Below are 119,358 nucleotides of genomic sequence, written 5' to 3' on the forward strand. Positions count from 1 at the left end.
ACATAAATTAGAAAGCTTCAAAATTACAAGACATTTGATTTGAATTAGATTTGATGTTTTTCTTTTATCATTCATTGCAGCGTTAGAAATGTTAATGGTTATGTGTAGGGGTGGCTGTGGCTCAGGAGGAAAGTGGGTCTTACTTTAATTAAAAGGTCCGGCTCCTCCTGTCGGTAGGTGCTTCACAGCAGCTCACTGCTCCCAATGCTGAGGATGGGTTAAGTTTCATGTATCTATACTATGCATGGGACGACTGAAATAAAGTCAGTGTTTAAGACTCTAAGCTCAAACTTTGTTTGCCGGTTTGAATTTTTTCACATGTGGAGAATAGTTGAAACCCTTTTATTGTATTACATGTACAATCTCTCCCTGTTATCTGGATGAGTGGATGGGACATACAGGCTGACAGTCTCTGTGACAGTATGGTCTGCACTGGGTGTTCTCCTGAAGTAAGGATTGTTTGTCTAGGTGTGTGTTAACAAGCCGTGCCAGGCGCTGGCTGTGCCAGCATCTGTCCCACTGATCAGAGACAGTGATCTGACCCAGGCTGACGATGAACCTCTGCTCTCCTTCTCCTGTGGCTCTTTAACCTCTATGACCAAGTAAGACCGTTACGTCACACAGAACCACAATCACAGAACTACAAGTGTGTCGACACATACCGGGAATCTGACTCTCAATGTTCTCACACACAGAGAACCAGTAGTGAGGGAAGAGGGGGCTGCAGCTCCCCCTTTTGGTTAGAGTGAAAACATACATAGCATCATACTTTTTCAATCATCAACCAATCATTAGAGTTCTTATCAAATCATAATTGGAGAATATGTCTATCTCAAGTAGTTAACACCATTTTTCCTGGTTTCTAATACACAGCAGAAAGTCATACCAATGACTTACATTCATATTGTTTATCTACACACTAAAATAAAACAACATTATCGTGAGAGAAACACCAGGCATTGGGCTGTTATTATATGAAAGTAATGACTTGTTCTTCAAGCCAGAGATATTTGATCACATTGAAGACCAAATGGTGTGTTTCAGTTCCAGCTGGAGGGGCTCCAGGGTGACAGTAAAAACAATGAGGGACAGTCAGACAGCCTATCCAGACCTGCTGCTCATGGAACAAGACTACTGCAGGTGAGGGGGTGTGGTCTTCAGACATTGTTCTGGTTGTTGACTTGTGGAATTTCTAAAGGAAGCGCTAAAGTAATATTTTTAGATCACCACCGATACCGACATCGAGTCCCTTTTCTCCAAGAAATACGGGAATATGTATTCCTATGTGGAAAGCATCATGTTTTTAATTCATATCTGGTTTTCATATCCATTTGTATTAAAGGTAACAACCCTAACCTAAGGTAACAACTAACCCTAACCTCAATCCAAAGAGCTGTATGAACAGGCCTGGCTTAACACAGAATTGAGCAAAGCCACTCTTGCCAGTAACCTTTATTAATGTGAGCAGAAACCTCAGAAACACAACTTATTTTTGAGTTTGGATTGTTTTATTCATGAGCTAACATTAGCCAGACCTGTGTGCTGGACCAAAATCACTGCAGGCGACCGGATCAACCAACAGACGACTGAGAAGCACTGTCCTTTGCAGAAGCACGGAGCCCCTTCTGCACTCGGAAGGATCTGTACCTGAGGCCACACCTCTGGGTGTGACAAGTGGGATCAGTGGGACAATTCAAGTGTGTTTTGACCTTCGCCACTTCTACATAGAGATTATGAAGCAGAGTCCACTCCCCGAGTTTTCCTTCCTCAAAAATCCTCTCAGTTTCAACCAAGTCCGGCTGACCTGAGGCCGGTCTGGGGAGCATATCAGCTGTGGCGAACCAACATTCACTTCACAACTAACTTAAAGACCAAAATTAAATGTATTTGTGTGTGTGTGTGTGTGTGTGTCAGCCAGCTGTTCCACCCGCAGCTGCTGCAGCTGATGGCGGTGAGTCTGTCTGATGACCTCCAGAGGACCAGTCTGGTGTTTGAACCGGTCGACGTCGGCACGCTGCACACCCTGCTGCACATCAGGGTAACAAAGACACACCTGGAGGATTACTTCATACTACTACCAGACACATAGAGTACATGAGATTCATGTAGGCTTTTCTAAACGTGTTCTGGGGGCCTTGTTGCCTTTGTTTGATAGCTTACACTGTAGAGATTCAGAGATTCACTGTTTTCAGATTCAGCTTTATTTTTTTCCCAAATTCCCCGTTTTCCATTTACATTTTTCTGAATTCTGGAAACAACAAGAAAGGAAATTAATTTTCTTTCTGACTTTTCTCCTGTACTTGCTTTTTCATTGTGAAAAACTGGATACTTAAACCTCTTTAGGACAAACAACCTGAGAAGTAAAAAATCCCTCCTTGTCTGAACTGATTACATAGATTTAAAGGGTTAAAAGCCAAAAGAGTTGGAAAAAGGTCGTCTTCGAGCTCAGATGTGACATTTTCTGTCCCAGAAACATGAATCACCATGTTTCAAACAGGTCTGGAGTTGCAGTTTGTGCCTCCGTTTTATTAATGAAAGGAAAACTGGAGCATTCCATCTCCTGCTTCACTCAAAGAAGTGACAGAAACAAACATGGAAGACCTCATAAAGGCATTTTGTATGTCAAGCAAATCAAACCAAATGCACCATTAAATGTCGTTTTTAAATAAATGTAGGCATTTATGCACATTCACAAATTAATTTACCGGCAAAAATAAATATGGCACGGAAATACATCAGAGTGAGAGCACTGAGAGTCCAGTGGACAGACTCAAAAGATGGACACATCAATCACTATCTGAACACTAACTAGTAGTAACTAAACAGTTTCATTCTAAATGATAAGCAAGTAGTATGTTGTGTAAGTCGCACTGTATTGCTGCCCTTTCAAACCGTGGGCAGTAAACAGTACTGTACTTTGTGTGTGTGTGTGTGTGTGTGTGTGTGTTGTCTACTCCCTGTCCATGCAGCGTGCAGAGTTTCCAGTGCTGCAGGACAGGTGGCTGCTGTCAGTGATGTTGCAGGTGTGCGAGGGTCTGCGGTACATCCACAGGGGGGGCCTGGTGATGAGGGCCCTGTCCTCCCACAGCGTGGTCCTCACCAAGTTCGCAGTAGTCAAACTGACTGGTTTCGGCTTCATGGTCCCCAGGTAATGCAGGCCCAGACCTTCACCAGACCTACACCAGACCTTCACCAGACCTACACCAGACCTACACCAGACCTTCACCACACCTTCACCGGACCTACACTGGACCTTCATCAGACCTTCACCAGACCTACACCAGACCTTCATCAGACCTACACCAGACCTTCACCAGACCTTCACCAGACCTTCACCAACCTACACCAGACCTTCATCAGACCTACACCAGACCTTCATCAGACCTACACCAGACCTTCACCAGACCTACACCAGACCTTCACCAGACCTACACCAGACCTTCACCAGACCTTCACCAGACCTACACCGGACCTACACCGGACCTTCACCGGACCTACACCGGACCTTCACCGGACCTTCACCGGACCTACACCGGACCTACACCGGACCTTCACCAGACCTACACCAGACCTTCATCAGACCTACACCAGACCTTCACCAGACCTTCACCAGACCTTCATCAGACCTTCATCAGACCTTCACCAGACCTTCACCAGACCTTCACCAACCTACACCAGACCTTCATCAGACCTACACCAGACCTTCAGCAGACCTACACCAGACCTTCACCAGACCTTCATCAGACCTACACCAGACCTTCACCAGACCTACACCAGACCTTCATCAGTCCTACACCAGACCTTCACCAGACCTACACCAGACCTTCAGCAGACCTACACCAGACCTTCACCAGACCTTCATCAGACCTACACCAGACCTTCACCAGACCTACACCAGACCTTCATCAGACCCACACCAGACCTTCATCAGACCTACACCAGACCTTCACCAGACCTTCACCAGACCTTCATCAGACCTACACCAGACCTTCACCAACCTACACCAGACCTTCATCGGACCTACACCGGACCTTCACCGGACCTTCACCGGACCTACACCGGACCTTCACCGGACCTACACCGGACCTTCACCGGATCTTCACCAGACCTTCACCAGACCTACACCAGACCTACACCACACCTTCACCAGACCTTCATCAGACCTACACCAGACCTACACCAGACCTTCACCAGACCTTCACCAGACCTACACCAGACCTTCATCAGACCTACACCAGACCTTCACCAGACCTTCATCAGACCTTCATCAGACCTACACCAGACCTTCACCAACCTACACCAGACCTTCATCGGACCTACACCGGACCTTCACCGGACCTTCACCGGACCTACACCAGACCTTCATCAGACCTACACCAGACCTTCACCAGACCTTCATCAGACCTACACCAGACCTTCACCAGACCTACACCAGACCTTCATCAGACCTACACCAGACCTTCACCAGACCTTCACCAGACCTTCATCAGACCTACACCAGACCTTCACCAGACCTTCACCAGACCTTCATCAGACCTACACCAGACCTTCACCAACCTACACCAGACCTTTGCATGCTTGATGTAGGAGGCACGGATTAAACTTCCTGCATGATGAAGCAGTTTTGAAATTAATATCTGACAAAATAGAAGAAGAAAAAAGGTCTGTTGTCAGTAGAAATAAATAATATACACCGTTTACAGTATGAGTAACTCATAATGTAAATAATTGTCTAAATCATTTCTGGCAGCCATGGGCTCTACTTAAATCGATGCTCGACACTACAAAGTACTCAGATCTTTTACTTAAGTAAAAGTAGCAATATCACAATGCAGAAATACTCTGTTACAAGTAAAAGTCCTGCATTCAAAATCCCACTTCAGTAAAAGTACAAAAGTTTTGACCTCAAAACATACTTAAAATGGCAATCTTGAACACTTTCATTTGAATAAATGTCTGTTAAGTCACTATCTGTAGCCGAAGGAGGTAACGCAATAGTGACTGGGCCCATGTCCCACTGATGAAAGTATTGAAATAATTATATGTTTGCAGTATTACGAAGTGGATGTCTGTGGCGAAATGCTTTATTACAGTTTTTTGTACACACACAAAATATTTGAATTATGCACACAATTCTGAAAACTTGAAGCTAATATATCAACAACAAGACTCCGCACTACTAAACACAAAGCACATATTTTCACTGGAAAATAAATTGTAAAACCAGCAGGCCTGAAATCTTAAGGACGACTCATGGTGCAGAATCACACTGTATGAACCTTTAATGTTCAGCTGGGAAAAGTCGGCAGTATTTGATTACTTTATACTGCTGGGTACCTTAACTTATAATAATATACCATTATGTTGTAGTTGATTCATACTTTTTCTATTAATATTCTAAATCTGTATAATCTAATAATATTCAGTCATTTATAACTGATGTTTTCAGATAAATATGGTGGAATAAAAAGTACTGTTTGCCTCTGAAATGTAGTGGAGTAGAAGCATCATAAAATGGAAAAGCTCAAGTAAAGTGCAAGTACTTGACACAGTTTGATATCAGTTCCAAATAGTTGTTGTTGTTCTGCAGTAAAGACAAGGTGGGTACCGTGAATGGAAACACATTAACTAGGTAGATCAACTGGTGTCAACATGTTTAATATTCCTAAACAGTAGAGTATGGAGAGTATATTTAGCAATAATGGTAAATATACTGTGTGTCATTACACTTCTGGTTATAATCATGTTCCGTGTGTGTGTGTGTGTGTGTGTGTGTGTGTGTGTGTGTGCGTGTGTGTGTGTGTGTGTGTGTGTGTGTGTCCAGCAGTGAAAGTACATGTGTCAAACCCCCCGCACACATAGACCTCCCACACAGCCTTCACAGATGGGCCGCTCCAGAGGTCATTAAACAGCGACCGTGCACAACGCAGGCCGACATCTACAGTCTGTGTGCTCTGATCCAGGAACTCTACACAGGTAGCGCTCACATCCCGGCTCCTCGTGGTGGACTAAAGGAACAGTGTGTGGCATTTAGAGCGGTATCTATCGGCAGAAATGAAATAGAATATGAATCCTTTTCTTTATTGTATAAGCACCTGAAGATAAGAATCAATGTGTTTGTGTTACCTTAGGGTGAGCTTTTTGAAGATGAAAGCACTTCCTGTAGTGTGAGGGCTTGCAGTAGGTGACAGACAGTTTGGTCAAATGGAATAACGTCACTCTCCCAACGCTTCATACATTGTTTTAGACAGTGAACCGTGGGGCACCGTGGACCTGGACTGGATCAAACAGGCGATGGATGCAGGACAGGCCCTGGCAGTGGACAGCAGCATTCCACAGCCTTACTATGATGTGGTCCTGAGAGGCCTGCAGCACCACCCACAGGACCGCACATGCAGCCTGCAGGGCCTGTGCTACACCCTACAGCAGGACGTCAAGGTGTGCCTCACTCTATAGGCTTTGGCCTCTGCAATGTCACCGTCATGTTTATGTTCATACTGTTTCAAATTATTATTTCTAGAATGCACACAGGTGCATCCTGAGAAGTCATTCTGGGCCTGAAAATGAGCGTTTACATGATAAACTTGTTTGTATGTGTGCGCTGCAGAGGTTCTCCCTGGAGGAACAGATGACTGGTGGGCTGTGTGAACAAGATCTGGGGCCCGAGGTCCAGACCAAAGCACAGCAGACCATTGTGGGGGAACCAGTACAGAGCGGTACAGAGCACAACACACAGACATGTAGGGTCGTCATGTGTACTGGAAAAGATAAAAGCTACTGCGAGGAACTTTCGGTAGTGTTTCCAAGCACCAGACTCCATCTAGCAAACATCTCATTTTACTGCAGCAGGATCTCACCGTCTGCTACGTGCAGTCCTGGTTCTGGTTCTCCCGTGCCTCCCTTCCCTCCCACAGGCCCAGCAGTACAGCCTGAGCCAATCTTCTCTCTGATGGTCTCAAGGATCACTTATACACTGAGAGTATTTAATAACCAGTTAAAAGTTCCTCACAGTAACTTTACCTCGTAATGCCATGTGCATTTACAAAGCTAATGGTTTGGAAATGTGTAGATGTGTTTACTGCATGTGCTTCAGGCATGCAATTCAACACAAATTTATTATGAAATTCTTCTGTCCAAATCAGTCATCTATAGAACTGTCAGACCAGTCACAAACAAGGCCGACGCCGTTGCAGACAGACATGTCCACCTGGACAAACAGCTGTACAGAGGAGCAAAGCCAGAGCTGGGGAGAGAAAGAGAAGAACGTACGGAGGCACAGCCCACGCTCCACCAACTGTACCCTTATGCAGGCATGCTTCCTCTGCTCGGTGAGTTTGACTCAGTTAGCGACGAGGAAGAGTCGGACATAGACAGGGACATAGTGGAGCAGCTGGATGGCCTGAAAGTAGCAATGGATCAGCAGATCAGCACCATTGCGGTGAACCTCAAAGTGTCCTGGGAGCTGCTGCAGGAGGCCAACAGGAGCCTAGACACAGTGGAACATAGAGAGGAGGATCAAGCGGACTGGCTCAGAGATGCTCCCCCCTATCGCCGCACCAACTCGTCTCGTGCCTCCTCCGTCTCATCCTTCTCTACGTCCTCTGCAAATCTTTCAGGAGTGAGCGCTGCTGTTGGACCGCTTTCGAAGCAGTACAGTCTCTTTCCGCACAGGGGAGATGATTGGGGAAAGAACCTGGAGGCTCAGCTTCTGAGCAGAGATTGGGAACTGCTGAGCCAGGAGGAGCTGGCTCTATGGCTGAGGCACTACCCAGCCGAGCAGCAGCAGTACGAGGAGGGCTGCCCGCTGGCTTTTCGTTCCTTGGGTCGCTACATGACAGGGAGCCGGCCAATGGGAGCTGATCACAGTGAAGAGGAGCCGAGTCAGTACAGATCAGCTCTGGACAGCAGCCTTCTCAACATCCACTCTGAGAAGAAGCAGCAGGTACATGGCTTTAGCCAGCAACACTCTTCACGCTCTTTTTTTCTTTTGTTGCGTTGACACAAAATGCAGAGTGTTGTACGTCTCCTCCAGACATCCAGTTCAGCAGAAAATGCAGACGTTGCGATGGAGGTGTGCAGGCCAGCAGCTAGAGGGAGTCTACTGCCAGATACTCACAATACCAGTAAGTCATTGAGACGTCCTGACATTGAAGTGTGGGGAAAAATGTGTTTGCAAACCGGTGTAACTTTCAGTTTCTCTGTTTGCCCAACCAGAACATAAGAGCTTCTCAAACAGTGATGAGAAAATGGATCCTGATGTCAGTGGAACACAGGCTCAGTATACACCCAACGCCGACATGTAAGGACACTGACATGAACCTGTGTGCCTCATTCTGTAAAGTGGGGTGGCAGAGTGTGGGATGGGGGATATAATAGGGCTCACGTACTGCAAGATAGAGCCAAACACAAGTTTACCCAGAGGTATAAAACATGCAGAATTTAAGTTCCAGAGATGATGACCCAGGTTACTCAAGATGACCCACAGACCTTGTTGTGAGCAGTTTCATGTAGGAACTATTTTCTTTCAATTCCACCGAACTGTGGCAGCATCTGCTCATGGACGTGAAGCTCATGCTCGTGACAGCGCAAGATGTAGACAGTATTTGTCTCCTCCTTGGCTAAGCTGTGACGTTAGCTAGCTCAGTGGTGCTAGGTGAGCTAGCAGCATCGGTTAGCAATATGTAGACGCACCACACAGAGTGTATGAGACACCTGGAGAGTTGAGTTAAGGAAGAGACCTCCATGTGTCTATAGGCTTTATGTTTCCATATACAATACATTTAATAAATGATTCAGAACAGAATATAATGAAATTGAAGACAGATATATGTATGTTGTATTTGTCAACTATAACTTCTCCTGTGGACACCCCGAGGTTGAAGCTAGGGGTCTGTTTTCAACTACATTATAGTGTGTTAGGGTTATACGCTTCATCCCTGAGCAATATTTATCCTTAAAGGCTGATCTTTCTGTTTGTGTGTGTGTGTGTGTGTGTGTGTGTGTGTGTGTGCGCGCAGGGCTCTGCTGGCTGAACTGTCCAGCATCACAGACTCTCCAGCTCAGCCTCTGAAGAAGCTCCACGGTGTCTCTGGGAGCAGAACAGCCCCGCCCTGTTATAGTACCCCACGCAGCCCAGGTAACACAGCACACAGTGCAACTATTTCAATTGGGTGCTGTCACCATGGATGTTTAAGCTGTTCCCCCAAGAAGGACTAATAATATAATATTCATACCAGGTGGAGACTGATCTCTAGAAGATTTAAATACACCTAAGAAATGCAGGGCTGTGGCCCTTTCACCTGGTTATCACATTGCACTATGCTGTAGGGTTGTTATCAATGCTTCTTGTATACATGATATTTAGCCTGCATCACTCGGGACATTTTGGCTTCTAAATTGTGGTTTTTAGTATTTTCTACCAGATTTCATCTTTTTCTCATGTTTGCCATACGTGGAGAAACATGATACCTGGTTTCCACTCCCAATGCCCCAATGTTGTTGCTAATTGTTGACATATCCCAGACTGTGAAAAATAAAAATCCCCGTTAGCATTTAGAGAATTAAATAGTTGTGTTATTCATAAAAAACAACGGAATTATGTAAACAAAATTCTGTAAATGAATGAATATTTGGTCGTAATCAGGACTGATGTTGGTTCAAAACTGTGACTCAGGGAAAATGGAAAATAGAATCAATACATAGTTTTTTATGGCAGTTTTAAGGACATTTTTGTCCACTGAGGACATCAGAGCAACTATTTTAAAGGGATGCACAAGAGTGAAGAGGTCAGCTTACAGCGACTAACGCACTGATGGACGAATATAAAAATAAACCTCCAGTAAAGGAGAACACAAGTGTCATAGCTGCTGCTCGTGTTGTGTTTTGACAGACGTACGCCGGCGTGTGATGACGGGCGTTAGAGAGGCCAATCTCCCAGAATCCCCTGTCTGCAGGACTCAGAGCTTCACCACACCAAGAGACCGCTCAGTGAAGGTGAGTCATCTCCTTCACCAGTGTGTGTGTGTGTGTGTGTGTGTGTGGGGGGGGGGGGGGGGGGGGGTCAACTTGCCTCCTTTTAATAATGATCACAGGTGGCCATACACATATCGAAAGTTAATACACTTAAAATATTCTTGCTCATATCGTATGAATCCAATTTCCTGATCAGATACAAGCTTCCTTTTTTTAAAGAGTGTTTTCTGTATTGGCTGTAAAACTTAAAGTGCAAATATTTAAAAGTCCTGGACTGTTTCAGCAGGCTGATCATTCATCAAAACATCCTCAGTTTTCCTTTTATTAAAATGATTAAGTGTGTCACTCGTCTGCATTAGACCAACCAGCACCCCCTCATCAGCATGTTCATACTTTGGCAGTTTGCTTTTGTATTCAGAATAACTGTGTCAGAGGTCTACAGCTACAACAGCCTACACTGCATGTCCGTCACATTTGCATGTGCGCTGTTATCTGTCCATGTTTTCAGTCTCCCCCTTTCAAGGTAGATTCTTGCAGCAGTCCAGAGGGCTTCATCACAGCCATCCAGGAAGAAGAGCTGTCAGACACTGGATCCCACAGCTTCACACTCCACAGAGGCTGCAGCGCCGAGGAAAGAGAGGAAGACGAGGAAGAGGAAGGAGAGATGGAGGGAGCATCCGAACAGGAGCAGAGTGAAGAGGGGAAGGACGGAAGCAGTCAAAGTCATCGGAGGGTGTATGTGGAGGAAGAGGAGGAGGACAGTGCACAAGAGGAGCTCGAGGAAATGCAGAGAGAATTACAGACGGGAGGAGAAAACATGGAAGAGGAGGGAGGCAAGCATGTTGAGGAAGAGGAGCAGCATGCCTGGTGCGACCAGCAGAGCGGTGAGAACCAACAGACCATCAAAAACTGGGTCTGATGGAATGAAAATCCTAACATGAAAACTTCACCAAGTATATTTATGGGTTCATCATCAACTCTATAATGTCAAATTCATAAATCCCTGTCACCACTGGATAGATGCTTTATGCTTTTGACTTTGTTTTAAAGATGTGGGGTCAGAGGGGGAGGAAGAGGATGGTATTGATGACAGGAGGGAGGAAACTACATTTGGCAGCGCTGAAGAAACAGCAGACGACGCCTTGGTTAAGATCGGTAAACAGACATGACGGTGTGACAGATACTCCACGACCTGTAGTTTGATTGGGAGCAGTATTGCAGTGTGATGACTTACAATAATTCCAACAGTCTTGGATCGGTTTGTCCACTCAAACGAGCTCGGTGCCGACACAGTGACTGCAGATCAGAAGGAAGAGCTCAGGGTGTCTCCAGGGTCCCAGCAAAGTCCCAGTTTACTGGAGGACACCAACAGGTGGGGGACAGCAGGCTCAATGATGTCAATGACCTCATCAACACAAACGTTCCAGGATTACAGCTGCAGAGTCGAACGCTGTCGCTGAGTCATGGCGATGCAACTACCGTCAGTGCGTGTTCTCCTTTTTCAGAGCCCACTCGACACTAGACGACGTGCTGCTGGCCTTTGGAATGGAGGGCACCGGAAGGAGCCCAGGGGTCCGCACACTGTGAGTGTCAAGTGCTGCTAAGAGTTAACATTTCAAATGCAATTTCAATGCATATACTAACCGTTTGTTTTGCAGGTTAAAGACATCAAAGAAAATCATGCAGTTAATTATGTTCTCTGCCAGAAACATATAAAAATAAATCTAGTAATATAGTGCCTCTGGTGTTTAGGGTTGAGCTGTTTGAAGGGCAGCGTGGTGACAATAAAGGACACCCAGCACACACCGTCAGCTCCACTGGTGACGCAGCCACCGCCTGAAACACATCCTCCACTGGTGAGCTCACACACAGCATGCTTGTGAAACACCTGGGCTCTGTACGTTTGACGCCAGTAATGATTGAAATGATGCACTTGAGAAGTCAAACTGAGAGTTCATGTACGTTTGTGAATACAGGAGGATTCTGTTGGAGCAGGACCAAACTCCCCATGAGCCAGATCAACAAGGGAAACCTGCTGTTACCTGCATTTGTTACGTTACCTGTTAAGTTTTGTCCAGTTAGTGGTTTGCTGTTGTTATGAAGCAAGGTTTGTTGTTCTGGAACGTTTGTTACTCTAACAGCTGTCGATGCTGTAAATGAACTGACTTCTCCATGTTTGAAGTCAGAGCTGGAATCATTTGTATTGTTTAAAGAATTGTTCAGAAATTCTTTTTGATGCCGGTAGAAAAGAAGTCCCCATCGAGTCATCAGGTTTCCCACATTTATTTTACGTTTTCTCTGTTTCAGGAAATAAAAATCATATACACAAAGACACCGTCTGGTTTTACAACAATCCACTGAAAGAACCTCTGTCCCCCCTCTGTCCTCTCCTCAGAGGAAACATCAACAAACATTCTCCATTTCAGTTCACGCACCCAAACACAGAATAGTGGGAAATGTGAAGGTGACTGTTAGTCCATTAAATGACGCTCCTTTGGGTTCCATCTTAGTCACAGAAACATTGACTGATTGATACAATCAGACAGTACAGTACAGGAATATCAATATCCCTCATATTCAGACATTTATCAACACCTGACACCACTGGACGTCCATGCATTTATCACAACTCAAATTAATGACTTAAGTTTTAGAGTCACGTGTGTCAGCTCTAGGAGAGAAGACGACGTCAGTAACAACAATCCTCCAGGTGGGACGGGTGGAGCCCCGTCCAGCGATGACGTCCCCCCCACCACAGCAGTCTCCGGTTGAGGATTCTCGTCACACGACGAGGCGAACGTGGCCCTTCCTGTCCAACTCCACCAACGAGAGGTGCTGCAGTACCTTCAGCTTGGCATCGCTCCCCTTCATCTTCAACTGCTTCATCTTCTGCTCGCTGAGGGAGCCACTGTAGAGGACGAGAGGACACCCGTCGGTCAAATGATGCAGCAAGACGTCCCTAATCTTTCTGCTCATTGTTTATAAAGGACTGTTGGGTTGTTTATCGTTTGAAAAGGACGTGGAGAGATAACCAGCGTAAATATTAACATGTTGTTGTGCATAGACATATAGAATAGTGGTCGTAGTTGCTCTCCTACCCGTCTTTGCCGAGGTGCTGCTGCAGCTGCTGGTAGAACACATTGAGGTCAGCCAGCTTGACGTTGGAGCGTACGCTGAGAGGAACCGCCTCCAACATGGCGGCGCTCAGCTCCTCGTACTCGCAGCCTGTGGACACACGGAAGGAGACGTCAGTCTCAAAGATAACCTCAGTCACCTGATGGAGGAGTATGGAAACTACAGAGAGGCATTCCAACTGGTCGGAATTTACACGACACAAGGGTCCGTTCACCTGAACTACGAAGACCATAGCTTTGGATTTATTTGTCAAAGTTTCAAGATATCAGTCTGGAGGTGAATTTTAAAAGTCCATGGAAAAAAAGAAACGCCTCTAAACCAGGGGGCAACCTCCGGTTCTGCAAAGTGAAGCCAAAGCTTCATGTGTTAAACCTGCATTCTCTCTACTGACCAGCAGGGGGCGACTCCTCTGGTTGTATAGAAGTCTATGAGAAAATGACTACTTCTCTCTTGATGTATTACCTCAGTAAACATTGTAAACATGAGTTTATGGTCTCAATCTCTAGTTTCAAGTCTTCTTCAATACAGCATGATGTTCATTTAGTAAATTATGGTCCATTTAGAGTCAAATAGACCATAAAGCAGAGTATGCTTTAGGGCGGGGCTACACTGTGATTGACAGGTCACTGCCACGGTGTTGTCTGGTCTGGGAGTTGACTGTGTTAGAACTTTAAACGTTTCAGTGTTTTCCCTTCCCGGAAGTTAATTCCAACATTTTGGTCAGCGTTCCGCTGTAATTAGCCCCTCCCTCTTGTGACAGACAAAATGCTGAACTCAAGACTTCAAAACGTCCACAAACCAACGGGTGACGTCACGGTGACTACTACACTTCTTATGTAAAGTCTGTGCTCTGTATCTGTATGATGGACACCACTAGACCTTTAACATTTCAGTGTCAATATTAATACACATTATTTAATAACTTATTTTGACTCATTTGCTAGACAAACATGAAGTTACATTGTTTTGTATGCAATTTAGTCTTTTTTTCAGAACTCCATGGATCTCATAGAAGAGCATGTTGGTAATCTTATCTTAAGATTCAGCAAACGTTCGCTCCAGGCCGGTGTCAATACCGTCCCCCCCCCCCCCCCCCCCAATAACACCAGAACCACATCTTAACCAATAACCAATATTTCAGTCTGGACTACAGTGGTGGACGGACCAACGGACTCACTCAGTGACTGCTGGTGCTCAGAAGCTGCTCCAGGAGGAGGAGCCTGAAAGACAAAGAAACAGCAGAAATCATCATGTGACCACAACGCAATATGGACAGATTGACTTAAGGCTGCTGATTGTGGAGCAGGTCTGGTCTGGTGCTGATCCACATTCATCTTTAAATTAGCACATTAGCTGTCACATTATAACGACTTAATGAGTCCACATTGCTTGCGTTGCTTAAGGCCGTAGGTTTCCCCAAATCATAGAATCCCGACAAACAAATCCAACATAAAAAATATGATCTAAATTCTATACAACAGTTATGTTTCAAAATAAAAGCTGGTATTTAAAACCATGGCTGAGTCTCGTAAAATAGCCAGAGGCATGGACGCGCTCGGTGTTCAGCTTCAGCACTTCCTGGACAGCATCTACTAGAAAGGGGAGGATTGTTGCCTTCGAACAACAGGAAGGCTTTACAGTAGTAGCAATCTAAAATTGCTGGGCCGTGACAGACGATGCAAACAGCTCTGTTTGACAAAGTCTCCTCTTAAGCTGAACTGGAGAGACACATCCTGGAGGAGCACAAAGACAGTAAATAATCATAAAACTGTTGAGCGTCACTGAATACAGGCATATTTTCTGATTCATCGTTGGAAGCCCTACATTTAAAACGCAGCGCTCCTGGGAGGAAGTGGGACTTCGTCCCGAAGGTCAGCAACATGCAGATTGGTTTGTGGCAGCTTCGTGCCTCTCACCTCTGTTGTGGTCTCACTGACGGCTAAACCCAGGAGCTCTGCTGACTCTCGCTCGGACTCCGTCAGTGGCTGAACCTGCAGCGAGTTAACAAGGACACAGTCAACAGTTTGTACCCAGAGCTGCAACATGAAATGCCATGCACGGGGTTTTCCCCTGTGACATCAGATTTCTTGTATATTACGATCATTTTGTAATGTTTTTGGTTTCTAGGTCTGTTAAAGTGAGAGGCAGAAAGCCATCAGGCCTCCTTTATGTCACATAATGTCGTTATTAAGACACACAAGATGATTCCCATATTTTTGCAATCACAACAAACCACTATCTACTTCTCAAAGGCTTTACAACATGAAACCACCTCGACGTCAGTAGTCTGCTGGAAGCGCTGCACCAGCTCCATGGCACTGCCCAGGTTGTTTCTGATGGAGTCCATGGATTCTTTCTGCGCCGCCGCGATCTCCTTCACCTGCGAGCACAGCGCCGCGTGCTTGGCCTTGATGGCCCTCAGATTCTCCAGCATCACCGCCGGGTTCTCCTGCGGGCACAGAGTCGGTCATTTGGCCCGTTTGGACTCCAAGACCCCATCCAGCCTCACGCTTTCATGGGTGTGTGGAGGAACAGGACTGGGGTCTCGTCTAAAGATGTGGGATTTCCAAAACTAATAGTGATAAGGAACATCTTTATTATTATCATCATTATTATGATAAACTTTTATTTAAAACTTTTCTTTCTTCTCCATTTATTGTTCTATACGTCTTATTTTACTCTGATTAGCTTCTATATGCTCTGGTTGGTTTTGTTCTGTTACCTGTTCTCCAGTCATTTACTAATGTTTTTTTGTCTTGTGTCGCATTATTGTCTCTTAATGCATGAAAAAAAAAAGTACAATTACATTTTTTACATTTGGAGGAGAAATGGGGAGAAACCCCACAAGTGACTTAACATGACGTGTTTTCTAAACATGAATGGAAGAGCACTCAGTGACCTGTGTTTACAGTGGAGGTTATCAGCCACCATAATCCATATATAATCCATATATATTGCATCTAAACGACGGTAGCTACGTCTTTAGCTGTGTGAGGGTGTAATGGTAAAAGAACAGATAGTATTTGAGTTATCACCTCAGCGGGACATCCATTCTCTGCTGCGTCTTTGATGAAGTCCAGCTTCAGCCGCCTCTCGATGTACTCCAGGTCGGCCTCGGACTTCAGGAACTGCAAAGACACTCATCGTTACGTTCAGACTGACCCGGCTTCCATCTGCTCACAAGAAGGGCTGGCTTTTTGTTAAAGTATTAAAAATGAGAATAACACAACCACCGTCTGTGGATAAAGAAAGAGGAGTTTTGAAGCAGGAAATGCGATACAGTAAAATGGCACAAGTGTTTTAAAGGCTGGATTACAGTAAAGTGATGTCATATTCAGAACTTACCAAACTGTTCTAGCTCTTCTATTATTTGCCTTTACTAATTAATTCATTAGCTGGTCTCTGCCGTTTTCAGATGCTTTGACAATACTATTGCACTGCTAGCTGTCTTGATACAGTAGTGCAATGAAGTCAGAGCACCTGCCAACAGCCGCAGCTTCTGAGTGTGGAAGCGCGTCCCGCCGCTTGCGACCATTCCTGGCCAATGCCCTTTTAATGTTGCACTGCTTTTTCTAGCAGGGTCACCAGTAGTACAACATAAAAGGGGCACTGGACAGACAGCACACCAGCTCAGCTGCAGTCGTTGTGAGGAGGTGTCTCACCGTGTCAAACAGAACGAGGCGTAATGTTGGGACAGTTATTGTCCCCAGAGGATAAACCCTGGTGACTTTGCTGAACCCCTGCCAGCGAGGAAAGGGTTTTAACTTATCTAGTCAAATAGTCTACATGCATCGACTCTAAATCAGTTCCTTTAGTGCCACCAATGAGGTACACCTGTGTGGGTTTGAGTGAAAGGTCTCAACAGCTGCTGGACACTACCACTGAACTGTGTTTTGGATCTTTTCTAGCGTGAACACCGCCACATACTGAAAAACCTGCTTAGAGTCCGTTTGTGTCATGGATTTGAAGTGGGATGCTGCAGAAAGCTCTAGAAGAAACAGCTAGTCAGTGGACCCGTTTTATAACGGCTCTCTTCGGATACAATTCATGTCAGCTGCTCACTCCAGATACAGCTGTCCTCCGCTGCCTCCCATTAAACACGTACAGAGGAGGAACCTGCGGGCGTTCGTGTAGAAAACGGATGTCTGGAATAAACCAATTGTCTTCTGGGTCTAAAACAACACGGAAACATGTTCGAGCTGTAGCGAAGACTATCGTCCACCTAACGTTACCGAGTGTCTGCGTCCTGCTGAACTGTGGCCCAGCGATGGTGACCGACGACTGAAATGCTACATTACCGGAATACTTTAGAAAAGGGACATGTTTTAACGGGGGCCATGTTATTACATTGGGAGGAAAGCAGGAAGCGGCTTTCTAGAGAGCAGAACGTAACGTCTGAACTGGCCGGACGTAGTCGTCGCTGTTTATAATATTAATAGTTACATAAGCTCGAGGGATATAAACCCGGTGGTAATATTTACGGTAACGTTACGTAGACAGGCCTGCCGAAAGGCGCACAGGAGTTTGAATTGCTTATCAATGCAAAGAGGAAATCATGAGCTGGCTGCTCTCCCTGTGATAGGATGAATAACTCGTCCATAATTAATGAGCTGCTAATGTCTGTGGAATCCTTCAACAAGGGTACAAAAACATGATCTGAGGATGAATATGGCAGAAAATAGGACAGTTTTACACTGGGCTTACCATCGCCTCGAGCTTTTCAACTGTTGTCTCCATGTTGAATAGTTTTCAGCCCGATGCGGGCGCTGCTATTGGCCAGCTGTCAAGAGAAGAGAGAGCGGATTGGACCGCAGTGAGAGGCCATTGTGCGCCATATTGGATTACTGCCCGTCGCCTTTTGTGGAATGGCTGCATTTTTTTCTCCCAGAAAATACTTTATTTACAAAGTTTATTCCTTCACTACAGCATTTTACACAGTTCACTTTAGTAATGTCTTCCATCACATTGTCTAATATCATTTAAAAAAACATTTCTGACACATTTATTTGAAAAATGTTCATCTCAAGTTAACATTTTTCTTTCAACTATTATGGGCCAAATGACATGACAGTTTAAAATAACCCGTCTTTACTTTGTTTATGATGCTGGGGTTGGAGTTTTGGGTCATTTCCTCCTCTTGCATGCTCTATGTTATCAGGGTGCAGTTTGTTATGTTAACAGTCAGAGTGCAGGTTTCAGGACTTGGACTTCCTGTTGGACACCTGAGACTTAGGCCCAGTCCCGATGTCCCCCCTGAAGCCTCAAACCCTCAACCCTCAGGTACTTACTGACATCACCTGTTAAATGGTTGAGTGTGAGAAACTGTGAGGGCTTGAGATGGTGTAAATATGAATGGGACAGCACTTTGCTGCAAAATATCAAGTTACAATGATAACGTCAAAAAAGTTGTGGGTATTTGTTTTATACTTTTTATTTCTTAATTTGAACGTCTTCCAGACTCTTTCCTCACAAGATGAGAAGCAATTTCAAATGATCTATTTACTTGTTTTTGTCAAAACAGTTTCAATGACTAAATTAAATATTTGATGAATGAATAAATAAATATTCTCTGATTTCATGTTGTTTGTTCCGTCTTTAACCCTTAATGTTTCTGTGTAAATGTAATATGACAGGCTGAACACATGTGACGTCCTCCACTGGTTACCCCGTGTTTAACGGCACATGCAATGAATTGTGGGTAATTCCCTTGGGCAAAGTCAGCATATAATGTTGATTTACAGAAAGGGTTCATGAAAGGCTCAAACTGTCTGCCATAGAGACTCAAACACTGGAGGATTTGACAGTGGGACAGAACTAAACCCTCATGGACTTATAGTGCGTGAGTCTGAGTGTGGAGATTGGGATCGGGCCTTATTCTGACCAGCAAGTCTGCTGCCATACAACTGTTGGGAATTGAACCCTGATCCCCCGGAGCAGTGATCTCTAAACCACGAGCCTGAATGATTGCATCTTAACTAGCAGAACACACCAATCCATCAGGAACTGGAACTGTTGTAGTGATTTACATACTTTTTGTAAGTACATTTAGAGAGATGATTGTGCACAAAATAAAGCTGATTATTTTACATCACAGTACAGTGTGTTAATGGTAATGAATGAACATGTCATCCAGTGCATTCCCCCGTGTATTTTTGATTATACACGGGGGAATGTGCTAGGTACGTTTTAAATACTAATTATCAATAATTCCCCCCTCAAATTAGACGACCATTTTGTTTAAATCCCAATTCCTATTTCAACATCGGTCCACCGCGGTCACTGCTGATGTTGTGAAACTAAACTAAGGTCAACAACTCAGCATTTATCCATTGAGTGTTCATTCATCATTTATGATTATTATGGATAGAAACCCTCTCTGAGTAAACCGCCATGAACACCAGCTAGCTACATTTGCACAAACACAATTTATTTGGCCATATTGAAGACATATTCACACAGATTATGGAGGTGTCTGACTTGCAAATGGAAAACAAGCTCGTTCACCTTCCATAAGTAACCGTAGAAAATAAAGTAGACATATTTACAGACATGTTTTGATGACTTTTGACTTCAGAAAATACAGTGCTGTTTAGTGTAGTTTTTGTTTTTCTACAAACACACTGTTGATGCACTAATATTACAAGCATGGACACAGCTACCCTACCGAGCCTTTCACGTGGAAAAAATGCCTCATAAAACAAAATCAGTTCAAATATGAACAGAGCCAGAAGCTAGACCCAACTGGGGTTAACGTTTCTCTGATATTACAGTGCGTAGAGCTGCACTGGGAACACACGGACACTGTCGTGAGAGTTTTAAGAACACATGATCTTAGCGGTCACATATAAAAACTATTCCTGTACACAGGTATTTTAAGGGGAAATCAATGGTTGTTATGTTACTGTGGTTCAATGTGGTTTAAGACTACGATTCCCATTCTTTTCTTCATGCAACACGTGGATGTGGACACGTCGGCGTGGCGGTCACTGAAGGACGTCGTTGACAGCTGTCTCGTGCTGCATCAAAGGAAGCTCCAGCCTCTCGCTTTCTGTCAGCTTCAGGGTTAAATGCTGGGCGATCTCATTAGGATCCGTGTACAGTGCGGCGGGTACATCCTGAAGAGAAACACATGCCGTACATCACAGGAGTTTCACTGCACGTTCTGCTAACGGAGGCTTTAAATGCAATCTGCTTTAATGCATAATTATAGTCATTAAACAAAATGACAGTTTGTATTCAAACACATGGTGATATAGAAATGTCTATGATATAAATGTTCTATTCTTATGTACATTTCAATGAATTTAGTGTGTTTATGTGTAAATAAATGGTAATGTTGGGATTGTTTTTTTAAATGCAAAACATTGGTAATATACAAATATTTTATGGAAATATTGGTGATGGAGAGTAGACCACCGTGATAAAATGCATTTGTTAACTTATTTTTCCATGAGAGACACGACAAAAACAGACTTTATGTAAGAAAAAGACTAAATCCTGTCGTGTGTGAGTGGCCACTTTATTAGGTACACCTGTAAGATCTAATGGAATAAATAATATCTTTAGAAAGATTGATAAGTAGCACTAAAGGTAAGAGGGAAAATATGTATCTTTGAATTTGAGGTGTAAACATGAAATGTGTCTTGTTATCGGCACGTCACGGCTCACCTTCAGCTCTGCTACTTTGCTTTCCCTCGTGCTGAACTCTCGCAGCATGAAGTCCTTTCCGGCCTGGAATCAAAAACAGCAGCGCGGATAACTTCAGACAACATTCACATCACATGACTCGCTCATTTGTAAAACCACACACTGTACATTTCGTCCTGCCTGGAGGCAAACAACTTGCCTCGTGATACAGTCGCGTGTCATTTATTCGAATCAGCACTCCGTCCACTCGTAGGAAGAAGCGCAGCAACAGGAAAAAACTGGTGGGCATCACCCTCTGCATCAGACACACAGCGACATGTTACTTAAAATTCAACGTGAGCTGCTGCCTCGGTCGATTACGCACCGATTACACAGACAGTCCTCTCAAACGTGACTGAATCTGCTCCTCGTTTTGATCATTAGCATTGGCTGCTTAGCATCCAATGCTCACAACTCACAATTTTGACGCTGATCATTGAGACGCCGTGGTCGTGCAGCTCGTCCTCGAACAGCAGCACCTCGTCGAAGAACATGATCTGTTCCCGGGCTTTCAGCTTCTCCATGTCGATCCGTTCCGCCGTCTTGGTCGCCTTCACATGAACAACAGGTAGAGGTGAAAACACAGGTAACGTGTAACAGAAAGGTGTGGATGAAACTGTTACAACCCATCCCTGAAAAAAAGACCCACCTTCATCTGCAAGCTCTCCCCTATGAGGGTGCCTCTGTAGTCCGTGGTGTATGTCCAGTCGTAAGGTCTCACCACCTCTTTGGAGTGTTCAGAATCAGCTCTGGAAGGAGATCACAGAGATTATTGATCACTACGCAGGTGGCATTGTTTCTATGAATCATTTTTCAACACAACACTCCAGAAAGGAGAGTTTTCCTTCTTTAAGTTGTTCTGAAACGTCCCTGCGTGTGATACATGGGATGTCCTGTTGTTTCAGACATTTGGCTACTATATTCTCATCCTGTTGTCTTTTATTATTTCCTTTTGAATCAACATTGTTTTTTACATCATACATGTAAATCACTGCTCTAAGATGAGAGCCAATCTCTTTCATTAACGAGAAAGGTGCAGTCAGTAGAGTGCAGATCTCAGACAGGTGTGTCTGCAACAACCTCTGCTGTATCGTGTGATTGAATGAATACAACTTACAACTGGCTAACCCCTCGTCTAGACACCAATAAGGACACGCTTCATTCAAACTCAAAAACAAGCGAGGATGTACGTAGTCAACTGGCTCAAAGTCGTGCTTTAATAGACTTTATAATATCTTGCCAAAAACCAAATTAAGCTCACCAAGCTGTCTGCCCGCATAGCAACTCGAAATATCATGCAGTTTGAATGAACTCAGAATGCGAGATTAGTCGTGGACAGACGCCGGGATGCACACTCACTCACTAATTCACACACAAGCAATCGCACGATTCTCCTGGCACAGATGATAATGACAAATCACAATCTGGAACCAAACCAACTAACTAAACGGTATGCATTACTGCTTGAGAACTCCCAACAGGATTTTGAGAACAGGTGAAAAGGCCACAGATTGTTGCCTTTGATTACCAAATCAGAAAAAACAACAACATATCACACGTTAACCAAACAACCCTCCAGCTGGGACGCTCGTCTTGCCTGCTCTCCTGCCACTCCTGTGCACAGGCCACCTTGACGGCGTCCTCCATGTTGTTCACTCTCCTCAGGGCATCGATGGCGTTGAATTCGATGCCGTAGCCGTCTGTGTGCTGGATACGCAGGACGTTGTCCCCGAACAGCATCTCCGGAAGCGAGGGCAAGTTCATCTCCTCAGCTAACCTGGAGAGGCAAACAGCAAACAGCTAAAGAAAAGATTACACCTATTCATACATTTAGTTGCCATAACTGTATGTGATGATGCTTACAGTGAGTGTCAACCTGCATAGGGAAACGCTATTTGAAGGAGGAAATTAAATTTGACACAAGACCAGTACGGAGCTCTGCAGGTGTATGGACGGGTTTGCAAAACTGGGCCTATAGTGCCATGTTCTTTTGGCTGCACAACTGTTTTATACACACTTCAATAACAACAAATGATGATCTGCTGTGTTGAACGCACTCAGGCTGCATAACCTGAGTAAAAGCCTTTAGAGTGAAAGGGCAAAAGACAAACACTGTAAGAAGCGCCATCTCACCGTTCAATGTCTTTGGATTTCATGATGTGGTTTCTGGCAGCAGTCACTCTCCATGGTCCGAAGGTGAAGTCCTGCTTGCTGCTCTTGAAGCCATGCGACATCATCGTGGACAGTGAGGCCAACATCAACTAGACAAAATAGATCGGCAGCAGGCATTTCACAGGGGCTGTGTGTTAGTTGTCTGTTAACACTGTTGGCTACTTCTCCACTTTAGTCAGGATGCAAAAGCACAAGTTCTGCACCTGCACCCTTCAAAGGGCCTGGGGGTCTAATAGTATACCAAATACTATTGTTTACAAATAAATGGGTGGTAGGGAGAAACTGTATACAAATTTAAAATTTAAAAAGTGAAATACAAATGAAAGTGATTCAGCCATCTAACCCCCAATGCTTGGTACCTGTCATAGATGCCACCACCCCCCCCCACCACACACACACACACACACACACACACACACACTGATGTATCAACACACCTCCACCTGTAACAGCCCAACTCCTTCTGTAACTCATCACAAATTGAACCTACACTGACACAGAATGAGTCTGGTGTTGGTGAATGGAGGTCGGGATTTGTCTTCATCTCCAATGCTGAATCTGTCTTCGTGAACACACACCTCATGTTTCGTATGTACTTTGTTGATTTGCACTGATAAAAAATATATAAATGAATTGTTTGCACCATTAATGGCCATTTCAACTATCTACAAATCCTTAAACTCGCCGTTTTAAATTGAGTTAGTCTTCATAAATAGCTTTGTTTAAAGCTTCAGTTACGGCGGACAAAGACACAGCGTTAACCATTTATTCATTAATAACGTTAACATTAGCTGGATAGCTTCGTCTAACCAAGCATATATTAATGATAACCCTCATCAAACTTTTGAAAGAAGTACTTCGGCTGCTAGTGTTTCTACTCATAGTACAATTTGTCAAATATCAGAATATTCAATTTTTGGACCCTTACTTCGTTGTATGGATAACGTTACACTAGTTTCGGCAAAACATAACTATACAAATCTGGTTGAACATTAAAACCAGCCGTCCCTGACCACAAATGGTTGAAGTCGCCACGACTGTGTGTTACAACGTGAGTTTACAGAGAGAAAATCTGTTTACCTTGGTGTTGTAGTCTACTGTTAGCTGTCATGGAGGCTACTTGAGTGCGCCGCTATAAACTGTCCGGTTAGTTTTGCTACGCTCGCGCTGTGGTTCCGTTATCCGTGGTGTGCGCTTCCTGGTGTTACCGTCTGTCCCACAGCACAGACTCAAGCTGTGTTGCGGCGTTCTGGGTGTATCCATGGCGGGCTTGTTGTGATTTTGTTATTGCCCATTTTATTTTGGTAATTAACAACTTCATCATGCGGTGACGTATTTTCTTTAGCAGTGGGCACGTGCACGCGCATATCAATTTGCGTGGGAATAATACTACAGCAGGATAAAATTGAGCCTGTCGATGAGTCAGCGGCTGGTGTTGCTGGTGTTGCTGACTTGGCATGTCTGCGCAACAGTGTTGATCTCAGAGGTCAAGCTCATTGGAATAACATGACAATCACCCATCCTAGTGTCATGTAGATCTGTGCTGTTTGGACATCAACCAAAATAATGAGTACATTTTATTTGGCTTCTTATAATGTATATAGTTTTTGATATGTGTTGGCTACAATGTTTATTTTTTTCCACCTGATCACCAAGGCCCAGATAACTTTCATAAGCCTAAAATCCTGTTGACTGTTGTGATATATGTTATTTCAATAAATATCTGAGATTCAATTTCCATTTTTGTTTTTGTTTTGTATTTATGGTGATGTAACTATTGATACATTCATGAGACATTAGTGTTGCGTACCTCTTCTGTTTGTCCTGAGAATAATGTAACATGATTGTGCATTACAGTTTTGAGGTTGTACTATGTAATAGTACAAAAGGCAACCAGACAGACCAAAAATAGCTTAAAACCAACATGAAGTGTCTTAGTATGGAGTCAGTCTCGCCTGAGATATTAATAATAACGGTATGGAAGTTGGAATGGTGTTTGTAGCTCATTCAATTTTTATGTATTTATTTGTTGCTTATAATTCTCATCTTGTAAATTGTATCAAAGTACATGAGAATAAATTGAGAGTACGAAAATGAGAATAACTTAAAAACTAAAAAGAATATGAAAAATCTGTATAAAATCATTAAAAGGGAAGTCAAAGTTCGACTTGATGGCAGTCTTTCTTTAACCATGAAAATGCTCAGAACATGTTTTTCTCTTTGTCTTTTGTATACTTTTTGCATAACATCCTACAAAAAATGTTTTACCAGCCAGAATTTATGGTGTTTAAGAAAAGAAAACTGACGCTTTGACTATTGGTCATTTGCCGAGGTTTGTTCGAGAGGCATGAGACAGGAACATAAGTTGGGTGAGATATATTTCAATAGAAATTGAAAATGTAGGTTTAAAAACAGCATTGGAACCCCTGCAGTTGAAAATAGAATACAGAATGGACTATCCGTGGCAGTTAGAGGCCTAACAGTCTAACTTTTGGCATATGAGGAAGTAAAACGGAGTGATGTGCCAGAAAAGGTTAAAAGATCCCTGTGTAGCCTGTGGCCAACAAGGTGTTGAGAAAATGCTCACTCTCCCCTGTAGGTGGTGTGAGTAAGCTGCACTCACTTTCATATTTAAAAGATATGATGAGAGATTATTCTATGGAATCTTTATCTGCAGGTAAAATATGAAATGGCGTGTTAAGCACTTAATTAATGTTTACCTGTAAGCAGCTAAGGGTTTGCAACAGCAAATGAGTGGCAGAGCAGATAGCAGCTAGTCTTTTAAACATCTATTCCTCCCTCTTTTACCTTTTTTATGAATGAATTAACATTTTCTAAATTATATAAATGCTGTATAAAGCCAACCCCTTCTATTTCTGTCTCCTCAAGAAACCTGCTAAACACACACAGCCTCACACACACTACACACTGCTCATTCTATTCCTCAGTGTGCTAACACAAGTTTCTCAAACAGGCACACATAGGCTTCTCTCTGTCACTGACGTCTATCCAGACATCATTTGATGGCTTCTTCTCAAATTTGCAACTCAAAATGAAGCCCAACTCTGAGCCTCTTTTATTGTTGATCATTTGTTGATGTCTAATACTGTACCATCAGTCAGAAGCGGACCCTGTGGTTAGTTGTGTCATAATGAGAGCAGGTCTTCAGGTCTGGTTTTACCACCACTGCTGCAAAGAAGCCAACATGTATCCAAGCTTTGAACTTGGTGAAAATTAGTAACTGGTTCATTTAATCCGGTATTTGTTTCTGAAAGCCAGACTTAGGTTTGAGTTCAGTGAGCTACGTGAGTGCCACTGACTTTTCAAAAACTGCTTCTTCTATGACTGTAACAATTTGTGTATTCAGCACACTTTATAATTGTATCTATTTCAATAACACATCACCCATGATGCCATCATCCAGGACCATAAGACACAACCCTGCAGCCACACAGTGATTGTGAGCCTCTTTTAGCTTCTTGTAGTGGTTTTAATATCCGCCTGCTTGTTTAAATGTTTTTCAACCAAAAACTGGATTTCTGAGCACTTTTTAAAATTAAAATTAAAATAAATACTCTTTCCACAGCAGAGCAAACAACAGTAGGTCTCTGCAATATGCTTGCAATCAGTATTATAATATTAATACATATTTGTTTAGGCATCAACTAAAACATTACCTGTCAAAATTAAAATACTTTGTTTTTAACACTGAAAGTTATGGCTGACCAATGAGAGCTTCCATTATATCTGTGAAGCTCTTTTCTCATTGTTACCGTGGCTCCTTTACTGTTTCTTTAAATGAACTAAATTGTGTTTCATTTTGCATTGTGTGGACACTATTGGAAGTGTAAACTCCACAGCAAAACAGATGCTGAAATGTTATGTAGGCATTGAAAAATAGAATGACAAACGTTACATCCAATTAAAACATTTAATTATGATTTGAAGACAGATCCAATACAATTATATACATATACAAGAGTAACACCTGAGCACCATCAGTTCTATTCTGCTCGTATCATTAGCTGTGAGCTAATGCTATATGACTGTGGCTCAGTGGTAGAGCAGGGTCGTCCTTCAATCAGAGGATCGGTGGTTCAATCCCCCGGTTCCGCTAGTCCATGTAGAGCTGTCCTTGAGTAAGACACTTCAATTTCTCCCGCAGGCTGTGCCCACGGTGTGTGAATGGTTAGTCAGAGTCCTGATGGGCAGGTGCATAGTACCCCCTGCCATCAGTGTATGAATGGGTGTTAAAGCGCTTTGAGTGGTCAGAAGACTAGTAAAGTAAAGTACAGTCCATTTACCATACGTGATGACATTCAATTTACCGAAAAAAAACTATTCAGTATTGGTAATTTGAAGCCCAAGTGATGAAGGCACCTCCCTCTAGTGGGCAAGGAAAACCCCCCAAACTAACCCTTTAACAGGAGAGGCTGGAAGAAACCTTGGGAAGGATCACACAAGAGGGAACCCCCTTCAGAGATAGTTTAGTGTCATTTGGGCAGCATATTAAAAGTGCTCTTTAAATGTCCTCCTCTTCTCTGGGTAACAGCTAAACATTATAAAGAGTAAATGCTTTTTCTAGTTCCATCTGTGCAGGCTACTAATGACCGACCAAACCTTATGATGTCACTCTGGGCTGTGGATCTGTTGTCCGAATCCTTCGTCACGCTGTCTCCCCCGTCCTACGTCCCTCTGGCTCCATCGTCCGTCGTCCCTCTGGCTCCATCGTCAGTTGTCACTCTGGCGGCGTCGTTCTACGTCACTCTTGGTTGTGTCATCCTATGTGTATCTCGGTTATGCTGTCCTATGTCACTCTGGTCCGTCGTCCTTTGTCACTCTCCGTTCTATCGTCAAGGTCACTCTGGCTGTGTCGTCTTACTTCACTCTCAGCTCTGTAGTTCTATGTCACTCTTGGTTCTGTCACCCTTCATCCTTCTCGGTTCTGTCATGCCATGTCACTGCCGGTTCTGTCGTCCTATATCACTCTGGGTTCTGTCGTCCTACGTCACTCTCTGTTCTGTTGTGCTATGTCACTGTAGCTTTGTCGTCCTCTCGGTTCAGTCATACCACGTGTTGAGACTTCACCATGCGGTTGGAACAAAGGGAGTTGGGCCTACATGGGACTGCACGGTAGTCAACAGCCTGATTTGGGTTAAAGTCACACCAAGCGCCGTGAGACGTTAAGTCTCACCTACGTGGGATTCTTGGTCCAAACTCAACACTGGGGTCTCATTGGACGAGGGCCACAGGTACCACAGGCGGCTCCCTGTGCTGCGGCCCTGCGGTCCCTGAGACTATAAAACTCTGCGTCAACTCCAGCTCTGTGCCATCCGACACGATTCGATTCGCATGAAAGGAGGTGTAGAAACAACGTTGCTTTTATCCGCCTTTCTACACCTGCTTTTATGGAGGTGTAGAAACAACTGCCACCACGGACCGGCCGTGGGCGAACCGCGGTCGTGGAGCTCCGTTTCCCTGCGAACGTGTTCGTTGATCTGTAGATGCACTCAGGTTTCTCCAAAAGTTTTCAAAAGCACTGTAGTGTCCTGCCGTGCTATGGCGTCCTCAGGTTAGCGTAGCGTAGCTCCAAACACTAAGATGCTCAGTTAAAATGAAACACATTCCCAGCCATAAAATGTGTAACGCTGTCAGCCTGAGGCTGAGTCAGGGCTGCTGTTATAATGTTATAATTTCAACCATATCTTTCATTTTGAACTCTTACTCCAACTAACTTCTGCCAGCTTCCTTAAATTTCACATTAGTCACGCGCTCACCCACTGACCAATCACGGCGCATGTTAATGCAGACGTACTTAGCAGGCTACCTTGGTGCCTCTGGCACGTCAAATAATACGCCCAACATGTCAAACTAAAGATCTGATTGGTTGAAGACTATGACAATCAACAATACCGTCCCCGTTCACTTAAACTGCAAAGGGATTCACTTGTGAGTCTGCAGGCCTCAGGCCTCTGTTCTTACCTAGAGACACAGAGGTGAAATCTGATTGGATAAAAGCTCTACTTAAAACAAGCTGCACTGGAAGCAGAGCAACTGAGGAAGACAGTAGCTGTGCAATGAGAAAACAAGATAATGGGAAAAATATTTATGAAAAATTATTAAATTATAAAATAGCTATAACTTTGTGATTCTGTTTAGGCCAGCAGAGAAGGCCTTGCAGGCCCTGACGGCCCACCACTGAATAGCTGAATAGCCTGTGCTCGAATTCAAACCTTCACTGTTCACTCTGAATGTGTAATAGTACTTTGACTATTGACATTGTGAGTGAACACTAATTATGAGACTTAGTGTATAGTTTGGTTATTGGTCCCTGTTCTCAGGGTGGTGCCCCGTTATTATTAATAATTGTTAATAATCTTACTGACATTAATAATTCTATTGATGTCAATAACTTAGTTTTTCATTTTTGCTGATAACTCAAATACGCTACTTTTTGTTCCCAACAGCACCGATACGACTTTTTTTTTTTTTGACAAATCAATGGTCACCAGCTAAAAAAAAAGAGTAGCCCATTTTTGTCTAACTCAAACCAAGGGCCCATTGTTTCAAAAGCTATTAAGAATTTCAAGTAATTCTGTCAATGTGCCCGACAAGAATAGGAAAAGTAACAGTGCCAGGACTTGATGAATGGTCCACCTCCTATTTCCCTTTTACATAAAATCCTCTTGTGATACACAGCCTGCCTGGTGCAGGGTTTGGCAAATGTCTTTCACAGAGAGGAAGCAGGATGGTCTCCCCTCTACGTAAAGAAACGGATTAATGTCCAGCATATCGAACTGGAGACAAACATGCTGTCGGTCAATAAAAGCGTCTTTGAATCTGACAAAGTTGAATCTGTCATGTTAGATTAAAGGCAAAGGGTTTATGTTTTGAAGCACTGTACAAATGAAGCCTTTGACGCTTCTGTTCTACCTCGTTCTGTGCCTCATACGTGAAGCAGTTGCTCTTCGTTATCTTCACAGCCACCGTTTCCTTTGTGGCTGACTTTACGCACGTGGCGACTTTTCCAAAGACACCCTCCCCCCATACAAGACACAACCAAGACCTCAGAGGAGGGGGAGAACAGGACGCCTTGGACGACCTGGGGCTCACCTCCCGAAGAGGAAGAAAAGGATGTGGTCTCTTCCTCTTCAGATGCAGAAAAAACTGAGCTTGGTCTTGGTAATATATACACTGTGATGGAGACATTATTAAGTCACTTTTTGTCCCATGAAATAGAACAATGCAAAAAGAGGGTGAAAACTGGTATATTCAGGATAAGGAAAATAATGGTTTATTTGTACTCTGAAGAATACAAACATGTTCTAGTAGAAACGTGAAACACAAGAATGAACCTGATGATGAGCATGACATGTCTCCTTTAAGTACAGAGCGAAATGCAAGCTCATATTGTCTGTGTGCTAGCGCCCCTGCATTGATTTCACAATAGAATTCTGAGTACAGCATGGTGAAATATCACAGTTAAAGCCTGTGAAGTAAAAATAGTGTAATTTATTGTGAAATATTAAGGTTAAATAATTTACAGTGTAACTTTGCTGGTCCCTTCACGTGTCATCTTGCGCAGTCATCAGGTCAAAATGTGAGTTTGTCCAATACTTTGGTTTACCATCAAATACCATGAAGAGTTAATGACATTCCCCTCAGCCTCAGCTGTACTGATTGCTATTTGCTAAATAACAAATGTTATCTTGCCAGCACTCTAAACTAAGATGGTTAACATGGTAAATATCACCATTGTGAGCATGTTAGAATTCTGATGTTAGCATATAGGTCAAGGCACCAGTGTCGTAAAATAGCAAACTGGAGAATTTGGTCTTCAGGGCCAGAAAGTTATTCTTTTTTTAAAAACCTAAACCATGATATTATTCCTAAACCTAACGAAGTAGATTTGTTGCCTAATCCTGAGGACATTTCTGGTACAGAGGCCTCCCAATATCATCAGCTGTCAGACATGTTTTGTTCGATTGACCTGATGTGATGACCTGTAAGAATTGGACAAACCTGGACAGCAGATTTGATCCTGCAATGGCTCAACTAAGCTTCATTGAGATTGGCTTGTGTCAGAGTGCATTCAGTTTAAATATGGATTTTAATCATGCCCTCTATGGCTGTATTTTGTCAAAAGTCACAACGCCTCTCTCACTCACATTTGGATTTGATCCCGAATGTCTAATGTTTTTGAAGTTTTTGAAGTTTGCAGATGACACTACTGTCATCGGCCGGATTACAAACAACAATGATACTTCATATAGAGAGGAAATCAACAACCTTCAGAGTGTTGCTCAGAGAACAGCCTACTGCTCAGCATCACTAAAACCAAAGAACTGATTGTTGATTTTAGAAAAAAGGAGGCGAAGACCCACATCCCTGTCTACATCAATGCATCACAAACAACCTGACATGGTCCTCACTCATCTCCATCCTGGTGAAGAAAGCTCATGAACGTCTGAAATTCTTAAGGAAACTTGAGAAGGCAAAACTCCCGTTCGCGTTACCAAGTTCTTGTCAACAAAGGAGCAATAGAAAGCATCCTGACGGCAGACATTACAAACTGGCATGGGATGTGCACGGCACAGGACAGGAGGGCTCTACAGTGAGTGATTAAAACCACTCAGAACATCACTGGTACCCATCTACTGAGCATCAGTGTTATTGGTGAGAAGAGGAGCCTGTGAAGAGCTCACCCAGCCACAACCTGTTCACCTGCTGCCGTCTTGAAAGAGATGCAGAAGTATCAGCTGCAGAACCACCAGACTTCAAAACAGCTTCTTTCCTCTGGCTGTGAGACTCCAGAACTCATTGTCCACTCTCCATACAATATTGTTTTTTGCGTTCTATTTCCTATGTAGCAAATTGGGACTACAATCTACATTTTGTTGTGCAACCCTGTCGAACAATGACAAATAAAAACCTTGTAACCTTGTAAAATTCTTAATGTGAGCTTTAGCACTTTGTATCTGATTTTGGAGACTCAATAAATCTTTTTAATGCAGTGAACGGTGTCATCTAATAAAGAATGGTTTACATTCTTTTAAACAGAATCAAAACCTGCAATCACTCTCAAAAGGGTTGACAGCCCTTAAATACACTAAGAGACAAGTAATGTAAATAGTTAATGTTTCATAATGCTGTAAATGTTAACATCAGTAATATTTGTAAACATGGGAAGGCTTGCATTTTCAAATATGATGAGAGCATTTTTTTATTTTCACATCTACAGCCAAATGCTTCAGTAACACTATTAATATTATTATTTGTGATTATTTGTCATTGATTGGGTCTGGTGAGGTCTGATCCTGCTGTAAACCAAAGATGTAGGATTTGTTGGTTCAATAAATTGCATCTATAAACTAATAAAAAAATACACACAACCAGCTTGAACAACAGAACTTGGTGGTTTTGGTTGGTGCTCCACTTCACTCTCATGAAACTTTAATCACCTCTGGTTGCTGTGACGATTCAATCTTGATAAAAATTGGTATTTTTAAAGGACAGTATAAAAATAAAAAGAACATATGTTTTTGATGCTGCAGCTCGGGCGTGGACTAAACATTAGAAGTGAACAGAACACAGAACGTAAAAATCGTCTCGCTTATCTATAATTCAGATCAGGGGGAGCGGCGTGAAGCACACGGTAAGACGTGTGCACCCTCTGCACCCAAAGGACACAGAATTTGCAGCAGGAAGAATCGCATGCAGGTGCCCTTAAAGAGGGAGCGTGAACGGTGATCCGAATCAGTCGGCTGCACCATGGACCATGTGTGCATGCATCCTCCCTTCGCTCCCATTCAGCGGTTTTAAAAACGACTCCCCCCTCCCCCTCCCCAAATCCTGCTCCCGCTCTGAGTGCAGTCATTTCTAGTGCAGAGAAATGTCCCTGGTGACACTGAGGGATGACGCAGGCTCTCTCTTCCTTTCTCTGTTCCACTACACCCCCCACCCCCTTCTCACCAACACCATCTTTTCCCTCTTTTCACTTGCTCTCCCCTTCTTCTTCTGCTTCTTTTTTTTTTTTTTGCTCTGGCGCTCCCCCTTTCTCCATTTCCTCTCACTCTCCCCCTCCTCCTCCTCTCTCCCTTCATTCCTTCTCGCTCTCTCTCCCTCTCTCTCTACTCCGGCACTGCAGTGCTGATTGTGATTGCACACACACACATACACTCGCGCAAGCACACACACACACACACACACACACACACACACACACACACACACACACACACACACACACACACACACACACACACACACACACACACACACACACACAGGAGCTGAGAGGCAAGGACTGCAGCAGCATGCACCAACCGCGGCTGAGCTGTTCGGGGACACAAGGAAGGGGGAACTGAGGAGAGGAAATAGTGTGCTATCTCACACCAGCCTACGTGGGCATCTTTGCAGCGGCTGGGAGCGATGAATTTCAAGAGCGGATAGCTTATGTTATCCGGCCTTCGCCCCCTGCACTGCCTCTGCATCCCGTTCACCCTGCTCCTCCCACTCCAAGTCTTCCTCCTCCTCCTGTCTACAGCATCATTACACCGGACTACAGATTGACCGGGACTGGTCGAGCGGCGGATGGTCAGGTTTGCCCCGGCTGGAAGACACCTCTGTGGCTAAGCTAGATCTACACCTCCACTGACGGCTGGATTGTAATCGACATCCGGAGCTGGAAGACGAACCGCAAGCCGAAAGGAGTCTCGGATGTGTTGTGTCATTTCTTTTACCAGCATTGTCATTTGGCGCATTTGCTCTATTTGGCTGCTTGTTTTTTGCCTTCTCTGAGACTGGCTAGCAGGCACTGCAGCATCAGGACCGCAAGACCCATGAAACAGTAGGGCATGAGGACCCAGGGGCAACCCAAAGGAAGGGCTTGAGTGCTTCCATTGCTACCACTGCTGCTGAGGTGCTTATCTTGATTTTTTTTTTCCTCCAGAAAAGGGTGTCTGGTGGGGGTTGGGGTGAGTGGTACAGGTACCCAGGCCCCTGCAGAGGAGAGCAGAGCAGAGCGGCTGGCTCTTGCATAGAGGAGGCAGGCAGGACGTCCTGTGGGAAAGAGGGGGGAGAAGAAGGGCCGGCTCGAGCGTTGGGCTCCTGATGGTGGCTATTTTTGTCTCCCCTAGCTGAGTGATTGGGACAGCGGGTGGAAGAGAAGATGCTTATGGCCCGAGACACGGCGCGGGACGAGGCTCAAAAGCTACACAGGAAGTGGCTGAAGCACCAGGCCTTTATGGCAGAACTGGCCCGCAATAAGGAATGGCTTGCCAAGATCGAGCAGGTGAGTGGAGGTGACCAGGGCATGATGATGGAGGGAGGGAGGGATGGAGAGGGAGGTCGGACGGGCCGGAGCAGGTGAGAGCATGACATGAGTGACAGTGGGTGTGGTGGCACTGAAGTGGTAATAGGTGAGAGTGTGAGAGATGTCATCACTCAGCTTTTCATTTCATCACTTTGCTCGGGGACATTCTGAATTACGTTCTCAAGGTTACGTCGCCACGGTGGCGGTGTTGTTCCGGTTCACAGGTGGTACACCCCCCCCCCGTGGTTCTCTGGTGTCTCTGCCCAGAGGTGAGATCACCTGGATTTCACGGCTCCGTTATGGAGGTTGCAATGAATCACACAGAGGACACTTAAAGCTCTGCAGTAATGGAGGCCAAACATACAGAGGATACAGGTTCCTTTCATGTCCAAGTATATACAAAAGGTGTCTGTTAGGAACACATATACATAGTCAGCTCACATCATCAACACATTTTCAGGTTTGCCTTTTTTTTTTGGGCCCCACATTCCAATCATGCTTTGCTCCCCTGACAGAGCAACCGTCCCATCCACACAGAATGTTCTCCATGCCCTCTGCCTCGGTGAAGCTCAGCTGGGCTCTTTATTAGTTTGATGATCGGCTCTGTCTCACGTAAAGCTCCTGCTGCTGAGGAGGACATGTGGTCCAACAGACCACAAGATCCAAGTGGGTTTAGCCTTAGTGGACATGTTTGCATAAGTCAATACTATATCATATTATCATGTAGGAATGTGCATCGTTTATCACGGTGTAACCTCCTTTGATGTTTTTAAACAATGGAAACAGAATCGCTGACTTTAGAGATGTTTTATAATTGATTCAGATTGATGACATCTTTGGGATTTGGTTAAACCAGGAAGTGCTTCAGTGTAAAGTGAGTGCGTTTTTTCAATATTGGATACTCAATTCACTAATCTAGAAGCGAATGAGTTACTGCTGTCTGTCCTCTGCCTGCACCAGTGACACGGTGTGACAGAAATACATGACAAGTGGCTCCTGGACACATGTTTAAAAGAAAAATGCTGAATAATGCGATAGTGCTGGTGAGGTTTATCAGACTGTGACCTTGCTAAAATGTATTTACATCTCTGATAACATCCTGAGAGGTTTTGTTGACATTTCCAACCGTTTTAATTATTAATTCTTTATTGAATACATTAAGAAATTCATTAGACTGTATAGATTTTTACACATTCATGTTTTCATAGTATATACGGCTATTATTAAATATTCATACGATAGCGGCGTAACAAATTACAACCATGGCCCATGAAGATGAGGCCTACTGCTGCATGTGACGGCTAATGAGGAAGTCCTCATTAGCCGTCACTAAGTTCATCACAGTCTAGACCCTCCCAACTGGGCCGGCAGACACCTCCTCTTGGTTCAGTCACGATGCAATAGAGAAGAAAGATTCCTTGTGCATACCGCTCAATGTGTGCAGATGGGTTAGTGCTTTTAGTAGATGACTCTTTCTTTATTTTGTCTTAGCTACAGACTGTTCCCAGGTTTAGAGTCTGTGCAGCCATATCCATACGTGTTCTCAACAGTGATACGTCCTGTGGCTTAGTAGTTCAGGATATTCTGTTTGGGATATTACGACATTACAGTTGTTTTTATTCACAGTGGGCACACGAGATGTTATTTTTACAACGTCAAAAGTAAAGAGACTCGTAGGCCTATGTGGGAAAGTTAATAATCAAATGTAGCAACATTGCTCAAATGGAACTATAAAAGATGTAATGTCGTCAAACAGAAACATGTTTGGAGCTCACTATGAGTGATACTCCGTGTGACATTAATGCCATAATAACTCTAATGTTAGCATTCACTGTGAATTAAAAAAATACAGGCTACAAGACTCTGGATGGAACTCGTTACCTGAACGTGGTTTGCCAGATCTATTTTTACACTTACGTTTTCTGTTTCGGTTTTTCCAGCACTGAAACGATTAGTCAATTTAAGGATTAGTCAATTGATAGAAAATGAAGCTGCAACTGTTTTGATCACGGATTAATCGTGTTTCGCGTGCAAAAGTCCGACCATTCTCTGGTTCCAGCGGCTTTTCAAATGCTGCTTCTGTTTTATAGCATTGTAAACTAAACAGCTTTGGGTTCGAGGAAAAGAAACCAGTCATTTGAAGCTGTAGGATTCAGGCTTTAGGGAATGGTGACAGCCTTTTATCCCTCATTTTTGACATTTTATAGACCAAGCAATTTATATAAATAATCTAGAAAATATCAAGCAGATTAATCAATAATGAAACTTGTTAGTTGCAACCCTGATTTAATGTGTGGCTCTACAGCCAAAACAGATAATCAAATGGTGGAACAATGACATTTGCATGTATGTATAAAGCCGATTTAGTGGCACCGCTGTTAACATCCTCATCATATGCCTGTTATTATCTTCATCACTGGTGAAATAGAATGAAATGATTCATTCAACAGAAGCTGGACTCGAGTTGAGGACACTTGAGTTGGTGTCTGCTCAGCACACATGATTTTATTATCACAGATAACTATAATATACACTATATAGTATATGTGACTGGGTTTGAAATTTCTTCATTTAATTAAATTGACAGCTATATTCTGTGTTACCTGCTCCTGATGTTCAATAGTGCAGTTTATATGCAGGAGTCAAACTTGCATTCTCTCTACTGACCATCAGGGGGCGACTGCTCTGGTTGTATAGACGTCTATGAGAAAATGACTCTACTTCTCTCTTGATTTATTACCTCAGTAAACATTGTAAACATGAGTTTATGGTCTCAATCTCTAGTTTCAAGTCTTCTTCAATACAGCATGATGTTCATTTAGTAAATGATGGTCCATTTAGAGTCAAATAGACCATAAAGCAGGGGATGCTTTAGGGCGGGGCTACACAGTGATTGACAGGTCTCCACCCTACCAGAGCCGTAAACTGTGTCTCTACATCACTCCTCCACAGTCCAAATATGGTCACTTACGTTTACTGGTTGCGAAAAGTCAAGATGGCAACGACCGTAATCCAAGATGGCGTCGGTCAAAACTCGAGGCTTCAAAGTGCATATACACTAACCAGTGGGTGACGCCACGATGACTAATGCCACTTCTTACATACAGTCTATCGTTATATGGTATGCATCTTAAACCACTAGGGCACCATGACAACTTCTAACCAATAACCTTGATATATGTTCACAATATTTTTCCATAATAATAAACGTTATCACGCCTATAAGAGACTCTGATCAGAGAGACACCTCTAACTAGAACGACATCTCAGCTTGAAATGAAAATGAAGTGAAACAGGATACTGCTTTATTTCTGAATCATCAGCATATTTGAATAACCTTTAACTCCAAATACTAGATAAAACCAAAAGATTGACAGAAGACGACCGCTCCACAGAGGTTGTCTCGAACGTGCTGACCAACACAATTTCCCATAGTTCCTGTGTATGGAGTCACGTACAGACGGTACCAGAGACACTCATGTCTCCGCCACCCTGCTAGCATCCCATAATCTACCCCCATGTCTTTCTCTATCTCTGTCTGTCCGTTGTTTCCTGAGAGACGGAGAGAAAATATGACGCCGCGAGCTGCCATGATCGGAGAACTCCGCGTCCTTTTTTTGGAAGGGTTCCCGCCTCCGCCCCTCACCTCTGTTCTCTCAGTACTTACTCAGCACATGAAGCCAGGAGCACACAGCTCCGGGCCGACTCATGTGTGCGTGCGTGTGTGTGTGTGTGGAGGATCTGTGGGTGCTTCTGTTACAGTGAGAGGACTCACGGCCGACCTTGTGCCGAGCCTCAGCGTGGGCTCAGGGGTCAACGCACAGACAACCCATGGGCCTGTCCGCCTGGAGCACAGGGATCAGTGACTGACTGATAAACACTGCACCTCTTACATACACATGCCGAAATGTTAGGGGCAGCTTAATATTTAGTTGCTGCCCCTTTGAAAGGTTGAAATAAAATAAAAAACCTCACCCTCCTTTATATGTGACTGGAGACAGAGAAGGTATGATGGCGTCTCCTTAAGACATACATTCAGCATATATTTCAATGTATGCTTGAATTATCTATATTCTTATTCTTATGATCAAATAATAAATCCCAGAGAGCCCAAACTAAGAATGCATCACTGAGAACTTTTGCAACCCAGGCGGGATAAAACATTGGCATTCTACATTTCTGCAAACGAGCAATACGTTAAATCTGGACGTCCACACGTTTCATATCGACATTTCTACATATGTATTTATCAACGTTGTAGTGTTTTGACCTCTCGTGGAGCTTTTGAAGCTGCAGTCTTAATTACGTTCAGGTCTAGGGAACAAGACTACTTGGTTAGGTTTAGCAAAAGAGCATGTTTTGGGTTAAAATTAAGTATTAAGTAAATTTTGGTTTTACACAGGACATGAATACCAGTCTTCTGGATGAGAGTCCCGTGTTTGACCCATCTTTCCTCCCTAAGCAGACTTAAGCAGACTTTATTTTAACATATCAACATATCCTTATACAACGGTTCCTATGATATCTTACAAAAAGTTACTCTTCATTTGTTATGCCTTTTCCTGTGAAAGCCAGCAACACGTGTGATTTTTCGTTCTTTTCAAAATAAACTTCCCCCTGCACAGGAAGCAACAAACCTACTTAGTTAGATTAAGGTAAAGATCATTGTTTGGGATCAAATAACAATGGAAGTGCCGTTACTTGAGTACGCAAGTTACGTGACAGATAAATCAACTGTCTAAAAAATCAACATCTCGTTTCACATGTCTTGGCTGAAAGAAAGCTGTTTGTTGGACCCATCAACCCACCTGCCCTGTGTAGGCTTTTATACTTCTTCGCTCATAATTACGTGGATAACATACTTAATCATTTTGTGGGATATCTAGGAATTACGGCACATTATTTTTTGTAGTTCTAACGATGAATAAGAACTACCTGAACATATTAGTAGGTATCAGTAAGAAAAAATATAGTGCAAGTAATAAAATGAATGAATGGCTGAATTCCCTTTAGCTGCTTCAGCTTCAGGGTCCAGGTATTGTGCAAGCTGTCTTGCTGTCATAACTTATTAGGACTGTTATTAGTAACAAATGCTTTTCTTGCCATGCCGAGTCACAATGTAAAATTTGCTTGGACAGACCACAAACCTGTTGTGCTATGACTGTGGAGTGATTTTAGGGTTCATTAGGCATTATTAAAAAAAAAAAAAAGTTCAATAAAAGTGCTTTTTTTTCAGGCGAAACTGAAACTTTTCAATTTGAGCTGTGTGCCATCTTCATTCACTATTAACCAGTAACATATACACAATATTTACACATGTGAACAAGTCTCTCACAAGTTTTACATGTATTATACCATCAAAATTATTAAAATAGACCTTGTAGTTTCAGATCTACACTCTAAAAGGTATGGGTATGCTATTTTCGAGCAGAGGCCTAAAAATAGGGCTAGGGCTATAGAGTTAATAGTAACCATTATTATCTCTCTGTCAACCTACAACTGAACAAACCATCAACATTTTTAACTTTTTTAGTGTTATACCTGTACAATCTCTGAGTTATGAACCCAGTCCAGTCACTATTACACTGCTATAAAACAGCATTGTGCAAACACTACAGCATGCAACATATTTGCAGTCCACTAGAAATGCAGCTGCAGTTGACATCGTCTCTCCAAAACGCACACTAGTGTTATCGATGTTACACTGGGATTTTATAAATTACTTATGTTATATTTATTGTCTTGATGCTCTTTAAAAGTCTTGTATTTCCAAAAACTCTCTTAATTCAAAACGGTTTAAAATCACTATACTTTCAGCATCCAACGATAACTTAAGGTTTAAACTTGTAGAATTAAGTAACGGTTTGTCACGTCTTTAATGCAGTATAGATCAACTTATTCCCCCTGCTGTTTTCTGTTGCTTTCCAGATGTTGCCATTTTTCATAATAAATGTAGTACTTACTTTGGTAGCTTATTGTGCTGCATTCATTATCCTGATATTTTACTTCTGATTTTTTATTAATACTCATCCCTAACCTGCACATCTGTATTTTTTGTTTATTACATCTATCCTGCTATTTTAATCCATAAAAGAATACACTTTAATTTACTACATACATGACTTATTAGTCATGACAGCATGTTCAAACAACTGCTTTAATGGACAATATGTTTCTGTCTTGATGCCAATGGTACTTTCATTTACAACATGCCACTCATGCATTCACCCTCATTAGCATATGGATTTTAGAAATAGTGGATTTTTTAGAGTATGCCACATCTGAAGGTTTGTATCAAGCGGGAATAATCTAGAATTGTAAATAATGGCACATCCACTCAAAGTTTGACAGTTTGCCGGTTGGACATCGGCGTAGTTGTCAGTGTTGCATTGTGGGTTGGGCAGAAGGGAAGACATGGCATCAAAGAAGGATGCTGCCATCTACATGAAGTGATATTTCCATTATAACTCCTTTCAGTGTTTTGGAGGTAACGGCATACGTTGCATGTTACTTTGATGCATCCAGTGGGTGGGAACACATTGCTGTTTGTGCCAGCAGTATAAAACAAGCCCCATAATCCCACCCACTATTTCACTATGCTGCATCAGCATCACAAGAAAAGCCTGCAGAATTCGGCAACACCACTCCGCTGCGTAATTGCACGATTCATCCGTGGTAGCCATTCAAATATCGCACTGTGTCAGCCGTGACTGCCTCAAACATTTGCTTTCGCAGATGCCCTTTGGATCCGACTGTGCCCAGGCTGTAGCACACACCCGCAGCCTCATTCCGGCCCCACAAACCTTTGATTCTCTCTCCTTTTGCCTCCCTCCTTCCTGTTTACTCTGCCTTTCTGCTCTCCTCTCTCTCTACACCCCCCGCCTCCCTCCGCCTCACTGTGTGTGTCAGTAAAGCCAAGGGAGAGGGAGAGAGATAGAGAGACCTGCTTTCTGCTGGCTCTGCATTATGAGAGGGGGAGCGAGTCTGTGGGAAGATAGGAGTGAGAGTGCACGAGAGAGAGAGAGATGGATGTGAGCGAGTGAGCGCTAGCAGCAGTTAAGCAGAGAGCCGGTGCCAAGAGGAGGAATGCAGCACTGCATTATGAAAGCCATAGGATATAGGTCCAGCTCCCGCAGAAAAAAGATGAAGGAGGGGAAGCAGAATTTAGAAGATCGAATCCATCATGTCCATGGTTGTTATTACAACACGAGCTGAGTAAATGATGAAAACATCAACATCGTATGCAACAGAGTAATGTGGAGAAGAAACGCTCGCTTCTTAGAATATGAATCAAATCTGCAGAGATTTTAAGTCACAACGCTGTGAATGCAAGAAAACATTTCCAAAAATCTTGTCGAAACACCAACACCAACTCCCTTAAGGAGACAGGCGATGAAATATGTTTCAGGGGAGAGCTTCATTGACACAAAAGGGAATGTGCCACAAGCTTTGATCTCCCTGCATCTCCTCATCCACATCACGTCATGGACAAAGCCCAAGATTTAGGGGAGGGGAGAGGAGCAGAGGAGCACAGAGCAGGCGTTTATTAGACTTACCACGCATGGTTTTTTAGGTCAGCCCGAGGCCAAACGTTGCCCCTCACACCTGCCTATGCTTGCATTGGCATGGAGCTGTATTGTCCCGAGCTATTTTTGGGGACAAAACAGAATTTAGCCACTCTCTTTCAGCGCCATGAAATGTTACTCTCACAGTAACATTTTGCAATAATGTAATCCAAACAAGATCCACAGGTTCATGGTAAAGAATAGTATGTTGTGCTTCTTTTCTTTGAACACCAATTCCCTTTAGAGGCAATCCATCAAAGGATATCAATTACCTAAAATCGTTGGTCGTGTGAAAAAAGATGAATTTAGAATGAACACATTTTGATTTCAGAAATAGATTTTCTTTGAGCTTGAAATCTAAAATGGTGAACAGATATGTGCAGTGCAGTGCTGTTCAATGATTTGTGGTAGCAAGAGTAGCAGCAATCATCTCAGCCCATATAGGAAGCAAAAGCTGACATCAAAGGCGCGTACGAGTCACTCAGCCAAGAAGAGACAGTCCAACACAAAATGTTTTTTTAAATCGGATAGGTTTAACACCTGGGAAAACACATATTGACTTAAATTGATGTCATGGTTTTGGTCAGCGTTTAACAATTGGTCCATAACAGTCATCACTTCCTGTGTCCAGGAGGGTCAGGAGCTGATCCAGGAGAAGCCGGAGCTGCGTCCCGTAGTTCAGCAGAAACTGGAGGAGATCAGAGAGTGCTGGTCCGACCTGGAGAGCACGACCAAGGCCAAGGCCCGCCAGCTCTTCGAAAACAACAAGCCCGAGCCGGCAATGAAGAGCTACTCGGACCTGGACAACCAGCTCTCCCACCTGGAGCAGCAGCCCCCCCAGCTGGAGCAGGTGCACCATCTGCCCACCTTCAACGAGCAGCTCCAGAAATTCCAGGCAAGTCTCGGAGCTCTCGCTGGCACCGTCTCTTACACTAAGTGTCACCGAAACACAAATGATTCTTTCACGTGTGAAACACTTTCACTTGTAAACCGGAGCTGCTCTCCAGCCACGAATGATTTATGTTGCCGGTTACCATCAGTTGGTCATCCCCAGCTTATGTAGGCTACTGCCCGGCACATTTTCATATTTGCACTAAAATGTCTACAAATGTATTTCACTGCGCACATAGTATGAGAATGTGACAGGTAAAACCATAATATCTGGAATCTTAAGCCTCAGTGGGAAACAGTTTTGTAATGACATGGAAATACTCAATACCTCAAGAACTAGGTACAGTAGTTTTATTCTACTTCTCATTCTACTGGGCCTGACTTAAAATAATAAAAACAACAACCAGGCCTTGGTTCATACATGTGTCATGCAACTCATCTTACCTCCACAGCACCTTCGCCCATGAGAAACGTTGTAGAACTAAAAGTATCTAATCTGCCTTGAAGTGGCTAATGCTTTTGACAGACTGCGGACTTCAGCTCGCTGTTGTTTATGTCATTTTTCCCGGCTCCGACATGTGCCCACCCAGGTCGCGGTTGTGGCGTGTTCTTAAACACGAGTTTCGGTGGCATGCAAAAATGCACCGCATGCTTTTTTTCTTCTTTTTTCTCAAAGTGAGACAGTCAGTTATGTAACCCTGAACTGTTCCGATAGGAAAATAACTGATGTGCAGAGTTTGTCAGTCCGTCATGTGGCTGTAACATGACCTCCCCCCTTCCCCTCCGGTACAGGCTATGGAGTCTCAGATTGGGGACTTTTACAAGGATGTGGGAGACCTGGGTAGTTTGCAGGGGGTCTGCCTACCCCAGCGAGGGCTGATGGCAGGTGACAGGGAGAGCGGCGAGCAGTCGGGCATGGTGGAGACCCGCATCGTCCGCCTCATTGAGCCGCTGAAGGAGAGACGCCGCATTCTGCTGGCTTCCAAAGAGATGCACCAGGTCGCCCAGGACCTGGAGGATGAGATAGTGAGTGCACACTTCTTTTCTCTGTTCCCTATCCTTTTCCTTTTCCATATACACCGCTTTTAATTCCCTTTTGAACATCCGTCAGTACATGGTATGATGGTGCATGTTAAGGAATCAGACTGTTAAAGAACGAATGTCTGTGGCAATGCATCAGTGCCGTGGCTTCCATGTTTGATTCTGAGAAATGTAATGACCTGATTGTGGTTACTTGATAGCTGTGGATTCAGGAGAGGCTTCCCCTGGCCTCCTGTAAGGATTATGGGACTAACCTTCAGAGTGTTCAGCAGCATGTAAAAAAGAACCAGGTAAGTGTCAACGACGACGTTTGGTGGGCTGAAATGTGACCCAACCACGCTCAGTCTGGGAACTCACCTCTGATTGGTCCTTCAGACACTCCAGAGGGAGCTGACAGGGCGGCGGGCTCGCGTGGAGGAGGTTCTGGACCGCGCAGGGATCATCGCTTCGCTGAGGACTCCCGAGGTGGAGTTTGTGCGCGAAGGGGCCGGGCACGTGCGCCAGCTGTGGGAGGTTTTGCAGCTGGAGACGGAGCGCCGGTGCATGATGCTGGATGCCACACTGCAGGCTCAGCAGTACTATAGCGAGGCGGCTAAAGTGGAGTCCTGGCTGTCAGGTCAGAAGCTCCATCTGGTCAACGAAGAGAGAGGCACGGTACGGGCAGGGCTGTCGCTAACAGTTTTTTTTTTTTCTTGGCACGAATGTGAAAGTGAATCGTGACGTCATTCTGATCATCGTTTTCAGGACGAGGTGAGCACCCTGCAGCTGCTGAAGGCCCACCTGGCTCTGGAGCAAACGGTGGAAACATACGCAGAGACAGTAGGCATGCTATCCCAGCAGTGCCAGCGTCTACTGGAACTTGGACACCCAGAAAGGTGTGGCTCACGTGCACCCACAAAGCAGCACATACTGTATGGCCCAAAGAAAGAGTAAAGCTTGATATTTGCATGTTCCATGTGCCATGTAGGATAACACAATTGCGACATTGTCAATGCTCGTCTTGCTGGCAGCTGTAACGTTTCGTTTCCCCCTCTATTTTCAACAGTGTGCAGCTCACCAAGCAGCAGTCGCACATAGACCGGCTGTATGTGTCTCTGAAGGACATGGTGGAGCACAGGAAGACCAAGCTGGAACAGCAGTACTGGCTCTATCAGCTCAACAAGGACGTGGAGGAGTTAGAGAAGTGGATCACTGAGCGAGAGACGGTGGCCAGTTCCACTGAGCTGGGCCACGACCTCGAGGACGTCACGGTCAGTTCATCAGTACGGTTTTGGGTGAAACAAATACTTTAACTTAAATTTTCACAAAAAAGTGAAAGCGAGAGTGAAAGCGGTAATAGAAAACACAGTGAAAATAGTCATATCAAGTTAGGAGCTGTTATTGAAAGGTGGTGAATATTCATTTACCTCTTGTATTTATTGTTCTATAAAAAGGTGAAAGCTTGTAATAAAACCTACAATTTAACCTCAAACATCTTCCCTATATATATATATATATATATATATATATATATATATATATATATACACACATATCTATATATATATATATATATATATATATATATATATATATATATATATATATATATATACACACATATATATATATATACATACACACACACCCTATATTTTGTTTCTCCTATTTAAAGATAAACCAAAAGAAAAGAAAGCAACATTCAATATTAAATTTAATTTAAGCCCTGTTATCTTCTGATCTGATTTAATTTTGAGATTATAATTTGATTTTAATGAAACCAAACACAGTTTTCTCGTGATCACAATATAAATGTCTTTGGCAAATATTCCACGAGCCAATAAGGAAAAATGCAATGGGATAAAGTAAGTAGGCCTGTACTTAATATTTCCATTATGATCACAATCCTGCTTTGGAGGATGACAACCCCCCCGCCCCCCAACACTGTAAAATGTACACTGTAAACATGCTCGTCCATTACACCTTCTTGACACTCATATTTTGGCCATAACAAAGCCATTTTCAATGATGGCAATGTAACTAGCTTGCAATACAAGCAAAGAGAACAAGGACGTTTCTGAATGGCATTGCACCCCACAGCTACCAAAGCTGAAGAAAAACTAGTAGTTCTTCCTTGTCTCCAACGATGTCACTGTTTCGTCACTGGATACCGGAAGAACAACAGATTTTGCAGCTGCGCCCCAGAGACACAGAGAATATCGGCAAGAACTGCAACAATTTTAAAAAATCAGATAGAGATAAGTCAGATAACGTTGAAAATCTGCAATTTTTCCCTTTAATAAAACCATGTGATGAATGAATTACTGCTAACTGTGAGAGGTCCTTGAGCATACAGTCATAAGTGAGCACCAAAAATATTAGGTTGAAGCAGTATGTGAGATTAGCCGTGGATAGACACCGAGAAACACACTCACGCATGCACACACACACAACCGAATACCTTCTCTCCTGGTGCAGATCATAATAATAATAATAATAATAATAATAATAGTAATATGAGCCTTACAAAGCTAGTATTTATTGCAATGAATTGCATTTTGCACAGTATCACCTAGCTCATGTTATTGTGTGCAGTCTCTGTAGTGTTGTGTGCCTCACGTGTGTTCCAGGTGCTTCAGGAGAGATTCACCAAGTTTGCCTCAGAAACCAACAGTGTTGGTCAGCAGCGCATGGAGCAGGTGAACAAAATGGTGAACGAGATGATCGACTGCGGGCATTCGGACGCAGCCACCATTGCCGAGTGGAAGGACGGGCTGAACGAGTCGTGGGCTGACCTCCTGGAGCTGATGGAGACCCGCAGGCAGATGCTGGCGGCGTCGCACCAGCTGCACAAGTTCTTCACCGACTGCAAAGAGGTACAGTCAAAGCAAACACCCGCCTGTGATCAAGGTGTGCCGCGGATCTATTTGAAAAGGTAGACAGTCTGGCCGTGACACGCGGCTTCTATTTTTAAAGCTGCTCGTGATAACGATGCTGTCCTGTGTTGTAGGTCTTGGCTCAGATCGCGGGGAAGATGAAGCAGCTGCCAGAGGTGAGGGCGTGCCAAGCCAACATCACCAATCCGGCCACCCTGCAGAGACTCATGCACTCGTTTGAGCATGCCCTTCAACTGCTCGTCGCACAGGCAAGTGATTTGATTTCTTTCTGAACCCATCATGCACCCTACTTCCTGCTCATGGGCACAATGTGAGGGCATATAGATTTCACCAAACTTATTTTTGAGACACAACTCCACATCCAAGGACTAACCAATGTATTTTCTACAAACACACCCATTCGTCAATCTGACTATATTCTACTGTGATGAAGCCACTAACTGCCTTCATCCCATCTTGGTGCAGGTGAGGCAACTGCAGGAGAACGCGGCCCAGTTGAGGACCATCTATGCTGGTGAGAAGGCCGAGGCCATCATGGTCAAAGAGATAGAGGTGATGGAGGCCTGGAAGGAGCTGCTGGGCTCTTGCGAGGCCAGTCGCGTCCAGGTCACCTCAGTAACGGACAAGGTGCAGTTCTTCTCAGTGGTGCGTGAAAACCTGATGTGGATGGAAGGCATTATGGGCCAGATCGGATGGGATGAGCCCAGGTAAGATATCTGCTGTTCACCTACTTGAGATGTGGTTAAAACCATTGTATACCATTGTGTGGTCCAGTTTTAGATGCGTTTTGTGGTTCAGATTTTAAAAGTCTCTGTGGTCTTGTGCAGTCCCTGTAGGCACAATTTAATTACAGTGTAGTGTCGCATTAGGCTGCTGTTCCACCTTGACCTACTTTCACATGACATCTGTTATTCACTTTTCCATATGATGAATTTGGAGGCTACACATTTTACATTGTGAGTCAGTATTTGTGATTTTACCCAACCAGTGCCACTGTGGAATAAGCTCACAGCACATCCACTTGGCTTTGAAATCGTTGCATTTTTACTGATGCTGTACGTCACTGGGAGAAAATTCCATGCATACCGCTAACATCTTACACTCTGCAGGTATAAGGAGTCCCTAATAGTATTTGTTGCTTTATTTAATCTGAATAATCTGATCTATCCCTCCTCAGGGATTTGACGGCTCTAGAGGTGATGATGAAACAACATCAGGAGCTGAAAGCCAAAGTAGACGGCCGCAGCAAGACCATACAGCAGTGTGCAGATCTGGGCAAGATCCTAATAGCTGCCGGCAACAATGCATCAGAGGAGGTCAGGCTAACAAAACAGTGCAACACATTTGAATGACTATCACACATTCCACAAAAGAATACCCGTGCAATTACTAGATTAAGATGTAGCAATATGTTGTTGTGCTCATGACTGCAATCTGTCTGTCACCGCAGATACAAGAGAAGCTGGACAGTCTTCTGGCTAAGCAGAGGGATCTTGTTGAAAAATGGGACAAACACCAGGAGAAGTTACAGCGCAGTGAGTAACTCACTAGATGACTACATCAGAGCAGAGGCAGCTTTTACCCAATGCTATGTTAAATGTCAAAGGGGCTCAAACTACAAATGCTTTTTTCCACTTTTATCCTTTTATCATGAATCATGTATGAATCTTATAGTTCTTCTCGTTTGCGCTAACATTACACACTCACTCTGAAATAATAGCGGATATACATTTGCTACGATAGAAGGCATAGATACCACCATCATGTACACAGGCATGTTAACAACTGATTTCTACTGGGGTGTGCATTGGTGTGATGGTAACTATGCTGTTGGTCTGCTGTCACCACCAGAGCAGGAAAAGTTCCAGTTTGCCCAGGAGACGGTAAGGGCGGAAGCCTGGCTTAAGGCCAAGGAGCCGCTGATCACCTCCAGGGAGCCAGAGGGAGGAGGGGCCCGGGCTCAAACAGACGAGGTTGAGCAACTCATCCTTCGCCACGAGGCCTTCCGCAAGGCTGCTGTAACCTGGAAAGAACGCTTCAGCTCTCTTCGCCAGCTTTCCGCAGTAAGCTTGACTGTAGATAAATGTTTAATCAGTTTTTGGTGGAGTCACAATTTAATGCTGCTACAGGAAAAAAATGTGACCTTGGGATGTGTGTTTGCTTAGCAGGCATGGGCGCAAGCATCGTTTATGAGCCTAAATCTGTCTCATGACGTTAACTGCATGTGGTGTGCTCTCATTCACTGCACCCCATCTGCCTTTCATGCGACATTGCTTAGTAGCCAAAAAAAACCAGACTGTTTTATAATAAGCAGATCATTCCTGATACCTTGTTGTACCCTCATTTTATTGGACCATTCTTTGTTTTAATTGGATTTATATAGTGCTATTAGTTATTTAGTTAACTCTCTCTTTAGGCTGAAAAGAAAAAAGAGGAGGAGAAAAAGACAACCCCACTCTCCAGCCGAAGGATGTTCCCATTATCATGTCTGACTCCCAGCGTTCCCTCAGCCAGTGCTACCTCATCTTTCTTGAGGCAGACTGTACAGGCGCATATAGAACACAAACCCTTACAGACCAGTCTGGATCTTGGTGCCACCCCTGCAAGCCAGAGATTGTCCTCAACCCTAGCCAGCTACAAGCCAGTTATAAATGGATCAGGCTACCACGGATTGGAACAGCAGAGCAGTGGGAAGTTGGTGAGCTCCTCATACCTTGGAATGAACCACCAGGCGGTTGGGGGTGGAAGTGACTCCGGTTTCTCAGCACTGACCTCCCAGAGTGGTGGAGCAGACACTTCTACTTACCTTGGGATAAACAATCGAACTGCTGGCAGTGCAGAGAGTTCTGGGTACTTTGGACTGACAACTGGGAGTGTGGGTAGTACGCAAAACCATCAAGGCAGTGGCAGGTTAGGAAGTTCAAGTAACCTAGCTCAGCAGCCAAGCAGTGGAGGTATGGGAAGCCCTGGCTTTCTGCCTCAACAGAATATGGGCAGTTCTGGGTATTTGGCTCAAACACAAAATATGGGCAGTTCTGGATACTTGGGACATCAGCCTAACTTAGGGAGTACAGGATATTTGGCACAACCGCCTAGTATGGGGAGCTCTGGGTATTTGGCGCAGCAGCAGCCTAATACGGGGAGTTCCGGGTATTTGGCACAACAGCCTAATATGGGGAGTTCTGGGTATTTGGCACAACAGCCTAATATGGGGAGTTCTGGGTATTTAGCACAACCACCTAATATGGTGAGTTCTGGATACCTAGCACAGAATTTTCAGAGCAGTGGGGGATTGGGTAGCTCAGGCTTTCTAGCACAAAATCATTACAGCAGTGGAAGTCTGGGCAGTTCTGGTTACCTGCCGCAGAGTGGTGGCATCATGGACCCTAAGATGGCGTATGCATGGCAGCACCTGAAAGCTGACTTCATGCAGCCCAGAATTAACCACATCCACAAGGCTGTAAACCCCCTCCTAGAGGCCAGCAGAGTGCAGCGGGAACAGTTTGGGGACATCCCAATGGCAGACATGGTGGGGCCAGAGTCAGGGTTGGAGCTCCTCCACGGCCGTCTCCAAAGGGATCCCCGTGGCAGCCGCTCTGATCCTCAGATGGACCATCTGAGGCGAGAGAGGGAGTACAAGCTGGGCAGACAGACTTCCAGCGAACAGGAGATCCAGGCCAGGCTAAACGAGTTGCCGCTGATTGTGCGTCAGGAGCGCTACCGGAGGCGCCTGGAGAGGCAGTCGTCCAGCGAACAGGAGGGGAGCAGCAAGCAGAGGCTACAGAGACAGGACTCGAGTGACCTGGAGGGCTCTGTTAAGGAGGGCTCCGACAAACGCTCAGGGTATGTGAGTTGTACTGGTGACAGTGAAATTCTAATGATCTTTACAAACTTTGGTATTACTGTTTGCCTAGTCAGCACTGTCCTGTGTGATCCTAATTTTATGTAATGAGTTTATAATGATTGTGTTCACTGTTTGGGTGACTTATGCCTGTTGTCACTTCAGGGACAAGAGATCTACCATGGCAGAGATTGTAGAGCAGGCCCAGGAGAGAGAGGCAGCACAGGTGAGTTAGCTTACATACAGTATATCTCAACAGTGTTGTGTATGTTCAATTGTTTTTGTGTCTTGGTGTGACATTCTCTTGTTTCTACCTTTTTAGACACGAGGAGAGCCTTATCGCCCTACAAGCAGCCTCTCAGCACCCGTGACTCGTTTTGACGGACGCCCTCGTGCCCGAGACCGTCCCAAACCGAGGAGGAGGCCCCGTCCAAAAGAACCTGAGGAGACGCGACGTTCTCGCTCGGCTCCAGCTACTGGTGCCCCAACGACACCTCAACCGCCTTCACACACTGCCCTAAACGAAGGCTTCCTCTACCGCAAAAAGGCCACCAGTTCTGACCTTGAAGCTCAGCAGAGAAGCCCAAACAGGTACAACCGCTACTGATGAAAATGATACAAAATAGCTTACAATTCATCATTCGCCAAAACCCATAGCCTACAAGCCATTGCCCATTAGTAGCTTAGCAACTGCAACTAAACACAACAGCAGGCCTGTTGTCGTCAAGCTTTGGATTTCGCCGCATGCTGATGAAGTGTCCACAGGCACTAACATTTAAAAAGAGTTTGGAGGGTGGTGTCTTTTCAAACCTTTCCAAAGGCACAGGAGTAAAAGTGTAAGGAATGAATAAAACACTGTATTCATCTGCTCTAACATAAGATACCAATGATAACATGTTCAGCTTACTAGTTTACAACCTACAGTAGCAACCAATCTTTACTTCCAAGGCCAAGGGACGCATTATGGACTATCGTACCTCGAGTCATTTGTGGGGTTACATGCTAGAAAAAACCCTAGTCACGATCACTGTGTTGTATTTCTCCACTGTGTGGAAGTTGATCCGGGAAGTTGAGTTTTGGCTAATACTAGCAGCTTTGTCCTGAATTTGGTTAAATTTTGGGAAGTTTAAACTTCAAAATTGTCAGCCAAACACATTGGATAGTCCTCATACTAAAAGCCTTTTTTCTTAAAGATAAATGCAATAACAAACTGTTGGAGAATGTGCAAAAGTATACAAGCTTAGCATCCAAACTAGGTTTCCTTATTATACTTGTAATACCTTCGTATTACAAGTATAACTAACTAACTCTCTATATACTGCAACAAAAGAGCAATGCCGTTTCTTTATTTCTATGTCCTCTACGTGGAACCAATCAACTGGTGGGGATGCTGACTATTTCCTTTTAACATGCAGCTTCATGCACAATATCATGTGTGTAGCGATCAAGTGTACCTAAGGCCCCTTTTAAAAAGACGATTATTCTAAACAAGCTGGAAATATTATAAAGTCAGCTGGAGACAATGTTCCATAGAGTTAGTTTATACTAATATGCCAATGACAGTTTTAGCGTAAGTAGTTTTAGCCGGCAAAATCATCAGTCGTCTGCTGGAAAGGAGAAGCCTGCTTTTGTGTACCTCTGTCTGAAATCAAGCACCCATTGCTTCTAAAAGTACTGGGAACTTTGATGGTTAATCTGCCACCGTTATCATTATCAACTGCATATGTGCCATGCAGGAACGGAAAGCTTGACAAACAGTAACTAAGGGGGTTTAAACAATATATTAAATCAAATTAGTTAGATTAGATTTTAAATCTTTAGTTTGTTGTCGTACCTTTATCGTGACTGTGTTGCATGTTTATTTAAGGACAGAATATCCTTATTGTTGTGTGTTGTGTCCATCTTTATTTTAATACGCATTTGTATATCTATGTCCCATTGGCCCAAGTTATGTGACATGTATTCAATCATAATCTGTTACGGTAGTCTTAATGGGTCATTTTAATTTTACAGCAAGTCCTGGACAAACGTATATTGTGTGCTGAAGGAGGGACAGCTGAGCTTCTACAAGGATGCTAGGCACCAGACCACAACATACAATGAGGAGCCCCCTGTAGAACTTAGTAACTGCACGTTTGATCCTTCAATGGGATACAAGAAGAAGAAAAATGTCTTCATTCTTCAGTAAGAGCTTTTCTATTGTGGCAAATTTTAATGGCAGAAATTGTGATTTTAAAATGTGATTTTACTGATTTTCAAGTGTAATGTTGCTTTGCAATAAAATAAGAAATGATAGCATAGTTCATCCGATTTAAGAGAAAAACATCAAATCACAGAATATTAAACAAGTGCAATATTATTATTCATTAGAAATGTAAAAGGCATTGCTGTGCATGAGAAACTGACAATCCCTGTTGATTTTCTCTGCAACAGAATGAACGATGGAATCAACTTGGCATTCCACGCAAAAGATGAGGTAAGAACATTCATATTTGAGTCTTGCTTACCAAAAGCAGACATCAGGACATAATCCACTTTACTTACTTTAGACCATCTACGTGTCACATAAGAGGTCCATGAAAGACTACACCTCTAAGTACACCTCTATGTAGTCATCATAGCTAGATATAATACTCCATTGGGCCAGGCTCAACAGACCCATAGCAGGTCCAAACAGCATCAGGGGTGACTCTATTATTTTTAATAGAGTCTGTCAATGTCGGATCATTGAAAAAATGGGTTTCACATAGTTTGACATAGCAGGGAAGATTAGTCCAAACTCAGTCTCCCAGAGGGAACTGGGACAAGATCTCAGTGGGATGGGGACCCTCCGTGCTCTCAAGGCAAGCCCACCACCTGCACAACGTTCCATCTTGAGCGCCCTTCCAGGTCTTCATATTTTTTCGAGAGGGAGCCAACTTGTGTGATTAGCATAGCAACCTTAGCCTGGAGGTTAGCTAGCTGGCCAGCATGGTGATTGGCCGAGTGTTCGAGGCCCGTGACAGTCTCGCCCTGGGTGATCATTGGCGGCTGCAAAGCAGCGGATACTCTCTTTCTTGACGGACTCCGAGATTACCAAATCAAGTTTAGTGATGATCTCTAAGCGCATTCAGCCCACCATCTCTCTAATGTTTGCCAGCAGGGACTCGTTAGCTGACGACAGCTTGCACCAGCTTTAGCCATGTGGGGTTTTGCTCGACCAGCCAGCCTCATTGTTGCACTTTTTAGCACTAAAATGCAGAAAACGTGATGCAGTGCTCTCTAGGGTGCCCTACATGTTAGAAAACCTTCTCGATCTTTCTGTAGTTTTGGTCTTTTCATGAGATTTGTGGAAGACAAAAAATATATGAAGAGTAAAAAACCAAATAAGAGTAAAGGGAGCAGATTTAGAACAAAGTGCAGCAAAATGGACTAAAATAAAAATATATATAAACCGAAAGCATTGTGCTCAGTCTTCATATGTTTTGATCATTGCCGTATGCAAATAAATGTCAGACATTGCATCAGTTTGACTATTTTTAATTTCCTTTCCTTTTGTAGTCCTCTATGGGTTATTCAAATAACAGGATATGAGCAGAATATACAGTATACTGTCAGTACAATAGGAATATACATTTTTTTATTCTTCAGGGAACTATCTGAATGCAATCCCTATGAAATCTGTGGCCTTCTCCTTACTGTACTTATGTGGAGACTTACCAAAGACTTTTATTCATCATGTCCAGCTGAAATTAAACGCTCCCCCCCCCCCCCTCCTCTCCTTTGACAAGAAAATCACAATCATTTGTTGTTTTCAGGATTTTAGTTTTGCATTAGCAAAATAATTCTGATTATTCCAACTACAAAGATGGAGACGCAATTTTGAAACCGCCAAACAAGTCTTAACTGAAGCAGTGGGCTTATGTCAGCATTCCAAGAAAGGCGAGCAGACACAACAGCAAAGACATAGACCCTGAAATATAGCCCACGTCAGCTTTCCTGCTTAAGTCTCCAACTAGTAGTCGTACTTATTCTGCTTACTACTCTCAGTATATGAATCATTTCTGTGATATGCATTGACTGTGTTATAACTCTGTTAAGTTGTTCATTCTGTACACATGACATCTATCACACTTCTGTCCATCCTGATAGAGGATCCCTCCTCTGTTGCTCTCCCACAGGTCTCTCCCTCTTTTCTCCCTGTTAAAGGTTTTTTTGGGGGAGTTTTTCCTGTTCTGATGTGAGGGTTCTGGGACAGAGGATGTTGCATGTGTACAGATTGTAAAGCCCTCTGAGGCAAATTCTTTGATTTTGGGCTATACAAAATAAATTGAATTGAGTGGAGTTAAAACACATGAACACCTGTAGTGTCCTGCACCACAGCTTGTTGAAAGAGCCACCACACACCTGGAAAGGTGCACTGCTAACGTCAGTTTGCAGGTTAAGTAGCTAATTAGCTGCTCAGTTGCAGCACATTAAACAGCATGTACACTTACCTGCAAATGTCACTTGTGGCCGGTTAGATGCTGGTGTGGTCTGGTCTCTTCAATGCCACTAACAACACTGTTTGCTCACATCATGTAAGTCAGTTTACTTGTATCTCCTTCTCTAGGGTGCAACAGCATCTGTCTGGCAGCATGCCAGCTGCTTTCAATCAAACACAGACAGGGACACGACCCTCCAATCGGCTGAGACTTATGTTTCTGATATTTCCCCAAAGACCTTATTTTACTCCTTTTAATAATAGAAAACTATTACCGATATCATTTCATTAAATAGATCAATACTTACTAGGGATAACTGAATGTGATTTTAGTTGGATATTAATGCACTTCATTTACTATAAAACTAGTTTTGGAGATATTAACCGAATAGACTCCTGCAAATTCCTTTTCAATGTAACACTTGGCTTCTGGTGTTCAGAGCACAAAAAAGCGCTACCGCTCAGCCATGCGGATGCCATTGATGTTGACATCTTGTGCTGTCACAAGCACGAGCCTGTCGTCCATGAGTGGAGCCACACTTTGATATGTTTTCTTCTCTCTGTTGCAGGTTCAAATTCTGATCTAAAATGATGAAATTATGTAAATCCCAAAACACAATATGAAAAACATGCAAAAAGAGTAAGATTACATAAGAGAGAGACTCCTTATATAAGACGTGTGTCATTTGCTTCGTAGGAGGACCTGAAGGCCTGGACTTCAAACATCACCACCTGTATAGCTGAACACGAGTCCATGGGCAAGTGGGACAAGCCAGGCACCTCGTCCATGGATCCCGACAACTCGGAGAGGAAGGAGAAGTCAGAGGGGGACGCGGACGCCAGGTCAGAGAGGTCCGAGCTGGCCGAAGGGGAGGAGCGGTCCGAGAAGGAGAGGTCAGAGAAAGGGGACGGCTCCGAGAAGTTAGACACGTCAGAAATTGCCGACAAAATGGAGGGCGGGGCGGGGGGCTCCAGCACGTCTGGGAAGAGCAAATGAGGAGCCCCTTTGTGTTTTTAACATTACTCACTGACTAAAGGCGTAGGAGGCGGTGGGTGGGAGGGACGGATGGAGAGCATGTGCAGCTAGGTTTGCAGATCCTCAGTCACAGAGCCGGAACACACCGAGGCCATGGTCCTTGGACTGACTATTGTTACAGTGACAGACTAATCTCTCAGCCCCTTCCCTTCACCCAGGCAATACATCAGTGCTTGCATTGGGCCACCTGCTGGTAGATAGCAGGTCGGCCCAGACAGACAGACAGACAGACAGACAGACAGACTCCAACAAGTGGTCCCAGGAATTAGTCACTATCACGTCCCATCGTTGATCGTTTAATCTCTTGGATTCACAGCATCTTTCTGTATGTATCTTTGACTGATAATATAACGCTCTGTCTAGCTAGACCAACCCGAGAAGCGGTGAATGAAATGTTTCACAATGTCAAAAAAAAAGAAAAAAAGTTTTTTGAAGCAATATACTTTTTTTATTTCTTCTCTTTGTCAAAGAGATAAAAGGGGGAAGAGGAAAGAATGAATAATCACAAATGTGAACTCTATGATTTGTCACATCCACGTGAGCTTACTCCAGGCAGTTGTGCACCTTAGACACTTGACACATCTGTATACTAATCATACTGACATTTAATCCAGTCACATGGCTAGCTTTGAATCATGTTAATATAACGGAATGCTGGTGTTACCCACCTGACTTCATTGGTGTCAATGAATACACAGTTCTACAGTCTCTTTTTTTTATTTTTATTACAATTTTCATTATTATTATTGTTTGTCCACGACGATCCATGTCAAAAAAAAGAACTTTCCATCAAATTCTAATCCAAGGTGTGTTCAAAGTGGCAATGCTCAAAGTAATACTAAGCCTAATGTGACACAATGCCTTTGTATACATGACAAAAAATCAGAACATTGCATGAAAAAAAGTCTAGTGCACCTGTTGAACTTGCCTCTATTTTTTGTGTTTGTGAAATAGGTTGGGCAGTATTGGAATTGCAATAATTGAATGTGAGTGGGGGGGGGCAAATTGTATTTTACTATCACGGTCCACTTCTGAAAATCCAGAGGTAAGTTTGACAAAGTCGGGTTGTCTTCTAAACCACAGCGAGCATGAGAAGAAAGGGAAGGTTGGTTTTTCTTTGGACAGGGGTAAACCAGATAAGAGACTACTCCTTGATCTGTTACATGAATTAAGATGCCAAATGGCCTCTCTGCTGTTTGTACTGTATTACTGCAATTCATTTCCCCCAGAATGTATTGATTTCAGCTGTGAAATGTTCCGTCGCCGCCGCGTTTTGCGGTGCCCCAAAAATTGTAAAAACAACCCCCTGAAGCGGTTCCGCTGAGAGTTGAGCCTCTCTGTACCCTTTGTGTTTCATTTGAAGTTCAAACCGATCGGAATCTCTCCATCAAAAGGCAAGTTAAATGTAAAACTGTCATGATTCGAGTCATGAATTGTATATACCTATCTTTGTATGTATACCAATAAATCCTGTGCTCTAATAAAACAATACTCTGAACTGAAATGGGTAAAATTAAAACATTTGTATTAATCCACAAATAAAGAAAACAATCGTCACTCAAATATATGAATGACATTTAAATGAAGAATATGCAAATTAGGAGCCACTATTAAATAGCATAGTGTATATAAGTACACCAGTATCTAGTTGTATCAAACACATTTGACCAGGGAAGAGCAGCAGGACATACTGGAGGTATGCTTGTTGTATTTTTATATGCCTATATTTATTGTTGCCCCAACAACAACTTGTAATAATATCTGACTGACTAGCCAGTATGTCTGTGTTACATTTACACATCACAGGCATGAAGAGTTCACCTCGCCTGGGCAGGTCAGTACATGCTGCCATGGAAAGTCTAGTTATTGGTGACTGAACTAAAGTACGGTACGCTGCAATCACAGACGTGAACAGAAATGAATCCGCTTATTGTTTGCCATACATCAGTTATTTTTTAAAGTACAATTACAGTTGTCAGGAAAATGTAGCCATTTTGACACATTGTACTCAAATGAATGACAAAAGAGGGAATAGTATGCATTAACACATGGGCAGCAGCTGCAACTTAGTTTTCCATCATGTTCTTTTCATTTGTTTCTTTATTACATAAGTGCCATGTCATGCCATTTGAAGCAGTGGGTCAGAAGAGAAAACACTTGGTTATTGAAACATGACAGTCATTGCAATACATATTTTTTTATCATTGACATAGGAGCTGTAGTATTTTCGTGGCTGTAAATGGACATGGCAGATATTTAGCTTGCATCACCACGTGCGGTGTGTTTTTGCTTCCCATAACTTTGAATGAACCCCCCCCCCCACACACACACACACACACACACACACACACACACACTATGTTATAACAGTGACAGTCCAAATGAAACAGACAGCATATAAACCATGGCTGAAAAAGAAAGCGTGTACGTCGTTGTTACTTCACAACTTGCTGCTATGACATTAACTAAACCTCCAGACCTGCTGATGCAGACTTGATGTGCAGTTGATGTGGATGCCCGCACTGGTCACAGACACACGCCTAACGGAAACAATTTGTTCCTCAACATGGGTTCCAAAACCCGAGCCGAGTGGTTCTCTGCTCAGTCGCACATTCTTGAGACTAACGATGGACTTTTACTTCAGCTCCCACGTGTCCATGAAGGAAAAGACACAACATCATCACGGCAAGGTAGCTGCGCCGTTGATTAGCATTGGCTGTACACGATGGGCCCCACTTACGCTATGCTAAAGCCTTGGTGCTTCCAACCTCGTTATGAAAATGTTTGTTTTTTTAAAAGACACATCAGACACATCAGAGGGTGTGTATGTTCATATAAGTTAGAGCTGAACTAGCCCTCATACTGACTCCACTGCAGGGGAAATCAACTGAAGGGTTGGTATTTTCCCCAAACACGTGTCCATGTCAAGGGCTTATCTAAATGCTTCAGAACCGTCCCGCTTGCTTCTGTACATGCAGTGACTGTTACAACGCAAACATTTTTTATGCTGTATTTACGGCTTTCTTACAGCGACCGATGTAAAATGCCTAACCTCATCCGAGCTACGTAAGTGCAGTTTGAAATAAAATGTAGAGTGGGCGCGTGAATAATTTAACTGGGTAAGAACACCATAAAGGTTCGTGCTGCTTTTTGTTTTTGCACTAAAGCAAAGCCCCGTGCACGGTGTAAGACAGCGGTGGCGATGCAGGGTCTGCTCTCTGATAAAACATACACGTACACGGTATTGCACAAAATCTGCACAACTTGGTGTTTTCAGAATGTACATTTGAATCATATGTGTGTGTATATTGAAATTGAGTAACATCTGCCAATATCTGTCTGTGGAAATATGAAATATGGTATTGCTTCATAAAATCTGTTCATCCCTTAATTTTGCCATTGTCTTTTGTCCCCTCAGTAGGTTTGTAGCGTGGCCCGTGATGGACACTTTAGAGTGTTACAGTTATTTTAAGATTAATCTGAAGATGCCTCTGATGAATTGTTGTGATTTAAGTGTCTGATTAATCACAGTTGCAGTATGGATTATATTAATGACTGCTAAACAGTTTTTGACCAAGATAAATGTTGATATATCTTGCCACTGTGTTTTAGCATTTTCAATACTGTAGTAAGCCAGATCCAATGGGGTGCTCCAACTATGTAACAATTATACAAAGTACTATGCCATGCAGATCTCCGCAGATCTCCCAAATCTTTTCTGCTGGTTTAAGAAATGTGATGAAAATGCTTTTACTTGTGTCGAAAATGGGACAGAAGTTGCATCTCTCTGTGAAACTTGGGTTAATATGACTGATGGCTCTGAGGCCCAGATTTCTGTCACTGCAGTGACATCATAATCCGTTCACACGGCCCCTTCACCAGATTCTGTAAATATCTGTCAGGTCGAACAGTCACAATTCAACCACCAAGGGAAAACCCCTGAATGTTACCTTGTATTAGAGAAGTCTGAAATTAATATTTAAAAAATCAATCTGAATGTAGGATAATCATAACACACGGTCAAAGCAGTTCTTTTTTTTTTTCAAAACTGATGAAATGATCTGTTGTGTCACACTGCGGAGAAATGTTGAGTATGTGAGGACAACTTCTCGACTACATCCAACCATCACAAAAGTCAGCTACGAGTTAAAGTTACAATGTCGAAGGTCTCTGTTTTGTTCTCTTTGGCGACATCTATGGCGATAAGCCGTAACTGCGGGGGTGTTTTTGGATCTAAACCATAGACTGTGTATAAGAAGTGGACATAGTCATCGTGATGTCACCCATTGGTTTGTGGACTGCTGTTTTGAAACCTTGATTTTGGCGATTTCGCTGTCGCCATCTTGGATTATGGCCGTCGTCATGTTGTTTTTTTTGCAACCAATGAAGAGAAGTAACCATGTTTGGAATGCAGAGGAGTGTTTTGGTAGTGGCAGCGACCTGTCAATCACAATAAGCCCCGCCCTAAAGCATACTCTGCTTTATGGTCTATTTGACTCTAAATGGACCATCATTTACTAAATGAACATCATGCTGTATTGAAGAAGACTTGAAACTAGAGATTGAGACCATAAACTCATGTTTACAATGTTTACTGAGGTAATAAATCAAATGAGAAGTAGAGTCATTTTCTTATAGACTTCTATACAACTAGAGGAGTCGCCCCTGCTGGTCAGTAGGGAGAATGCAGGTTTTAAGACACCGGCATTGGCTTCACTTGTCAGATCTGGAGGTTGCTGCCAGATCCAAACGGTGTCGCATGTGTGACATTTCTTTGGATTTGTACTTGTTTTTGAAGTTTCATCATCTGCAGTCATCACTCTTATTTGTTCGCCCATAGTAACCGTTTACCTGCAATGCTAGCAGAGACGGGATAAAACCTTGCAGCACTTCACGCAAAATTCAAATTGAAGAGCTGCGCTAGCTCTGCTGGCGGGTGATGGAAAACACGTAAGGAACTGTGCGCCGCTTGTTACCGCTTGCTATCAAATAATAGTCAATAAGGACTTTGATCGTGGCGCTGCCGCAAAGACTGGTGGGACGGCATTATCTCATTTAATTTGGTAAAGGATGATCCAGTGTATCCTATGCTAAAGGAGATTATAAAAAGGAAGCATTGAAGCAACTTTCCTTAGCATTTAAAGAATTCTACCAGCTGTTATCAGGGCTGCCACTTAGATACGTCTGGGTCATTTCACTCAGTTAAGAATCTTCCTGAACAAAAAAGACTGTTCGACCTTTCCATCAGTGAGCCATAGGCTCAATCACCATTGTATTACCTCATTCGGCGATGGATAGTGACCTAACTGACATATATTTAAACAAAAAGCTTTATCTCAATTGCAGAAGAAACTTAAACCCAAATCCACCTCTGTTGCAGGAGGAGCAGAGTTCGAAGACATTAAGCAATCTGCATTAACAGCTCCAATTTTTGTATAACATTATTGCTAAATCCATTTGGAAATCCAATCTTTGCTTTGTTTCTGTGTGGATTCATGGACAATGGAATGACCCAGGCGGGTTAGATGGACTTGGAGCAAGAGCCAAGGAGGCCAAGGAGGTCTCGATCGTCGACATGCCAATTAGCAGCTCTTTTCCAGGAAGGAGTGGGCCTGCAGCATCACATAAGAATGTGTCCCCCAGCGCAGTCTTCAATGGCCTTCTTCAGATTCATAGAGGATCTGTAACCACACATGGCATAGCTGAAGAATTATGGTTTGTTTGGACTTTACAGTGAAGTAGGACACATCTTCTGTCCAGCAGTTCAGCTTTTGAAATTTTCATTTCAAAAGCTGAACTGATCTTTTAATATGTCATCACTGAAAGAAGTAGTGTCTTTTAGAATTAAAAACATATATATGAATAAGCTTTGTCCTGGAGTTTGGTTTGGATTGCTTAATTCTCGTTTTCATAGATTTTGTCAAGATGTCTTTATTATTATTAATAATAATTCCTATTAATTTTAATGACATAATATAGTCTTTCTGGGGCGTCACGTGACTAGGAGCGCGACTATCTGCCCATGTACAGTACGCAGCTACGGAAGCCTTAGGAGTTCACGCAACTAGCGAGCTAGCTTCCTGAAAAATGGCCGGCTGGGGAAGGCTCAACGCCGTCTTGAGGAACGCTTTGAGGAGCCCTCGGTCTCTGAAAAGTTCAGCACTGCGCCGAGCTGTCGGACCCGGTATTCTGGGGTCAGTTATCGGAACTGGGGTTATCTGTTATTACCAGTATCATGCGAACAACAGGACCCTGCCCTTCGCCGTTCATGCTGAGGTTCCAAAAGTGAGTAATACATACACGGTTAATACGAGTTCCTATGGTCGCAACTGGAGCGCACCCATGTGACAACTGTTCGTTTCACATGTCTGAGGGTTTAAAAGATTGAGTAAAATGCTGATAAAACCAAATAATAGCGACCCACATTATTATTTACAGAAAAGGCGTCACCCACCGACACACCGCTATCAGGCCAGCGATGAGTACTCGCATCGTTCGGTAGCTTACAGGCTCATTTGTTACACCTGCTGTGCCGTTTCAGGAAGCTGCTGCAGCTCCCAGGCCGTCCGCCAGAAAGATCCGTTTCGACCAGTTCGCCTCGGTGGTCTACGAACAGGAGCCCTACATGACCCCGAGAGACTTCCTGTTCTCGGTGATGTTGGAGAATGTTGACCGTAAGGCTGCACTGATGTCCAGTCAGTTTGTATAGTCCCCATCTACTGACAGCTCTAGTCTAGTCTGTCCTACCGAGGAGAAGACAAATGTGACACTAACTTCGACACTGAGGTTTCCTTTTGTTCACCTGCAGATATACAGGGCCAGAGAGCTATTCATACTATTGGCCTATTAGCCCTAAAAGGCTTCATTTTGGAGATACAGAAATTAAACGAAATTATGTTGCACATCATTTCCAGTGATGTGATTCCAGTCAGATATTGAGATTCATTCTTGACATTCAGATGTATAAAACCAAAGTGCATGGGAAAAAAGGTGTTGTTGTATTCTTCTTAACAACTGTTCCCTCTTTCTTCTCATGTAGGAAAGCTGCAGAAGAGAAATTTAACAGCAAAAGTATGCTTCCACCATCACAATGTGTAAATAAGTTTGTTTCAAACTGCGCGTGTGGAACACAGTCGTCAGTTTGTGCTGTTACCTGTTTGTTGTTGGTGTCTTTGCAGGACGTTGACAGCATGCTGGGGGCTGCCTCTAAAGCTCGGGCCGGTAATGAGCTGTTCAGAATCATCGGCGACAACGGTGAGTCTTTTGTGTGTCGATGGCTAACACGCGTCAATATGTTTGTTGGTTATCGTATTTCCTGAGCATAATTCAGCGTACATTTCTTTGCAGGTTTGATATCCTACACGGAGTACCTGTTCCTGCTGACCATCCTGACCAGTGAGTAGAATCCCTCCCACACACACCTCCCAGTGATGCTGTGCTAAATGGATGCACGTGCACATTCTTCTCTTCTGCAAGAATACTGTCCCCCCCCCCCCCTCTGTTGGTTGTCCACGCTTTTGCACACCTGCACATGTCAGCGGAGCAGCTGTTGACCTGATTTGTGTTTTAACGCTTTTTTCCAGGCTGTGTCGAGAGAAATGCCGCTTTGCGTGTGTGTGTGTGTGTGTGTGTGTGTGTGTGTGTGTGTGTGTGTGTGTGTGTGTGTGTGTGTGTGTGTGTGTGTGTGTGTGTGTGTGTGTGTGTGTGTGTGTGTGTGTGTGTGTGTGTGTGTGGTAAATATACAGATATAGTTCAGATAACTGATGGTGCATTACTGTTGCAGAGCCGCACACAGGATTTCACATAGCTTTCAAGATGCTAGATGTTGACGGCAACGAGCACGTGGACCAAAAGGAATTCCTCAAGGTAAGACCCCACATGTATACATATAGTGTACTTAAGTAATACTGAACACAACACAGATTAATTCATATGAAAGCGCTGTCATCATGGGAGGACACGTTGCACAGAGAGGATTGTGATTCTGTTGTGTGTGTGTGCGTGTATTCAAATTTCAAAATATCTGCCACCTTTTTAATGCTGCCTCAAGCACTGATGCCACCACGGTTGTAAGTATGGACCACGGTGCCGCCTGAAGGTGAGGGAGAGCCGCACTGCGAGCCACTTTTTCCACTGGTCGTGTGTTTGCATTTCTTCAGCCTGAGTCAGCGCCTCAGTTTAGTCCATTTATTTAAAGCCACTTGACATTTTTGTGTCTGTTCCAACCAGACTTGTTCTCTTTCCGCTAAGCCCAGATCAGGACCGGGCCAGTAGACTGCATGTGGGCACGCTGTGCACCTTGTGTCGTATTCTCATGTTGTGAACAAGCCCAAAGCATTGAGTAAAAGAGAAGAGGTGCACGGCGTGTCATCTGCTCCAGTGTCTGCTGTGTGTGACGTAGATGTAGGTTATGTCTCTGGTTCTATCAGTAAAATATTCTCTTTGTTCTTCTTCTGAAGCTGAAGAATATCATTGGGAAAAGTAAAATGAGAGTCCCCAAGGACAGCACAGAGGTAGGTTGTTCACGTTCCCTTCAAAGGAAGCTTGATTTGAGTCACTTTTAAGCATCGCTAATGCAGCGTATTGTCAGTTGTCATAGTAACAATGCTTTGTGTCGTTGTACATTCCCTGGATGTTTCCAGAAACCAGCGGAGGAAGTGGAAAGCGCCAACACTACTCTGCAGGCCTACTTCTTCGGCAAGAGAGGAGAAAACAAGTTGCAGTATCGGGAGTTCTGCAGGTGAGGAAATGTGACACACACACACACACACCTGCTGCTGTCAGTGATCACAAAGTGTGTACAAGTCTATATTTTAGATGTTAAGGTCAGATCTGTGGCTAGAAAATGTGGTGCAATATTCCATCTTTATTTCCAAAGTAGTGAACATACTGCACACTTTTGTAATGAAGAGCATTACGGACACTTAGGACAAATGTCAGAGGACATCTTTTAGAAAGAAACATTTTTTTAATTTAAGTCAAGATAAATTTGAGCAAAAGTTGGATCTGATGATGAAATCAACGAACATTTTACATTAAACCTTTTGGTTGTAAATAGTTTCAGCAACAATCCTGTCATCTCTACTTTTAATTGAATTGACATTTGTATTCCAATATTTTACAATTGCTTTGTCTCAATCATCACCGAGCTTCAGTGCTGAGTTCTGGCCTCTCGACACTTCATTCTGAATCACATGTTCAGTCCTCCGACGACAGACGCGTCATATCAGCAGCTCGGGTTGCAATGCTCATTACCAACCATGCGGCCACTCAATTAATACGCCGCGTGTTTGCAGGGCGAGCAGCATCACAACATGGTCGCTAACCACTTCACCATCGCTATGACACGCGTCGGATACACAGCCGCAGAGACAAATGTTCTTTTGTGGACTCTTAAAATGTTGCAGTGAACTTAGTGTCTGTTACAGTAGTACACATGTTGGTTTAATGTTGCACGCTGTCCAGCATTACTGTATTTTACACTTACAAAAGACTAAGATGTCCGAGGTTTGGTGTCTTAAATAAGAGCAAACTTTGCGATCTCCACAGAAACGGTAAACTGATGCAGAAAAGAAGTCAATCATTTGCCTTTTATATGAAATTAGAATTTACAGTTAAGTCAATCAAGACAGAAAATAGACTTCACTGTGAAGAATGCCACATATTTCTTACCTAGAGCCTCTTCTGTCACCAACCTCAGCAGGACTGCTGGCTCTCAAAGCGTCACAGTAAACCTTCTCTGCTCCTCAGGTTCATGGAGGACCTGCAGGCTGAAGTTCAGGAGATGGAGTTCCTGCAGTTCTCCAGAGGTATGGACACCATGCGAAGAGAGGACTTCGCCGAGTGGCTGCTCCACTACACCAACGAAGAAGACAACGAAATCTACTGGCAAAACATCAGGAGGAGGATCCCTGCCGGCCAGGTTAACTCTTTAAACGCACGTCCCCTCACAAAAATGCTGCGAAAAGGTCATTCAGTGTAGCACACGGGTGAAGTGAAACTTTTGTCTTGCAGAGTATCACATTTGATGAGTTCAAAGCCTTCTGCCTCTTCAGCAACAACCTGGAGGATTTTGCCTTTTCCGTGAAACTGGTGACTGGAGCCAACCGTCCCGTTGGAATGGGTGACTCCTCCCTGTTCATCAGAATGTGGACAGTTTTCTCTGAACGCTCTATGCAGTGGGTGACGGTATTATTTCCTCCCTCTCATCACAGCCCAGTTCAAACGAGCCGTGAGGATCGCCACAGGCCACGATCTGTCCGAGAGCGTGCTGGACACGGTGTTCAAACTGTTCGATATGGACGGAGACAACTGCCTGAGCCACAAGGAGTTCATGGGTGTGATGAAAGACCGAGTGCTGCGAGGTCTGAGGGTGAGTCCGTCCGTTTCTATTTATAGCCGCACGTACGTCTTTCTAAAAGGAATAGTTGGACATTTTGGGAAAAATCGCTCACTCTCATGTCTGCATGCTAAATATGGACCTACAGTCAGTAGCCAGTTAGCTTAGCATAAAGAAAGGAAACAAGGTCCATCCACCAGCATCTCTAAAGCTCACTAACGAGTCTTCAACTCTATGCACGAAATGTTTAGCATATTTCCTAAAATATATTCTGCTAACAAGTTATTTAATTAAGTAAACAAATCAACTGATTTGTTTTGTTTCTTATCCCCTTTGGATGTACAGACTACAATTGATCATTTTTAATTCTGTTATTGCTACATTTTAATCATGGCAAACGATGTGCAATCGGTAGATATGGTGTAAGTTGCTCCGTGCTGTCCGATGGGATAACCAGCGTCTTGCCCTCAGGTGCAGCATCAGAACGGCCTGTCTGGCTACTGGAGATGCGTGAAGCGAGAGACCCTGAAAGCAGCCCAGGAGGCCCTTGGGGGGAACACCGGGTGCCCCTTCTGAACCGCCGTGGTGCTCCACGTCAGACTCGACGGTCACTCATAACCACTGCTCACTTTTGTAGCGTATAACCACGTCAGGAAACTAAAGGATTTACACCACTATCTTGTGTAGAAATGATACGTTTACAGATCAACAATCTATTGTCGGATGTTAGCTTTAGAACGGGTTCTAGTTGTTTACAATAAAGGAAATGTATTGTTTGGTGCAGTGAACTGGTCTTAGTACCTAATCAAGTCGTGCATTTTATATTGAGTGCCTCATCGCTTTTAAATGACTTTTGCAGTCGACACACTTCCACTTCAAGCAGTGTCTAGAACGTTCAGTTCCTTTGGGTCAAGGGCTTGATGCTGATTCAGTGGACAATATGCTTTTAAAGGGTTGATGGGTTTCACGTTTGTCAAAATATTTATCAAATAAAGTTTCATGAAAATGCCCGTTGTCTCAATATTGTGCTGCACTTCTGAGAATGAAAGAATCAAGCGGCTGTGACTCACAACTATTTTGTAATTTATTGTAGAATTGACCTGTTCAGGTCACATGAGTATGTGGGTTAACCATTGAAGATTGTGGTGCTAATTATCTTACCATACATCCTATTCCAAAAACAAAGTAAATAGACAAAGACAAGCTTACCTCTGTGATAGATGAACAAATTAGTGAGTGACGCCGAGGTCATCGGTGAGTACAGCATACACGGCTACAATACAATAGAATGACATTGAGCATGAAGCCATCTTTGGTCTTCTTATAACTATAAACAAATACATAGAAATTTGTATTGTATCAAAAATAGAAATTACATAGCCATATTGAAAGTAAATTCACATTTTTGACATACAATAAGAGGAGAATACCTAAGAGACATATTGTGGGATTACATTATTTTTTTTTTTCTCAATCCTTGGCTTTAAGGACCCGATGGTTTTGCCACATTTTGAACATTCATTTGTTTTGTTTTTTAGAAAGAATTGCATGATGCTGTCCGTCTGTACAGAACAACACGTCTGACAGAAACGAAGGACAAAATAGATTGTCGTTTCTACAACAAGCATGTTCTTTCTATCCTGGGCTTTGACGACGAGGGGCCCGCTGAGAGGCCTCCGCTGCTCAGGAACAAAGAAGAGGAAGAGATTTGGTTCAGGACTCGACATTCGGTTGTGACGTAAGCAGCCCGGCCTTCGCAGGTGAGCCGAGGCCCCGACAGACCCGTCCCTCTTCTTTAATCAGCGGTGTGTGTGTGTGTGTGTGTAGCTGTTCTCCTGGTGTTCAGAGTCATGCTGTTCTCAGAGGCACACATGATGAACTGCAGCCAAAGTGGACCTCTGCTCGAGATAGTAGGGAAGTGCTTTCAAAGTGTTTGATCCACTGTGGGGGGGGGGAAAAGAGAAATGTCAGGATTTGGTAACATTTTAAACAAACAGTAGGGTAACAATGGGGCTTTCTAACGGAGCAGTGATGTTTGTTAGGCTAGTTTTAGCTGCTAGGGTAGCCTTACCTCTGGACATACAATGTAGTCGTGGCGCAACTCACGCTTTTATCAAAACACGAGAACAACCGCACGAGCAGTCATGATTGTATTTATTTGGGAGTGGAGAGAACGTGGTCTATGGGGGGGGGGGGGGTCTGCAGGTCTTAAATTAAAGCACTGAATACAGTTCCCTCAAAAGAGGCACACAAAAAAAGTCTTGAAGATTTTTTCTTGGCTGCCACAGACAGAAACAGACATGCATCTATAAACTACAATGTTTGAGAAGAAAATTGGTTGGTATATTACTAGAAACTATTGGAACATGTTGCTGCAGAGCACAACAATGTGATAGAAATGTCAATAAATTCCTCAAAAGTCTTTTGCATTTAGATTTGGTGAACCCTGCAGAAAGCCCAGGTCTAACATGAGACGTGTTCATGAAGTGCAGCGGTTAGCTCGTGATACTGTACTGCCAGCGAAACAGAGGCTGTGGCAGAAACACAACAAGGTTTTGTTTATTTCATCATGTCTATTTGAATTTTCAGAGCATCTTGTGAATTTCCCCGCCTCCATCTGATCTCTAAATGAGCATCAAACTACTGAGAGCTCTGTTAGCACCACGACAGACGACACCGTTGTTTAATGTTTACGTAACAAACGGGCCGATCATGTGCAAAACCAGCAGATTCTCAATTATGATGCTGATTACATACTGAATAAACATATTCTTTCTTCACCTTTGTGTGTTGTGTAGTTTCAAAGAGAACGTCCCTTCGGTGCTGATGTAACTGAGGGAGCGTGAAGAATGACAGATCAGCTGCTGATCAGATGCTTTGCAGATCAGCCACACTCGGTTCTACTGCTGTCTTTAAACCAAGCTGAATTAAAAATTGTTTTCAAAAAGACACATTACCACGATTACACTGATATGGTTTCTTATTTGCAATAATCTCATTGGCATCTATTATTTTTTACATTTCTTATTGGGGACTTTTTGTTTTGGTCGTCATCTTTAAAATACACACACAGTTCACTTAAAGAGATGCTTCATTGGTACCCAGCTCAGTCGGCTAGAACATAACTGCACCTTGCTGTCTCCATTGGTCCATGCTGTGCTTCCCGCCGTCTGTCAGACTAATTTATATATTCTACATACTTTTATGTTTTGTACTTCTGACATAGATGTTTTTAGTGTCTAACAATGCAGTATAATCTGGTCTCTATTTAACAATATTATCCCTCATGTATCTGCTTTGCATGTGTTGTTTTATGAGCCTCTGTGCTGCATGTCTTAAGAGTCCTGAATGATGTTCTACTGGTGTTAACATTCTCTCTTCTTTTATAATGGGGGAATGATGCACACATTTGTAGTTTTTTTAAATCTTATATTTAGTGTTCTTAGGGTGACCTTTTAACATCTGTCCAGGGACCACGAATGAAAAATAGCCTCTTGGCTAACTCTGGCACATTTACAGGAATGTTTCATTAATGTGCACTGTCCCTACCAAATAAGCAATTAAATAAAATGAAATATGTTTTGTTAAAGCTGATGTCCATCCCTATCAGGACAGCTGCATCCATTGTGTTCACTGATACAAGAAAGACGTTAGAAGCGCGGTTTTTCTCATCGTCTTACCATTCACCACAACAAGATGGAGACGTCAAGGGTCGCTCTCCTTCTTTACTGTCACGTCTCCGTCTCCTGCCAGGATGGTCGAGATCTCTCCCTGCATGAAGGCCCAAGGCACGGAGGATCCGGCCAGGGGACAGCGCTCTCCGCTGGGGCAGTACACCTCCCCACCTTGACCTTGGCTGCGGATGAACCCCCGGGTGCAGGGGAAGCAGAACTTGTGGTGCGGGACGGAGGGACACTGGACAAAGTGGGTGTCCTCCAAGCGCTCTCGGCAGAGGGTGCAGCAGAGCAGAGTGCCCTGAGTGTTGCTCGTGGACTCCCCGGCGTTGCTGCTCTGCCCCGCCGCGCTCAAGCCCTGCCCCAAGGCTGCCTGGGAGACTGAGGTGGATGCGGTGGAGGGGCTGCCACTGGTGGGGCGCCCGGCTGAGGAGGAGTGGGCTGTGGACATGCCGGGGCTATCTCTAGCCATCTGGCTGGAGCTCAGGCTGTCTGCGACTCCCATGAGTGCCGAGATGGGCGAGGGCTGGCTGTGTAAACGGGGCGGGCCTTCTTGTGGGGCGGCCATGCCAGGAAGCGGTTCCATGCCGGAGTAAGCACCTCGGGGCCAGGGCTCTCTCGCTGGGTGATCAGGCCTGCCTTCGCTCTCTCCATTCTCAGAGCCTGGGGAGGCCTTGCGGCGCCGAGTTGTGCTCTTCGCTGGTACAGAGCGTCCGGCGGTTGCCATAGGCAACCCTGCATCCAGCTGGGGCAGAACCTCTGGAATTGGGGGCTCTTTAAACATGCGCACACCATCGTTCAGCAGCTCAGACAGCCCGCGCCAGTCTCCCGTGCCCTGCCGCTTCTCGTATTCCACATAGCGTAGCCCAGAGTTAACCGCTTTACCTGCATCTTTGGCTGAGTCGCGGAACATCTGCCTGACCAGGTCCGGGACTCCCAAGAAGATCATCCCAGAGCCGGCGGGGTACTCCACAAACACCTTCAGCTCAAACTCCGGCGTTGTGCTGGTGTCAAAGGCTAGAACGCGGCCCATCAGATTGTGGTCTTTCCTGAAGCGCACGTTAAAGGGGACGCAGCTGCTCAAAGCTACGAGAACGTCCCGGACTGCTTTTGGACGGTTCGGCCAGCCTTCGACCCTGCTACGAGCCACCTCATTCAGTTCTGCCATCACTTCATTGTTCCTCCACATAGCGGGATCTATACCCACCAGAGCAGAGGTGCTAGCTCCCACGCCCAGGGACACAACCTGTCTTCTCCCAGTGTCGCCCATTATGGGGCCAGCTGAGACAGCAATTGGTGTGGCCCCTGTCCTGGAGCCTGACAAGGGGGCTAAAAGCCCATGAGGGGCCGCTACTAACCCCTGAGCTATCAATGCATGGGATATGGTGCCATGGAGACTAGGAACTGCCCCAACTATAGCCCGACGTGTGTTTGGGCTCTGTCTGCTGCCCTCTGACAGGGACACATCTTCAGCTCTGTGCAGGCCATTGGGTAGGCGAGAAGACACCCCATACTCACCCCTCCCCCTATCCATACGCTCTCCATGCTGCCGCCCTGCTTCAAGGGGCCCGGCCGAGCTGGGTTTGCCCTGCTGAGGACCGGGGGACCGGCCGTCTAAAACTCCGTGCGTGCTCTTCAGTTGCCTAGCAGTTTCGATGAGGAGCTCTATTCTGTCTGCCCCGTCGTAGTTGACACATCCCCGGCACACGGCCTCACTGAACTCCCACAGCATGGCCCAGGGCATTTTGGGCAGATCACAGAGATAGCACCATTGCCGTCTGGAGGAAGGCTGCGAGGCGGAGGACATGTTGTTTACAGGCCCTCGACCAAACTTTCTTCGGAGGCCTACACGTTACGGTCTGCGTTTGTCAACAATTCTTCAATTCTCAGACACCACCACGCTACGCGCCTCGCATTTTATGATGGAAATTAAACGAGTAAATGAGCTCAAAACGCAACCGTTGACGACGGCATTTAAAAGTTGGCGACGTCTTCTTTCTCGATTTGTTCCGTGTCGGTCTGTGTGGAAGGAAGTAAAATGTTATAAGACACCGGAAACACCTACGCGACTGAGTCTCAAGGCACAATGGGAGTTGTAGTTTTTTTCTTACACCACTTTATTTTCTCTAGTATTATTGTGAACAACACTACAACGTTGTACGATCTACGGAATAAAGGTTCATATGAATGCCGTTTATGTGATGAAACGAGAGATATAAGGAGTTTTACATATAGTTAATATGAGGACAAAACCATCTGAGTTGCTGGAATATGCACTTCTAAATGAACTACAATGGTTTACGTAGTAAGCTAACGTTACCTGTGTCAAGTTAGAAACACTTTCCTATTCTTCACACTGTTTATGAAACGTTACTTGGTATAAACTGTTGGTTGGTTGCGAAAGGTTGTGATTCTCACAGATGAAGCCCATGCGATTAGTCTGAACGCTTCAGATATATATATATATCATTTTTTTTTAACTTTTTCAACTGTGTCAGGTGAAATAATGGTCCTTCAATGTTTTGACAAATTGTTTCATGCGTGTGCAACTTATCCATTTATTTTTGACTGTATGGAGAAATATAATGTTCCAAGGACACCAGAAATATAGGCTATGCATACAGCCGACGCAACACTAAATAAAGTGTGGTCTACAGTTTAAAAAAACAAGTATATTACATATACACTGTATATGCTCAAGTGTAATTTGGATGTTCTGCAAATAACATGCTTGTATAATTAAAACATATTTAGGTGAATAAGTAAATAGGGCAATTGTTTTTCTTTTCATTTTTAAACTGCTTTAATTCATCTAGCACTTTTGAACACAAACTAATAATACAGTGTAGGTCTGAGTGCATTATGCTACACAACCTGTGCGTATAGATGGGGCCTCTGCCTGATCCAAGCTACCTAATGCTGGTATGTGGAAACTGAAGCGACTAACTTTTGGTTAATTGAGTTATTCCAGCCAAAGTTCTATTCACAGTATTGTTTACTACAAAAGGTGACAACTTGACGATGACATTTTGACAGTGGCTAAACAGATAACCAGCTCCTTCATCTTCGCCATCCTTTAATCTTCATGGTAATAATCCTTTATAGTCCAGGTATGGACATACAGAAGGCACCCTAACCACTTCAGGACAGGGATGTCAAAGAACTACGGCTGCTTCTCTTTGTAAGAACTTGCCAATACATTTGTACCGTTTCCCTCTGAATAAATGATGAACGATACAACACAAATCATCTTTGTAGATGTGAACACTGGTTATATCAGCATTCACATCATGGTTACTGTTCACTTGATTTAAAAAACTAAAATAAAACTCAGGTCCACATTGAATTACTTCAGGGTAGTGTTTTTTTTTTTTTTTTTTTTTTTTTATAAACTTTCTTCAAATCTAGTGTCGGGAACGTACAAAATAAAACTGATTGAAAAACATGATAAAAGTAAATACATCATACAAAATCATAGTTCAGGTAACATGTTTTAAAGCAAAGCAGTCTTTTTTGTCAATACTGGTCGAATGTTTTAATGGAGCGTGACAACAGAACTGTATAGAACACTCTATGCAAGACACGAAACATTACAAATGGTTTGTGGGGAGAGTGGTCAGTTGGCATGGTGTGTGGTTGAGAAACACAGCTTCAGTGTGTACGGGTAAGGCCCACCTGGAAGAGGAAAGAAAGAACGGAAACATGTATTATAAAGGTAAAGGACAATATGAAGGCTATAAAATGTACAGTATATTGTAAAACTACACGACCAGCAAAACAATGTCAACAATATGTTATTGTAAGGAGATGAGAACTTACTGGGATTTTTCATCTGGAAATGGTTAATCAGAGCTAGGGCTTCCATGGCATCATTGATGGATTCCCACTCCAGGAGGCCAGATGAACTTCGCTCACCTTTTGTACCACACAACATGACTGTTAGATTACTAAAATAAATAATACTCAACTGTGTATTCCTGTTTTTGAATTATTACACACATCTAACTACTACTACTCGCTTCTACTTCCATTTTTTTTAAATATATGAGACAGAACCTTCTGCAATATTATTAATTGGAAAGTCAAAGCGCACTTTAACAAAGCCGGTACATACTATAGGCATGGTTGTAACTCATAGCACTCACTCTTTCCGGTGAAAAGTTTCACACTTGTGGGGCTCTTGATTCCCAGATCTTCGCAGGCCTGGAAGGAAAAGACCAGTTTCAGTGGAAATTTGAGGCGGTGGTGTGTGTGAAACATCTGCACTTCACAGATGGAACCCCGGTGGCTTTTCTTACCTGGTTGAAAATCTCTGGAGCGATGTCGGGCTGTGCATTGAAGAAGTGTAGGACGTTGCTGGGGTGCTGGATTCGGTTCTTGGCCGCCTGCTCTGGGGAGGTGAAGCGGTTGTTGCGGGATCCATGGAAATCTTTGAAGCTGCTTGTGTTGTCCTCCAACTGGTAGCACTGTCCTGGCACAATAGCCTGCTGCTTGGACACACTGCCAGGGGGAACGGTCAGAGGATGTCCATCTGCTTATCTAGCTCTGCATCTTTTATGTTTAATAGTCTATAGTCTCATGTTTTGTAATAGTTTGGACAGCTGCTCTTACCAAACGTTGAGTTTCTGTCCAAAGAGGAAGTTGTTGTTGAGGTGAGTGATGGCCCTGTCCACAGAGTAACAGTCTCCCATCTCCACCATTGCTGCTCCAGGCTTACTCTTCATGAACTTAATCTGAAAGAAGAAAAATATCCAGCTGACTCGCACACAAAAGGACAAAAAAAATAGCATGAAACTATTTCTGCGAATGGCGATTATTGTCATTGCCAATGAAGTCTATTCGTCTATTGAGGCCACGTCTTCAATTGACCTGTTTTGTTTAAGAGTCGTAAACATAAAGATATAAAATTCACTAGCTATTTACTAATATTTTGGCTGGAAAAAAATGATTTAAATTATGAATCAGTTAAAGATTAATTATACGCATATCACGTAGGTGTTCTAATCAACTCCAGCAATCACTATCAATCAAACAAATTTATTACATATGCAGCCATGAATTTATGGTGTCTAATGACTAATACCTCAGAGGGGTTGGGTTGGCAGTATTTCACTCACCCTCTCCACATTGCCGTAGAGGCAGAAGACGTTGAAGACCTTGTCGGCGTTGACCTTAGCGGGCTCGAGACCATAAACCATAAGAACCGGGGAGTCGGCGTGAGGGCCATACTCAGGGGGTGGTGGTCCATAACTAGGGCCGTAGCGCTGGCTGCCACGACCACGCCCGCCCATACCTGGCCCCCCGCGGTGGGGAGGAGGCGGGCCGTAGCTGTCCTCATTGTAGCTATGATAACCTCCTTGTGGGCCAGCTTAGTTAGAGGAAAAAACAACATTTGAGGTACAGACACAGTCTTGGAGTTTGATCCATTCCTCTAAACAGCAGATCTATTTCCTCATGGGATAGTTACCATAATCAGGTGGGTGGTCTCCCAGAAGAGCCGGCTGCCTCTGGCGTTTGTTGTTATTGGCATTGGGATCTAAAACGGTCAAATAAAAGTTGCCTATAAAACAGCTTCCTGTCAAAAAACATCTAACAGGTGCCGTAGCCTACTAAGGGACATGGTTGTGGTTGACATGCAGCAGAGGAGGCTAATATCTTAAGTGTTCAAAAAAAAGTCAGCAGGCTCTATTTTGCTAATCTAATACGTGACATAATGGAGATTTTTTTCTAGCAGTGATTTTGAAAAATAGCTTTCATCTTGTATAAAGCCATCCCAGTACAAACACACACACACCTTGTGAATTGTTCCAATTGCCTTCACCATCAGCATCTGTGCAGGTACACATATACACATGTCAAATCCAAATAAAACATGAAAAGGTATAGATTTGGCAACACTGTATAAACATCCTATTACATGCAATAGAAATATCCTAGTAGCAGATCAGAGAGTTCAGTTTGCATCAGTGCTATAAGCAGCAATATAAGCATGTTACTGAAAACTTAATTTAATTACAAATGATACGACAGACGTAGAATACCAGAAGTGAATTGACATCAGTTGTTTTGACTCGATTACATTGTGGAAGTATTAAAAAAATGACACCTGATTTGTAGATTGGGCTTAAAGTAATCAACAAAAAAGTAAGTGCTGGTATTTTCCATAATATTTGATGTAAAAAAGCTTCGTCCAACCAAACCCAAGGTGAACTCTCTGCGCACACAGCCACCCCTTTCATAGAGGCAACTTCCTGTAGTTTAGCAGATCGAGAATCTAGTCACGGCAATTCATTATGAAAACAGCATTTAATGTTCTCATTGAAAACAGTTAGAATTGATATTAACATTGAGTTCATACTTGATTGTATACTATAATCAGCAGTATATATATATATCAAAATATAGCTAGCTGTCAATCAGAAAATGTTTCTCCCGCATGACTATAGCTTGATGATGACTACACAGATTTATGAGGAGCATCAATAAGTATGAACAAATTGAAAACAATGCTGAACCCATAAAAGTTTCTCATGATGCATTTCTACAAACATCTCAATTTACACTACTTTGGAAAACGCAACACAAGTAAAGTATCATGAAGGAGAGATCCACACTACGCAGTGATGCACTCCAGCCGGTTGAGGCTACAGTGGCTTGTCAAACTTACTTTCTTAGTATTTCACATCCGCTAGGTGAAACAGGCTTTATATTTTGGCTACGGTTAGCTTATGACATCAAATCTATTTCACATCTGTTACGTAAAATAGATTTACCAACCCAAATACAACCGTAACTGTAACCCAAATATGAATCAGCAGAATAGTTATGACGTGCATAGACACTACAGGTACACACTGTGATACGAACACTAGCAGATTGTGTAAACGCCACAGACAGTGCACTGAATCCAGTGTTGGAAATTCACTTTTGTTGTCTGGTGGATTACAAAATCTACCAGCCACTCAACAGATTAGTGTTGTTTTTTGGCTGGTGGGTGAAGCACATCTAGTAGCCACTTGCACATTCTGTGAGCATTTGGTCGGTGACTGGTGCTAATTTCCAACCCTGACTGAAACGGATGTGGAGTTAATACTAAATCAGTGGTTGCTTATAGTGTAACCCTGGATTGCAGATTGCTAATTGAATGTGCAACTCAAGTCACATCAATAAGCAACACATGGAGAGATCACTGGGAATAGTCACCAAATATTGGGACTTTAAGCACGACCTCCACAACCCATTCTGCATAGAATGTTGCATTATACATACAATCGGAATATAACAAACGTGGATATTTTTGTTCAACATATAGTGAACAGAAATAAAAATTAAAAAAACTCAACCTATCTTAATTCCATTATACCATTACTTGAACAGACAAAACCTAATGTGGTTATGTAATAATAATAATAATGTCACCACCAAATGTGACAGCACTAAGTGCTAACTGTGCTAAACAAAATAAAAACCAGCACTAAAACCAAAATGCAGATCTGTAAAATAAAATCCTAACTTCATAACTTTGACCATTTAGCCATTAGACCATTAACACAGTGAAATCAAAATCAAACATTTTTTTTTCCGAGATCAGAAGAATTTTCAATGCACCCCATGCATTCCCGTGGTAGTAATGAGTGTGGTAACCCGACATGAGGTAGTATTATAATGAGACAGAAAATAAATAAATACATTATAGAACTCAGAGCCAGTTTGTGGATTACATTACTTAAATCTGTTGCTTGCTGGTGTTGCTATGGGCCTTTACCATATTGTAGTATTAACATGATGGCTAAACAAGTCAACAACAGTCATGTTGTTTTAGTTTCACAATCATTTTCTACTTTTAACCATCCAGTCAGATTATGAATTCATTCTGTCAAGTACTTACAGCACCACACATGGAGCATGGGACACAGTGGGCAGGTAGGGGGCAGTCTTCAGCAAGGATGCTACCTGCCAACCTCTTGACTCCAGCCTCAACTCATTTTCCTTCGAGTCTTTTCTTCCTTCTTCCCTTCCTTGTATCCCAACCACCAGAAAGAAAAGTACATCCACACATCCATGCTGGGTTTTGACTTGCTGCCGGTTTGTTTTGAGAGTTGCTATTCAAAGGGCTCATTTCCAGCTTACCGTGCTCTGACCACAAAGCAGGATATTTGCACCGTTTGAGAATGGGCTGTCTGTCCACAGACACACTGAGCCAAACCTGCATCACACGGGAGGCGTTAAAGGCATCAACTATGGGCCAGTGCAAAAAAAGGGAAAATGAAACAACGCAGAAACAACACAAGAACAGCACAGAGAGGAGGGGGGGAAATGGGGAAGAAGGTACAGGGGAAAAAAACAAAACACCAGAGTCCATAACTGTAGGAAGCTTTAGGAAAGGATTTTGAATCTGTTTGCCTCTGTGCTTGTATGCTTGATAGGTGTTTGATGCTTGTGTCTTCATAGGCCCCCCCGTGGATGTTTCTTCTCATGTGAAAAATGGACGCTCACGTGATGCTTGCTTATTTGGTTTAATAGCCGTCAGCCACTGGCAAAGTGAAAAAGGCATCTAGTGCTCGACAATAAGTCATCTGGAATATCTGCGTGACGATGTGCTGTCATGGCGGTTCAGCTGTGTGTTGCCGTGGATATTCGGCTCGTTGTGTTGTGTTCGCCCAAGGATGGTGGAGACGAGCGGTATTAGCATCTGAGAAAGGGAATGGCCTCTTTTGTTTGTTTACTGCCCCAGTGTGTGGTATCCTCTGTTCCCTGGTCGGGCTGAGTGTGTCTGAAAACTCCTCTGTTGCTCCCTGTGGTTGTGTTATGGCAGGCACATCCCAACGACCAACAGCCCTCATCATCAATGTGTTGTGACTCCTCGGGGGCTCTGCGGTTGAGATGTGCTGTACTGGCAGAGAGGTGGGGGTAGATGCTTATCAGTCTATCAACGTCAGTCTGTGGTGGATATGCGAGGTGTCTGTTCGCGTGGCCGTGGAAGTATTTCTGTCCCTCAAAACTGAAATGGTGGCTACTGACCACCACCAAAAGATAAAATGGACTCCCATGTCAGGTGGTGGAGGTAGGGGTGATGATGGACTTGGAATAAGGAAGTACTGAGTTGAGGTTGTGTTCCGGTATTTGTTGCCCCACTGTGTCCGATGTATGCCACAGAGCAGATTTACATTAGCTGTGGCTGTGGGTGCTGTTATGCTGTAGAAGCCGCTGTGTCTGCTTAGAGGTTGAAGTAAGCCTGTATGAGTTTGCACAGTGAGGACACAAGGAGTACCTCTCGTAAGGCAGCACAAACTATAAGAAAGATGTCAAACACCTGTATAAGACTTGGAATGTACATGTTGTGGTCCTGGTACAAGAAAAACAACTACAATATTTAACAGTGATTGGCCAAAAACGAAAAAAAAAAAAATCCTCAATACAGATACACTTAAGTGAAGTATTTGTCTGTAATCAGGTTTAAAACTTCAGCAAAATCTTATTGCTGACCACACAGAATCTAAGGCAAATGTAAATTGCATTATCATCTTCTCCATCCCATAGCCTGTAATCAGATTACTTAACAGTTTGCCTCGTTGCCTGGAGCAGTATCTTGTAATTTAACCAGTATTTCTGTCATTGTAGTATCACAAAGTGAGTGGCTCATTCATTTTCTCTCATGAGGTTTCAGGCATGCGAGGAGCTTGGTTTTTAAGTTCTTGATTTTTAAACAAATTGTTTTAGCATTACATCAACACAACACATATCCAATAACAAATGCTGTAACCCATACCTTTAAACAAAACAATGTTCACATTATCTGGTCTTTGCCAAAGTTCATCAGTGTGTCTTAAAACAAATTTGACACTACAAATATTGGTTTGAAAGCTGAACAATGTAGATGACGCTCTGCAGCGTGTTCCTAATATACGTTGTACATTAAAAAGGTCCCATGAAATGTAGAATGTTCTTGTGTCCCAGATCTGTTGTTCAATGGTTGCATGCAAAACAGCAACACATTTAACCCATCATTATTTGCTAACTGTTATTTTTTTAAAATAAATTATGTACGTATTCAAAATGATCCAGCCAATAAAACTGTAAACACAGCAGTTCCTGTCTCTGCTGATCGTAATGCTAACACTCACAACACAGTTAGGTGTTTAATCTGCAACATCACGGTGTAACTGCGGTGATCGTTGTGTTTATGTTCCACCTACCCTCAAACCATTAAGTCCTACCCTCGTGCAGAAATACCTGTTCAATAAACCAAAGCCTGAGAAATGTTCAAGATCTCAGGAGTCGTTTCATGGGACCTTTAACCAGATGTGTACCGAATGCTCTCACGAGTCAACTCAGCTGGCTAGTGCAATGTCGAATATAAGCTATGATAAAATCTCCACTATGTTAACAACAGCTGTGATAGTCTCTGTAGTGTAGAGTAGGCAGGGCTGTGAGGGTGTGTAGCTGTGACATGCTCTGTAGGGAATGTGAACCTGCGTAAGGAATGGTGCGCCTACATATGCTACTGTGACGAGTGCGTAGGGCTTCTCACATGCATGAGCCTGTAATTAAGGTTGGCTGCCCTTGAGGTTGCTCCTCATGCCCTTACTTTGAGCCTGCTGTGTGCAGAGAAAATGTATGAAGACTGTGAAAGGCATCGCGGGAATACTGTCTCTGACCACTGAGCTGAGTAGCATGGTGAACGGTGGAGGAAACCATTCACCTGTGATCAAAGACAATAACCCCGGAGGCAGAGAGCCCTAACCATCCCATATAGTGGAATGAGAGGAAGAAAATAGGGGGAAGAAAGGGTCGGGGACTGCATGTTACCTTGGCCACTGAGGTTGGGGTTTGTATAGTCCCACGTGTCCTGGTCGTTCTTGAAGACATTAAGACGTGCTGGCTGTGGATTGCATTACAACAAATCAAAACCAGTTTCCTCTCACTATCTAATGTTAATTCAAAAGGCACCATGGTTGATGAGAAATGGCCATACGATCACCTTGGCATACTCAATCTTTAGAGTGCAGCAGCCAGAATAGATGTCTGCCCCATTCAGAGAGGCTTTGGCCCTCTGAGCACTTTGGACCGAGTCAAACGTGGCAGCAGTGAGTTAAGGTGAGGTGTGATTATATCAAGATTTCTGAGGGGCCTGGGTTAATAAAACATCAAGACAATGTACAATTATAGTGTGTCCAAATGTAAATGGCAATCATTGAAAAGGATATTCCACCATGGCCTGAACACCATTCTTTCTGAAGATGACGATCCTCTGTACAGGTCCACAGTTGTTACAGATGGTGTAGAGCACGTCCTGCGGAGGCACACAGAGAAGTTCATATAGTAGTCCTATTATAGTAAGCACACCTAACTCCACAGCATTCATATCACCGATAAAAAACATCACTCATGACCAAACATAACAATATACTACTTGCTAATTGTTAGCCAAATAAAAAAAGATTGATTTTCGATGTTTCTATAAAAATAATTTAGAGACGTCAAAAGACGGGAAATTCACGGTAATTAAGAAAAGTATAAATTATGAAGAAAAAAAGAAAAGAAAAGATGCACATGCTGCTACAACCATGCTGATGCAGAATAATAGATATGTATGCTTCAATATGGCTTTACAATGATGGACTAATTGGCAGCAGTACCTCTAATCAAACAGTAGTTTTTCAGCACTTCGAATAAAATAATCAAATCCCTATATTTTTCATGAAGATAGACTCATAACTGACATTGAAAAACACGGTTCAATGTACAGTGATCTAACAAATTAGTTTGTAACCTTATAGTAACGTATCCTGTTCAACAGACTACTACATAAATAAGGATGTGACACGGTCACAAGGTTGTTTTGTATAATAAAGTTACCGTGGTGACGGGATAGATGGGGTTTATGACCGTGAGCAGCAGAACGTTGTTGACGCTCCGGGTGTCGTCTGAGTCCCCTGGCCGGGAGATCTTTTGGCTAGTGGAGTAATTGATGAAGGCGGGGTGGCCTGCAATGTAAACCTGGTTCTCTGCTGCATATGTGACAGCATTGCAGGAGCCATTCGTGTCCTCATACTCCACGAGGGCCTGCCGTTTCTTGGGCATCATAACAACAAAACTGTAAATAGATATTTCAAGAAGAAAATGATAAGATAGATTACCGAACCATGTTTCATTTAATAAAAGCATGAGTCACATAAATGTTTATTATTACTTAGTCGAACTTGCATTCACGCTGACTACGGTATGTCAATATATTTTCAAACGAGATATAGGGTAACACAACACCGTTATATCCATATAGTTTGACGTTACGATCAATAACCCGTTTCTTACGTAAAGCCACGCCAGTGTTAACATCTCGCTTCTCTCTGCACAACCACCCCCACTTTCCCTCACGCTAGCAAAACTTGGCCCACTCGCTTGCAACATGGAGGGAGACATACCACACTGCTGAAGGTCTGTTATTGTTGTTGAGAACTTGTGAATTTCTTTAATATACTGTGTTTTATATATATATATATATATCATTTAAATGTTTTGCAGTGGTGTATTTTTAACATAGAAAGAAACAACATTGTTGCATTTTATTTGTTGCTTGATGCATCTCACATGTGGCTTTAACTTACAAATGAACATTTAGCCCACTGAAAATACAGAAATATATATTCACTCACCGGCCACTTTATTAGGCAAACCTGTTCAATTGCTTGTCAACACAAATAGCTAATCAGCCAATCACATGGCAGCAACTGAATGCATTTAGGCATCTAGACGCGGTGAAGACGACTTGCTGAAGTTCAAAGCGAGCATCAGAATGGGGAAGAACAGGGATTTAAGTGACTTTGAACGTGGCATGGTTGTTGGTGCCAGACGGGCTGGTCTGAGTATTTCCAAAACTGCTGATCTTCTGGGATTTTCACGCACAACCATCTCTAGGGTTTACAGAGAATGGTCCGAAAAAGAGAAAATATCCAGTGAGCGGCAGTTGTGTGGATGAAAATGCCTTGTTGATGTCAGAGGAGAATGGGCAGAGTGGTTCAGGCTGCTGCTGGTGGTGTACTGGTGTGGGGGATATTTTCTTGGCACACTTTGGGCCCCTTTAGTACCAATTGAGCATCGTTTAAACGCCACGGCCTACCTGAGTATTGGTGCTGACCTTGTCCATCCCTTTATGACCAGTGTACCCATCTTCTGATGGCTACTTCCAGCAGGATAATACACCATGTCACAAAGCTCAAATCATGTCAAACTGGTTTCTTGAACATGACGATGAGTTCACTGTACTCCAATGGCCTCCACAGTCACCAGATCTCAATCCAATAGAGCACCTTTGGGATGTGGTGGAACGGGAGATTTGCATCATGGATGTGCAGCCGACAAATCTGCAGCAACTGCGTGATGCTATCATTTCAATATGGAGCAAAATCTGTGAGGAATGTTTCCAACACCTTGTTGAATCTATGCTACGAAGAATTGAGGCAGTTCTGAAGGCAAAAGGGGTCCAACCCGGTACTAGCAAGGTGTACCTAATAAAGTGGCTGGTGAGTGTATAAAGCTTAACAAAAATTAAAATATTAAATATGCTACTCTACATGGTAGTAACAGCTTGATAAGATGACAGTAGGTCAAGACTGTGTTGTCTGTGAGGTTATTATGAATGCAGACAAATGAGGTCCCATGAGACCTGAAACATGAGAATCACACCACTGAAGAACACAGTGAGCACGTTAAGCATACAGAGACTGTAGGTGCTCAGTTATTACCTGATGGCCCCAAACTCCTGCAGGGCCTCCACCAGGTCAGCCTCCATGATGCCGTCCACCAAGCCCCGGATGTGCACCACCGAGGAGGGTAGCGGTTTATGAGGGTCATCGTAGCTCTCCTGCAAACCAAACACACAACATGACGCTTGTAGGTTCATTACATATTTCCAATACTGGTGTGAAAGCGATGAAGCCGCAGACCGGTAGAGGTTGGTGACGTTGACGTTAGTTGGGCCTGAATAGCAGCCCAGGACAGTGAGTATAATAAAATAACCGTTATTGCGTTAGAGATTAACGTTACTAGTGAACGCTTATAGTTTACGATATCCTTTTATCAGTACATAAAATGGTAATTATGTGTTGTGTAATAGCTATATAATATTAATTGGACAAACTCCGTCACCGCTTTAACGTTCTTCTATCCAAACCCGATATAACTACCGAACGTGGCTAGCTTCTTTATTCTAGCTAACCTAGATGTTAGCTTAGATAGCTGCTAGATAAGCACTACTTTGTCAAGCTAAATACCATTCTTAGAAAAGCAAAACCTAGCACATTCTAGCATAACAACACACTACCTATGAGGGCCAGAGGAAAAGCCTCACCGTTGTCATTCCTCCGTCCTCCGTTTTCTGTCTTTTCGTTGCTCTGCCGCCTTCTCCGTAGTATCGGCCCGCAGCAGCAGCCATGTTGTCCTGTCCCCTGTGCCGGGTTAGTGCTGCATTCATGATTTGTGGGAAAAACGGAAGAGCGTTTTGGACATCTGAACCCCAAATTAGTATGTGTCTTTAAAAAAGCAACGACTCAATTTCCCATTGTTTATAGCTAGCTGGTTTCCGCTGGAGTTCCTAAAAATCACATTTTATTCTGTTGACAAATATTTAAATTAATATACATGTTGCACATGAATGCATCTCTTCCAAAGGTTGGGATCACAGCATGACTTTTTTTTTTAATGAAAAATTTGTCCTCTTAAAACCTGACAACCACTGTGATATTTCAACTCGGGTGTTCATATTTTATAATTTTTATTGAATGCAGCAGACCGTCACACGCTACACATCTCCATCGATTTACCTGTCAATCAGACCTTCAGGAGAGGAGGCGGGTTAAACCTTAACCATGGGTTACACATTTTGAACAGCCTCAGCGCAGAGGAACACTACTAACCTGTAATAGGCCTGTCATTGCATTGTATTTCAGAATTTTCCAGCTAGGTAAAACTAGGATGTTATTTCATGCATTCAAAAGTGACCCAGAATTCAATTCCTCACTGTATTGGCATAATTTACATTTTTTCACCCGTGTCCTTGTTTTTTTGTATTTCCAAAGGACCATTTCAGCACAACACCATTTCAGCACAACACCCCCTGCCAAATGTTGGTCCTAGGAAGGAGAAAGAAAACTATTTCCACCTCTAGTATAGTTGACCTTGTATTACACAAAAACATGAAAACTGGTTGCAGACAAGGAGGCTCTTGATGCAGGGGGATACTTGTTTTAGACCATCTCATCCTGCATGCTTTAATCATTAGACTGGCATCTCAGGTAGTGATTTTATCGTCTTATATCTCACCTGCATAAAAAGTGTTGCTGCATGGCTATGGTCCTTCACAAAAATGACTTGAATTGTATCTGAAGTCTGTTTTTGTTTTTTTCCGTCGTGCTTTTTCCATGTCAGCACACGTTGACATTTTCAGAAAGATTGCTACACCTTTAAAGAGTCCTGAATGTCTTCTTTTGCACTAATGAGAAAGTAATAATTCCATCCAATGGAGACACAGTTAAAATTTCAAAATTTCAATGTAATTAAGACAGCTTGCAATAATTTACAATGCATTTTTGTTCATATCAGCTCAAAGACATTAAATTACAAAGACATTAAATAACACCATCGATAAATACACAGATAAGACTTCAGGTGTGAATGAATCATCACTTTCAAATAATCACACTCAATGGCAGATACTAGGTACATTTTTTTTCATACCACGGCTTATCATTGCCTGTGTAATTTTTTGTAAATTATATGTTTCAATATAGGGTTATTGCATTTCTGATCATTTACTATTATCAATAATTGTAGTGATATTCAACTCAGTAGGTGCATTAAGTTACACTAAACAATACCTCGCGTCACATAACTCAACAGAGAAACACAATTTATCAGTGTGACATAATAACACAACAGTAGCTTATCTCCCAAGCTGTAGATTGTAACCGCAATGTGCTCAGTTCTTCATACCATGCCCGCAGGAAACTCTTCCGATTGGCTGGCAGGTCCATTCAACGTCGTACACCAGGACAACTCAAACACTTCCAGTGAACAGTTTTATTTCTATTGCTCTAAATCTGTGCGCACAAACTGGAGGTAACCATAGCAACAGCACTTTTTGCTTTGAGCAAATATACCTTATTATGGGTAAATGCTTACTGACAAACAAACATGGACAAGTGGCCATGGTATAAGCATGGCGATACACTCAGATGCGTCCTTACATTGCACATCTGTGTAAAAGCAGCTGTCAGTGTTTTTCTTATCTAATTACTAGGTCAGGCAGTCTACTCTGACCCAGCCTCTATTAGCGTGAGACCAAACTTGAAATCCAGGTTATGAACCATCGGGCATCACGCCAGAATCAAGCAAAATTCAGTGACTCCACAGAGTATGTGCTGACCTGCTTCGCTCTCCATCAAAAACAGTCACTGCATGTTATTTAGTCAAAAGATTCTACTGACTGGAACTGTCCTGCAGTGAGTGAGACGTACAGATTTTTGCATGTGCAAGTCTGTAGTGTGTACAGTATAATTATATATACTGTATATAGATTTCTAAGAACCATGGCAGCAGTTTTTCAAGTGATAAGTCTTCTCAGTGGTAGTCACTGGAACAGAACTGCACAGGTGAATATCCTGGTGATGTGTGTTTTTTTTTTTCATTGTGCAGTCATTACTCTCCCCAGCTGTGCGCTCTTAGAAGCCCTTTATATGGCAGTAGGCCTCCAAGCTGGCGAAGAGGATGTAGAGGAACCAGAGTCCGAAGAGGAACAGCGAAGTGAGGACTTTGGAGATCCGCGGGCCACCGAGTTCGCCGCCTATGGACGGCCTCCGGCGTAGCATCAGCACCCCCATGGCGAAGAAGGCAAAGATGGTGAAGAGTGTGACGGAGAAGGCCAGCGAGCCAGGGTCAACGCGGAAGACCTTACCTTTGACCTGCCAATATATGGCAGCAATGGACCAGGCCACCCCGATGCCCAAAAACACATTGACCGCGTTGCTTCCTGTCACGTTCCCCACACATGCATCCGCGTACTGGTCCTGCGTGGCAGCCACTTTACTAGCAAAGGTATCTGGGAAAAAATTAAGTTAGAAAATATTTCAATAGTTTAATCCAAAACTATATCCCTTCAGTGCTTCTAACCATGGCTAAAACTTCTGGAATACTGAATTCTGGAAGAAAAAAAAATACCTCACTACTTACCAGGAAGTGAAGTCCCCAAAGCTACAAAGACCACGGCGGTGACGGTGTCCCTCAGGCCGACGGTGCAGCCAAAGTGGGAGGCTAGGTCTCCAATAATGGCTGTTAAGAAACCAATGACAGAGATCGACACTATGAAGCAAGCCCAGCCGTTCCAGTACTGTGTGGGTGGGACGCAGGCAAACAGAATCTTCCAGAAAACGCACAATATGTGCATAAAATAGTCAAAGCAGCTGGGCATTCGCTGCTCCTGTCCCTCGTCCTCATCTCCATCACCTGTTTGAAGGAAACACAGTGAAGATCAATAAAACAAAGCTCACCATCCTAACACCTTCCTTTAAAGGAATAGTTTATTATTTTGAACGCAGCGAGACTTAGTCCAGCATATTACCGGCAGTGAAGCCACCACTTCTCATTCTACACTTCAGTTTTTGTACGGTTTACACAAATGAGACATGACATGTAAGTGAGCATTACATATGAACTGTTTCAAGTGTTTATGCTAAGCTAATCAGCTTCTGGCTGTAGTTTCATATTCAACGGACAGACAAATGGTAAATGGACTGTACTTGTAAAGCGCTTTAACACTACATGTCATCATACACTGATGGCTGGGGCTACCATGCAAGGTGCCACCTGCCCATCAGGACTAACTAACATTCACACCCATTCATACATCGCAGGCACAGCTATTTGGGGTTAAGTTTCTTGCCCAACAACACATTGACATGGACTAGCGGAGCCGGGGATCGAACAGCCTATCATCTGATTAGAGAGCAAGGCCAACCCTGCTCGACCACTGAGCCACAGACAGAGAGTGGTACTAGTCAAAATGAATGAGGGTGTTTCCCAAAATGTTGTACTATTTTTTCAAATTGGTAAAGCACATGCTCCTTGTGAATGTCAAGCCAACAATTTGGGAGGAATAGTTCAGGGTAAATTCCTTCTCTATTCGTTGTTATTAACATTGGCTATATTGTAAAAACGAGTCCTGTTCTGAACCGCATGTCTTCCTCGGCCAGCTAACTAAAACAGAAGAAGCCAACAGTTAGAAAATGTTAATTGTAAAAATGTATTCAAATGTGAAACCCTTTAATTTCACATTTAATATTAACCATCATTTTATTTTATTAAAAAAATATTTTGTATTATTTTATTTTATTGGGCCAGAGCACATTAATGAACATCAGGATGAAGTACAAGATGTAAACGTGCCGAAGTTATCAAAAATGCTCATTCACATCTGTAGTCCCTAGGCGGGGGAACAAAAACAGAGACATTACAGGTATAGTACGACATGTTCACATGAAGGTGGTTTTCAGAAAAAACAAACACATTAGCCACTGACCTGCACTGACTGTGACCGCTCCAATGAACTGCTCTCTCCACGAGTGAGTGCCAAGCACCACGGCCAGATTGGTGTCCCTCAGGAGTTTGTCCACTGTGTTCTGTTACAACACATGAAGTAATGAGACAAAGGCAGTCATAGCTCCTACTAATACACAGAGCAGATGGGTCGACAGGATTTGTTTTTACCTATCTTTACATAAGAGAATTTTGTTTGTGGGGGTTAACAGCAGCAGAGAAAGGTTATTGTAAGCTTGTTTCAGAGGCTAGTTGATGCAGACTAGCCTCAATGCGAGTTCCAAAACAAATATGGCAACATGGCACGTATTAATGGCACGCCCACAAAACCACTGGCTTTACTGTTCTGCTGCAGAATTTGAATTTAATTCAGAATTAACCCACCCATAATTTCACACACACACAACACACATGAATGAACACACATCTCAAATCAAGATGCATATAACACCTGAGAGAAGTCGAGAATGGAGAAAGGGTAGATATGAATATAGGATGTTTTTGTAATCAGCAGAGTATAATGAGAGTTTAATGAGAAAATGAGACGACAAAACGTCTAATCAGTCCCATCACACACAGAATGCAGGCAGAAACTGTACCTGGTCTAGTACTCCATTGGGAGTCTGGTGAGTAAGAGGGTGTGAGTTGGTTAGTGAACTAAAACACAGATACTGAAATAAGAACAACCCCCAATCCCTGAGGTGCTTATATTTGTTAAAGCTTTTAAAGGAAATGCCACTCAAATTAAGAATGTTTATATTGTAAGTTAACTCGTATGCCACGCCAAATGCCGATAGTGGCGTATTTCACAGAGAAACATGAGACATGCAGATGTAATAATATTACTTTTAAATAATTTATTTTCAAAAACAAATGAGCTCAGGATGCATATTTCCTAATGAAATATACTTGTCTGTCCATTGTATTCATTGATCTATTCGTCAGTTATCAGTTATTGCTAAGTGCAGTGCCGTCTTTTAGCCACTCACACACACCTTAAACTCACAGGACTCCTCTATGATGACCTCCAGCGTGCTGTGCTCCCCTAAAACGGGCTTTCCCATCTCCGAGATCCTCCGGGCCTCCTCCTCCTCAGGGGTGGGGTTGCCTGTCAGCGAGCACAGACGTTTAATTACAATGTCTATTTCATTTATATTTACTGTGTCATTTGCAAGACCACACAAACATCCTAAACTTCAGGCAAGGATACAAGGGCCCACACCTGATGCATGAAGATGAAAAAAAACATTCAGCACTCTAGACACACTTTTAAAAGGTGCTGTGTGTAGCATTTAGAGAGAATCTTGCTTTCATAATTGGATGTATTTCCTGTTGAAACAGGATGTTGAGGACTTTTTTTTGGCCTTGAGTTGAGTAGCTTTTTCTTTTTTTTACACGCTCAAACTTTAATCGTGGTCTTAACCCTCAATGTGTTCATTTATAACTCAGAGCTTAATGGGAGTAACACACCCAGCACTGCAAATATCTATTTGGCAGGTGGAGCAAAGTTTGGTAGGGACATAATTATATTGTAATTTGGATGCTTCCTGGTAAATAATGAGCTAAGCCCTGATAACTCGCAGGAGCCAGCCCCGGTAGAAGGACCTTCTCCTTCAGTGGTATTGGCCCTAACCCCCAAAGGCACAGTGAAAGTGCCAAGGTTGAAGGGTGACAGGGACCCACCCGTCTCCAGGGACCCAGTTGCAGTGGACCTGACACTGCCATCATATTGCCTGGCCCCACCCCCAGCGGCGACGCACCCTAGCACTATTTTTCCATGCACATGTGCTGGCTCGGTTTGACTCGGAGCGTTAACCCAGCACGGCGGGGTTTTACATCTCCATTACAACAGGGCTACACGCTCGAAGGTGTGTGTAGAAGCAACTGTGAAACGGTGGATAAACACATTTAATTTCCTTTATTCTTCACAATAAAAGTAGCACGCTGATTTTGCTGCTTTTACTCATACCTGCAGTGTTAGTAGACTTGCTGTTATTGAAGCATAGCCACTAACAAAGCTAACAAATTCCATAATAAAGACATTGCAGTCTCTATAAATTCTCCACAATAAAAGTCCCCCCTTAAATAGTTATTTTAAAGTTGATATTATGAAGCAGCAAAATCAGAAAATGTTGGGTTTTCATCTGCAGCGACTTAACCCAACTCCTATACAGCTGCAAGAGAAACAGTTAAATAAAGCAGATATCTGAATCAAAGCTACACGCGTACTGAGAGCTGAGCTCAGCACGAAACAAGAAATAGCGTAAATGGAGCCAAAGTTTTTAGAGTTTCTGACAGTGACAAGTGGAAGTGATGAAAGACCGATGCCATGTTTATGCTTTTACACACACAAGTACACCCACACACAATGCCAGCGAGTGTATAAGGAAAGGAACAAAATCCTTTTTTCTAGAGGGAGCGATGGCCAGGGGATCTACTCATCTCAAGGACGGCGTTTATGATCCAATTCGTTTTGAAGAACACAGTAACTTGACTTGGTCTCATTTATGGCCTAGGCAGAGTTACAATTTCACAATGTGTTTGTGTTTCAAAATACTACACATTGCACCTTTAACACCCAAACTATCTTACCCTGGTTTAGCAGCAGTGCTGTGAAGAAAGACAGACAGTGATTCAATAAAGTACAACAACATTATTTTTAGGGCCTTATATTAGAGAGGCTTGAGGGAATCTAAAATGCAACAGGAACAAAAAAAATCTTTTATTATTCTTTGTTCAGCAGGTCGGCATGCACAGTGCACCCTCACGGTGCACCTAATGATATAAATGACTGTGCGTTCCAGTCTAATGCCATTGGTTCTTTTAACCTCCACTAACAAGCACATATCAAGTTCCTTTTTGACACATTGTCGGGGTAACAGGCAACTAAAGGCACACTCCATTCATAATTGGTTGCGGCGCCCATTCTAAAGTGACACAGAGACAGCGGTGAATGGCAGCGTGTAATCTTCAGTTACTGGCTCTGACGCAGGTGGCCAGCTTTCAGCCGCCCGTGTTACTGTTGTTTCAATGCCAGACCTTTGCCATCTACTGTGTGTGAACAAACTATCTTATGCAAGTCTTATGCAATAATTCCTTTTTGACTATCGTTTCATACAGCAGCACATCATTATCGGAGCCATGAAAACAATGACGGCATTTAAAACGCTGATACACTCACCAGAGAGTCCTCGCTTGAGCCATTTGGGGTCCTCGAGCACAATGAAGAAGTTTTCCTGCTTCTCGTACTCCTCCACATTTATAATGCGCACCTGTAAGATCTGACTGCAGATATGCAAGCACAAACACACACGTTTTTTTAACTACCAAATACTATGAAGGTACATAATCCAAAATACCTCCACATCTTAAACATTTGCTCTCCCATCCAAATCACAATGGCAAATTGTAGTGAGCTAAATAAGGACTCTCAATGGGCCTTTAAATAATTCAGGCTTGAACAGAACATAGTGCGCTCTTGCTCCTCAGTGTGCGAAAGCAATAGCGCTAAACTAAATGACTTGTAGCACAACATTAACCTGGTTAATAATCAAAATCTGCATAATTCATATTTTCATGAATTCTTGACAACTTGGAAGTTGAGTTTACATATACACCGGGCATAATGGTCCCGGCTGAGAAAAGAAATGAAACAATAAGACTACACACCCTAACGCCTCTCCATTAACTATGATCCTCAAATTGTTACCCCCCCTTTACTGTGCAGCATCTATTGATGGGCCTTTGAGTCTTTCACTAAAAGTACAATTAGTCCATGTGCAAACACAGCTTATATAACCTGAAATTTTAATGGGAAAAGGATCCGTCAGCTTACATGGGGTGACAAGAGGTTCCCACACCTGATCGGGGGGGGGGGGGGGGGGGGGGATTATCTTTAGGCATCAAGTCGTCATGTAATTCTGTATAATAGGGCCTCCTCCACCTGGTTACCTTTCAGTGAGGGTCAGGTGCCCCTTTCCTACAAGTACTAATGGGCCAAAGCTGTATAAATATAAAAGTATTGAGGGTGCTGTGTAGCAGTACTGCTGGTTTAAAAAAGAAGTATTGATCATTGTCTCATGTGTTGGTCTATTATTTTAACTCTCAAGAATCTGGCCAAGTTAGAAAAAAGCCTGTTGGGAACATGGGCTTTGCCAGCCTCCATCGACCTGCGATAAAGTTACGGTTTCATTCAAGTTGAAAACCTTAACTATTTTAAATTTTATGTCTTGCTATATTCTCTCTTTAAATTTTTTTTTTTTTATATTTATTTTTATTATAGCAACGCCCATTATAAGATCAAAACTATGAACACACACGCAGTGGGGTTTTTTTTTAGTCTTGCTGCCTGACAAACTCATTAGTGCACCAAATCCAGGGCTTAGATAAAGTCTCCAACATATTAAACAAATAAATAAATAATGTATTCATGGCCCCCTCAGTAGGAACCAGTGGGCTTCGGGTTGAGTTAGAATACAGAGAAGGGAAGCCTTGAGTAGAAGATGTATGGAGAGATAGACTAACATATTGTTGTTTTAATGTATGGTATGTTGAAGAGTAGGAAGATGCAACCTCACGAGTCACAATGTCTGGCACCGCCTCCTTCCTGGACAAGAATAGATTAATGTTCTAAGGAACTACATCCATTAGACTCTGTGGCTCCTATTTCTTATTTCCCAGTCACTGCCCCCGGTTGTTGTCTGCGCCTCACCTGGTCTTTTCATTGGTGAACTCCAGCTCCCCTCCGGCGTGCTCGTAGTCCACCCCGGCCTTGGCGCTGCCGTCCTCCGTGCGGTACGGCACGGCGACGGTGCCCCTGGAGCCCGAGTTCCTCACAACCGTCACCGCCAGCGTGCCGGTGCTCTCGCTCACGCGCAGCACGCGCTGGCCGAAGGTGAAGATGCCGGCGTGGTCGTCGTCCAAGATTGTGATGGTGGCGTTCAGCGGCTCCACTAGTCGACCTTTCGGCGGGGTTCCCGTCCCCTCGGTCGCCCCTTCCTCCAACCTCAGGTTCTGGAGACGCACAAAGAAATGCTCGTCCTCCTCGAAGATGTCGTCATCCAAGATGCCCACCTGGAGAGCACAGAGTATATGGATGCATTAGGCCGTGACGGTTGGAATGCAGACACACACCATAACATAACTTTCACAGTTACTATTCTGCAGTCCCATTTAGGACTGCCCCCGCTAAGAGGATTAGCCTACTAATCGTCAGTTTTAGATTCCTTCAAGTCGTTTTTACGCTTTCCAAGAAACTCATGTGCACATCACTGGTACACACAAAAGTGGAGCTTTTGTGCGATTCTTTGTGAAGAAACTGAGTTTTACAGATCTGTCGATTAAATAATCATTTAGTTGACAAAATCAAATGAGTGTGAGTCAACTAAGGATTTCTTTGGTTAAGGACAGCCCTAGTCCCACTGATACGAAACCCTGAAGTATTAGTGGAGAGATCGCTACTCATTCAGAGTTATATATACATGCTCACCTTGATCTCATTGCGGCTCTCACCTGGCTTAAACACCAGGGTCCCCTGACTGAATTCATAGTCGGCACCAGCATTGGCGGAGCCATTCTCTGTACAGTAGTCCACATAGAAAGTGTTCTGGCCCGTGCCCCCCTCGAGGATCACCCCGAGGCTTAGAGAGCCGCAGTTCTCCGTGCACTGGTACTGTGCACTTTCGAAACAAATGTGCGAACATGTGGCCTTGTCGGCCTCCTGGCCTGCTGAGCGACGGGCATGCTCAGCGGCGTGTTTCTTTAGTATGTTGCCAGCGCCGATCATCATGCGCGTCGCCTGGACCCGGTAGAAGGCGCGGCTCTTCTTCTGGTGGACCAGGGCAGAGTAATTGGCCATCTCAATCAGCTGGTCCAGGTCTTTGTCCGGGTGTTTCTCCTTCAGGTCTTTCAGGATGTGGACCACCTATCCAAGAAGAGGAAACCGCATTAGTTTAGATGTAAATCTGGCATAAATCTTCTCTAAGAAGATTTAGTAATAATAAGAGGGAATGGTGGGATTCAACAGCAAAGTATTATTTTTTCTTGGTATAAAACTTTTATGAAACGCAACTTGCAGACTGCATGCAGGGCTTTTTTTAAAGAAAAGGTTTGTTGACTCCTACTGCTCAGCCTCCTACTGATCAACTTCCTGCTGTTAAGACTCCCGTTGTCTGCACTTGTGCCCTTCAAGTATCCTGCTGGGATTGAATGTAACTAGCCCCAGGAAACTGCCACTGCCACTGCCAAGGACAAGGGCAGGCTGCAGCGCATCATTCGCTCTGCTGAGAAGGTGATTGGCTGCAATCTGCCGTCCCTCCATGACTTGTTCACCTCCAGGTCTCTGGGACGGCCAAGAAAGATTGTAGCTGCCCCCCTCTCACCCTGGACACAAACTCTTTGTGTCCCTTCCCTCTGGCAGGAGGCTGCGGTCCATTAGGACCAAAATCTCATGCCACAAAAACAGTTTCTTCTCATCTGCAGTTGGGTTCATCAACAAAGCTCAGGACCCCCACTGACTCAGACACTTACATCCCCAGGACAATTTCTTACTGTTACACACCCTTACACAACTTTTCTCTATTAATATATATTTGACACTTTTATAACATACTTGTTTTAACGTACTCTTATTTGTTTATCATATTTTTTGTAAATTTTCATATTGTCCATTTTTAAATGATGTCTTATACTAATGCATTGTGTTTATTGTTATGCCCCAATCACCTAGCCAAATTCCTTGTATATGTAACGTAGTTGGCAATAAACTGTTTCTGATTCTGAAAAAACACCGGTCTCACCTCATCCTTGTTCTGGTCTAGTTCACTGCCCGTCTGCACAGAGACCGTCACACTAGATGGGCTTCCTGGGCACGCCCCGCCGTCCGACAACTTCCCATCCATGATCATGTCAATGCCTTTGGGTGGGAGGTCACCTTCCATTTCCACCACAATGCCGTGCCTTTTGTCGGCGCGGTAACGCTTGTGCATGTACTTGTAGAAGAGCAGGCGGCGGTCAGCGATCCAAGCCAAGATCACGCACACCGGAAAATAAAGCAGCGTCACTACGGCCTCCCACACCTGGCAATGCAGGCAATGTGAGCGTTAGATGATTCACACAATTGATTTATTTAGAAACACATGTATATACATTCATCAGAAACACACCTCTACAATCCCAGGTGAGATGACAGCCAGTATGAGGTAGAGCCAGATGTAGGCGAAAATACTCCAGAAAGCCGTGATGAAGAACACTCGCAGGTGTTTGATTTTCCGAGACTCTCCGTTAGGGATCACCCACACACACAGGCCGATTATCACAAACATGTTGAAGGCGGCGCTGCCCACTATGGTGCTCGGGCCGAGCACCCCTGCGTTAAAGTTGTGCCCAACCACCTATACGGACAAAAAAAGACAAATGTCACATCAATATCAAAGACCTTCTTTTTGCTAGCTGGAACTGAATTTAGGAGCCATGAAATAACAAAATCTACTCGAATAAGCCTACTTTTGAGCGGAAATACTCAAACATTAAATATATATACATATGCAACTAGAAAAAGAAAAAACAGATCAGAGATGATCCATTTATAGGTTGAAATATATCCATGTATAAATATGAAGCAAGTTTTGTTCACATTGGTGGTTACGAGTGGTGCCTCGAGTTTTCCCTAATTTTCATTCATTTGTGATGTTAATTCATGTATTTATTCGTCAATTTACAAACATAACATACGCAACTGCAAGTCATTACTTTTTGTGTCGCTCTGAGCAGCATATGGAATGTAAAAGAATGTAAAATTTCACAAGATTTCATCGGTGAGTGTACAGCGCAGTCACAGTGGAACAACAACAGGTTTTTGTATGCCTGATGTACCTCAATGACGGACAGCAGGATCTCAGGCGCCGAGGAACCCAAGGCCATGAGCGTGAGGTTGGACACCGTCTCATTCCAGATTCTCACCGTGGTTACTGTCGTTTCACCGTTCGGTTTGGTGATAGTCACCTCTTTTTCCTGCAAGCGCAGATGTTTGTGAAAATGTCAAAGAGGCTGTTACCACTGAACTCATATATACAATGTAACAAAAAAAAAAAATCGTAGAATATTGAAGACATACTAAAGAGTTTTGGTCAAAGTAAGCAAGCTATATACTATACAGTATATGTACTCTTAATGGAGTCCAATACGATTGGAGAGTATATACGTATCTTACTTTAATAATTGTTTAAAAATGCCGGTCTTAAAGCAACCATGCTCTCCAGCGTTAACTGTTGGGTAATGGTGCATTGAATTTCCCAAGATTCTTTGGGCTCAGTCACAATCTGAGAGTAGAATTGGACCAAATCATTGTTCGCTACATTTGACAAAGTAAGAATGTAGCGGCAAAGTTATGTATTAAATAAAGAGTATCTGCATTGTATCTCCCACAAATATGCAGTTCAGTAATACCTGAGAGGTGATGACTTCTATGGACGCCATGAAGCGATCTGCGATGACGGACACACCCAGGAAGATGTACATGAGACAGAGGAAGTAGACAACAGCCCTGCCCGCCTGCTCCCCGAGCGGAGGGTCTAGAGGCAACCACACCGGCAGCAGGATACCAGGTCTGCACACCACAACGCCCGGACAGGTCCGCTTGCCAGACCCCGTGGTGTTACCGGAGGACTGGGGCTGCTCGGAGACGGACGCTTGCTCCAGGACCTGCGGCGTGATGGAGGTGCAGGGGTGGACCAGGAGGAGGAAGGTAAGGAGGAGGAGCGGGGAGAGGTCACCCGGGAGGTGTCCCATGATATCCCTGAGTCAGGAGGAGCCTTGGGGGGGGATGGGGGGGGGTCACTGGGGGGGAGACACTGGGTCAGAGGACTTTCCTGGGGGAACAGAGGAAGGCACATTGTTCTGAGAAAGAGAAGGGGTGTCAGTCTAAAGAGGGTCTTCATTTTATCAGGGGTCAGGGGTCAAAAAGAATTAAAAAAGTATTTACAGTACAATTAGTCGTTTGATCAGTTGTGACACGAGAGAAGTAGTCCACTATCAAGACCATTAATGATGACGCTTGTAACCACGTTATATATGTTATATTGTATCCCCATATTTTAACTTACTATTTCATGTCTTAGCTTCTCATTTTACAGTACATTTATATACATATTTAATGAGCATTGTGAGCATTTCCTTGCCAACAACTGCTTCTCAGTAATTATTGTGCATATGACAATAAATAACTTGAAACAATTTTGTTATTGTCATTTATTTTCCATACGACCAGCATGGCTGTATGTCTGTCTGTCGGTTCGTCGGTCGGTCCACCACTTTGGTCCACACTGAAATATCTCTACAACTATTGGATGGAATGCCATGAAATTTGGTTCGGACATTCTTCTTCCCCTCAGAATGAATTGTCATCCCTTTGATGATCCTCTGACTTTACTAGCGTCATCGTCAGCTTTAGTTTATCATCAGATACCTGCACAGCTAATGAAATCCCATCAGTTTCAGCTGTACTTCATGCTCAGTGCTAATTAGCAAACGTTAGAGATGGCGTACATGGTAAATATTATACCTGCTACACGTCAGCATGTTAGCATTGTTATTTCAAAATGTTAGCATGTAACGTTAGCATTTAGCTCAACGTTCCACTGCAGCTAAATACAGCCTCTCAGAGCCACTAGCATTGCTGTGGACTCTTAGACTTGCTGAATTACACTATTATATGAAAGAATATGTATATAATAGTATGATTACTATATTAAGAAGTGTCATTCCCATTTAAGTAAAGCTTTTCCAAGAACCAATGTGAGATCTAACCCTTATTTTTTAAACTTTGCACCACCTTTGGTGCATTTTGTTTCGTGTAAAAATGCACCAAGAACATTGATGTTGCTGTAAAACAACTCTGCGGCTCCTATTCAAATCACAGTATCTTCATCCTGTAAAACTGACACCTAAACCGGCTGCATAGTATGAGATTTGTGAGTCATTTGAGGATAAAATGGGCATGACTAACACTTGGCAAAACCTGCACAGTAAACCTACGTAATACCAAGCGGGGGATGATTAACCACGGACTGACTAATGCACATACCCATGCATACTGTTTCAGCAAAGTCATTTGGGGCAGTGCTGCACACCGGGATGCAGGTTGTTCTGCCACCTAAACAAGGCTTGTTTATAGCAATTAAAAGTAAACAGACCCGGCGGTGTAATCTTAACAGCATATCAAAATGACCCCTGAGAAACTAAAGCTAGGTTGTTAAACTGTGCAGCTCCCATGGTTATTATTCTCCGGCTCTAATCACTGAACCCTAGTGGTGAGAATGACTAAACACTAATTTACGGCTCATGCAGTTTTGTTTCTGCCTACAGCGCTGTGTTAACATCTCTGTGAGAATGTTATCTGAAACCAAATTTTAGGCAAACTTAGTAAATATTCTACTGCACCAAGTATACATCAATTTCGATCATTAAGTATTGTTTTTAATGACTTACCTTTTAAAAAAGAAATCTTTATCCTGTCAAATTACGCGAACCGTAATCTGTCACCGTCCTGCTTGACACACATCACAGGTAAATCACTGTTAAATTACATGAGTAAACCTTGTGTGTGCCACTATAACTTATTTATTGACCATTACAGGTCATAATTCATCGCGATGTTACCCAGCATTCTACTGCTTTCAAATGCACTCAAATGCACCAACGCATGTTATTTTTAACCAAAATTTCAAACTGTGAAACAATAATCTGACTTTGGAAAAGCACTTCATTACAAACCATCGCCAAGACACTAGCTGTGTCTGTATCACCTGAACACAGCAACTGTTGATGGGCAAATGTATAAAGTGTGATCTTGCTTTTGAACATTTAGAGCACTTGTAATGCACGGCTTGGATTAAAGACAGGCTTAATAATAATGTTAAAGCACAGACGCGTGTTAACGTGCAGCAGGCAGTTTAAAGTGTCGTGAGGATGTACGGGTGTGAGTGCGGCAGGGTGGCAGAAAGCTTTCAGTCCCCCTCCCTCCACTCCCCCTGCACAGGTGACACTGCACTATTGTGCAGCGTGAGTTGAAAACAGATACTGGGGTGCTGCATCTTTGATGCAGCCTGAGCTCTGCCAGCTCATTATGGAGTTGTGATTCAGAAACACAGCCCAGAGGGCCCGCTGCATCGCATTTCACTTTCCAAGGCCTGCTATGGTTACCGCGACCTCAGACGGAGGGCCACCTTACACCAGCGGGTACTGATAGGGGTGTGTGTGTGTGTGTGTGTGTGTGTGTGTGGGGGGGGGGGGGGTGGGGGGGTGGGGTAGGCTCACCAAAAATAACTTCCTCAACGCTCATATTTGGACAACAATAGCGCACAAGCTACAGAGGAAGGGAGACTAGTGATTCTGTCAAATCAATTATTATACGATAGCCCCAGTTAAATAACACTCTCACATAAAACAAGTAATATGCACTCAATACATATAGATACAAGCACTCAAAACACACCACCTGAGCAAAAACATTTTTATGGTTACACGACGGTATGGTATGGTTTTATGAAATGCACCACTAGTAACATCCTGTTTGCAGGAGTATTACGCGTGCATCAGGGCCAAAAAAGCAGATACTGTCTTTGTGGTGAGTGTTCTTCATCGGTGACCTGCAGAATGCAGCTGAGCTTCGTGGGGAAATTGTAATGGGAAAATATGTCATAGTCTCATGTGAAGGTTTAAAGAATGTAAGTCCTAAAAGAGCAGACACCAAACTGTAGTTTCAGTAGATTACTTTAATTAGTTTAGTATCCAGGTGTCTTGTTATCTGTTATCATTGTGCACTGTTTCTTTCTTCTTCGTAAGACAGAGACACAGAGAGGCCTTGACTAACAGAGATCCTCTGTTTGAAATACTTTTGACTTCCTTTGCTGACGCGTTATCTGAAGTTGTAAAGGCGTAAACCTTTGCATGCAGATATGATGTGTGAGGGTAAAGAATGTCTATTCTGTCTCTGCAATGGTCATTTTAACAATGTCACAGTGGCTTCAAAGGAAGCATCTGTTGTGAGTTTAAACTGATTATTGTAAGGCAAACTGTGAACAAAGGGATTTGCAAACAGGAGATTAAGCATCTTCCTGACTGTCTTAAATGATCAAGTATACTAAGGCTCGAAGGATGACCTGCCTTTAACTGTGTTCTTTGTGTATTCTTGTTAGCTAAAGCAGATAACAGGAAGCTGTCTGAGTATAAATGTCCATGCATTGTGAGTGTTAGGCAGAGCACTCATACAGATCACTGCAATGTGTCTGTGAGACTGTTCTCTTTGCTTGCAAGCAAATAAATTGACTTTACAAACCTTGATCGTTCATCAAAACTCTGTTTTACTTTATATTGATAGAAAACCTCAACTTTCTTCTCCCGACTAGTCATAAGAAATATTCCACAACAAAATATATGAGTGCTGGATAATCAAGGGGGTCAGTGCTGGAAGAGCTGGATGCATTATTGATTGATGCATTCACCTAAATATAGCAGATATCTCTTCCTTTTATGTCACCCACAAACATTAATAGGGAGAGGAACCTGGTGGATTTGATCAGCCAGACATTAAGGGAGTACTTCTTAAGAGATTGAAATAAGGAGATAAATGGACAGATTATTGTTGCTCCCTGCCCTCGCCAAAATGGATCGGAGCTTTCCTCTGCAGTGACACTGATTAAAGTACAGTTTTTTGATTTGGCTCCAGGAACAACGTCATACATGTTCATGTTAAAAGTTGTCTATAGCAAACAACTTCAAGCTCATCTTTCAAGCCTTTCTAGGGAGAAAGGGGTCCTGGGGTGTCGACAGGTCCGCGGTCTCCTTGTCCTCTGAGCGCATGGGAACAGTGAGCTGGGTGACAGCTCATCTTCCAGCTCAACGTCCACTATCCATCACCACCAGCGATAAGTGATTGCTTGGGGTTATCTTACACGGGGAGTAGCGCCAGCGAAAAAAGGGGAGTTAGCACCTTTAACAGCTTAATATTTCCTGCACCCTGACAGTGGGGTACTATCAGGTGAGGAATGCTCCCTATGACAAGCAGAATGGATGCGAGGGAGAGGCAGAGATGATTAATTCAAGGAAATACATTTACTCTTAATCACATTGACAAAAAACACTATTCCAAATGTTTAACTACCAAGAATGCTTTTGATCTGACTAGTTTGGATTGTAGCTTAAACTGTCAGATAGGCAGCTGGAGGTCTGTTGCCTCAAGAAGTTGGGTTCACCATTTGTTCATCTATTACAATCAAGCTAGTCTTGCATAGTCAGACCTCAGACTCTGTATAAGAAGTGGACGTCACCCATTTTGGTTTGTGTACTACAGTTTAGAAGCCTTGAGCTCTGCATTTTGGGCCGTCGACATCTTGCTTTTTTGGAACCAGAAGTGACACAAGAGGGTGGAGCTAAGTACAACCGAACGCCGAACGCCGACCAAAATGTTACTTTTATGAACTGAAAACACCCTGTGAAAGGGTTAAAAAGAAAAAAAAAGAAAACACGGACAACTCCCAGACCGGACAACTCCATGGCAGAGACCTGTCAATCACAGTAAGCCCGCCCTGCTTTATCTGACTCTAAATGGACCATAATTTACTAAATGAACATCATGCTGTATTGAAGAAGACTTGAAACTAGAGATTGAGACCATAAACTCATGTTTACAATGTTTACTGAGGTAATAAATCAAGAGAGAAGTAGAGTCATTTTCTCATAGACTTCTATACAACCAGAGGAGTCGCCCCTGGTGGTCAGTAGAGAGAATGCAGGTTTAAAGCACTTCTGCATTGGCTTCACTTTTCCGAACCAGAGGTTGCTGCCTGAGCAAGACCTCACTCCGCAGCGAAGGGTCTGGCTCCACGCTCTGGGTTGTCTGTATTTCTTTAAACCGATCACTATCGTCTTAGGCAGCGCTAAGCCCAGGATGCAGCGGTGGTGCCCTTGCGAAATAGATAGTGGGGAGAAGAATACTGCGTGAAATACTTGGCCAATGGCCGACTTATAACCTCAGTCTACATCCGGTGAGTCAGACAGTCAAGCTGCAGGCACCGTGCAGTGATTAACAAGAAATATAACCACCACCTAGAAAATGTCTTGCCTTTGAACCCACCTGGTTTCCGCTTTGGTTAAATATGTGAAAAAACGTAAATAATAATCGTTGGTTTGTGCAACAACAACAAAAAAAAATCAGTTGATGGCTTGGGACACACGGCCATTCTCCATCACCAATACATCACAGACAGGAAGAAACTGCAGCTTAAACATTGACAAAGATCCCCTTTCCAGGATGTAATCTCTATGCACAGGTAAACCAATAACATACCATGCATCAGTTTCACAGACAGCCAATCGAGGCATGTGTTTGTAGCTGATCTTTAACACTCAGTCACCGAGTAAAGGCAACACCCAATATTCTGAGGGATATACACGGCTCTTTAGCTGCTAAACGTACCACTATGTGAAACAGCTAGTCGCTAACTTTACCTGCCTGCTGTTTGGTCCTGGTCAGGTGGTGTGCAGTGGGTTTTTGAGTGTTTTAACTGAAAACAGCTGCGACAGGTTGATGTGAAGCTGCCAAACCAAAACGAGCATAAAGATACTAAAACACCGTGCAGAGTCAGGTGCGAGGTTCGTCATTTGATTCGCTGTTAAAATATTGATTACAGCGGCTTTAAATTGTTCTGCTAGTGGAAGGATAGGGTTAATTCAACCTTCAATTCACTTATATCTCCTTTAAAGTATACTGCAAATTCCCCCGAGGACTTTAAAAGAGAATACCTTTTCTATTACGGAGAGAGAAAAAAAACATGATACTTTCAATCATAGTCCTTATCAAATATGCATTTGCATGCAGTATTTTCACTTACATTACCATACTGTGTAATCAAAAAGCTTTGATGATCGTACAGGGTTTGTCAGCGAGGACACCTGAGCCTTGCTGATTGATTCAGGACTTATGTAATCAAACTGGTCTGGCATAAGTTCCTTTTTGTACAACCAGGGCAAATAAAGATCCTGGGAGGATGTTTCATTACAAATTGAAAAGCTCTTTCTCCCCTTATTATTTACAGCACTTTTTCATTTTTGTGACACAGGAATCAGATTTAATCGTGGTAATCTTTTGGGCTATGTGGTCATTTCTTTTTTATAATTTGTGGCTGCATGTTCGTTGCTTAGTTGTTACTTCTACTCTTGCGTATATTTAGGACAATGAATTTGTTTTCCATTGCGGTCTCGTGGATTTTCTCTTTGATTTTGAGCAATAGGGTATAAAACACATCCCTTACTGCACAATAACGTCTGTTCAAGTTACACACACAAATCAAGGCAGTTAGATGGTCTCTCTGCTTGCAGTTAAAGTAAAGAAAGGAAAGAGATCCACCCCTTTAATAAGTAACACAGGCTTTGGCTCGCTGCGATGGGCCTATCAATGAACCCCAATGGATCCGAGTGTAAAACGATCCCCCCGGGACACAGACGCACAGATAGAGAGACGGGTAGATAGAGACCGGGCCAAACCACTAATGAGGCATCCTGTGGAGGCTGCATTCTGAACATGGTTTTATTTACATCCAACATTTCTCACGTTTTACCGCATGCCGCTGGATTGTGTTAACGTCACCTTATGTCACACAGATGAACTCAAAATGGGTGCACCAGAAGCTGATGGGGAATAATATCAGCCTTTTAGAATGAAGACTTTGAAAAGCTCTACGCATATGTGCTCTAAATCCTGGTCCGGAAAAGAGAGCATGTGAAGCAGAGCAGGGTTTGTTAAAGAGTTATCTAGTTAACCGCCAAGTCGTTTTTTTCCACAGAGCACCGTGTCTGCAAATGTTTGAACAAGTTACATTAGTCACTGGATTGAATTTTAAATTCACTTACATTTTGACAGAGTGAGGATTCAGTCAGGAAGGTGTGCACAGCAGATTAAACAGCTGGTTCCACACAGGAACGTTTGAGTCATGGCTTCACTTTTCATGACTGTGTTAATAAAGACATCAGAAGAGTTGGACAACTGTCAACCTCATTTCCCCTGCTTCAGCTACAGTAACCATATCAATGAGTTAGATTGAATGTCTCAATCTATGCAGTGCTGCTGGTTCCCTTATCAACTACATACTGTAGCTTTCTTAAAATGAGTCCTTGCTCCACCCAGGGTTGCTTTCTCATCGCCAAAATTCCCTATGCAAAGGCAGGGGTTCAGAATCCCAGGGCCCCTGCCAAAGACTCGCTCTACCGATGGAACACTTTTATGTTAAAGGAAACACTTCACCCCCGAAATGACCATTGGTATATTAATTACTCATCCAGTGTTGCACTGAATTCTTGAAGAAAACTTTGTTTTCCTCCCATGCCTCCACGGTAAACGGAAAATAAAAAAAGAAAAAGTCTTGATGAATTTAGGTAAATCCTTAAATCTGTCAAAGTTTAATTTATTAATTTGCTCACTACTTCCCAAACACATGAATCTTCACTGAAACCTTACTATTTAAAACACTTCCTCATGAACACTTGTACAGGCACGCCGAAAAGACTTCAATTATACTGCAGGCTGTGCGAGTGTCTGTTTGATATAGTTTGCTGCCCCCTTTTACTTTAGTTCATCACGACTTTTCTCTCGTTTTATTTACTCTCTGTGGAGACGAGAGAAAAACAAAGTTTCCTTCAAGAATTTAAGGTAACTTGAGGGGAGTAATTAATGTATAAATGATCATTTTGAGGAAGAAGATATCCATTTAATCATCGATGCAGTGGGCATGAATAAAAGTGTCTATAAAGTTTAGATCCAGCTTCAAAGACAATTGCAAACCACTTTCAAAGTGCTTTACCGTATCTCTGCTCTGCATAAGGTCACTTGGCACCTAAATAGACTACACAGGCTCAATCAGTGCCGGCAGTGGAATGAATTGTTTTCTGAGAAGCCCAGACGAAAGATAACCCAAGTTGTCCACAGTCTCAGAAAATTCAACAGTGACAGTATTCAGAATGGTTTCTCTCCTTGAAAGTGTTGCACTGCCATCATTTAAAGATGACATAGAACTAAATAATCAAAAAAAAAGAAGGACGATAAATCCATCAAAATCATCCTATTCCAAAAAGTCTCATTCTTTTTTTCTTAGCAAAGTAACTCTCTACTTTGACAAAAGCATTGTGGCTTTGGTAGACAGGTCAGTAAGAGGTGAAGTTGTAAACACACTTTGTAGCCGACTAAGTGGCTCATACCCGTCATGCAATCTCATTTTTTGGATGCTGCCATAAAACTGCTCATTGATTTGCAACATTGTTAACATTTTCCAAGAGGTGTTAATTCCGCTCTGTGATTGTTATTGAGGTCTCAGTTAGCGATGGTGTTGTATTGGACTGCATTATAGTGAATTGTGTTTGTAATATCCCTCCCCTTTTCATAAATGAACTGGACAAAATAATAGGAACACCTCTCAATATAATGCAGTCTAGGTCATCGACACTTCAGACTCCAACATCAATAATAGATATACCTACAGTACATCTATAGTTAGATTAATACCTCTTATACCTTGATACTTACTATTAGCTTCTGTATTTCATATATTTTGCACAATATGAAGCATCTCACTCCGCATTGTACTTTTATAATGCAATGACAAAAACAGTTGTTTTTATCCCTGCATATAAACACTGTGGCATAATACTACATCATCTCATGATAGCTCTCATTTCTCCTCTAAATCCGGCCTCTGCTTTCAAAAAACTTTACACTTCCTTTTTTCTACGGTTTCTTCACATGTGCGCCTCGGGCCGGGCTCACTGAAAGAGAAGCGGCGGCGAGGCGGACGGAGAGAGAGAGGCCGCATGGGGCCGGAAGGTGAGGCGGACAGGAAAGGGTTCGGTAGACAAACAGCTGACAGCCAGCAGACAGACCTGGGGTTTCCATTACCTGAGACACCCTGCCCCGGCCTCTGGCAGCCCTGTCACCTTAGAAGGAACAGCATTTTCAACTTCAGTTTGAACCCAGACAGGGACACTGGTTATGCAATATTCAGGACAGAGTCAGAAACATCAGAAAAACAGACTCACACCTACTGCTGGCTGCGAGGAGCTGGTTTGACAAAGCTGTCAACTGTACTGTACAAACACTGCTGGTTGCACTTTAAGGCAACTGCACTGTTGCCACAACTTGACCACCGTAAGCAATCACTAATCTTTGAAATTAAGTTACACACCCCCCCCCCCACCCACCCACGATGTGACTTATTCAGGAGAAAATCTCTACTTATTACCCAGTCTCAGGTAACATATTGCTCATAACATAATGGTGGAGCGACCTGAACAACAACGGAAAATGACAGACGAGGCCAAGTCAACGTACCACGAATCACTATTTGAGTTTGAAACCTCTTTCCGGGGCCTTTTACTCTTCACCGCAACCGCTTCGAATTCAGGGAAAAATATTTAGACCCACAAAATATGCAGAGGCAGCCGGCGGGCCTGAACTACACAATAGACTAGGGGGTCAGTGAAAACAAAACAGACCCCCACAGGCACTAAATCTCCTCTCCCACTCACACACACACACACACACACACACACACACAGAGGCCGATACGTACTAACAGCATGTACACTGCCGTCACCTCGAGCTTTATTAAACGAAGTAATAAAGCCAAAAGAGAAACAAATCTGTGACTGACAGCTGTGAAAGCATGTCTCTGGTCCTCATGGATGTGGTTGGGAGCTTTTGGCCTTCGTAAGTCATTATAGCAGCATACATCAATAACAAAGTGAGGTGCAGTAATCTAATTCGCTCAGGGTAAAAGAGACCCTTCCATAGGTCTTGGCTTCCCTAAAATCACGTGGATGAAAAAGCTTTCAGCAGGAGAGTCGGGTCCGAGAGAAACACAAGGTGTAGCGCGTCCCTTTTGTCCTGTGGCACCTGCGATGGCGTGGCATATCGGTGCCTGTGTACAATGAAGCAGCATTGGTTTACTTGAGCTATCACATATGCGAGGGGGAAGGGGGGGGGGTTCTCACATGCAAGCAGCTGGTAACAGCAAACGTTTCGCTTTTTTGCTTGCGAAGTGAAAATCAATGATCAATTTTTTAAATAGCTGCTGATTAATTGCAGATGAATCAATCAAGCCACTCATCATTTCAGCTCTATGTGTTTATCTTTTAACAGCCAACAAAATGTGCATTATCTTCATTTGTTGTAATATCCAGTCTATTGCTTTTTCTACAATTATGTGTATTTATCTCAAACACAGTCTGTTTTAGTGTTGTGTTATTTACCCGTCCCGTGGTGCTGAAATGACACAAAGTTCATTGTGATCCACTGTTAAAACTCCACATGTATGAATAAATATAAATGTAAAGGATTTGTTATTAAAAGTAAAAAAACAAAAGAGTGATCACAGTGCATCGAATATAATTGATTAGGAATGGAGGGGGGGGGGGGGGGGTCAATCGGCTAAACTAAATGATGCTTTTATGTCAGTTAAATGTCAGCTCTGAAGGTCAGCCCATATCAGGGAGGAAAGAACAGTGATCTTTCAAAAATACAATCAATGGGACCTACTAAGTGTCCAGCAGGAGCACAATATAACATCAATACACACTCGAATTGGAAAAGGGGGAATCTGGTTTAAATGTATTCCTTCAAGCGGAAGAGAGTGGCAGAAAATTCTGCTGTTGACAACAAAACAACATGGAAGTGCGTTGTTAAGTAAGTGGAGGTATCTTCCTGCTGCCGCAGGGTAGAGGACGTTTTACAGCATCAACAAAATGTTGCAAGATGATTAAAAAAGTACAGCGTACAGTTGTGATAAGACGTTTTCCAGTTGTGGATGTACAAATGCAAACACATAAGACGAAAATATGGTGACAATTATGGCCCAAACTTGTTTTAACCATGTGGTATTTCAGCTAGCTGAGCCAGTGAATAAAGTAGTCTACGACTACTGTTTAAATATGTTTATAATGCAAAGTATGCTAAAAAAAGGTTACAAGGTTTTTATTCGTCATTGTACGACAGGGTTGCACAACAACATTTTGATTGTAGTCCTAATTTGCTACAAATTAAAAAATTAAAAAACGATATTATATATTGAGGGTGGAGGATGAGTTATTGAGTCTCATAGCCACTAAGATTTTCATTCTTAAAGATTAGACAAATCATTGGCTATTTTTTCTCTCCTTGTTTTACTGACATCATAACTCTTACAATATGGATTTCTTAGCTGAATCATAACTTTACAATAGATACGAGTCATTGAGATAATAAAAGATAATCCTTTCAGTTGTGTGTGTGGGTCTGAGCCAAATGTCACTATGTCTTTATTCAAAGACTCAGAGTAATAGTCTAGTAATTTGAATTAAGTCCATGGGTTGTTTACCCCTTTTCTATCAGTGGGCTACGTTATCAATCAAACAATCAAAACTACGGATGGGTCACGAGGGCGTAGCCTTCAACAGTCTCCCAAAAACTGCCGGTTTATCCGCCGCACCTGTTCCCCTATCCTTCCCTTCAGCTTTCGTCTCTTACCTTCTGGTTTTATGGCACAGCTCCACCAGAGCCTGGCATTGCTTCTGGAAGTCTGGAAACACGCGCCCGGTAAAACTATCCCCGTCTTGACACGCCGCTGAACTCACACGAGTGAACTTTCCCGTTAACAGCGCCGTTCGTTAACTAACGCCGGTGATGCTGCAAGCCCACGCCTGTAAGGATGACGTGTTGCCTTCACGGTCCCCTCCGAAGTTCCTGCTTTGGGGGACATCGCGAAGTTGTAAAAAGCGATTTGTTGACGCTGATTTACGTGTTTGTGGTCGGAAGTAATATCATGAATGTGTGTTTTGGCGAAACAATAAAGAAATAGTTACACCCTGTTAGTTTGCAGACCGTGTTTGGATTTATTCATATGTGTTTGTAAATAAATGTAATAATCTTTTATTGTCTGCATGTGAAACACTTTGGTGCTCTTTTTAAAATGTGTTGTATAAATATGTTTTTATTATTATTATCAATCACACAAGATATTTTTTTTGGATTAAATCTTCACTGCACAACATTCGACTAATAGCCAATAATCGAGCATACAAATAGTACAATTACACAGAAACAATGTGTTTTCTACAAAACGTGGTGTTTGTTGTCAAATCTAAGAGCCAATCAGACCACACCGACCACAGACTGAGTCGGGGGACATTCTAGGAGTACATCCCAAGTATCCCAAGTCTCTTAATTGCATCCCCGTTTCCCTCACTTGGGTCCTTTCCTTGCGTCGTAGTCCTTCCCACCAGGGATGCATGGAGAGACGCAAGGAAACCATGCGAGGAGAGCGGAACGAGGAAATATATTTTAAGACAAATGAGACGTCCTTTTCTCAGTTGCGTCACGTGAAGCGACGTCTGTTTCTGATCACAGCTGGATCAGCTGTCAGTCGGCTTTAACAGCTGAAGAGACTTTTGAGAAGTTTGTGTCTGTTCACATGATAACTGTACTTAATAATAGTAACTAATAACACTCATAACTAATAAAGACACACAGTTATCATCACTGCCAGAGTGTTTTCTCTCTGTAGCCTGTTAGTTTAAAAAGCTGCAGTGAGTATTTCAGTCTGTGGTATTTATATTGTGTTCTGTGTCCTGTTTTAAGCGCAGGACCGAGTTCTACCGGCGGAATGCGTTTGTCTTATTTATGAATTATAAGCGTCTGTATGTTTAGAAAATTCTGATCGTGACGTCATTATTAAAGAGCCCAGAATATGATTATGGTGTTTTTTGAACGCTGGAATTAATTAATTAGGCTCAATGTTTCGGGGGAAATTGAAATGATATAACTCATCAAACCTGACATCAGGAATGATCCGCGTCATGTAACTGAATGAAAATGATAATAAATGATGTAAAAAGTGTTTCCTCTCTCCAGTTCTCTCTGACTTTAATTGTATCCATAATAAAAGCTATTGAAGGAAATAAGAGATCATGAAAAGACAAATCTTTTTAATAAATGAAGAAAGTTTTGTTGTTCAGACCTATAATAATGAACATCTATTTAAACCAGATGGTGAATCAGAAAACTAATCAAATATCAAACTTGAGTTTAGTCTGTGATCTGTCTTCACTCTGGTCTGAAACTCCAGTGATATTTAGAAAAATCAGATCAGTCCGATCAGCTGCAGCGTCCAATCACATAACTTCCTGTTAGACTGTTCTCCTGCGTCCTCGCTCATGGCTCCTTGGTCCCTCCTGGCGGTGCAAAACAACTTCTGGTTCTAGCGAGGAGCGAGAAGCGAGGAAATGACAAATAAGAGACTTGGGATGTACCCTCGGTGGACAATCTGATAGTTTAATTAAATGAATTTTTCTTTACATGATTTTTTCTTTTTTATGCTTTTAGTTCTGTCTGTCTTATATCCTCTGCGGTTGCCCCCTGGCATATTAGTATTGTGCTTATTTCTTATTGACAATTTGTGAAATTGTACATGTGCAATTGTTCAATAAAAATGTAAATAAAAAAAGCCTAATGAAGGCCAGATATATCCCAAAATGCATTGGGTCAAGTCTGTTAATAAATCAGAGGCTGTGTTGCTGGCTTGGAATGATTGCATCATAACCGTGCTGATCTTAGAGGCCATGCACAAAGAAATAACATGACATTCATCCATTCTGGTACCAGCTACATCTGTGCTGTTTCTTCTTCGTCCTCTTCTTCTTTGAGGTTTTTACAACAGTCGGCATCCACAATTACTGCCACCTTCAGGCTTTTTTCTCCCTCAGGTATCCATTATTTTTCAAGTCGTTTTTCCAGACCAGTGGTTCTTAAAGGCTAAGTAACCACTTACTCCCTTGAGCACCGTCTCCGCACTCTCTACATTTAACATTGTCCTCTTCCCACCCTATTTGCTGCAGTTGTGTCCTAATTTCTTGTCTTTCCTGTGTAACAAATGTCTCAGCCTCATTGCATAGACCTATTGGATGTTTTACTATGATAAAGAAGTGTACTGTGATGTGTACAAATGTGTGGAAATCATGATTAGAATATCTTGAGTGTAATACATGTATGGATTATCCTTTGCAAACTTGGATAGTTTGTAAGGCTTGCGCTCAAGGCATACTGAGCACTTCATGGAGTATATATAAATATATAGTCTTGATCACTATTGTGTTTTTGTGTGATTTAAATAATTATGTGAGATTCAATTTCCATTTTTGCTTTTCTTTTGTAGTTATGGTGATACAATTATTACTACTACACATTTATGTGTCATCACTGCAGCATACATCTTCTGAAAAAGAGATGTGAGTAAAAGGATTGTGCAATACAGTATTGAGGTATACATGCATTATTAACAGGAGACCAGACGGACCAAAAAATAGGAAACATGTCTTCAAACCATCATGCAGTGTCTTAGTGTGGAGTCAGTCTTGCCTGAGATGTAAATCAAGGTGCTAAAGTTGGAATGGTGTTTGTACCTGTTTCATTTTTTAATTTCTTACATTTCTTTTTTCATAAATGTTAGCAAATTACATAAATAATGAATGGAGGGGATACTGTAGAAATGAGAATAACTTAAACACAATTTTTTTTTTTTAAATGTGTATAAAATGTTTAAAAGTGGTAACTATATCTCCTGATTCATGAGTTGTAGGTCACTCAGGATAGGATCATTCCCACAGTAACATGAATTGTAAATCTTTCATGTATCTAGCAAGTCAAGAACCCATCATTTAATTATTACAAAACTACCGGAAAACTGAGTGAGAGTGCATAGACAGGGTGTTTACAGTGTACTGCATGTCTGCTTCATGCAGATTAGTCATGTTAGGCCCCTGTTGCTCTGCTATAAACAAAATGTACTGTGAAAAAAACGTGTTTAATTTATGGCACAAAACAGTGTTCAGTTACATAAAAGAACAGCAAAAAGAAATTCCCTTTCCGCCTTTCATTTTTTTTTCAGCAAATGTGTCAATCTGGTCAGTTACATTGAGTGTGATAGCAACTATGTCTGCCTCGCAGCTTTCTGTAGGATTTGACCTAGGCGCTGGTTTTAGTTGGTCTGACCATCACCGAGCTGTCGCTGGACAGCGTAGCGTAGAACCCGTTCAGGAACTGGTTCTTCAGCCGGTGCTGGAAGTGGACATACCTCACCCCTGGTCCATAGCCAGAGAACACGTGTGACACCTGCAGGTCAACAGAGAGACGTGCAATGAAACATCTGGATTCTGGCGCTTGGATACAAGCAGATCACTACTACCTGTCAGGGGACTCAGTAACTCACCTCCTTCCAGTTGTGTGAGTAAGCGCTGCGGTCCTCGGTGGGGTTGGCGGTGTGCTCTGAGATCACTGTGCTTTTGTCTGCACCCAGTAACTTCACGTGCAGCTCGTAGATGAACTTATGCAGCTGACTCTCCTCATACCTGACGGAAGGACAGAAACTTAAAATATACAGTGCACCAAGAAATCATGAAGTAGTCTGACACGTTGATGAGTCGACAGATGGCAGCACATTAAATGCTGCCAAACACAGAATAAAAGAAGAAGTGAATAACAACTCATTTAACAGGTCTAATTTATTTCTTGTTCACTTCCAAGAAGCTTCCTGGAAATAACTTTAGCATTTGGTATTAATTGAATGGTATATAGAGCCAGTGTTATTTGGTACACATCAAATTGATTAATTCCAGAGGATTATTATTAGTGCAACCTGGAGATTACTTTAAATCACAGCACATGTGTAGCTGAACATGCAGAAGTAGGGTTTAAATATTCAAACAAACCAGCAAAAGCAATATATCTACTGGTTTGTACCGCAGAAGAAAGATGTAATTAAAGTCCTATTAGATTGTACTGTATTAGCGTTGTAAATTATTAATTGATTGATTGTTTTAATGTAATATCAACTAGCACTTGCACTTTGATGCTACGCTACGCTAATCTAGTCAACGGTAAGGCAGTTTGTTTATCACAAACAACCCCAGATCACAACACTATTTCCTGCGTATCGTCCACACACGCTTTGCGAGGCAAATGCACAGACTGTGAAACACGTACTGTACACGGTGTCATCTATGAGTGTACTAACCAAGCTGATAAGACCACAGTGATAAGTTATCAACACATGGGTGGGTGAGGAGGTGAGTGATGGGGGTGCTCATTAACCCACCAGTCTTGGACGACTATTTCAGGCTGAAAGTCATCCAGCAGCTCTTCCCACAGTCCCTCTGCCTTCAGGTCCACAACCTGCTCCATGGTGAACCAGCTGAGGACAAGGGAGCAGACACGAGTCAGATTCACTACATGTTAATGATTCAGTATCCTGGCCTTATATCTCTATTGTAGGTGGTATCATATAATCCCTGTTGTGACCAGCTGCATGGTAACACCCACCTGCATTGAGGCAACTGACAGATCACAGCACCTGCCGGGATGCCACTGGAGTCGTAGGGGAGGGTTTCGATGCTCGTGGTCCAGCCGCTGAAGTCGCCTATGAATTGAGAGAAACCTGATCAGAGACTTTACAGAAATAATTTCCTGTGTTTTGTTTCGCAGCTCAAACATGCAGGACACTCCTGTGCCTCACCATCAGGTTGAAAACGTGGAGGTCCACGTGTTGGCACTTCAGGCAGGTCGGGTTCAGGTGGAGGGACGTCCTTGCTTACACCTGAGAGAAGACAAAGGGACAATTGTAAATGGTACCACGCCTACTGAAGCCACTGTAATTCCACTGTTAATACCTCAAAGCCAATGGATATATCTTTGTGACAGGGTAACAGGGTGTGCCTCTGTGTGACTAAAGCACAGTTTAAGTATCAGTCAGCAGCTCATGAAGCTCACGTCGACTTTTTTGGAAACTTCCAGTGTAGTTGTGTTTGATGTCACTGAAGAATCCGACTTTGCAACTTTTTTAACCCAAGCAAGCCCAGTGGTCCGTTGAGTTTGTAAAGAAATGACGGTGTGTAATCCTATCACCTAGTTCCACTTGTTCCTTTGTATTATATTTTGGTTTAATGTTTAAAATGTTTTCAAAAACTCAATCAACTCACGTTTGCATTGAAGATATAGCCATTATAGAAAGTTATTATGATAAGTGATGCAAATTCTCTGTATAAGTCAGATTTAATTCATGCTTTTCTGTACCTTTATGACATATAACTATGGTTGCCACTTTGCATATCCCTATTTAATGGATATGTTGTAGTTTGGGTTAGGTATTGATATTGATAATATCGCAGACAGACAGTTGGCTGATGTTCCCCTTTAGTGTGGCTATCCAAGCACGGTGAGAGTGAGGCTACAATGTAGGAGACCCCACAGAAGAAATACCAAACTGAAAGAGCAGCAATGACGACAGAAACGTCCTCAGGAGCGCAGTCCTGCATTTAGCATCTCCACACCATTAGTCAGGCTGCACAAAGCTGCTACGTTTGCGCCTTATTGGCTCAATTGTTACTGGAGAGGAACAGCAGCCTGGTGCTGACTAACAGATGAGTAATGCACCTTGAAAGTCTTAGAAAACAACAACCCTAAAACCACTTCAAGATTAATTAAGGAATCAAAAAACTTTGAAACACTTTAAAACTTTGAAAAACCAAGTAGCACGCGCACTAACATCTGTAGACCGTTATGTAACTTTGATCCCTCTTCTGGATCAGTACTGTAAAAAAAAAATGATCCTGATCAGTAAGTAGGCTATAGCAGAACAGCACAACAGTGCATGAGTCGTGTTTCTAACGGTGTTCTTGTTATCGTACCGTGAGGTGACGGGTTCTTCAACATATTTCTCCCCAGCGGTTTGACGTCATAGACGGACTTCCAGTCCAGGGTGTCGGGCATCGGTGCGCCCTGCAGGCTCCACTCATCCTCACATCTCTTCTTCCACTCAGACATGGTGCGACACTAACGCTGTGGAATCTCGCTCTTTCACGAGTTTTTCAGGAAGTCTGACAGGGTTTTTATTACAGTCTGTAGTTCATACGCCACACCCCATGATACAATGGAAGTAAGGCAGCGCAAAGCACGCTGCTGCCTGGCCTCTTAAAGCCACAGTGTTTAATAGTGTCATGAGATATAAAAGATCAATGGCACTGACGTGAAAAGAAGTGATTATGGAGCCCCAAAACTGACAGTAAAAGGTTAGACATCGAGAATACATGATGTCAGTTGTTAAATAATAATGAATATGTGTTAAATAAAAAAGCTTTATACTTGTAGCACCATATAGCACTAATCTGCTAACCAACATGTACAAAACTCTATTTTACACTTCTGTTTATTTTTGAATAACTCATTTAATTTATACTGAACCATAGAGAGAAAAAGTAGACGCCTCTACCAAGGCCACCATTTACTAATTCATGCACATGAGTTATGATGCATGGCCTCAAATTAAGTAAATTGTTAACACGTTTTGATTCATTCGTGTGCAAGAATTAAATAACTAAGTCAACTTTGGTAGTGCAAGGCAAGTCACTGATTCCAAGGTTAAAGGTGCTTAAAGGTGACGGCTGGAATATACATAATCATAATCCCAAACCAGAAATATGAAAATAAATGTATTAGTTGGCAAATTGCTCTTTCGTAAATATGTTTCAATTTCGGTGTAATTAATCAATTGTAAGTAACCACTGAAATAATTTCCAAGTATTTCCATTGCAGAATCCACAGAATACACCTTTGAATTATGAGTCATACAGTAAGTAGCCATGAGTCATAGTGGCAGCCTGTCTGCTAGTTCTTATGGTTTACCAATATATGCTTTCTCCATGGTAACAGGACTGATACTGCCCTGACCTTTGCACTGCATATAGGGTGTACTGTGCGTTTATTAACCGGAGAAGAGTTTAAGTGCACTGATATGGAGCACAATGCAAGGTTTGTGTATTTAAATGTAAAATGTGAACTGTGAAACATTTGACTTGTACAGACTCAACCTGTTTGGCTATGTATTCTGTACTGTGTGCTCTCTCTTCAGCAGGTTATCTGTGAACAAGGTACAGACATAAAGAAGATCTGGCCCTTTGCTGCAGAGTATTAATAATGAGAGGAGCAGGGTATTTCCAGTTTATTAAAATAAAATGAAATAAAATAAAATAAAATAGAATAAAATGAAATGAAATAAAATAAAATAATTTCCTGACCATTAGAAAGGTTAAAGTCCAAGGTAGAATACAGATAGTAAATAATTGATACTAAACCTATATGGATGTGTAGTGAGCTTTGCTTAAAGGAGAATTAATTAATTGTATGCATTATTAAAATCATGTTATTAGCTGAAACTGAGCCAAACCTTTCCAGTTTCCAGTGTGCAGTGCATACATGGTATCTTGCCAGGGTGTTACACGTTTGTGATCTGCATTGATGTGATTGTTGACTTGGAGATGAGATGTCTAACCACATCTGAAGTAGCCTTTTAGAGCGGAAAAGATGACAGTGAGGTGCCGGGTCAACTTACACTGCAAATACTTTACAAATGTCTCCACCTTGTGGATTCTAGCAGTATGTTTGACAGTACAGTCAACAGTAAACTCAACTTCAAACTGCTTACAGTACAGTAAGTACAGTAAGCAGTACAGATGTATTGTCTGAAGTTTTGGGAGCAGAATAGGAGAATTGCATTTTCTAGAAGTAGTGCTAATGATTTTAGTTTTTTCAGCATAGAAGCTTTTGTTGCACAACTGTGTCGGGACAAATTAATAATTGTTGCACTTTTTGGGTTATATCCATATGGTTGAATGCACTTATTGTAACGCTTTGGATAATAGCGTCATGTAATGTTTAGTATGCAACATGTCTAAAAGTTATATATAGTATAATTCTAAGTGTTGGTGTTTCGACCCTGCAACAACATTGAACAATATCCAGTGCTGCCTGTCAAAGAATGATGTTTCTGTTTTGTGTACATTTAAAATAAATGTATCTGCCACAGCTAATAAATGACTGAAACACACCTGGGCTGACCTTCGACCTTTTCACAATTCTTTAAATTGGTGAAATGTTTAATAAAATACCATTGTAATTAAAGTGTGTGTATGTAAATCTGTGTTGCTAATAGGTTTTTCTTTTTCTTCTAAGTTAACCCTGAAGCACATTTGAGGGCTCAGAATAGAACAGTGGATTCTGTATCTGCTTTAACCACTGGGAAGGTTCAAGGTTATTCTTTTTTCTCTTGATACAATACACGATGGCACCATGAAATGCAGCTGTAGCCCCCTCCACACTACAAATAAAGTATATCAGATATTCTCAGATTTTTTAAATTAGAATATAATTTAACAATAAAATAGGTAATAAAATAGAACAAAGTGTATAAAAGGTAGCACAAAAGAAAGAAGTAAAAGCATAGAACATAATCACACTCATTTACAACGGAGACGTAGCAGATGGATGTTATACAAGTTGAAAACAGCACATACTGCTTGTGTTTTTTTATGTCATGGAGGACCCCGAGCCAGTCGTGTTTATGGTTGTAAGAGGGCCAGAGAAAAGCAACAGGGGGCAGCAGACCCTTGATCTGAAGAGTGTACTGCTGCAGGGCAACCAGTCGGCTCCAAAATCATACATACTCTCAAAGTACAAAACAATGGGGGTGTAATACATTTAAATGCATGCCAAAGCTTTGTAGTTAAAGTGTTTAATCTTTTGAGGACATAGGCTGTGCTGCAAAAGTAGGACAGCCTACTGTGAGATTATGTAACAGACATTCAGTAATACGATCAGCTGCCAATTGTAAGACATGTGTTACCAGCCCATGGAGAGGTGTTTAAAGTGACAATCCTAAAGATTCCAGTCCCGGCTATTTTACAATTTTTATTTGATGGAAAAGAAAGGAATTGTACATTCTGTACACAAGACATCTATTGCACTTCTATTACACTTCTATCCATCCTGATAACATCTGTCTCTCACAAGTCCCCCAACTTTATGGAGCTGCAAATCGCTAGAATATCCCTTTAAATGGGAGGACATATGAAAAGTGCCAATAGACAACCGGATTATCCCTTAAATGAAACCATCCAGTCAATACAGAATCACTCAAATGAACACATTTGAACGCATCCTTGTGTAACACAAGCTGAGGACAAGCCTATGAAGGTGAAACTTACACACTATATATATATGTGTCCCCAGGGTTGTGGCACTGAGCCAGGTGTACATGCATGTTACATTGCACAGTGAAGCATGTGCAATGATACGGGGTCACATACTGTACTGCAAGCCTCTGGAATGCCAGCCCTTTATTCATTCAGATGCACTGATACACGTTTGATACGCTAAAATAAACATTCTCCCACTAGAGCATGTTGTGTTCACGTGTTTGGGTCCAGTTAATCCAATTGAAAGGGCCGTGACCTATTTACTGAGCAGCAGCACCTGCATGACTCACTTGTTAATACTGTGGTGAAGGACAAAAGACAAATCCCTAATCTCACTTTACCTACTGTTTTCTTTATAGAATATAGTTTACCAGTGTTTTTAGTCTGATAAAAAAATGGCGTGAAAATCGTTCAACATCTGTGTATAACAATTTTGTTTAATTTTTGTGTTTTTGCTCACTCGACGCAAACCTAATTTGTTGCCGCACAACATCACTGCACTGCCCACCTTGGTGCAGCTTAATTTCACAATATTTTTTGCAAGGTTTAGTACTGACTCGCTGAAATTGAATCTGGGTCCTGGGTGGGCGGTGGCTCCTGTTTGACAGGGTGCAGATGGACCAGCGAGCCTGGTACAATTATAGCCTCCCCCTGACCACACGTGACATTG

At 42.9% G+C, this 119,358-nt stretch overlaps 8 protein-coding genes and 1 long non-coding RNA gene across 19 annotated transcripts; 3 read left to right on the forward strand and 6 right to left on the reverse strand.

The window, feature by feature from the left end:
- Window positions 1-12,239: 12,239 nt before the first annotated feature.
- On the reverse strand, window positions 12,240-17,928 carry ska2 (spindle and kinetochore associated complex subunit 2). The gene is made up of 7 exons (XM_076101645.1): window positions 17,812-17,928; window positions 16,143-16,235; window positions 15,380-15,556; window positions 15,024-15,098; window positions 14,285-14,327; window positions 13,071-13,197; window positions 12,240-12,880 (listed from the first exon to the last, which is right to left on the reverse strand). Exons 1-7 carry the CDS (start codon window positions 17,842-17,844, stop codon window positions 12,754-12,756), a joined length of 675 nt encoding a protein of 224 aa, XP_075957760.1. The 5' UTR covers window positions 17,845-17,928; the 3' UTR covers window positions 12,240-12,753.
- Window positions 17,929-19,513: 1,585 nt separating this feature from the next.
- tiprl (TIP41, TOR signaling pathway regulator-like (S. cerevisiae)) lies at window positions 19,514-24,104 on the reverse strand. 2 transcript variants are annotated; one of them, XM_076101644.1, is made up of 8 exons: window positions 24,046-24,104; window positions 22,927-23,054; window positions 22,391-22,570; window positions 21,443-21,542; window positions 21,213-21,344; window positions 20,954-21,049; window positions 20,776-20,838; window positions 19,514-20,222 (listed from the first exon to the last, which is right to left on the reverse strand). In XM_076101644.1, exons 2-8 carry the CDS (start codon window positions 23,049-23,051, stop codon window positions 20,091-20,093), a joined length of 828 nt encoding a protein of 275 aa, XP_075957759.1. In that variant the 5' UTR covers window positions 23,052-23,054; window positions 24,046-24,104; the 3' UTR covers window positions 19,514-20,090. The 2 variants fall into 2 exon arrangements, with proteins under 2 accessions (XP_075957759.1, XP_075957758.1); XM_076101643.1 differs by lacking the exon at window positions 24,046-24,104 and adding an exon at window positions 23,456-23,575.
- Window positions 24,105-34,135: 10,031 nt separating this feature from the next.
- On the forward strand, window positions 34,136-55,952 carry sptbn4a (spectrin, beta, non-erythrocytic 4a). Its single transcript, XM_076101349.1, has 19 exons — window positions 34,136-34,258; window positions 42,476-42,739; window positions 43,528-43,761; window positions 43,977-44,066; window positions 44,152-44,430; window positions 44,521-44,651; window positions 44,822-45,026; window positions 46,386-46,631; window positions 46,766-46,900; window positions 47,118-47,359; window positions 47,830-47,968; window positions 48,103-48,187; window positions 48,504-48,715; window positions 49,192-50,495; window positions 50,659-50,719; window positions 50,816-51,084; window positions 52,507-52,677; window positions 52,927-52,969; window positions 55,653-55,952. The coding sequence occupies exons 1-19, from the start codon at window positions 34,136-34,138 to the stop codon at window positions 55,950-55,952; spliced, it is 4,533 nt and encodes a 1,510-aa protein (XP_075957464.1).
- Window positions 55,953-62,045: 6,093 nt separating this feature from the next.
- micu2 (mitochondrial calcium uptake 2) lies at window positions 62,046-67,340 on the forward strand. The gene is made up of 12 exons (XM_076102245.1): window positions 62,046-62,276; window positions 62,533-62,665; window positions 63,031-63,062; window positions 63,170-63,245; window positions 63,339-63,386; window positions 63,775-63,857; window positions 64,451-64,504; window positions 64,634-64,731; window positions 65,742-65,913; window positions 66,006-66,114; window positions 66,206-66,363; window positions 66,802-67,340. The coding sequence occupies exons 1-12, from the start codon at window positions 62,079-62,081 to the stop codon at window positions 66,904-66,906; spliced, it is 1,266 nt and encodes a 421-aa protein (XP_075958360.1). The 5' UTR covers window positions 62,046-62,078; the 3' UTR covers window positions 66,907-67,340.
- A 50-nt stretch (window positions 67,341-67,390) lies between these two features.
- Window positions 67,391-72,049, reverse strand: LOC142960412 (interferon regulatory factor 2-binding protein 1-like). 2 transcript variants are annotated; one of them, XR_012956314.1, is made up of 3 exons: window positions 70,011-72,049; window positions 69,112-69,162; window positions 67,391-68,271 (listed from the first exon to the last, which is right to left on the reverse strand). XR_012956314.1 is itself a non-coding variant. In XM_076102242.1 (2 exons), the coding sequence occupies exon 1, from the start codon at window positions 71,809-71,811 to the stop codon at window positions 70,036-70,038; it is 1,776 nt and encodes a 591-aa protein (XP_075958357.1). In that variant the 5' UTR covers window positions 71,812-72,049; the 3' UTR covers window positions 67,391-68,271; window positions 70,011-70,035. The 2 variants fall into 2 exon arrangements, 1 of the variants encoding a protein (XP_075958357.1); XM_076102242.1 differs by lacking the exon at window positions 69,112-69,162.
- Window positions 72,050-73,361: 1,312 nt separating this feature from the next.
- On the reverse strand, window positions 73,362-84,500 carry hnrnpl (heterogeneous nuclear ribonucleoprotein L). The gene is made up of 14 exons (XM_076102244.1): window positions 84,355-84,500; window positions 83,750-83,868; window positions 81,864-82,101; window positions 81,212-81,297; window positions 80,986-81,082; window positions 80,814-80,886; window positions 75,799-75,834; window positions 75,472-75,540; window positions 75,122-75,372; window positions 74,616-74,737; window positions 74,303-74,504; window positions 74,150-74,207; window positions 73,824-73,919; window positions 73,362-73,679 (listed from the first exon to the last, which is right to left on the reverse strand). The coding sequence occupies exons 1-14, from the start codon at window positions 84,475-84,477 to the stop codon at window positions 73,621-73,623; spliced, it is 1,629 nt and encodes a 542-aa protein (XP_075958359.1). The 5' UTR covers window positions 84,478-84,500; the 3' UTR covers window positions 73,362-73,620.
- LOC142960415 (uncharacterized) lies at window positions 83,858-88,375 on the forward strand. Its single transcript, XR_012956315.1, has 2 exons — window positions 83,858-84,004; window positions 85,082-88,375. It is a non-coding gene; the product is annotated as an uncharacterized LOC142960415 (long non-coding RNA).
- On the reverse strand, window positions 86,721-97,379 carry slc8a2a (solute carrier family 8 member 2a). 9 transcript variants are annotated; one of them, XM_076102240.1, is made up of 14 exons: window positions 97,038-97,124; window positions 96,465-96,602; window positions 95,756-95,983; window positions 95,381-95,668; window positions 94,738-94,740; window positions 94,081-94,515; window positions 93,304-93,665; window positions 91,774-91,877; window positions 91,169-91,202; window positions 90,312-90,325; window positions 89,588-89,700; window positions 88,576-88,675; window positions 87,231-87,503; window positions 86,721-87,099 (listed from the first exon to the last, which is right to left on the reverse strand). In XM_076102240.1, the coding sequence occupies exons 1-14, from the start codon at window positions 97,107-97,109 to the stop codon at window positions 86,723-86,725; spliced, it is 2,541 nt and encodes an 846-aa protein (XP_075958355.1). In that variant the 5' UTR covers window positions 97,110-97,124; the 3' UTR covers window positions 86,721-86,722. The 9 variants fall into 9 exon arrangements, with proteins under 9 accessions (XP_075958355.1, XP_075958349.1, XP_075958354.1 ...); XM_076102234.1 differs by lacking the exons at window positions 90,312-90,325; window positions 94,738-94,740 and having other exon boundaries at window positions 91,185-91,202; window positions 95,390-95,668; window positions 97,038-97,379; XM_076102239.1 differs by lacking the exons at window positions 90,312-90,325; window positions 94,738-94,740 and having other exon boundaries at window positions 89,588-89,733; window positions 91,185-91,202; window positions 95,390-95,668.
- A 15,070-nt stretch (window positions 97,380-112,449) lies between these two features.
- nccrp1 (P1, F-box associated domain containing) lies at window positions 112,450-115,562 on the reverse strand. The gene is made up of 6 exons (XM_076102488.1): window positions 115,347-115,562; window positions 114,176-114,256; window positions 113,983-114,079; window positions 113,759-113,854; window positions 112,874-113,012; window positions 112,450-112,776 (listed from the first exon to the last, which is right to left on the reverse strand). The coding sequence occupies exons 1-6, from the start codon at window positions 115,480-115,482 to the stop codon at window positions 112,630-112,632; spliced, it is 696 nt and encodes a 231-aa protein (XP_075958603.1). The 5' UTR covers window positions 115,483-115,562; the 3' UTR covers window positions 112,450-112,629.
- Between the last annotated feature and the right edge of the window lie 3,796 nt (window positions 115,563-119,358).

Source organism: Anarhichas minor, unplaced genomic scaffold, assembly GCF_050575085.1.
Source record: "Anarhichas minor isolate MPS153535 unplaced genomic scaffold, ASM5057508v1 ptg000027l, whole genome shotgun sequence".
NCBI classification, from domain to species: domain Eukaryota; kingdom Metazoa; phylum Chordata; class Actinopteri; order Perciformes; family Anarhichadidae; genus Anarhichas; species Anarhichas minor.

Bases quoted from the DNA above. Each gene is read 5' to 3' on its own strand.
- ska2 (XM_076101645.1), bottom strand. From the start codon at position 17,844: ATGGAGACAACAGTTGAAAAGCTCGAGGCGATG. The intron at 16,236-17,811 runs GTAAGCCCAGTG...GTGTCTTTGCAG, and splicing joins TTGAAAAGCTCGAGGCGATG to TTCCTGAAGTCCGAGGCCGA. The intron at 14,328-15,023 runs GTGAGAGGCACG...TTTGTCTTTCAG, and splicing joins TCAGTGAGACCACAACAGAG to GCTCCTCCTCCTGGAGCAGC.
- LOC142960412 (XM_076102242.1), bottom strand. From the start codon at position 71,811: ATGTCCTCCGCCTCGCAGCCTTCCTCCAGACGGCAATGGTGCTATCTC.
- slc8a2a (XM_076102234.1), bottom strand. From the start codon at position 97,379: ATGGGACACCTCCCGGGTGACCTCTCCCCGCTCCTCCTCCTTACCTTC. The intron at 95,984-96,464 runs GTACATCAGGCA...TTGTCCGTATAG, and splicing joins TCCTGCTGTCCGTCATTGAG to GTGGTTGGGCACAACTTTAA. The intron at 91,878-93,303 runs GTGAGGCGCAGA...GCATATCTGCAG, and splicing joins TTCACCAATGAAAAGACCAG to TCAGATCTTACAGGTGCGCA.
- hnrnpl (XM_076102244.1), bottom strand. From the start codon at position 84,477: ATGAATGCAGCACTAACCCGGCACAGGGGACAGGACAACATGGCTGCT. The intron at 74,208-74,302 runs GTAAGAAAAGCC...TTTTCCTTCCAG, and splicing joins CTCCAGAGATTTTCAACCAG to GCCTGCGAAGATCTGGGAAT. The intron at 73,680-73,823 runs GTAAGTTCTCAT...TTCCTCTTCCAG, and splicing joins TTTCCAGATGAAAAATCCCA to GTGGGCCTTACCCGTACACA.
- sptbn4a (XM_076101349.1), top strand. From the start codon at position 34,136: ATGCTTATGGCCCGAGACACGGCGCGGGACGAGGCTCAAAAGCTACAC. The intron at 48,716-49,191 runs GTAAGCTTGACT...TTCTTGAGGCAG, and splicing joins CTCTTCGCCAGCTTTCCGCA to ACTGTACAGGCGCATATAGA. The intron at 50,720-50,815 runs GTGAGTTAGCTT...CTACCTTTTTAG, and splicing joins AGGAGAGAGAGGCAGCACAG to ACACGAGGAGAGCCTTATCG.
- micu2 (XM_076102245.1), top strand. From the start codon at position 62,079: ATGGCCGGCTGGGGAAGGCTCAACGCCGTCTTGAGGAACGCTTTGAGG. The intron at 63,858-64,450 runs GTAAGACCCCAC...CTTCTTCTGAAG, and splicing joins ACCAAAAGGAATTCCTCAAG to CTGAAGAATATCATTGGGAA. The intron at 66,364-66,801 runs GTGAGTCCGTCC...TCTTGCCCTCAG, and splicing joins GAGTGCTGCGAGGTCTGAGG to GTGCAGCATCAGAACGGCCT.
- nccrp1 (XM_076102488.1), bottom strand. From the start codon at position 115,482: ATGTCTGAGTGGAAGAAGAGATGTGAGGATGAGTGGAGCCTGCAGGGC. The intron at 114,257-115,346 runs GTACGATAACAA...GTCTTCTCTCAG, and splicing joins GAAGAACCCGTCACCTCACG to GTGTAAGCAAGGACGTCCCT. The intron at 113,013-113,758 runs GTGGGTTAATGA...TCCTTCCGTCAG, and splicing joins GAAATAGTCGTCCAAGACTG to GTATGAGGAGAGTCAGCTGC.
- tiprl (XM_076101643.1), bottom strand. From the start codon at position 23,548: ATGAGGTGTGTGTTCACGAAGACAGATTCAGCATTGGAGATGAAGACA. The intron at 21,543-22,390 runs GCAAGACGAGCG...ATCTCCTTCCAG, and splicing joins CAGGAGTGGCAGGAGAGCAG to AGCTGATTCTGAACACTCCA. The intron at 21,345-21,442 runs GTGGGTCTTTTT...GTTCATGTGAAG, and splicing joins GGGAGAGCTTGCAGATGAAG to GCGACCAAGACGGCGGAACG.